The 144179-nt window shown below is 48.6% G+C and overlaps 1 protein-coding gene, 2 long non-coding RNA genes and 1 pseudogene across 8 annotated transcripts; 2 read left to right on the forward strand and 2 right to left on the reverse strand.

Annotated features, from left to right (window-relative positions):
• Positions 1–8986: 8986 nt before the first annotated feature.
• On the reverse strand, positions 8987–34518 carry LOC133358045 (uncharacterized). Of its 3 annotated transcripts, none has more exons than XR_009757015.1 (5): positions 34391–34518; positions 33845–34039; positions 32404–32596; positions 28939–29080; positions 8987–9044 (listed from the first exon to the last, which is right to left on the reverse strand). It is a non-coding gene; the product is annotated as an uncharacterized LOC133358045 (long non-coding RNA). The 3 variants fall into 3 exon arrangements; XR_009757014.1 differs by lacking the exon at positions 8987–9044 and adding an exon at positions 24852–27581; XR_009757013.1 differs by lacking the exon at positions 8987–9044 and having other exon boundaries at positions 28296–29080.
• Positions 27985–76695, forward strand: LOC133357871 (myosin-7-like). Its single transcript, XM_061576017.1, is given in 47 exon segments — positions 27985–28018; positions 29045–29106; positions 32395–32589; positions 32697–32840; positions 33495–33651; positions 34208–34235; positions 34433–34529; positions 35898–35990; positions 36242–36305; positions 36530–36628; positions 37218–37321; positions 37633–37653; positions 37655–37772; positions 40224–40342; positions 40821–40970; positions 41253–41423; positions 42117–42426; positions 43045–43115; positions 44553–44640; positions 44815–44932; positions 45235–45358; positions 46378–46514; positions 46855–47110; positions 47528–47542; positions 47544–47654; positions 47656–47772; positions 48051–48227; positions 49996–50141; positions 50407–50497; positions 50675–50761; positions 50763–50819; positions 51895–52140; positions 53722–53848; positions 54858–54976; positions 56254–56450; positions 60757–60940; positions 62800–62965; positions 64648–64772; positions 65837–66085; positions 66087–66146; positions 67495–67698; positions 69366–69491; positions 70345–70515; positions 71148–71252; positions 71585–71680; positions 72368–72502; positions 76583–76695. Coding segments are annotated over 45 exon segments (5787 nt in total). The 5' UTR covers positions 27985–28018; positions 29045–29106; the 3' UTR covers positions 76595–76695.
• Positions 76696–86504: 9809 nt separating this feature from the next.
• Positions 86505–102798, reverse strand: LOC133358042 (uncharacterized). 4 transcript variants are annotated; one of them, XR_009757009.1, is made up of 7 exons: positions 102672–102798; positions 101934–102133; positions 101189–101355; positions 97470–97563; positions 97003–97108; positions 92187–92377; positions 86505–88057 (listed from the first exon to the last, which is right to left on the reverse strand). It is a non-coding gene; the product is annotated as an uncharacterized LOC133358042 (long non-coding RNA). The 4 variants fall into 4 exon arrangements; XR_009757007.1 differs by having other exon boundaries at positions 101189–101396; XR_009757008.1 differs by lacking the exon at positions 101189–101355.
• Positions 90006–127666, forward strand: LOC133357873 (myosin-7-like; annotated as a pseudogene).
• Positions 127667–144179: the final 16513 nt, after the last annotated feature.

Here is a 144179-nt window from a genome sequence, read left to right on the forward strand (position 1 = left end):
GAGGGTGGGGAGGGGCTGGGCTGGGTGGGGAGGGAAGGGCTGGGTGGGGAGGGAAGGGCTGGGTGGGGCTGGGTGGGGAGGGGAGGGTGGGGAGGGGCTGGGTGGGGAGGGTGGGGTGGGGCTAGGTGGGGAGAGTGGGGAAGGGCTGGGTAGGGAGGGTGGGGAGGGGCTGGGTGGGGAGGGTGTGGAGGGGCTGGGTGGGGAGGGTGGGGACGGGCTGGGTGGGGAGGGTGGGGCTGAGTGGCGGGTGGGAGGAGTGGGGCTGGGTGGGGAGGGGCTGGTCACCCCGTGGTGCCCTTATAAAACTCAACGTTTAACCTACTCACGCCGGCTTGTGCCCGCCCTCACAGTCGGGCATATTTGCGGAATACACCACGCCGCCGTTGACCCTGGCCATTGACCGAGCAACCCAACGTTCCTACCAGCTCCCTCCGCAGGAATGTATTTAATATACATTGTGGCCCGATGTTTGGGCCAACCTGTAAAATAGTCAGCGTGTCGGGCAGTGGCACTCTCCTTCGCGGGAGAGGTGGGGTAATGCAACGCCTATGCTGTTGCACGGCCACATTGTGTGCAAATATTCGCATGTGGATCGTTGCTCATTAAATATGCGGTGACTGAAATCTTGATTCGAACCGCGCATATTTAATCATCTGGATTCGAACTCAGCAAGTGAAGGTGTAGCTCTTGGCAAACCACCCCACTCACCACCCCACTCACCATCCCACTCACCACCGCACTCACCACCCCACTCACCACCCCACTCACCACCCCACTCACCATCCCACTCACCACCCCACTCACCACCCCACTCACCACCCCACTCACCACCACACTCACCACCCTACTCACCACCCCACTCACCACCCCACTCACCACCCCACTCACCACCCCACTCACCACCCTACTCACCACCCCACTCACCACCCCACTCACCACCCCACTCACCACCCCAGCCACCAACCCACTCACCACCCCAATCACCACCCCACTCACCACCCCACTCACCACCCCACTCACCACCCCACTCACCACCCCACTCACCACCCCACCCACCACCCCACTCACCACTCCAATCACCACCCCACTCACCATCCCACTCACCACCCCACTCACCACCTCACTCACCACGTCACTCACCACCCACTCACCACCCCACTCACCACCCACTCACCACCCACTCACCATCCCACTCACCACCCCACTCACCACCCCACTCACCACCCACTCACCACCCACTCACCATCCCACTCACCACCCCACTCACCATCCCACTCACCACCCCACTCACCACCCCACTCACCACCCCACTCACCACCCCACTCACCATCCCACTCACCACCCCACTCACCACCCCACTCACCACCCCACTCACCACCCCACTCACCACCACACTCACCACCCCACTCACCACCCCACTCACCACCCCACTCACCACCCCACTCACCACCCCACTCACCACCCCAGCCACCAACCCACTCACCACCCCACTCACCACCCCACTCACCACCCCACTCACCACCCCACCCACCACCCCACTCACCACTCCAATCACCACCCCACTCACCATCCCACTCACCACCCCACTCACCACCTCACTCACTACGTCACTCACCACCCACTCACCACCCCACTCACCACCCACTCACCACCCACTCACCAACCCACTCACCACCCCAGCCACCACCCCACTCACCACCACGCCACTCACCACCCCACACACCACCCCACTCACCACGTCACTCACCACGCCTCTCACCACCCCACTCACCACCCCACTCACCACCTCACTCACCACCCCACTCACCACCCCACTCACCACGCCTCTCACCACCCCACTCACCACCCCACTCACCACCTCACTCACCACCCCACTCACCACCCCACTCACCACGCCTCTCACCACCCCACTCACCACCCCACTCACCACCTCACTCACCACCCCACTCACCACCCCACTCACCACGTCACTCACCACGCCTCTCACCACCCCACTCACCACCGCACTCACCACCCCACTCACCACCCCACTTACCACCCCACTCACCACCTCACTCACCACCCCACTCACCACCTCACTCACCACGTCACTCACCACGCCACTCACCACCCCACTCACCACCCCACTCACCACCCCACTCACCACCTCACTCACCATCCCAGCCACCACCCCACTCACCACCCCACTCACCACCCCACTCACCACCAAACTCACCACCCCACTCACCACTCCACTCACAATCCCACTCACCACCCCACTCACCACCCCACTCACCACCCCACTCACCACCCCACTCACCACCCCACTCACACACTCACCACCCCACTCACCACCCCACTCACCACCCCACTCACACACTCACCACCCCACTCACCACCCCACTCACCACCCCACTCACCACCCCACTCACCACCCCAATCACCACCCCACTCACCACCCCACTCACCACCCCACTCACACACTCACCACCCCACTCACCACCCCACTCACCACCTCACTCACCACCCCACTCACCATCCCACTCACCACCCCAGCCACCACCCCACTCACCACCCCACTCACCACCCCCACCAGCACACCGTTGACAATGTCCCAGAATCGCCACTGGGTCGCTGCTAAATTTACCGCTGCCAGAGTTGATGTCCGCGGGTCTGAGACATTGGGCAGGGGATGGGGGTGGGGGTGGAGGTTAGGACGGGGGGGGGGCTTAGGACAAAGGAACCCATGGGACCGTTCCTCAAATTAGCCGCTAATTCCTCCCGTCATGTCTCAACACGCCGCCGCTCGTGATGATGGTGACGACAACGACGACGATGTTGATGTTGACGATGATGTTGTTGATGATGATGATGATAATCGTTTGCTTGGTGTTTTCTGTGTCGGTTTGTTTCCATTGCTGGTGCCGGTGTTGGCGGTGTTTTGATAGGTTACGCGCATAGGCGCGCGCGCGTTCGCGTTGTGTTTGCGTGTGTGTGTACGTGTGTGTGTGTACGTGTGTGTGTCTGTCTGCGTGTGTGTGTACGTGTGCGTGTGTGTATGTGTGTCTGTCTGCGTGTGTGTGTGTACGTGTGTACGTGTGTGTGTAGGTGTGTAGGCGTGTGTGCGTGTGTGGGAGCAGTGGTGTAGTGGTTAGCGCTACGCTGCGCTACGAACCTGGCGACCAGAGTTCGATTCCCGCTCACGACAAAGACCGGTGACGATTATCTGAACCGGTCCTGGGCCTCCCCTAGGTCGACTCAGCCTCAAATGAGTACCCTGTGCGGTGTGTAAAAAGCATCGCGACTGGGGAGACAAAGGCGGCCGGGCGTGGTGTTGGCAACCCTCCCCCTCGTGTGCCGTTCCGGCCTTCATAGGTGCTCGCTAACAGCACTTGCCCCAACAGTCTGTTAAGGCTATACGGGGGGTCTTTGCCTTTTTTTGGTGTTTGTACCGCTAACTCGATGTATGGACATGGTGGGGGGGGGGGGGGGGTGTTTAATTATTTATTTCCTATGGGTCGTCGGTTTTTTTTCGTTCCCCGTTCACACGGCCGCGGTCAAGCGAATTGCCCAGCGAGCGAGCGAGAGATTTGTGTTTTATTATTGGGCCCTGGCAGTGCCGGACGAAGCCACTGCGGGGCTTGTAGCATGATGTTATAAAGGGGAACTAAATAAAAAAACACATAAATATTAAAACACACATTTTTTTTTCACTCGCACTACAAAATAATTTAATTTTTTTATTTGCTATACCGCCCAGAAAATACGACAAATCGCTAACCTTAAACACCCAGTCGTTCGGACAAGTCGAAGGCGGTATAGTACTATAGTAATAGAGCAAGTGCAGAATCACTGAACCGGAATTGACAGCTTGAAAGCATTTAGCGCGGGGCCCTTGAAAGTGCGGCGCCCGTAGCTACTACACGTGTAGTAGCTTCTACCTGTATATCTACTACACGTGTAGCTACTACATATGTAACTACTACACGTGTAGCTACTACTACATATGTAGTAGCTACTTTTGCTACGAGGATCATCCGGCACTGGTGATGGTGGTTGTGGTGGTTGTGGTGGTGGTGGTTGTGGTGGTTGTGATGATGGTGGTGATGGTGGTGATGATGGTGGTGATGATGGTGGTTGTGGTGGTTGTAGTGGTGGTGGTTGTGGTAGTGGTGGTGGTAGTGGTTGTGGTGGTGGTTGTGGTAGTGGTGGTTGTGGTTGTGGTGGTTGTGGTGGTGGTTGTGGTCGTTGTGGTGGTGGTGGTTGTGGTGGTGGTTGTGGTGGTGGTTGTGGTAGTGGTTGTGGTGGTAATGGTTGTTGTGGTGGTTGTAAGTAAGTCGCAGGACCGCGAGAAGGAGCTCCACACGCCTGTCCGTCAATCGCTCGCTCGGGCAACAGCGTCGCCTGAATGACGGAGCTTGCTGAGAATCACTGTCAGTGAGTTACTCGCGGGCGCGTTGCGACGCTGCGATGTTTTGGGGGCGTTTTAAAAACGGTGGCAAGTTTGGTCTCGGGCCTATTATTTCGAGACGGTGACTCGGTTTCAGAGAACTCAATTAATCCCCCCGGAGATTAATGTTCCTAATTTACGACAGTTATTTCCTTTATCTTCAAATTATAATTTTTTTTGTGTGTGCGTGTGTGTGCGTGTGTGTGTGCGCGCGTGTGTGTGTGTGTGTGCGCGTGTGTGTGCGTGCGCGTGTGTGTGCGTGTGCGCGTGTGTGTGTGTGCGTGTGTGTGTGTGTGTGCGCGTGTGTGTGTGTGTGCGCGTGTGTGTGTGTGTGCGCGCGTGCGTGTGCGCGTGTGTGTGTGTGCGTGCGCGTGTGTGTGCGCGTGTGTGTGCGCGCGTGCGTGTGTGTGCGCGTGTGTGTGTGTGTGCGCGTGTGTGTGTGTGCGCGTGTGTGTGTGTGCGTGCGCGTGTGTGTGTGCGTGTGCGCGTGTGTGTGTGTGCGCGCGTGTGTGTGTGTGCGCGTGTGTGCGCGTGTGTGTGTGTGTGCGCGCGTGCGTGTGTGTACGCGCGTGTGTGCGTGCGCGCGTGTGTGTGTGTGTGTGCGCGCGTGTGTGCGTGTGCGCGTGTGTGTGTGTGTGCGTGTGTGTGTGTGTGCGCGTGCGCGCGTGTGTGTGCGTGTGTGTGTGTGCGCGCGTGTGTGTGCGTGCGCGCGTGTGTGCGTGTGTGTGCGTGCGCGTGCGTGCGCGTGTGTGTGTGCGCGTGTGTGTGTGTGTAACTCGGCCTCCGACTGCGTTACCACTCGTGCCAAAGCGACACCACAAATAGAATCGAGGTGATGATGATGATTCGATGGGTTGGGAGAGCAGGTTGCCCGCCCTCCCCCCTCCATCCCCCGCTTACCCCCCCCCACCTCCCCGCCCCCCCCTCCACTCGGCCCCCCTCCCCTCCCTTGAAAGGAAACTGAAACATGACGCATCTGTTGTTCCACGAGACGAAATTATCACGCCGGATCAGAACAATAGCACGCGCTCACAATAGCGCGCGTCTGGGTGGGGAGGCAAAGTGGGGCGAGGGGGGGGCAAAGTGGGGCGAGGGGGGGGCGAAAGTGGGGGGGGGGTGGAAGTGGGGGGGAGGGTAGCAGACGTACCCCTCGAAGCATGCATACGTCCACGTACGCACAAGACAACGATCCCCCTGTTATTGTAGCTCTAGACAAGCTGTCAGCGAGCACCTATTAAGGCCGGAAGGGCACGCGAGACAAGGCGGTGGATGGCCGGCCGCAACCACGCCCGGCCGCCTTTGTCTCCCGAGTGACGATGTGTACTACGCACCGCACCAGGTACTCATTCGAGGCCCAGGACCGGTTCAGATAATTCACTGGTCAACAAAATTTTTTTTTTCTGGCCTGGACTTTTGCAGCTGTTCTAGACTAATTTCAGGGTGCTGATTCCAAGTCTGATCTCAGATTTGCTCTATCACATCTCATTTTTATGCTATCGGCATACCCCATTTTCATTTATTTTACCCGAAATTAACTCTGTCACTTATGATTGCAAGTTGTTGCGAGTCGGTGACTGCTTTAGTGTTAAAATATGGTGCTGTATTTTTAGGATAGTGTGTTTATAATATAATTTTATGTAGAAATCCACATTTATTTAATATTTTTCCTCTGCAGTTTTTATTGAAAATGCAATATTTGATATCTCAAAAACCTGATGTGATAGACACAAACTGATGCCAGATTTGGAATCAGCACCCCTTTAAAATTACCTTAAATCCGTTGGAAAACCGTATGCCAGAAAAAGTGTGTTTACCAGTGTAATCGTCACCGGGTTTGCAGCGCAGCGCGCTATCCGCTCCATTCCCCGCAAAAACAAAGATCCCCCGTGTAGCCTTCACAGACTGCTGGGGCAAGTGATGTTAGCGAGTAGCAGCGCTTATGAAGGCCGACACGGCACACGAGGGGGGTGGGTGGCCAGCACCACGCCCGGCCGCCTTTGTCTCCCCAGTGGCGATGTTTACTACACACCGCACAGGGTACTCATTTGAGGCTGAGTCGACCTAGGGGACGCGCAGGAGCGGTTTAAATATTCGCAACCGTTCTTGGTCCATGTGATGTGTGCACGCATGCACACGCATGCTGGTGCATCAACCCACAACCAGCCACATGCACACACATGCTGGTGCATCAACCCACAACCAGCCACAGCTACTCATGAATATTCATCCGTAACAAACCGCCATTCGCCACCAGCTGGCTTTGCCACGGCGTTAGTGCCAGGCTAGGTGCACTTTGAGGCTCACTGCTGGCAAGAAGAGGTCACGGGACAGACCAAGGCGCCGTGGGTTTCGCTGACCGAGATGACTTGCTGCGTTTTATACCGCCCGGCGCTCCGCTCGTTGTTGTGAGCGTGGCTGCCTCTGCCCTCCGTTGTTGTTGGAGGGCGACTGCCTCCAACTGCCCAGCAGCAGCGTCCTTCGCGAGCCTCCTCCACAGATGCCGAGAATCGATCCCGATATGTCTCGCCTCTGATGAGAATCCGTGACCGGGTGTCAACCCAGGTGACCACCTTGCCTGGTATACATGAGGTTGTGGGTTTGAACCTGACCCTGACGCATGCTGTATCGTGCCAGATAAAGCGATTGCGGGGCCTCTAGTATGATGTTATAACGGGACCCTAAATAAAATAAAAACACGTAAATAGTCAAACACACGTTTTTACTTGCATAGAAAAGTAATTGTTTACGCAGATTTCCAATCGGGGCATCAAACAACAACACAAATAACAACAACAAACAAAAAGAACAAACAACAACAGACTGTGGAAAACTTGAACCATGGCGCTCTTTCAAAATTCAGGTCGCCGTTATCTCACGCGTCCAATGCGATGAGTTCGTTGCGGTGGAGACAAAAACGACAAAGACAAAGGTCCCCCGTGTAGCCTGTAACAGACTGTCGGGGCAAGTGCTGTTAGCGAGTAGCACCTATGAAGGCCGGCACAGCATAGGAGGGGGTGGGTGGACAGCAGCACCATGCCCGGCCGCCTTTGTCTCCCCAGTGGCGATGTTTACGACACACCGCACCGGATGCTCATTTGAGGCTGAGTCGACCTAGGGGAGGAGGCCCAGGACCTGTTCAGACAATCGTCACTGATTTTGGCCGTGAGCGGGAATCGAACTCGGTTCGCCAGGTTCGTAGCTCAGAGTAGCGCTAACCGCTGCACCACCACTCCATACCGCGGTAGACACACACACACAGACACACGCACATACAGCCACACACACACACAGACACACAGACACACAAACGCACACACACACAGACACACACACAGGCACATACACACGCACACACGCACACACAGACAGACACACACGCTCACACACCCACAGACACATACATGCACACACAGACACAGACAGACACACACATACACAGACGCACAGAGACACACGTACACACACTCACACACAAACATACACACACAGACAGACATACACACGCTCACACACCCACAGACACATACACGCACACACAGACAGACACACACACACAGACACACACACAGACACACACACATACACACACCCACAGACACACACACACATACACAGACACACACCCACAGACACACACACAGACACACACACAGACACTCACACACACAGACGCACACACCCACAGACACACACCCACACAGACTCACACACACAGACACACACACAGACACTCACACACACAGACGCACACACCCACAGACACACACCCACACAGACTCACACACACACAGACACACACACAGACACTCACACACACAGACTCACACACACACACAGACACACACACAGACACTCACACACACATACACCCCCACAGACACACACACATACACACACACAGACACACACACACACCCACAGACACACACAGACGTAGACCGCGGTGACGACCCGGTCGTTACTGCGAGACAGGAACCACGTGGACAGCGACGTGACGAGACGTCTCCAGACGCCACCGATTGTTGTGGCTGCTGCTGCTGCCGCTATTTTAGTTGAGTGGATGTGGGGTGGTTGGGGGGGGGGGTGGTGGGGGGGTGGTGGGGGGTGGTGGGGGGGTGGTGGGGGGGTGAAGGGGGGTGGTGGGGGGGTGGTGGAAGGGGGTGGAGGAGGGGTGAAGGGGGGTGGTGGGGGGGTGGTGGGGGGGGGTGGAGGGGGGTGGAGGGGGGGTGGAGGGGGGGTGGAAGGGGGGTGGTGGGGGGGTGCTGGGGTGGTGGTGGGAGGGTGGTGGGGGGGGTGGTGGGGGGGTGGAGGGGGGTGGAGGGGGGGTGAAGGGGGGGTGGTGGGGGTGGTGGGGGTGAAGGGGGGGTGGAGGGGGGGTGGAGGGGGGATGGAGGGGGGGTGGTGGGGGGGTGAAGGGGGGGTGGAGGGGGGTGGTGGGGGGGTGGAGGGGGGGTAGAGGGGGGGGTGGAGAGGGGGTGGTGGGGGGGTAGTGGGGGGGGTGGTGGGGGTGGAGGGGGGGTGGAGGGTGGTGGGGGGGGGTGTCACCTTGGTGGTGGTGAACGCTCTCAGGCGCGTCACGTTGGAATCTCTCACTCGAGGTCCCCTCTGCAAGACCCTTAACAGCGGGGGGGGGGGGGTGTAGTGGGGAGGGGGGCAGTGGGGGGGGGTGTAGTGGGGAGGGGGTTAGTGGGGGGAGCAGTGGGGGGGGTGTAGTGGCGAGGGGGTTAGTGTGGGGGGCAGTGGGGGGGGGGCAGTGGGGAGGGGGTTAGTGGGGAGGGGGGGCAGTGGGGGGGTGAACAACTCTTTGACTTCATCTGAATGTTCGTCTCCCGCTCAACGCCCCCCTCCCCCTCCCCCCACTTGCCCCCCCCCTCACTGTCCTCTCACTTGTCACTTCATAGTGGTCCATAACTGCTATGAAGAAGGGTCATAGTCCGAAACGTCGCCGATTATATCTATTTTTGTATTTTAAGGACTCAGCGTGTGATTGACGAATTGCGTTGCGTGTTTAGCAAAGTACTGAACTCACTGAATGGCCGATTGCGTGCTTGTGTTTTATTTTTATTTTCCAAACGGACTGAATGGCTGAATGACTGAATGAATGAGTGTACGATTCATTCAGTGACTGCCTATTTAGACGAGTGACGGAGCGATCGAATCACGATCAGGTCGACCACATTAGGCCACGACCTCGCTCACGAACCGCACCGCAGATCAAGAGACGGCGGCCACCGCATCGTCGTCATCATCGTCATCAGCATCGTCATCATTATCATCGTCGTCATCGTCGTCATCATCGTCATCAGCATCGTCATCATCATCGTCATCATTATCATCGTCATCGTCGTCATCATCGTCATCAGCATCGTCATCATCATCGTCATCATTATCATCGTCGTCATCGTCGTCATCATCGTCATCATCATCGTCATCGTTGTCATCGTCGTCATCATCGTCATCATCATCGTCGTCGTCATCATCGTCATCATCATCGTCGTCGTCATCATCGTCATCATCATCGTCGTCGTCATCATCGTCGTCGTCGCACGGCGCTCCCAGACGTGCGGCTTCTGCGGCCGTCTGGAACGCTCTCTCCTCCTTAGGAGCTGTGGCACTTTTAAATCACCATCATCATCATCTAGAATCGAGATTGACGAACTCGTTTCTTTACAACTGATTTGCGTGTCTAGTTTGTTGTCCTTCCCTTAACACACACGCACACTCACTGGTTTCACATCTCTCCTTCACGTCATCCATTCATTCGCGCCCGAGTCTATTCGATGATACGAGGTGAGGGGATGATGTTGGTGGTGGTGGATGGAGAGAGGCTCCCCATACGGAATGGAGCCCCCTCTCCACTCCACGTCGCTCCAGCAGGGTCACGGGGGGGGGGGGTCACGGGGGGGGGGGGGTCACGGGGGGTGGGGGGGGTCCGTGTCCCCGACAGCTTCTGCTCGCTGACGGCGACTGATTCGTTATCGGCGGCGATAATCCGCCTGTGGAATACCACGTGGTGGGGGTCGAGAGGAGGTCGAGACTGGGGTTGAGGTGGGGGGTGATAAAGACCCCCCCCACCATCACACCCCCCCCACCACCACCCCCCCACCACCACACCCCCCCACCACACCCCCCCATCACACCCCCCCACCACACTCCCCACCATCCACCCCTCACCCCACCCCACCTGCCACTCAACCCCACCCCTGCCAGATCGCCTTCTTCACCAGACTGTTGTGGTGTTGTGGTGGTGGTGTGGTGGTGTGGTGGTGTGATGGTGTGGTGGTGTGGTGGTGTGATGGTGTGGTGGTGTGATGGTATGGTGGTGTGATGGTGTGGTGGTGTGGTGGTGTGATGGTGTGATGGTGTGGTGGTGTGATGGTGTGATGGTGTGGTGGTGTGGTGGTGTGATGGTGTGGTGGTGTGATGGTGTGGTGGTGTGGTGGCCCCTAACTCACTCCGGCCCAGTCTCTATCGCCCCCATCGTCCCCCCCACCCCCACCCGCCTGCCAGCAGTGCTGGTCAGAATCAAGACGTTGTATTTAGACTCAGAGCTGTCAACCCATCACGGTTTAGCCCCCGGATTGTTGTACAGGGAAATCGAACGTTCAGGTTCATACGGCGTAACAGCCGTGCCAATACGGGCAACAAATACATGTGTGTCTATTTGTTGGAGTTTCTCTCCCTTGTGATGGGACTTTGTAGGATGAACGTTGAGATTTATAAGCGGCACGGGGTGACCAGCAAGGTCTGAATTGATCTGTACTAAGGTAGGGCACTGACAAGGGGTTGACAGGTATGCATACTGGAGGAATCCGATGAGCTATAAAGTTATTTTGGGGTCTATGTGTCGCTATGAGTCTCTGTGTATCTCTATGAGTCTCTGTGTGTCGCTATGAGTCTCTGTGTGTCGCTATGAGTCTCTGTGTATCTCTATGAGTCTCTGTGTGTCGCTATGAGTCTCTGTGTATCTCTATGGGTCTCTGTGTATCTCTATGAATCTCTGTGTGTCTCTACGAGTCTCTGTGTGTCTCTACGAGTCTCTGTGTGTCTCTACGATTCTCTGTGTGTCTCTATGGGTATCTGTGTGTCGCTATGAGTCTCTGTGTATCTCTATGGGTCTCTGTGTGTCGCTATGAGTCTCTGTGTATCTCTATGGGTCTCTGTGTGTCGCTATGAGTCTCTGTGTGTCTCTATGGGTCTCTGTGTGTCGCTATGAGTCTCTGTGTATCTCTATGGGTATCTGTGTGTCGCTATGAGTCTCTGTGTATCTCTATGGGTCTCTGTGTGTCGCTATGAGTCTCTGTGTATCTCTATGGGTATCTGTGTGTCGCTATGAGTCTCTGTGTATATCTATGGGTCTCTGTGTGTCGCTATGAGTCTCTGTGTATCTCTATGGGTCTCTGTGTGTCGCTATGAGTCTCTGTGTATCTCTATGGGTCTCTGTGTGTCGCTATGAGTCTCTGTGTGTCGCTATGAGTCTCTGTGTGTCACGATGGGCTGGACGGATCGAGTGTCGAGCGGATGATATTTCAAACACACATTCTGTCCTTGGGGGGGGGCGGGGGGGTCATAGGGACGGGGAGGGGGGGGTCAGGATCGGGATAAAAGGGGTCCTGTGGGGAGAGGGTCAAGAACTCGCGTTCCTCGCCACTGTCGCCACTCGCTCTGTCCTTTAACGGGAATTGGCCGATACAATGGAGAAGGGCACGTTATATATATTTAATTCTAATCGTATACACATGTTTCCACTGGGGGGGTGGGGCGAGGGAGGGAGGGGGAGGCGGGGGAGAGAAGTTGCGGGGGGGAGCATCGGGGTGAGCGGAGAGTCGGGGAGAGGGGAGGGGTGGGGAGAGGGGAGGGGTGGGGAGAGGGGAGGGGTGGGGAGAGGGGAGGGGTCGTGTGGGGAGAGGGGAGGGGTGGGGAGAGGGGAGGGGTGGGGAGAGGTGAGGGGTCGTGTGGGGAGAGGGGAGGGGTGGGGAGAGGGGAGGGGTGGGGAGAGGGGAGGGGTGGGGAGAGGTGAGGGGTCGTGTGGGGAGAGGGGAGGGGTGGGGAGAGGTGAGGGGTGGGGAGAGGGGAGGGGTGGGGAGAGGTGAGGGGTCGTGTGGGGAGAGGGGAGGGGTCGTGTGGGGAGAGGGGAGGGGTGGGGAGAGGGGAGGGGTCGTGTGGGGAGAGGGGAGGGGTGGGGAGAGGTGAGGGGTCGTGTGGGGAGAGGGGAGGGGTGGGGAGAGGGGAGGGGTGGGGAGAGGGGAGGGGTGGGGAGAGGTGAGGGGTCGTGTGGGGAGAGGGGAGGGGTGGGGAGAGGGGAGGGGTGGGGAGAGGGGAGGGGTGGGGAGAGGTGAGGGGTCGTGTGGGGAGAGGGGAGGGGTGGGGAGAGGGGAGGGGTGGGGAGAGGGGAGGGGTGGGGAGAGGGGAGGGGAGGGGTCGTGTGGGGAGAGGGGAGGGGTGGGGAGAGGGGAGGGGTGGGGAGAGGGGAGGGGTGGGGAGAGGTGAGGGGTCGTGTGGGGAGAGGGGAGGGGTCGTGTGGGGAGAGGGGAGGGGTGGGGAGAGGGGAGGGGTGGGGAGAGGTGAGGGGTCGTGTGGGGAGAGGGGAGGGGTGGGGAGAGGGGAGGGGTGGGGAGAGGGGAGGGGTGGGGAGAGGGGAGGGGTGGGGAGAGGGGAGGGGTCGTGTGGGGAGAGGGGAGGGGTGGGGAGAGGGGAGGGGTGGGGAGAGGGGAGGGGTGGGGAGAGGTGAGGGGTCGTGTGGGGAGAGGGGAGGGGTCGTGTGGGGAGAGGGGAGGGGTGGGGAGAGGGGAGGGGTGGGGAGAGGTGAGGGGTCGTGTGGGGAGAGGGGAGGGGTGGGGAGAGGGGAGGGGTGGGGAGAGGTGAGGGGTCGTGTGGGGAGAGGGGAGGGGTGGGGAGAGGGGAGGGGTCGTGTGGGGAGAGGTGGGGAGAGGTGAGGGGTCGTGTGGGGAGAGGGGAGGGGTGGGGAGAGGGGAGGGGTGGGGAGAGGGGAGGGGTGGGGAGAGGGGAGGGGTGGGGAGAGGGGAGGGGTCGTGTGGGGAGAGGGGAGGGGTGGGGAGCGCGGTGTGGGGGGGGGAGAGGCGAGGGGTGCAAAGGCCGGTTGAGGCTGGGAAGGTGATGGGATGGCGAGGCGCGTGTGTGGGGGAGATGTGGGGTGTGTGGGTGGCGATAGGGATGGTGGTGGAGTGTGTGGGTAGAGGTGAGAGATGGTGGTGGTGTGTGTGGAGGTGAAAGATGGTGAGTGGTGTGTGTGGGGGAAGGGCAGAGATGGTGAGTGGTGTGTGGGTGGAGGTGAGAGATGGTGGTGGTGTGTGTGGGTGGCGGTGAGTGGTGTGTGGAGGAAGGGCAGAGATGGTGAATGGTGTGTGTGGCTGGCGGTGAGAGATGGTGAGTGGTGTGTGTGGGTGGAGGTGAGAGATGGTGGTGGTGGTGTGTGTGGGTGGAGGTGAGAGATGGTGGTGGTGTGTGTGGGTGGCAGTGAGGGATTTTGGTGGAGTGTGTGGGTAGAGGTGAGAGATGGTGGTGGTGTGTGTGGGTGGAGGTGAGAGATGGTGGTGGTGTGTGTGGGTAGCAGTGAGTGGTGTGAGTGGAGGAAGGGCAGAGATGGTGAGTGGTGTGTGTGGCTGGCGGTGAGAGATGGTGAGTGGTGTGTGGGTGGCGGTGAGTGGTGTCGGTGGATGAAGGGCAGAGATGGTGAGTGGTGTGTGTGGCTAGCGGTGAGGGATGGTGAGTGGTGTGTGTGGGGGGAAGGGCAGAGATGGTGAGTGGTGTGTGTGGCTGGCGGTGAGGGATGGTGAGTGGTGTGTGTGGGGGGAAGGGCAGAGATGGTGAGTGGTGTGTGTGTGTGGCTGGCGGTGAGGGATGGTGAGTGGTGTGTGTGGGGGGAAGGGCAGAGATGGTGAGTGGTGTGTGTGTGTGGCTGGCGGTGAGGGATGGTGAGTGGTGTGTGTGGGGGGAAGGGCAGAGATGGTGAGTGGTGTGTGTGTGTGGCTGGCGGTGAGGGATGGTGAGTGGTGTGTGTGGGGGGAAGGGCAGAGATGGTGAGTGGTGTGTGTGTGTGGCTGGCGGTGAGGGATGGTGAGTGGTGTGTGTGGGGGGAAGGGCAGAGATGGTGAGTGGTGTGTGTGTGTGGCTGGCGGTGAGGGATGGTGAGTGGTGTGTGTGGGGGGAAGGGCAGAGATGGTGAGTGGTGTGTGTGTGTGGCTGGCGGTGAGGGATGGTGAGTGGTGTGTGTGGGGGGAAGGGCAGAGATGGTGAGTGGTGTGTGTGTGTGGCTGGCGGTGAGGGATGGTGAGTGGTGTGTGTAGGGGGAAGGGCAGAGATGGTGAGTGGTGTGTGTGGCTGGCGGTGAGGGATGGTGAGTGGTGTGTGTGGGGGGAAGGGCAGAGATGGTGAGTGGTGTGTGTGGCTAGCGGTAAGGGATGGCGCGTGGTGTGTGTAGGGGGAAGGGCAGAGATGGTGAGTGGTGTGTGTGGCTGGCGGTGAGGGATGGTGAGTGGTGTGTGTGGGGGGAAGGGCAGAGATGGTGAGTGGTGTGTGTGTGTGGCTGGCGGTGAGGGATGGTGAGTGGTGTGTGTGGGGGGAAGGGCAGAGATGGTGAGTGGTGTGTGTGTGTGGCTGGCGGTGAGGGATGGTGAGTGGTGTGTGTGGGGGGAAGGGCAGAGATGGTGAGTGGTGTGTGTGTGTGGCTGGCGGTGAGGGATGGTGAGTGGTGTGTGTGGGGGGAAGGGCAGAGATGGTGAGTGGTGTGTGTGTGTGGCTGGCGGTGAGGGATGGTGAGTGGTGTGTGTGGGGGGAAGGGCAGAGATGGTGAGTGGTGTGTGTGTGTGGCTGGCGGTGAGGGATGGTGAGTGGTGTGTGTGGGGGGAAGGGCAGAGATGGTGAGTGGTGTGTGTGTGTGGCTGGCGGTGAGGGATGGTGAGTGGTGTGTGTGGGGGGAAGGGCAGAGATGGTGAGTGGTGTGTGTGGCTGGCGGTGAGGGATGGTGAGTGGTGTGTGTGGGGGGAAGGGCAGAGATGGTGAGTGGTGTGTGTGTGTGGCTGGCGGTGAGGGATGGTGAGTGGTGTGTGTGGGGGGAAGGGCAGAGATGGTGAGTGGTGTGTGTGTGTGGCTGGCGGTGAGGGATGGTGAGTGGTGTGTGTGGGGGGAAGGGCAGAGATGGTGAGTGGTGTGTGTGGCTGGCGGTGAGGGATGGTGAGTGGTGTGTGTGGGGGGAAGGGCAGAGATGGTGAGTGGTGTGTGTGGGGGGAAGGGCAGAGATGGTGAGTGGTGTGTGTGTGTGGCTGGCGGTGAGGGATGGTGAGTGGTGTGTGTGGGGGGAAGGGCAGAGATGGTGAGTGGTGTGTGTGTGTGGCTGGCGGTGAGGGATGGTGAGTGGTGTGTGTGGGGGAGGTTGCAGGAATCCAGCACTCATGCCGATTTGGCACGGAGTCCACGTGGCCTCGTGTTGCAGTCATACATTAATATTAGTACGACTCGACCCACCTGCTCTCGCTCGCCCCACGTCTCCCGCACCACAGAACAATTGCTCCACTCACGCCCCCTCCATCACACACCCCCCCACCACCACCAACCCCCACACCCACGAAATACAATTGCGGCTCGGAAAATATGAACGGAACGCAGACACGAAGCTCAACACAAACACACTGAGGGTGACACGCACGGCCACACATCGACATTTACGCAAAGACAAGATCCCCCCGTGTAGCCTCGAACAGACCACAGGGGCAAGTGCTGTTAGCGAGCACCTATTGAAGGTCGGCACGGCACACGAGGGGGTGGGTGGCTAGCAACAACCACGCCCGGCCGCCTTTGTCTCCCTAGTGGCGATGTTTTTTTTTGTTACACATCGCACCAGGTACTCATTTGAGGCTGAGTCGACCTAGGGTCCAGGACCGGTTCAGATAATCGTCACTGGTGTCGTTGGTGGCCGTGAGCGGGAATCGAACTCGGGTCCGCCGGGTTCGTAGCTTCAGCGTAGCGCTAACCGCTGCACCACCGCTCCCCCGACATGCACAAACACCCAGAGACGGCACGGGGCATGCACGCAAGACAAAGACGAGGCAGAGACGGACCGAGTGTAGTCTTCGCAGACTGTTGGGGCAAGTGCCGCTCGCGATCAGCACCTGTTAAGGCCGGGGCAGCACACCACGGGGTGGGTGGCCTGCACCGCACCTGCGATGAACACAATCGGCTCCGTACGGTGCAAATGAAGTTCAACATACATACGACGCCCGGCCGCCTTTGTCTCCTGAGTGGCGAAGTTTACACACCGCACCAGGTTATATCACTGGTCAACACACTTTTTCTGGCATAAGGTATTCCAACGGTTTTAAGGTGATTTTGGGGTGCCGATTCCAAATCTGCCATCAGTTTTTGTCACATCAGGTTTTTGAGATATCAAATATTGCATTTCCAATAAAGAATTGCAGAAGAAAAATATTAAATAAATGTGGATATCTACATAAAATGATAGTATAAACACACTATCCTAAAATACAGCACCATATTTTAACACTAAAGCAGTCACTGACTCGCAACAACTTGCAATCATAAGTGACAGAGTTAATTTCGGGTAAAATCAATGAAAATGGGGTATGCCGATAGCATAAAAATGAGATGTGATAGAGCAAATCTGAGATCAGATTTGAAATCAGCACTCTGAAATTAGTCTAAAACAGCTGCAAAAGTCCAGGCCAGAAAAAATGATTTTTTTTGTTGACCAGTGTAAATGAGCCCAAGTCGACCTCGTGAGTGGAGACACGTGACCTCGTGAGTGGAGACACGTGACCGGTTCAAATAAATCGTCGGGCCGCTGAAGTTCGTAACTCAGCGCGCTGATACTCACAACCCAACCCAACCGCTCGCCGCAATGCACACACGCATATCCTCACAGAGACGCACACACACACAGGCTAGCACGGCGAGGCATGCGGGAATGACCGATAACGTTCCAAAAGGAGCGCGCGAAGATAACGCGGCAAAAAGGGTCTCCTTCAATGGATGTGGCGGTGCCCGGCACAACACCACGAAGACGACCACGTCCGGCTCGAGCGAGTGTTTCTCCCGCACGGGTCCCGTGAGCACGGTGGGCTACGTGCGGTGCGAAAGGAGTTTGACGTGTGCGTAGCGAGCTCTGTGGCGGTGAGCGGGGCTCGATTAAGACCGCTCTTACGCAGGCGCGCACGCGGATTATCGCCTTGTCAAGGGGCCGCGCTCGCTGATCCTGTTTATGACATCGCCCCACGAAGGGTAATGGCCATGGATGGTAATGGTAAGGAACGCGCAAGAAGACTTGCGTATGATGATGCGACCAGAGACATGATGATGATGCCCCCTTAGACATGATGATGAACACAGAGACATGATGATGATACATCCTGATACATGATGAACATACGTCCAGAGAGATGATGATGATGGGTACATCCTGATACACGATGATGATACATCCAGGGATGATTACAATGATGATACACCCAGAGGCATGATAATGCACCCAGAGATGATGTTGCATCCCTATATATGATACACACCCAGATATATGATGAACCCAGACATGGTACATCTAGAGACATGATGATGATGATGCACCCAGGGATATGATAGTTTTACTGGTAGGAACCTCCTGGTTACACCAGCCCACAGGGGATTATTGTGTCCGTCCGTCCGTCCTGCAGGGATGGGCTGGGTGGGGAGGGAGGGGCTGGGTGGGGAGGGGCTGGGTGGGGGTGGAGCTGGGTGGGGGGTGGGGCTGGGTGGGGAGGGGCTGGTCACCCCGTGGTGCCCTTATAAAACTCAACGTTTAACCTACTCACGCCAACTTGTGCCCGCCCTCAGTCGGGCATATTTGCGGAATACACCACGCCGCCGTTGACCCTGGCCATTGACCGAGCAACCCGACGTTCCTAGCAGCTCCTTCTAGAGAAATGTGTACAGTAACTGAACACAGGGGGGCCCAAAGACCCAAGAGGCCAAGCAGCCAGCAACGAACAGCACTATTGAGCGTGTAACACACGGGTTAATGCGTCCCTTGATTCGAGCGAGGTCGTGAGGAGACGAACGAGAAGCGTTGTGACCAGGGCCGAAGTAACCCTTAGGCCCCCGATGTTTGGGAGGCCCTCCTTTAGGCCCCTCGTTTTCTTGTTGAAGTAAACAGCTAAGCGACGTGAGAGATGCCACGTGGACATTTATTTTGTCTTTGAATTACGATGACATCGATCGGGACTCCGCCGCAGCTGAATATAGGAACAAAACACGTTTGAATGAATGGAGTGTTGCGAGTTATTTAACGTTTGATGAATGTTATCTGGAGTGGAATACATTTGTTCATTTTTCCATCGGTAATTAAATACATATATTTCATGACTTCATGTAAAGTTTGAAGTATGTAATACATATGTAATGACGACGTGATGCACTTCTCTTGAGATGGCGGAGACCTCCACTGCAACAGCCCTGAGTCTCCCGTGCGTCTCCCCCTTATATACCAACACGAGGCCACGCCCCCCTTCTCGATCATTCTCGCTGACTCTGGATGCTCGCTCCACCGGCAGACTCCACCGTCCTCTTCCGTCACATGACCACGCCACCTTCTCGAACATTCCCGTAGCCACCGGTCCCTTCACACTCACAGCTGATACCCCTGTCATTACCTCCCATAGCCACCAGTTCCTTCACTCTCACAACTGACTCCCCTGTCATTACCTCCCGTGGCCACCAGTCCCTTCACACTCACAGCTGACTCCCCTGTCATTACCTCCCGTGGCCACCAGTCCTTTCGCACTCCCAACTGACTCCCCTGTCATTACCTCCCATGGCCACCAGTCTCTTCACACTCACAACTGATACCCCTGTCATTACCTCCCATGGCCACCAGTCCCTTCACACTCACAACTGATGCCCCTGGAATTTCCTCCCGTGGCCACCAGTCCCTTCACACTCACAACTGATGCCCCTGTCATTACCTCCCATAGCCACCAGTCCCTTCACACTCAAAGCTGACTCCCCTGTCATTACCTCCCGTGGCCACCAGTCCCTTCGCACTCCCAACTGACTCCCCTGTCATTACCTCCCGTAGCCACCAGTCCCTTCACTCTCACAACTGACTTCCCTGTCATTACCTCCCGTGGCCACCAGTCCCTTCACACTCACAGCTGACTCCCCTGTCATTACCTCCCGTAGCCACCAGTCCCTTCACTCTCACAACTGACTCCCCTGTCATTACCTCCCGTAGCCACCAGTCCCTTCGCACTCACAACTGACTCCCCTGTCATTACCTCCCATGGCCACCAGTCCCTTCACACTCACAACTGATACCCCTGTCGTTACCTCCCGTGGCCACCAGTCCCTTCACACTCACAACTGACTCCCCTGTAATTACCTCCCGTGGCCACCAGTCCCTTCGCACTCACAACTGACTCCCCTGTCATTACCTCCCGTGGCCACCAGTCCCTTTGCACTCACAGCTGACTCCCCTGTCATTACCTCCCGTGGCCACCAGTCGCTTCGCACTCACAGCTGACTCCCCTGTCATTACCTCCCATGGCCACTAGTCCACTCACACAGCATGTAGGTTCTATTGTCACTACACATACGTAGGCACTTCCCTCCTATCAACCTTAGGCTTTTCCCAACCTTAATCCGGGGCTCGCTGTAATCTGCACTGTGGGGGTTGATCACGGGACGGGCGACGTGAAACGGTCCTCAACGTGGGCAGAGTAGTCAACGAGTGAAGTTCGTGAGCACAGTAACCATGGCAGTAGCGACAGAAGAGGGACAAGGAGGTGACTTTATTCTTCTTCTTGCCGTACGGCTGCTGATGTAGATGTAGAGCAATGACTCCAGTTTCACATTCAGGTGGTTAAGGCGCAGACAACCGTGTCAGCAGCGGAGTGTGTCACTGATGTCTCCTACGTATTTCTGGATCGGGCATTGCGTTGTTATACGTTGTACGGTCTGTTCTGGATGACCACACTCGCACACTCCGAGAGTTTTTAAATTGTCCATTTGTACATCTGCCACAGTTTGTGTGGATGTGGTTTGGGGTGGATCGTGAGCTTTGCGGAAGATCAAAACGAGGGATCTTCTGCGTTTGGGTCTTTCACAAGGATTCATACTCTTTGGTTTTTTCGGTAAAGTCATGTAGGTAAAAATTTAATAAAATAAATGAAAACTAAATTAAATCACGACGTTTCCGGCGCAACACAAGCGTCCTTCTTCAGGTGGGGACAACGTAGCGAAAGCACAAACCGCTTAAGTGTGATTTTTTTAACCTACGCGACTTTACCGGAAAAAAACAAAGAGTATGAATCCTTGCAGTCACGAAAGCTTCAAATCTAGAATCTTTCACAAGGAGTTTGTTTAGTGGGTTCTTTTGAACTCCATTCAGCTTTCCAAGCTTCGTCGGGGGTTAACTGGCATTGTTGGCGGTTTAGCGCATGGGTCCATAATGGTTTGCGTGACTTCAAGCGATGGTGAAGGAGGTTAGTGGCCGTTGCTTTGTGGGGATTTGGCTTGAGCTTCCGTTTCTGACTGAATGCCAGCGAGCGAGTGACTTGAGTGACCCACTGAATGCTAAACTATCAATCAACAATCGGGTTGTAGACCGACTGGTCCCAGGAAAACGAACAATTGCTGGCAAAAACCACCCAATGCCATGAGACATCCCAACAAAGCGATCGCATGTTCTGCATCTATCTAGGTGACAAGAACAGCTTAACGCGGATACTCAACAACGGGCTGGCTGCCACCAACATTCGGTGCTCACACCGGCCCTTGTCAACGTCTACACGGCAGACGTGTCCTGCACCAAATCTCGGAGGTTCGTCTTTGGCGACGACATACAATAACCTTCCTCCTCTCTGGTCTTCGCACCCGATTGGCTCACAAGTTATGACATCACATTTACCCCTCCATTTAAGACCAAGACAGAATCTCTCCACAGTTCTGGCTGTTGCCTGATGATGCTCGGTTGTTATAATTACCGGCAAAACTTCACGGTACTCGAATTGTTAAATGTTTGTGTGTTTACTCTCCGACACAACGGTGCGCTGAACTAGTAACTAATTGGCATGTTTTGTTCACGTGACAAACCTTACTAATTGGCTGTGTCGGATGGTGGGGGGATTTAACGACATTCATATTTACGCAATCTAACCCAAAAAATTATGGACGGAGCACTGCTGACGCAAACATCAACGCTCGCGGAAGCAAATAGGATGCTCGCGACTGGGGAACTGCTGGAACATTATTTCCGGACCTGGTGCCTTCACCCTAATCCAGAGAAGAAAGTTACGTCGGCATTGAATTTGAACGTGGCCAACAAGAAAGTAGTTATAATAATAGGCTTTTCCCCTTTTTTCTGGCAACAAAATTGAAATTTTTTTTACAAGGATTCATGTCTACATTAACCACAATACTTGCAGTCAAAATGCAAACAAAAACACACTCTGATAATCTATGCATTGTCCTTAAAACTGATTGGTCCACACCAGAGACGTCTTTCTTTAGAGCCTCGTCTCAATTGATGCTAGACCAGAGGACGCCAAAAGGCGTACAGCTCAAAGATAATGCACTGTCAGAATAATGGACATTATCTTTGAGCTGTTTGCCTTTTGGCATCCTCTGGTCTAGCACCAATTGAGACTAGGCTCTAAAGAAAGCCGTCTCTGGTGTGGACCAATCAGTTTCAAGGACAATGCATATATTAGCATACTGTGTTTTTGTTCGCATTTTGACTGCAAGTATTGTGGTTAATGTAGACATGAATCCTTGTAAAAAAAAGGTTTAAGTTTTGTTGCCAGAAAAAAGGGGAAAACCCCTATAATTATATTTTGGTACTGGCAAAGAAGGTCCAATGATGTAAGAAAGTAGTTTCCTTTCACAAGAGGCGCCTTAGCCACGAACTCCACCCAGAATACCTTTGGTGCCACCCTGCATATGACCTCTCACCGATCACCCTGATCTCACCAACACCGGCCAAGAAGTAAACACCAGGGTGAGCCTGATCCTGAAACTCGCTGGAACGTTGTGGGGGAGCACGGCTTGAATGCTCCGCAGAGTAACAGTGGCTCTCGTCCACCCTGCTGCAGGACACTGCTCTGTGTGTGCGTTCAACTTCTTTCGCACCGTACGTAGCAGAGGTCGCAAACGGGTTTTGATTCCTTACCCGTACCCGGCCGCACCAGGGTCGCAAACGGGTACCCGTACCCAGCCGTACCCGTACCCTACCCGTACCCGGCTGGGTACGAGTAGGGTACGGGTATCGCGTACCTGATTGCGACCTCTGGGATGAAGCCATGTTGCAGGCGCGGGTGGGTTGATTCTAGGAACTTAAATTGTGAGAAGAGACAAGACGTTGGGAAATGAGTGGCAAACGGTGACTCACCAGTGACTCACGGCCTACCCGTACCCGTACCCGGCCGCACCAGGGTCGCAAACGGGTACCCGGCCGGGTACGGGTAGCCGGGTATCGGGTAGGGTACGGGTATCGGGTACCCGGTTGCGACTTCTGGTACGTAGCCAACCGTGCTAACCGGAGGTGACCCATGGTGTCGTCGTAGAGTGACCACCACCATGAGGACGGCGTCGGGGACGCTCAACTGAACTCCAACTGAGCGGCTCCCGGTGCTGTCCCACATTATACCGCCTGGCATCCACCGCGAAGCCACCGTGCCACGTGAGATACATTTTGTCTGAGGACTGAACATCAATCAATGAAATGGATGTCATCAATACAATTGTTGATCAAATATTTAGAATGTTATTTGTAATATTATATTGATGTCTTTTTTTCTGACTTTGGCTGATCTGATGCAACCGACCTCCTGCATAACAGAAACTGGTGTGCAGGAGGTCGTGGCTTCGATCCCGACCCTGACGCCTGCTGCTGTATATTTGGAGTTTGCGTGTCTCTCTCTCTCATCATCACGGTGGCTAGGAGATGTTAACTACCTCGCCTGGTGTGCAGGAGGTCGTGGCTTCGATCCCGACCCTGATGCCTGCTGTATATTTGGAATTTGCGTGTCTCTCTCATCATCATCACGGTGGCTAGGAGATGTTAACTACCTCGCCTGGTGTGCAGGAGGTCGTGGGTTCTATCCCGACCCTGACGCCTGTATATTTTGAGTTTGCGTGTTCTCTAAGTGGTCGCATGGATTTGTTTCCCGGCCCTCCGGTTTTCCCTTCACATTTAGAAACACGCGTTTAGATTATTTGGCTGCTATAAAGTTCCACACGATAAGCCAATTATTTGAGCGATCATTTGCGGCCAGGTCGCTTATGAAAAAGAGCCAAATGGCTCAGAGGGCCTTAACTGGTGACATAAAAATAGATGGGCATGTGGGCTCATAAATGTATTGTAATAAATGATGATACAAGTGTTTAAATAAGCGTGTGGTAGGGTTTAGTATCCAATTCTAGATTTGAAGTTTTCGTGACTGCAAGGATCCATACTCTTTGGTTCTTTCGGTTGTCACACCTGATGATGATTGCTTGTATTGCAATCGAAAGGTCGTGATTTAATTTTATTTATTTGTATTTTTTCACCTACGTGACTTTACCAAAAGATTCTAGATTTGAAGTTTTCGTGACTGGTTCTTTCGGTAAAGTCACGTAGATGAAGAATTAAAATAATAATAAAAAATAATACAATTATTTAATTAAGTTATTTTCATTTTTTTTCATATACGTGACTTTACCGAAAGAACCAAAGAGTATGGTTTAGTATCCAAATTATCTTTAAATTGCGGGTGACAATCACCTCTTAGGCAGAGAATGTAAGAGATCACACATGTCCTGGATAGCTGTAACAGGAGCCCGCGGAGGATGGTAGCAGACAGCTCAATGGAAACAGTCATTGCATGACAGCTGGACCTTGATTATTATTATTAATTCTAAATCCTTTGTATGCGATGTCTATTTAGCCACTGAACAGCTGTAATTGGAGTTAGTGTATTTCAGGATATCAACTGATGGAGTGAGCCTGTTATTTCTGAAGACGTTAAATCCATCAATTAAAATGTCATGATCAGGATTCATTGAAGTTCTTATTAGCCGCTGCAGAAATCCTTAGAAAGTCAGAGTTAAGCACGGACATATCTAATTAGAGTAAATTTTAGGTCTCGGATTTCGTACATTTAGATGCAATATGCCGACTCCTTTACAATAAGTAAACTAATTATCATCTTAGAAATTATATTCGTGGTTCTTTCGGTAAAGTCACGTAGAAGGGAAACAATAAAATAATAAAAATATGAAACAATAACATTCTCACGACGTTTCGACTGCAACACTAGCAATCACCATCAGCTGTGAAAAACACACCTGATGATGATTGTTTGTGTTGCAGTCGAAACTTCGTGAGAATTTTATTGTTTTATATTTTTATTTTTTTATTATTTCCCTTCTACGTGACTTTACCAAAAGAACCAAGAATATGAATCCCTGCAGTCACGAGAGCTTTAAATCAAAATCTTAAAAATTATTATTAACGTTATCCATAATACATGTTTTTGGGGGGTTATATCGCATAAATAGCCGACGTGTTAAAATAAATTCACGTTGTTCCTTGGGCCTGGGTTTGGTTATGTGGTGCAACTCAATGCTGGAGTCTGTCCTGGAGCTCAGTGAAGTAGAGACCGAGTACTTCACCGCAGATATAAAAGAACTTGTGCGGTGTGTGTACTAGGAAGAGGTGTTCAGTGTTAAATTATTGCTTTGGCCGGGCAAAGACTGCTACTGCTGATACTGATAGTAGGAACGATACCACTAATGATAACGGCGATGCTGCTAATGGCGACACTGATCATTACAAGCCAAGCAAAAAATGATTAAATAAGGGAGGAATGATAGATTGGGGTGAGATTACTGATGCATTCCCCTTCTTCCACACATACATTTGACCCCTCCCCCTCGCTCAGTTGTTCACATCATGAATCTTGTTTAAAATTAACAACCAATCATTCTCTCCCAGGAGGGCAGACAGGATCAGTGGAGGGGGAGGGTGAGGAATTGAGGGATAGGGGTGGGCTCCTAATAAAATATAGACCTAGGCCAGACGCCAAACCAGGATGATTGTATTAACATGTGAAAGGCTGTGCCAAGTGTCACAGATAAACAAAGCCCTGCTCGTCAACTCATAGGGCAACAAAAGGCAGTGGAACCTCGCTTGCCCCCCCACCCCTCCCTCTCCCTTCCTTCATCCATCCCTTTCTGCTTCAATCCATTCCTCATTCCCTCCTTCGCTCCCTCCCTCCCTCCATGCATCCCACTCTCATTCCCTTACTACTATCATCTAACCGTCCCTGCCTGGGGAGCCGGACAAGCCCCTCTCTGTACCAGCGTGGACGGCACCCTCGTGGTGTTCACCTTCTGAAGCGCTCGCTCGTCACCGTGGCGTGCGCGATGACCACCACCACGTGACTTTTCTTCCGTGTTGTGCGCGGTGCATTTAGCGCCACAGCGCGTGGATTTGTAGCGTTAATCTTCATTTGTTTGCTGGTGACTTTGTGTGTTTCACATCGAAATCGCCTCCAGTGCTTTTACTGCTGGCGGCAATAAAAGTTGTTTCTAAATTCTAGATTTGAAGCTTTCGTGACTGCAAGGATTCATATTCTGGGTTTTTTCGGTAAAGTCACGTAGGTAAAAAATTAAAATTAATAAAAGTAAAATAACAATCACGACGTTTCGGAGGCAACACAAGCTTCCATCTTCAGGTGGAACCGTCACAGCACGACTGCTGTATCAAGTCAAAAAGTCTGTCCATCCTCCCCTCGCTCCATCTCTCCCTTCTGTCCTGCCCTCACTCCCTCCCTCTCTCCCTACATCCATCCCTGCAACCATTCCACTCTCTCCCGTGACCTCCGCTTTTGGGAGTAGAGGTTAAGATCACTGCTGTAATGGAGATGAGTCACGTTGCCCAGAATGACTCCTGTCCAACCCCCCCCCCACACCACGAATACCTAACCCCCACCCAGCCACACTCTCTACCCCGAACCTCCCACCCAACACCCCCCCCCCCCACACACAGCCGACAGAACGATAGAGACAACAAAAAACAATGACACTGGGAGCAGGGGCAAGGGGAGGTGGCATTTGGAGGGCAGTGGGAGGGGTTATTGGGATGGGAGGATGGAGGAGGGGGTATTTGGAGAGTGTCGCATATTTACTTTTGCATGACATCTGAAGAGTGATACGACATTGTGCGTGCCCAAGTTTTGGTAATCAGTTCGTTGGTGGGCATCGGGCGTTCCTATAATATTTACTTATCTAACAATAAACTCAAAGTGTAGTGTCCGTGCCTCCTGTGTATGATGGGCAGATGGTCAGTTAGTTACGTGATGAACAGATTGCACACTTACAATATTCGATTTAAAGCTTTCGTGACAGCAGGGATTCATCTTCTTGGTTCTTTCGGTAAAGTCACGTAGAAGGGAAATAATAAAATAATAAAAATAAAACATAATCTTTTATTATGTTTCATTTTTCGCGTAGAAGGGAAATAAAAAAAACATAATAAAATATTGTTTTATTTAATAATAAAATATTATGCTTTTATTATTATTTTATTATTTCCCTTCTACGTGACTTTACCGAAAGAACCAAGAAGACGATACAATAGTGTTAATCTTTCATTTCCCCATTTGCGAAGGACATATTCTGCAGCTGCTGTGCATCGTTCGAACACACGATTGAGTGCAGCCCATTCATTGGCTTCTATGCGGGCTGAAGCTGGCTCTCGTTCCTGCGTCGGAACTTGGAGGAGTTCCTTGTTCAAGACGTCGCAGGCCACCCAGCATTTCCACCTACCGATTGCTGATCGTCCTTCTTTGCCATCAGGGGTCTTTCCACACGAGATCAGAAGGGTTTGCTGGGACTTCTTAGTCCACGAGCCCAGACCAGATGTTTAACTTCTTGGTTAACCACCCCCTGAGGTGGCAAGACTGTAGCGGTTGATAATTATCGGCACGACCGATAACAGTAAATTATGTGACAACCGCTCGAGATGGAGTGAGTTATCAAACGATTCACTCGTATTAGCCGTATAACAACATTGGTACGAGTAAAGTTATGATATTTAGGTTGTACAAATCATTGTTCTGGCCCAGTGACTATTCAGCGGGCTTGGCAGTGCAGATGGTATCTCTTGCTGTATTGGTTGAGGACAATTTGAGGAAGGGAGGGGGCATTGAGTGGAGAGCATTTGGAGGAAAGCATTGGGAGGGAACATTGGGAGGGCAGATTGTAGGGGGGGGGGGGGTGGGGGGCATTTGAGGAGCCGCGAGAGGGCATTGGAAGAGCATTGGGAGAACAATGCAGGCAATGGGAGGACACAGGGGAGGGGCATGGGGGGACAGGGGGGAGGGGGCATTGGGAGGCGAACAGGGGGGGAGGGTTATTGAGAGGACACGAGGAAAAGGGCATTCGAAGGAGGACACGGGGGAGGGGCATTGGGAGGAGGAAACGGGGGGTGGAGGAGGAGGAGAGGGCATTAGGGTCATTGAGCGGGGAGGGGGGGGGAGTATTTTGCTTAAAAACCGCGCCGCAGGGAGGATCACGCATTCTCAGTTCTGCCTACCTATCAGAGTGAGCGAGTTTGTGTCGTTGTGTGTGGGCGAGAGTGTGGGATGGGTTGAGTGTACACGGCCGCCCGGAGGTTTCGAGGGGCCAGGGGCAATACAATGTGCCCCCCCCCCAATTTCATTATCGACGAATAAATCAACAGGCCCATTGTGGGACTCTATTTTGTGTGAGGGTTGGGACAAATTGCACCCCTTTGTCCCCCCCCGCCACACTTCCCCCCTCCCCCCTCTAGGCGGCCCCCTGATTGTGTGGGGAGGTGTATTTGGTGAGGGTGTATTTGGTGAGTGTGTAAGGGGGTGAGTGTGTGAGCGTAGTGCGTTTGGGCTGAGCGTGCGGGCTACATCGGTGTCGAGTGCGGTGCGTGTGATGGGGAAGAAGTTAGTGGGGTCGGGTGTGTGGTGGTGGTGAGTGCTTGCTTGCTTGCAGCACTTGTTAACTTGGCCAAAGTGGCATAGTTATTGATTTGAAGCTTTCGTGACTGCAGGAATCCATACTCTTTGGTTCTTTCGGTAAAGTCACGTAGGTAGAAATAACTAAATAGCATGGCATAGCTATCTTTCTATGTAAATACGCGTGTGTGCGTGTGTCCATATATTTAAAGTAAAATAAGGGCGAGTTTTTTTTTAAATGTACTTTTTAAATCGCGTTTTCGAGGACTTTTTCAAATGTTCGGATCGTCTACACCGCGTACTAATTTAAATCGTCTGAGCGCTAACACCAGTGACACGATACAATACAATGCAACGTCACGCCACTTTTTTCGTGACAAAAAGTGACGCAATTTTAGCGGCGTCACGCTTTTAGGCCCAATTATTCGATGCATTTATTGGAATGATTCCAAATTTTGGAACATTCCCTGACGTGTATGTTTATTATGTATGTGTTATATTCATGTGTATACATGCGCGCGCGCGTTTGTGTACCATCACGTAACGTTGAGCGATGACGACGAGCTTTCGGGAGACATTCATCCAGTCGTGAATCGAGCATGGCTCACACGATGATGATGATGATGCGTTGTCTGCGCAGGCTGTTCTGGCCACGTGCCCCTCCGCTGCACATCACCTGTGACCTCATCACCAAAGAGGAAGGTAAGAACGGCCAGCGTCACAATCATCATCATAACTCATGATCACAGACATGCTGATGATGATGATGATATTGACGCCACTGATGTTAACTGCTGCGGTTTTTGCTCCACTGTTGCTCTGATGCTGATATTGACTCCGCTGCTGTTGATAACAGCTGTTATTTCCAGTCTACCGACAGTAGGATCAGTCATCAGTTTGACTGATGATGAAATTAGTGCTGCTGCTATTGCTGCTGTGGGAGACGGTACTGATGACGCTGTTGATGATGAGTCTGTTGTGGTTGCTGTTGATGGTTAAGAGGTTGATGCTATTTCTGTTCTGATGCTGCTGATGACACCGACGCTGCTTTGTACCGTACATAACTTAAACATTTATAGCACTTTGTAAATCCACGCCGTATCAATCATAGGTGTTGTTTGACTCGTATTTCAACACGCTGGCCTAGTGCGAGTTGGTGAAGTGGTGGGGAAAGAGCACCAGACACCTGTGGAAACAAGAGCTTCATGGCTCATCGGATTTCGCCAGGATAAATAACGATTCTGATTCTGAGGATCGGTTCAGATATTCTTTAGAGCGGCCTTTTGCGTTGAGTTTGTTGTCCTTACCCCGCACCTCTGATTAGCGTGGTGCGAAAGACGTCCAACATGCATACTGATGATGATGCTGATACTCTTTGGTTCTTTCGGTACAGTCACGTAGATATAAAATAAAATAAATTGTGATTTTTTTAAAATTTAGTTTATTTTATTTTATACCTACGTGAATTTACCGAAAGAACCAAAAAGTATGGATCCCTACAGTCACGAAAACTTCAAATCTAAAATTGATGCTGTTGATGCTTTTAATGATACTGATGCTCATCATGATGATGCTGGTTCTGCTCATGATTCTGATGATAATTTTGCTGATGATCCTGCTTATCATGATGACAAGAGGGTAGCCCGTCCTACAAGCGGGGTTATCTTTCCCATCGGCTCAATCCCCTTCTCACAACTATCCCCCCCTCCCTAGTAATGTCTCCACCAATGGCTCTGCCCTTCCTCTGTGAGCCACTCTCAATATTCACCAGACATGTGACATACTCACCTGCCACTGCCACTAGATACCACTCAGTGGGTATCAACGCCGGTCACCCACCACACTCACCTGACCCCTGACCCTCACCAGACACACCTTCCCCAATCCCACAACATCACCACTTACCAGTCGTCCACCTGACCCTCACCAGACACACCTTCCCCCAATCCCACAAAAATCACCACCTGACCCTCACCAGACAGACCTTCCCCAATCCCACGAAATCACCACCTGACCCTCACCAGACAGACCTTCCCCAATCCCACGAAATCACCACCTGACCCTCACCAGACAGACCTTCCCCAATCCCACATCACCACCTGACCCTCACCAGACAGACCTTCCCCAATCCCACAAATCACCACCTGACCCTCACCAGACAGACCTTCCCCCAATCCCACAACATCACCACTTACCAGTCGTCCACCTGACCCTCAGCAGACACACCTGGCACCTCAACCACTCAGGAGACACTAAATACTACTCTCACCACACCAGTCTGTTGGAACTCCGCGCAGACATCGAACCCACCACACATCTTGACGCCGGCCACATCGTTCAACACACAACCTCGACAGACCAACTGGAAGAAACACTCACCGACACCTACACAATACCCACCCACACCATTACAGCACACACTACACCACCACGCAGCACAACACCCACTCAACACAGTACCTCGGAAGGACACCACACCAGTAAACTACACCCACAAATAGAACTACACAAAACTGCGCTCTGCTACACCATTGCACTGCACCACTGTACTACACCACGCCACTACATTAATGCATTGCACCACTGCATTACACTGCACACCCCTACACTACACCCTTACACCACATCACTGCACCACTTAAGTCCACTACTACACCATTTCATTACTCCACTTAACGTCATTGCAAACAACACCACTCCACCAAACCGCACCGTCACGTGTGACCATAGTTCACCCTCAATCACTCACTTATCCCTCATTCACTCGTTCATTTCTCAGTCACTAATTCCAAACATTCACTTAAATCCTCGCATTCATCTCACCAAATCAGTCATTCCTACCTCATTCATTTATCTCATTCATTCTCACATTATTCAATAAGTCATTCCACTAATTCATTCACTCTCTCAGTCATATCATTCCTTTCATAAACTCATTTAGCCCTCATTTTCTCACTCACTTTCTCATCTATGCATTCTTTCCTAATCTTTTCACACGTGCCCCCCCAATTCATTCTCTAAATTCCTTCCCATTCAGTAACTCATTTCACTCGTCCATTCACTCCCTCAATCCTCTCATTCGTCCCTCATTTTCAGTTTCACCGTGCGCTGTTCTAGCGAACAGCAGCAAAAACCTTGGCACCGTACATAAGCACTTTAGATGAAGGGTGTTGAATTTCACAGCACATAAAATCAGAATTGTAACGGAATTTGACAAAAGCTTTTGAGATTAAATTTGTCTCATTCTTCAATTCTCATTCTTACCTCATTCAATCACCGGGCTCCCTGATGCTTGCTCTCCCATGACTTCCTGCAGGACCAGCTGTTACTAGGGATACCTGTTGCTAGGCTAATGCTTGATCCTTGCTGCCAGCAGAGCATTACATTTTGTCGTAACAATTTAGCGTTACGGGGGTTTGAATTTTATATTCCCATGAGCGTCTTTTTTTTTCACACCCGATAACTCGGCAGGGTCGTGAAGAAAACGTGTTTTGCTTGCACATCTACAGACGGCGGGCTTTCCATCAATACCAAATTTGTACACGTAGCTTGAAAATTAAGTATGTGTACACAGTTTGTTCAAAGTAGTACATACACATAAAGGCTAAATATCTCGATGCAACATATAGATGATTTTGGTGCTGCTAGTGATGATGATGTTTGTGATACTGATGCTGCTTATACCGATGACGCTGATGATGCCATTGCTGCTGTATGATTATACTGCTGTGTATGATGCTGCTTCTGCTGATATGTATGATGATGCTGCTGCTTAATATGATGATGCTTCTGCTATGTATGATGCTTCTGCTGCTGCTATGTATGATGGTGCTTCTGCTGATGCTCATGAAGCTGCTGTTGATATTTACGTTGCTTGCAATTATGCTCAGTTTTGAGTATCACTATGATTGCTTCTGCTGACGATATTGATAACAGCGATGCTTACGATGCTGACAACGCTGCCGTGTATGATTCTGCACATTCTAAAAGATGGCTGACCTGTCGGAGTTCGGAGAGGCGGCGCCCTTCCTGCGTAAGTCGGATAAGGAGCGTCTGGAGGCACAGACGCGGCCCTTCGACATGAAGAAGAACGTCTACGTCCCTCACCCCAAGGTCGAGTTCGTAAAGGCCCTCGTGCAGAGCGTGGAGGGCGGCAAGTACACCGTGGAGACGGAGGAGGGCCAAGTGAGCTCTGCACAACGCGCTGCACACACACCAGCGGATGTCCGCTCACACCGCTCGTGGACACGCAAAGCATTCGCTTGCCCCGTCTCTGATTTGTGCGCGCGCAGACGGTCACCGTGAAAGACGCAGACGTGATGCAAATGAATCCGCCCAAGTTCGACAAGATCGAGGACATGGCCATGCTGACCTTCCTCAACGAGCCGTCCGTGCTGTTCAACCTCAAAGAGCGTTACGCGGCATGGATGATCTACGTGAGTGCCTCGATATTGGCCGTATCGTTCGTACTAGCAGAGGCACCGGAAAGTAAAACCCGCACACACAGCAAGGCTGGTGTCAAGAAAGTTACACAATTCTGGTCTCACATAGAAACACGGCCACGCCTCCCGGATGAGCGATAAGACGATCATCCACCAGACATTTGCTTTAAAATAAGAGGCGCATTCACCTAAACAGTGCATCATAATCGGGAGACTAGGGTACTCATTGAATATTTCAACACTCCACTCCGTTAAGAAATGAAGCCATCGCTTCTGCAAAATTAATTCAGCTGCTGAGAAGAGGTAAGTAGCAAGTTAGCGATGCGGATCTGCATGGTGCTCGCTAATAGAACTTGGCCAAACGGCCTGCGCAGGCTACTTGCCGGATCTTAGTCATCGTTGCGTGTGTGTAGTTGGTGCATCTGCCAGTCATCTCAGTCAGTCAACCCATGGCGCCTGGGTCTCTTTCGCACCTCCGATTAGCACGGTTGGCTACGTACAGCGCAAAATAAGTTCAACGCACGTACATACACGACCCTCCTGTCAGCGGGCCTTCGACACTTCACGTGATTGCCTCAAGGTGCACAAGTGCCGTGGTGAGGTCACCGATACTTAGTGGTGAACGGCTGTTGTTATTGTTGTGTACAGACGTACTCGGGGCTGTTCTGTGTCACGGTGAACCCCTACAAGTGGCTGCCCGTGTACAGCTCGCAGTGCGTAAACGCGTACCGGGGCAAGAAGCGTGCAGAGGCCCCTCCACACATCTTCTCCATCTCCGACAACGCGTACCAGTACATGCTCACGGGTACGTGTACAACAACAACAACCGCCATTCGCCACTAAGTGGCAGTGACGTCACCACGACGCTTGTGCCAGGCCATGTGCACCTTGAGGCCACGTGAAATGTCGAACGCCTGCTGGCAGGTCACATGGCAGACCCAGGTGCCACGGGTCGACTGACTGAGATGACTGGCTGATGCACCACCTGTGCCCCCTACTGTGTTAACTTGCTGTGCTTTAGCCACCCGGCGCTCCGCTCGTTGTTGTGAGCGTCACTCCTCCGCCCTCCGTTGTTGTTGGAGGGCGACTGCCTCCAACTGCCCAGTAGCGTCCTTCACGAGCCTCCTTCACAGAGGCCGATCTTGACACCGCTGGTACCAGGCATCGGCAAGTCCACTCGGCTCCACGTCCTCCTGTACCACATCAATCAATTTCTTCTCTAGCCCGTGCCGCGCCCGTTTACACATACTCTACACATACTTGTACACAAACACCGTTTGCCTTCCTGTCTGCATACCTGCCTTACTAGCTGCATATCTGCCTTACTGACTGTCTATATATCTCTGATTTACATTTCGCAGACAGAGAAAATCAGTCCATCCTTATCACGTGAGTTTGAATACAGCACAAAGGGCATGCTTCGAGATGCTGACAAGTATGGGGATGTGATGAATGTCTGTCTGCATGTCTCTGCTTAACGTGTCCGATTGCCATTTTGTTTTTCTGTCGGTCTGCCTGCTTGCGCGTCTGAGTGCGTCACTGACCGTCTGTGTCCATCTCCCTGTGTCCGTCTCTGTGATGGACAGTGGCGAGTCCGGCGCGGGGAAAACGGTGAACACGAAACGTGTCATCCAGTACTTCGCGTCCATCGCCGCGGCGGGAACCAAGCGCGACGCCAGCAAGGTGGGGGGGCCACGGGGAGAAACGGAGAGACACATGACACGCAGCAGGGGCATGGGGAGAGACACAGAGACGCCCAGAGACATGAAGAGATACCAGAAGACACCGAGAGACAAGGGGAGACATAAGAGACATGGAGGGACCTGTGGAGTTATGGTGGAAAGTTGGAGGATACATGGAGGAACACCGGCTGACACGGGGAAACATGGGGAGGACACGGAGGAAAACGGAGACACGGGAGGACATGGGGAGACACAGGGGGGCCTAGAGACATACGAGACATGAGGGGACAAGATGGATATTGAAGACTGCCCTTTGGAAAGGAGCCTTGGGGGTAAAAGCCTAGTCTAGAAAATCCTCATTGAGTCTCAATAATAACACTGGTCAACACACTTTTTCTGGCATAAGGTATTCAAACGGTTTTAATGTAATTTTGGGGTGCTGATTCCAAATCTGCCATCAGTTTTTGTCTATCACATCCGGTTTTTGAGAAATCAAATATTGCCTTTTCAATAAAAACTGCAGAAGAAAAATATTAAATAAATGTGCATATCTACATAAAATGATATTATAAACACACTATCCTAAAAATACAGCACCATATTTTAACACTAAAGCAGTCACTGACTCGCAACAACTTGCAATCATAAATGACAGAGTTAATTTCGGGTAAAATCAATGAAAATGGGGTATGCTGATAGCATAAAATGAGATGTGATTGAGCAAATCTGAGATCAGATTTGGAATCAGCAACCTGAAATTAGTCTAAAACAGCTGCAAAAGTCCAGGCCAGAAAAAAGTTTTTTTTTTTTGTTGACGAGTGTAATTCAGGAAGGTCCTGCTCCACTAGGATAATTGGACAATTCCAGGAACGAGAGTTGTGCTTTGTTACGGTGGGGAAACTGGATAACATGGAGAAGAACCTGCCAGACATACAAAGGGTGAAAACTCTGCTGATGAGACTCAGAAGGTCAAAACCGTCCAAAGTTTTCTAGGCTAATAATGGCCTGCTGGATAATATTGTATAGAAAGCAAACAGCTCGAAGGACTAAACACACGTATAAGCTGAATCCCTGTCTCACTTGATGCAGCAAATCTGGCTGTGACGGTCCCACCTGATGACGGAGACTTGTGTTGCTTCCGAAACGTCGTGATTTTTTATTAATTTTAATTTCATTTTTTACCTACGTGACTTTACCGAAAGAACTAAGAGTATGAATCCTTGCAGTCACGAAAGCTTAAAATCTAGAATTATAAGCTTTTATCCATAATTCTCCGCAGCGATGCATGCGTTTTTACACATCAAAATTCCATACAGATGGATTTAATAATCCACTGCGATGAGTGCGTGAACTCGTGTGATCTTCGCAGGGGACCCTAGAGGATCAAATCGTCTCGGCCAATCCCGCGCTGGAAGCCTTCGGCAACGCGAAGACACTCAGGAACGACAACTCTTCGCGCTTCGTGAGTCTCTCCGATAGGGTTGACACTTACCGTGACCCTTGAATCTGACCTTGATCGTGACCTCGACTCCCGACCTTTTCCCCTCCCTGTCACCGTGCAACGTGTACATGCGTGCGTGGTGTTGGCCAAACCATCACCCCCTTGTGCGTCGTTTCAGACTTCGTAGGTGCACGCTAACAGCACTTGCCCCAACAGCATGTTAAAGGCTATACGGGGGATCTTTATATTTGTCTTCGTGTGTGTGTGTCCAGGGCAAATTTATCCGCATTCACTTCGGAACGACCGGAAAACTGGCGTCCGCCGACATTGAGACCTGTGAGTTCACGTGGTTCCGTTGAAGATCATTCTCATACTGGGTTGGGCTCAGATCTATTGATGGTGCCCAGCCATTAGGGGCATCGTATACCCATCTGCCCGTTTACTTATCTGTATACCAAGTCTGCCTGTCTGTATACATATCTGTATACCTGCCTATCTACCTATCTGTATCTCCACTTGTCTGTCCGTCTGTATTACCGGTCTGTCTGTGTGTCCATCAGATCTGTTGGAGAAGTCTCGAGTTACGTTCCAGCTCAAGGCTGAACGCAACTACCACATCTTCTACCAGATCCTGAGCCAGAGGAAACCTGAGCTCCTGGGTACAAATGACAAGAACACCACTACCACCATCATCATCATCATTGACATCATCATCATCACCATCATCAGTACCACACCACCATCATTCATAATTAGTTTATTTTAGGTTGGGTCGTGTAGGTATAATGCCCTTTTTAACTATAACCCTCCACCACTTCACAAAGCCAACCAAATGAAGTTGTCACGTGGGGAAATATCCGCATTGACTTATCAGCAAGCAAATTTGTTCACTGTATGTTCCACGCTTCACTGGAGATCACCTTCATTATTGTCGGGCGTTAACAAGAGCACAGATTTTGACTTAAAACGTTCGTGACTGCAGGAATTCATATTCTTTGGTTCTTTCGGTAAAGTCACGTAGATAGGTTCAAAGAAAATAACAAAAAATAACCTATCTACGTGACTTTACCGAAACACCCAAGAATAGTGTACGAGTAATTCCTGCACTATATGGACGTGTTAGTATTTTCAACGTTTGTTTTTTTTACATTATACATTTGACCACCATCATTGTTATAATTCTATCTCACCTCTCCCCAACCATCTCCCCTCTCAATTTCCTTCTCTCCCTTCTCTCCCCTTGCCCAGAAATGCTATTGGTGACCTCCAACCCGTACGACTATGCGTTCATCAGCCAGGGCCAAGTCACCGTGGCTGGATTGGATGATGGAGACGAGCTCATGGCTACAGATGTGAGCTTCCTCCCATTTCCACATTTTATCCACCTGACAGAGAGGATGATGAGTTGCTCGATCTGTTCATCTGTCAGTGCTCCACCCCCTAAAATGCTTTTCCAATCTACCCAGCTCCTCCCCTCCTGCTCCTCCTGCTGATGCCTAGACGGTGCTGGTAATAATGGTCATGATGGTTGTAATGGTGTACATATTGGTGATGGCGGTGATGTCATTGATGGTGACAATTTGGCTTTTGGTCACCGTTCTGATGGTTGTTGAGGGCGGTGATGGCGGTGTTAATGGTGGCGATGGTTGCGACCTCTCCGCAGAGTGCCTACGACATCCTGGGCTTTCGTTCCGGAGGAGAAAGCGAGCGTGTACAAGCTGACGGGCGCCATCATGCACTTCGGCAACATGCACTTCAAGCAGAAGCAGCGAGAGGAGCAGGCGGAGGCAGACGGCACTGAGGGTACGGCGATGCACATGGCGATACGCGAGATGCGTGGATACTTGTGGAGACACACCGAGACATAGAAACACTGGGAGACACAGCAGCACTCATTGCACACAAAGTGCTTGCCACAAATGAACCACAATTCCTTGCTGATCTCATCAAGGAGCATAAACCATCACGCAAACTCTGGTCATCCTAACGGCAGCGGCTTTTGGCTCGCCATCGAACAAAGACGCTCACTGCATCTCGCACTTTCAGATGCGCTGCTTCTGCAGCGGTCTGGAACGCTCTTCCTTCCGATATTAGGAAGCCACTTGAGCTATGCACTTTTAAATCTACAGTATAATGAAAACGAATTTCTTTAAAACTTTTGTGTTTAGTTTGTTGTCCTTCTCCCGCACCTCCGATTAGCGCCGTTGGCTACATGCGGTGCGAAAGAAGTTCGACACACATACCATAGCGATCGTCTTCTCAACTACTTTTGAGGTGGTTGAGAAGACTATAAACTGGCGTTTCTGACTTACAAAAGCAGCTCACCCGGAAATCCACCATGCGTAAGTGAAAGGTACGTATTCTGAGTCGTTTGCAGCGTTCGTGTGCCGCGCCAACCCTGGAAGTGATTTTTAAAAAACACCGTCACAGCTGAGTGGCGTTTCAGTTAATCTGCGCCAGTCATCCGGAACTCACTAAGGCTGGGGGCTACCGTCTTCAAGTGGACAGGTCCACCACAGCTCCAAGTAGTCTCAAGAAAAACCTAGATATACTAATGTAGAGGCACGCTTTCGGAAGTGTAAATTTAAAAAACTATGGCCATATATACATGCAAATTATTAATTTTACTATTCCGTTCCTCTGCAAAGGAAAATAAGACAGCTGTCGTGTTCACACTCTTCTCAGAATCCTCTCGTAATCGGAGCACCAACAGTAATATGCTTTATTATGTAACAATAAAATGGCAAGACGATATGTACTGTGATGGGTTTTTTTCATATTGTATACGATTCAAATAATGTTATGATGGATTAATTACATCGATAGGAACAGAAATTGAAAAGTCAGAGCTATTTTAATTTAACGGTGTCAGTCTTCTGTATTTGTTAGTCCCACCTCTTCGGTGTCGCTATTATGCATCTTCCAAACTTCTTCTGCCGTTCATATTCAACATTTATTTGTTACACTGAAAAATCCCATGCAGGCAGTTACCCTGCTAGTTTTGATCGCAACGGCTCGCACCAACAAAAGAGTTATCGTTGGGGTGGAGAGGAACCCAACCAGCAGCCAGCCAGGAAACTTGAGCCGTAGATTTATTGTTAAAGTAGCTGCGATAATTATTAATGGGGGAAATGCGAGGATACGCTGGGGCGTGTGGTGACATGCACATCAAGACACACTGGGACGTTTTTTTGGAACAAATCGAGACATGAGGACATGCAAAGGCACATGATATACTGGGAGACATTGGGACATGTGGGAAAGCATGGTGGGGACAAACAGGGCTACATGTCGGGCACTAAAGGACAAGTAAAATTGGCAAGCAGTCAATATTTAGAAATGTTATGATACAAGTCCAGTTTAGGAACACCCAAGTCCAGTGAAGTCACCGGACAACTTCAAACCAAAGGCAAATCGTTTTAGCACTGGTTTTGTTATCTCCAAGTTTAGAGCAACCGTTCGATAAACTTGGCCGAATTTCTCTCGGGTAAGTCCCTAACAGCAATACAAATGTATTTTTTAAAAATTAATATTGTTATCATGTTGACTAGCGTTATTGCAACTCTCCATTACAAACAGATATACAGTGATACCTCGGTTCATGAACTTAATTCGTGAACTGACTCTGGTCGCGAACCGAATTGGTCGTGAACCGAGGCACATTTTCCCACAGGGTTCAATGTAAATCCAGTTAATCCGTTCTGACCTTTTTTTTTGGTTTTTGAAGCACAACAATATGAAACAAATTACAATACACATTAGTACTGTACAGTATAGTAATGTATAAAGAGAGAACACTAACCTTGCTTGAGATGACTTCAGTAAGCACTGTAGTACAGTACAGTACTGTATGTGCTAAAAAGCACACCAAAAAGCAAAAAGTCACTGAAAGTGTCTTCACAGTACTCACAGTACTTCTTTCTGTCTCTTCTTCTCTCCACGATCTTCCTACAGGAAGTCACGACCACGTGACAGCCTGGAAATAGCATTAAAATGGCCGCGGCTCCTGTTCGTGAACCGAAGCAAATTTTTATGAACTTTTCTGTTCGTGAACCGAGTTGTTCGTGAACAGAAGCGTTCGTGAACCGAGGTATCACTGTAATGTTGATAGCACGATTGGGATAAAAAAAAACGGGCAGCGTCCAACAGATATGAGCTATGGGGAGTGGTGGCGCAGACAGATGGACAGGGCTAATGTACCAACGTTGGAACTTGTCAATAAAAAGACGTGGGGGGGATCTTTGCCTTTGACAGACGCCGACAAAGCGTCGTACCTCATGGGCCTCAACTCGGCCGACCTCATCAAGGGCCTGTGCCATCCCAGGGTCAAGGTCGGCAACGAGTACGTGACCAAGGGTCAGAACGTGCAGCAGGTGGGCGGCTACTGGTGGTGACTTCCAAAGAGAGCGAAACCCCCATTCACTGTACACACCGACTGTGACATCACCATTGGCACCATTATCAGTAATCTTCGTGATCATATCCATCATCTGTTTCGTAGTAATAATGTAATCGTGAAGTTCTAAATACGTATCATCTTCATCACCTGCTTCACACCATCATTGCATTCATCTTAATTATTCATCATATTTTCTTTAATTTCTGCATTGGTTCATTTACATGCAGTACAATATCTGCACTATGGAACCTGTTTTTCTGGCTCATGCATTATGTTTCAATGGAAATCAATCTAACAGGGGTGTAACAGTCGAACCCCTGCTCTGCCATACTGCGCATTCATGCATCCACACTTGTCAATTACTACACCCACCTCACAACCCCATCCTCACCCCCATGGACTTCCGTGCCCCACCAATATATTTACCCACCGGCCGCCACTTCGTCTGTCAGGTGTCCTATTCCATCGGTGCACTGGCAAAGTCCGTGTACGAGAAAATGTTCAACTGGATGGTCGTGCGCATCAACCAGTCGCTGGAGACCAAGGCCCCACGACAGCACTTCATCGGTGTGCTGGACATCGCTGGCTTCGAGATCTTCGACGTGAGGACACCACCGCCAACAACGCCACCTGCCAGCACCACTCTCATCACCACGACCACCACCTTTAACATTCACCACCTGCCAGAACCACCCATCACCGCCACTGTAAATGCCATCACAATCACCACCATCACCACCACCCACAAATGCCATCACCACCACATTTAGCATTGCCAACACCATCACCACTACTATCACCTGCCTGTCTGTCCATCTGTCCATCCATCCACTCACCCATCCATCTGTCCATCCGTATGTGCGTCCCTCTCCCGGTGTGTGCAGTTCAACTCATTTGAGCAGCTCTGCATCAACTTCACCAACGAGAAGTTGCAGCAGTTCTTCAACCACCACATGTTCGTGCTGGAGCAGGAGGAGTACAAGAAGGAGGGCATCGAGTGGACCTTCATCGACTTTGGCATGGACCTGCAAGCCTGCATTGAGCTCATCGAGAAGGTGGCTGCCGCCGATGATGATGCCACTGCTGATGATGCTGCGACTATTGCTGATTGTTATACTGATGACAATAATGATGATCGTGGTGATGGCGATCTTCATCATCTACGACAATGGCGATAATAATGCCAATGCAAAAGTGGATAATGCTGCTCAGTTTAACACGTAGGCTATCGCGACCAATATCATCCATAAGAGTTTTTTTTTTGTGTTAGATCACGTAAATATATAAATGCGTCATTAAACCCGCCACCACCCAACACAGTCAACTAGTAAGGGTTGTCACGTAAACAGAACGTGGCCAATTCGTCACTAGAACAGTGACAGCCCAATATCTCCACAAATCTGGCTGTCGCCTGATGAAGCTGGTTGTAATTACTGGCGTAACATCGTACTCAAATTGTAAATGTTGTGGCTTGGCTCTCCAACACACCATAGTGCTGTACTAGTGACGAGTTCTGTTTAAGTGACAAGCCATACTAGTTGTCTGTGCCGGGTGGTGACGGGTTTAACGACACATTTATATATTTACGCGATCTAACCCAAAAAAAAACTCTATTATGGACAATGCTGCTGCTGGTAATGATCACAACGCTGCTCTTCATTCTGCTACTGCTGCCGCTTCTTTTACCGCTGCTGACGACAATTGGCGACAATATCGATGACCACACCTTTTGCCTGCGTGCTCCGCAGCCCATGGGCATCATGTCCATCCTGGAAGAGGAGTGCATGTTCCCCAAGGCGTCCGACCAGAGCTTCAAGGCAAAGCTGTACGACAACCACCTGGGCAAGTCCAACAACTTCCAAAAGCCGCGCATCGTGAAGGGAAAGCCGGAGGCGCACTTTGCGCTGGTGCACTACGCCGGCGTGGTGGACTACAACATCACAGGCTGGCTCGTGAAGAACAAGGACCCGCTCAACGAGACCGTGGTGGGGCTCTATCAGAAGTCGTCACTCAAGCTGCTTTCCTTGCTGTTCGCGAACTACGCCGGCGCAGATTCCGGTGAGCAAGTCACGAATCGCTGTAATGTTTCAATCGCCAACCGGCTCGATTCATCCACTTTAAATTTCTATGTAAAGCTTTCGTGACTGCAGGGATTCATCTTCTTGGTTCTTTCGGTAAAGTCACATAGAAGGCGGTGTTCATTGGGACGCTGTCTTTCCGACAGCTCTGTTTCTTCACCTGAGGACGGCTGCTTGCGTTGTGGCCGAAACGTCGTGAGAATTATTTTATTATGTTTTATTTTTATTATTTTATTATTTCCCTTCTACGTGACTTTACCGAAAGAACCAAGAAGAACAATTATAGGTCATTAAAACACTTTTTTTTCTCATTGAACAACATTATTTTGTATTCTTGGACCTTTCGGTAAAGTCGCGTAGAAGGGGAAAGATCCAATAATATAAATCCCTGCAGTCACGAAAGCTTTAAATCGAAACATTCTTTTGTCAGAAGAATTACACTAATAATATAAGCAATTAAAAATGAACCGTGGTCAGTCTTTTGCATTCGTTACTCCCTCCCCGTCAGTGTCGCGAGCTATTACATGACTGCAACTACATGTTTCCAAGGGAAGGAAGCGAGCGATGTGACCACCTCCCCTTCCCTCCCTGTCTCTAGCCACGGACACTTCCAAAAAGGGTGCCAAGAAGAAGGGCTCTTCCTTCCAGACCGTGTCAGCTCTGCACAGGGTGAGCAAATCAACGGGGCATACGACTGCGTAGGTACTCATATTCGTAGGTTTTTTTCGGTAAAGTCACGTAGGTAAAAAAATAATAAAATAAAATAATAATACATTAAAATAAATCAATTAAATCACGGACGTTTCGGAGGCAACACACGTCTCCGTCTTCAGGTGGGACCGTCACAGCTAAATTTACTGTATAAAGTGAGGAGAAATCCAAGAGACAAAATCTTACATACTGGTTAAGAGGAGAGAGGAGGGGCTTATCTAAATGTGGTAGTCAGAGAACGGTGGGGGGGGGGGGGGCTAGAAGGGAGGGTACAATTGGAGAAGCTGTGAGACTTCTTGTCTCGTTGTATGTTAAAAACTCTAACAGATAGGTGAAATTCCTCCCCGTAGAGGGCATTAATTCTAGATTTGAAGCTTTCGTGACTGCAAGGATTCATACTCTTAGGTTTTTTCGGTAAAGTCACGTAGGTAAAAAATAATAAAATAAAATAATAATAAATCTATTATTATAAATAATAATAGATAAATAGCTGTGCTACACCGATTGCCGCTCTATTCTCTGAACCCGGCAACCCATGTTCGATTCACGGGCAGGCAAACATGAGTGGCAAGTGATATAAAGACGAGATCTACCTTCATTACTTCCCCCCAACAGCCACCTTTACCAAACCCCAAATAACCACAAGTTGTCTTAATTGCATTTTTTTACGTTAGATTTTTTTAAGGATGTGGGGGTCATTCTTAGTTTCATTTCCAAGTCTGCTTAATTTCATCTTTGTAAGATACCCGAATTTCTGAAATTCTTTCATATTCTGCCACTAATACAAATCAGTGATGTCTTCACAACTTCCAGACTTTATTTTTGGCAATAACAGTCGTTTGAGTGTGGTCTTTAATAGTCATACATACAACTGGCCCCTGCTTATCTAGACATGTTAATCGAACCAAAACAAGCTGTCGGAGAACAAGCATTTAGATCTAGAGCTCCCACGGGCGGAAACACACTCCCACTGCACTTTGGACAGATTTCGTCTAAATGTTTAATTCCTGATGACGTTTGTTTTGGCTTTTCATTTGGTTTAATGGGCCGTAGTCGATTGACACTTTCCAATGTGTGACCACTCCCTCCGATGGAGGGACCCTGGCTTCTGTACGGAGCTGGGAGTGCATTCTGGCGCACTGATGCTCTTGGCTCATGTAAGGAGCTGAGAGGTCGACCTGGTTTACACTATGTATGTTAAACTTCTTTCGCACTGTACGTAGCAACCCAGCCTTTTAGATGTAAGTTTGTTGACTTCTGCACTTAAGGGCCCGAAGCTTTTACTTAGTTCGCTTATGCGTTGCACCGCCACTGACCACTTACATCATCACCTGTCGATCAAAGTTGCGCTGTGAATGGTGACAAACTCACGCACCCTCGCTCTCACCCTCGCAGGAGAACCTGAACAAGCTGATGACCAACTTGAGGTCCACGCATCCTCACTTTGTGCGCTGCATCATCCCCAACGAGGAGAAGACACCAGGTGAGCACACACACCTGTACAGAGATTACCGGTGTAGCCTACGTAGACTTGCCGGGGCAAGTGCTAGCACCGATTACACACACTGCCTTCCTGTGCACACCTGGGCTCTCCCAGTCACTCACCTGCTTCTCATTCACACCCCGTGTCCCACCCCCCATTGCCGTGCCCTCCCAGGTGCGATGGACAACGCCCTGGTGATGCACCAGCTGCGCTGTAACGGCGTGCTGGAGGGAATCCGTATCTGCAGGAAGGGATTCCCCAACAGGATCCTCTACGGCGACTTCAAGCAGCGGCAAGTCATCGTCATCATGAGATGCATCATCATCACCATTGTTGTCATATGTACTATGATTGTCATGATTGTCATTATCAGCTGAAGTATCATAATCATCATCGTCATCTTGTTCAGATGAAGTATCATCGTAATTATCACCATCACTAGCAGAAAGAGCACCGTCATTACATTCACAACTCCTACAACATCCCCACTACCACCATCGCTTTCATGACCATTCATTGCAATGACGATGATGTCTCTGACCCAACCACCCCCCACCCCGCACCCCATACCCCACCCCCTCCACCACCGCACAGGTACCGTATCCTGAATCCGAATGCCGTGCCCGAGGGACAGTTCATGGACAGCCGAAAATCGGCTGAGAAGCTCCTGTCCACCCTCGACATCGACCACACGCAGTACAAGTTCGGACACACCAAGGTGCGAGAGGGCGCCTCCTCAAATGATGATGATATGATGATCAAGATGATGATGGTCATCATGATCATGACGATCACAAATGCGTGCCTGAGTGAGTCAGCGACCGTGTAATTGAGTGAGCAATTATTCGCTCGTTGGTGTACAGACTTTCTGGTTGCATAAAAGTTTTTTTTAAGCGTCAAACATTGGAGTATTTCTTTCACTTGTGCCACTTAAACTGACAAGCCAAGGAAAAAAAAAAATCCACTTTCATTTCCAGAGCCGGGCCGCAATATTGTACAACCAAGCCTCGCCAGAGCCATGCCAAATCAGCCCAGGGTGGGTTCAGGAGGCACCAGGTTTTTTTCCACCGCAAAACCTGAGCCGCGATGCTGACGTCAGCGTCACGCATGCAAGTGATACAACAAATGAAATATATCAATAAACCCGCTCCTGGCCCTGCTTGGCCCTAAGCCATGTTCAGATGTCTTGTGAGGCCAGCGTTTGATGATTTGGTTCCGATTCGGCTCAGTCAACAAAACTGGCTCATTTAGGATGTGATAGTGGAAAAGGGAGGACAAGAAACTACAACACGACTACTGTGGGATCTGGCAGACGGAAGGAAGCGAAGGCCACGTGTGGAATCGGAAGTTGAGTGTTTCCCTTACCCGACCCTTGGAAGGGACGCCACGTTCCTAGGTTGCCAAGGCGACGACCCCTCACCACCGGGCGGTGATGCGGTCGGGCGATGGCACACGTGCCGCTCATATGTGTCACAGTGGACGTTAAACATCCCGTGACATTGCTTTGAAAATGGAAAGACCACGTGTGCCGGCATCACAGTCCAAATTACATACAATTCTCATAAAAAAATGGTAAGTCGTATATATAAAGATCACCCCCCTACCGGCAGGGAAATGCCCACTAACAGGCCGGTGCTGCGTACATCTTATGCCTCTCAGGGACCGATGCGATGAGATGTGCGGTATAAATATGACCCCACCACTCTCCTCCCCTCCCTCACCTTTAACCCCATGCAGGTGTTCTTCAAGGCCGGTCTGCTGGGCACGCTGGAAGAGATGCGAGACGACCGCCTCTCAAAGATCATCACCCTCCTGCAGGCGCGATGCCGGGGGTTACTGTCACGCAAAGAGTTCGCGAAGATCATTGAGCGCAGGTGAGGGGTCTGGTCGAACAACATTAATTTGTATTCTTGGATCTTTCGGTAAAGTCACGTAGAAGGGAAAAAATCCAAGAATATGAATCCCTGCAGTCACGAAAGCTTTAAATCGAAACATTCTTTTGGCAGAAGAATTACATTAATAATATAAGCAATTTAAAATGAACCGCGGTCAGTCTTTTGCATTCGTTACTCCCTCCTCGTCGGTGTCGCGAGCTATTACATGACTGAAACTTCAGGTTATTCGAGGGTAGATCTATGATTGTGGTGGTGGATGATTGATGTGTGATGACGACGATGGTGAGTCACCTTCTCGTATCCGTTGCCGTCGTCACAGGGACGCGCTGCTCGTCATCCAGTACAACATCCGCGCATTCATGGGCGTCAAGAACTGGCCGTGGATGAAGCTCTTCTTCAAGATCAAGCCGCTGCTCAAGAGCGCCGAGACCGAGAAGGAGATGCAGAACATGAAGGATGACTTCTTGAAGCTGAAGGAGGCCTACGCCAAGTCGGAGGCACGCCGCAAGGAGCTGGAGGAGAAGTCGGTGTCGCTCCTGCAGGAGAAGAACGACCTCGCCATGCAAGTGCAGGCGGTACGTGAGACCGGCCGGCCTGACCGGGACAATGATGATAAGGATGTTGATGATAATAGTGATGATGATGATGGTGGATGATTAATATACAAGACTAGTTTTCACACAATTTCCATGGAAATCGTAATATTCTATAAAGTCTGTGATATCTTGGGAAAATAGCTGTAGAAGCATTACATGAGGTGCTTTGTTTCCTTTAAAAAATCCTGTATATTGCCCTCCGTGCCAAAATCATAGCCCTAATGATAACTATGATGACGATTATTATGGTCACGATAACAAAGATGATGCTGTTCACTGCAGGCCCTCAGCTCAGCTCAACTCACAAAAACAACTTTCCTTCCACCACTGCGTCTGCCCTCACCACCATGACATTCATCTCCGCCTTCCACCCCCCCTCCCACCACACACACACAGGAGCAAGATAACATCGCAGGACGCCGAGGAGCGCTGCGAGCAGCTCATCAAGAACAAGATCTCTCAGGAGGGGAAGATCAAGGAGCTGACGGAGCGACTGGAGGAGGAAGAGGAGATGAACGCCGAGGATGACGGCCAAGAAGCGCAAGCTGGAGGACGAGTGCAGCGAGCTCAAGAAGGACATTGACGACCTGGAGCTCACGCTCGCCAAGGTGGAGAAGGAGAAGCACGCCACGGAGAACAAGGTGAGTGGTGGACCGTGCGTTCGACACTGTACTACCAACTCATCCAAGAAATCTAGAGCGGCTCTCTGCACCTATTTTACATTTAGTTATTTGTATCCAAAGCGAAAATAACATTTGTTCATTAGCAGTCGGGCTGGTTAAGCCAATGCTGCTGGGTTTCGAGATGTTATCGCCAAAAGCAATCGATCTCCACGAATGTCTCCACTCCCACCACCCTACCACGCCTGTTCACTCACCCACCCGCTCACCCACCCACCCTCCCTCTCACCGACCCACAGGTGAAGAACCTGACGGAGGAGATGGCCGCTCTGGATGACATCATCGCGAAGCTGACCAAGGAGAAGAAGGCCCTCCAGGAGGCTCACCAGCAAACGCTGGACGACCTGCAGGCTGAGGAGGACAAGGTCAACTCGCTCACCAAGAGCAAGGCCAAGCTGGAGCAGCAAGTGGACGACGTGAGTGGTCCACCAGTATAGTTCACCAGGGGCCTCATTGTCCCACCATTCAATAATGGTTTTTCTTTAACATGCCAAAGCCTTCTTTAACTCAGACCAATTATCACTCCTACACACACTATTGGAACCTCATTTGCCAGTAGAAAAATATGATAATTGTTTTTTTACCCTTTTATCTGGCAACAAAACTGACACCTTTTATTTTTTTACAAGAAGTCATGTTTGCATAGACCACAATACCTGCAGTCGTAATGCAAACAAAAAACATAACTCTGATAATATATGCACTGTCCTTGAAGTTGATTGGTCCACACCCGAGACAGCTTTCCTTAGAGCCTAGTCTCACATGGTGTTGGACCAGATGACGCCAAAAGGCGCACAACTCAAAGACAATGCACCATCAGAGTATGAGAGCTCCTTGTAAAAAAGGTGTCAGTTTTGTTGCCAGATAAAAGGGTAAAAAACAATTATCACTCATATACACAGCGCGAAGTTGGCTAAAGTTGAAATCCTGTTGTCATATCTGGAATGGAGCTCCCATATTCTACCTTTCTCTACCTGAGAGAGTTGAACGTTAAGCAGGCAGGCTGATTGATGATCCAGCAAAAATGGATTCACTCCAGTGATCGTCGGTCAGTAACCTCGTTATCACTTTTCTATCACTGCTACTATGAATGCCTCCATGGTAGGACTTGGTCTACGAAACTGATTAACATCATCCATACTTTGTTCAGCCACCACACTGCAGGTGAAAACAACACACTCACCCACTCACTCACCCAATTACTCACCCACCACACTGCAAGGTAAAAACAATAGACTCACCCACTCACTCACCCACCACACATCAGGTTAAAACACCTCTTTCACATTGCTTGAATTCCTGCACATTTCCTCCATTCCCAAGTTCTTAGAACTTTGCTCAATTCAAGAATGCTTTTAACTCTATAATATTAACAGGGGCGGTTTCTTCATTAGGGCGATTGGGCGACGCACCACCAATGTCATTCCACCACAGAGTCACGCTAGCCATCACTGCAGCCTCTGGATATAGTCCAATCAGCGTCATGCTACGTTCTGTGGAGTACCGCCTCTTTTTGGGCGATTTCCCTCCAGCTGAGAATCGCCCCGAGTGGCCCCATAGACTTACATTCAAAGATGTTTTTTTTCGAACGGGGGCGCTGCAATGCATTCTCTATGGCTTCCGGGAGGGCTCGCCCTAACGTGCTTACGTCATCATACGTAAGCACGTTTCATCCAACAATATAATTTGTGGCCACCTAGTGGAATCTTTAATAAAAGAAACTGAGTGTATTGTAATAATAGTGAGTATAGAAACAAACAAGATGTATTGTAAGAGTCACTTTATTTTTCATTAATATTAAAGAAGTGAAGTTGCCTTTACATGCTTAAGCTGTTAATTTATCCATTGCATGGGTGGACCTTATCCTTATCAATCATCCAGACATTTGCCCCCCCTGAGAGATTTTGCAGGAGCCGCCACTGAATATTAACATATATGTTTGTTGATGGACACTCGGCATTTCGGGCCTGTGCTCCATAATAATAACAACCGTGATGATAATAAAAACTTTTAAAAATCCCCACCAACCCAGATTACTGTCCCAATGATCCAAACGTTCCATCGAACCGCAAGACTCAACCTGTCCACTCGCAACCTTTAACGAGCCCACTGAGAACCCATAGAGTCCCTGTGGTCGATGTTATTTTATATAAGCACGCGTGTGTCTGCACGTACGTTCCCCAGCTGGAGGGCTCACTGGAGCAGGAGAAGAAGGTGCGCATGGATCTGGAGCGCGCCAAGAGGAAGCTGGAGGGAGACCTCAAGCTGACCCAGGAGACCATCATGGACCTGGAGAACGACAAGCAGCAGCTGGAGGAGAAGTCCAAGAAGTAGGGTGCTCATCATCATTGTCATTATCGTCATCATCCATGACCTGTGATTGGTTGACACATGGCGAAGTGGTCCTAGGTTTGATGGTAATTACTTAATAACCATGTGTGCGTACGCGTGTGCTAACGTCTGTGCACGTTTGTTTATGCGTGAGCGCTTGTGTATGTGTACGCACGTTTGTGTTTGTACGCATGTGTGAGGTGAGTGTGTGTGTGTGCGTGTGTTTATACATGCGTGCGTGCGTGTACACGTGCGTGTGTGCAGGAGGGAGTTTGAGATGAGCACGCTGAACAGCCGAATTGAGGATGAACAGGCACTGGCTGCTCAGCTCCAGAAAAAGATCAAGGAACTGCAGGTGATGCACACTGATGATGCTGCTGCTGACGATGATGGTAACAATGATGAAGATGACGACGATGAATGTGATAACACCAATGCTGCTGATTCCGTTTCTGCTGCTTTTGACGACGATGATCACAGCCACATCCATGCAGCTGATGAAGATGCTGATGATGATCTCGCCCCTCCCCAGGCGCGCATTGAGGAGCTGGAGGAGGAGCTCGAGGCTGAGCGAGCGGCGCGCGCCAAGGTGGAGAAGCAGCGAGCGGACGTGGCGCGCTGAGCTGGAGGAGATCAGCGAAAGGCTGGAGGAGGCGGGAGGAGCCACGGCAGCGCAGGTGACCCCCTCTCTCCACCAACCCCCAGACACAGAAAAAGACAAATGTCACCCGTGTAGTCTACACGTTAAAGAGCACGTATGAAGGCCATGAACGTCGCATGAGAGGGTGATGTTGGCAAGCACCACGATCAGCCACTTTTTGCCACCCCCAGTGCTGATGCTTGCCCATCGCACCAGAAACGTATTAACAGCTGAGAGATCCAGGACCAGCTTAGATAATCGTCACTGATGTTATTCATCATCGAAGAATCGAACTCCGTTCACCAGTTTCATAGCGCGGTGCGCTAACCCCTATCCAATCACAAAATAGCCGCACAGACACGCAGATACACGCCCAAGCACACACACACACACACTTATTTCCTCGCATGGCTTGATCTTGGAATTCTCGCCCATCATCACTTTATCCCAACTATTCATAACGTTGCTCAGCTCAAGTAACATGAACGCTTGTTGTTGATTACACCATCAGTAGTGCCGTTTGTTGAGCGCAGCTTTTCCCAGAAATAAACGGCCTCTGGGCCTGTGTTCGCAAATCGCAATTTAAAAACGAAAGGAGACGGCGTGTTTACACCATTGGAACCTCCTTTGCCAGTAAAAAAAAAATATGATAATTGTTTTTTTACCCTTTTATCTGGCAACAAAACTGACACCTTTTTTTAAAATGCTTACCCCGAGCTCTCATACTCTGATGGTGCGTTTTCTTTGAGTTGTGCGCCTTTTGGCGTCATCTGGTCCTAACCCATGTGAGACTAGGCTCTAAGGAAAGCTGTCTCGGGTGTGGACCAATCAACTTCAAGGACAGTGCATACATTATCAGAGTTGTGTTTTTTTTGTTTGCATTACGACTGCAGGTATTGTGGTCTATGCAAACATGACTCCTCGTAAAAAAGGTGTCAGTTTTGTTGCCAGATAAAAGGTAAAAAAACAATTATCGAGACGGCGTGTGTTTATGCACTCTGCTTATTTGTTGTATGGAATTCGGTGAACCGGCTTCCTTGGATGTGCTCCGACAGGGTTCTCTCTTGTATTTGAAACGCATTTTTTACATTCACTTCTCCCCCGCAACGCAGATCGAGTTCAACAAGAAGCGTGAGGCCGAGTTCCAGAAGCTGCGTCGCGACCTTGAGGAGTCGACGCTGCAGCACGAGGCCACGGCGTCGGCGCTGCGCAAGAAGCACGCGGACAGCGTCGCCGAGCTGGGCGAGCAGCTGGACAACCTCCAGCGCGTCAAGCAGAAGCTGGAGAAGGAGAAGAGCGAGCTCAAGATGGAGCTGGACGACATCCTCTCCAACATGGAGTCCGTCGTCAAGACCAAGGTGAGCGCGTGGCAGGAGGTGTCGGATGCGGCCCGGGCCCAAAGGCGTCCTGGTTTTCCAAGCACGTACAACAGAAACAGGAGTGCTGTGGCAGCAGCTGGATTGAAATCTGGGTTTCAGCCGCACTTCATTGAAATTACTCAACCTACTGATTCATAACAAAAAAATTGCCCTGTGGGGCAGGGAGCCCAGTTTTCTGCCTTCATTGGGCCCTGTCGCAGCCAAACCCAGGCTGCTGCTTCGCAGAACACAGTCGTGGAACCGAACAAGGTACTGTGGAATGTAAAGTCTGACAGGGTATGCATGGGGGATAGAGTAAACGACTGGAAACAGAAAATCAACGGCCAACCACAGGGCTCCGTGCTCGTGCCGACTCTGTTCAACCTACACACCAACGACTTGGCACCCACCCAGTGATGAAATGTCATCTATAGCGATGAAATCTGCTGCCGCGCACAGGCACATACATTCTCAGAAGTTTGCAAATACCCTGAATGCCGACGTGGCCAAACCGGCCGAATAGCACCTGCAAACGGCGTCAAGCGGGTTTCATCGCCAGTGCAGCCCATTAATTAAACGTCCTTCTGTATGGGCAGCGCCTGAAACACCATACTCTCCCAGTCTACCTCAGTGTGACATTGGACAGGACTATGAGGTTCCACAACCAACTGAGGACAGCGGTCAAAGTCAGGATGAGGGAAACCTCCTAAGCAAACTGGCCGGCTCAATCTGGGGTGCAGGTACACAGACGCTTTGCACAGCTGCTGTCGCCCTCTGCTACTCAACTGCCGAGTATTGTGCACCGGTCTGGTGTTTGTCATCGGGCACAAGGCTCACTGATGTCCAACTGCATTCAACCACGTACATCACAGGGACATAACTAGTACCCACTCCACTCCACTTGGCTTTCTGGTGCTGAGCAATGACGCTCACCCTCACATCGTCGTGAAGAGGCAACGGCCAAGATGGTGAAGATTCTTGCAGATATAAGTCCCCCACTATACCTGGACATGTTTAATACTCCACAAGCCCGCTTGCTATCAACATGAACCGACACGCTACACTGACTAGTCACCGGTTGCAGTGGCGTAAGGTATGGTTCACCAAAAATATCAAGAACCACTTCCTCATTGCCGACCCCACTAGTCTCACATGGTGTTGGACCAGATGACGCACAAAAGGCCTTTTGTGCGTCATCTGGTGCGCCTTTTAGCGTCATCTGGTCCAACACGATGTGAGACTAGGCTCTAAGGAAAGCTGTCTCGGGTGTGGAGCAATCAATTTCAAGGACAGTGCATACATTATCAGAGTTGTGTTTTTTGTTTGCATTCTGACTGCAGGTATTGTGGTCAATGCAAACATGACTCCTTGTAAAAAAAGGTCAGTTTTGTTGCCAGATAAACGGGGAAAAAAACAATTATCAGCCCAGAGCTTGCGTGTCCTTGAGTTAAGGACCTGTGTCTAACTGGCGATGATGTTGATTCTGTGGACGATTTTCATGTTTACGGTGGCCACTTTGTTGTTGATGTTAACAAAATTGTTCTTGCCGTCACTTACATCACCGTTTCTCCTCCTCTACAGTCGAACCTGGAGAAGATGTGCCGCAGCTATGAGGATCAGCTCAACGAGCTCAAGTTGTCGTCGGATGAGAACCAGCGAGCACTCAGCGACTTCACGGCGCAGAAAGCCAAACTGCAAACCGAAAACGGTGCTTCTTCCAGCACACACGCAAGCCACATTGCTTATCATCATCAGCGTCATCGACCGTGGTCAATCCACTGCTGGATGATGGCCTCCCCAAGCCACCACTAATACTCATGATCCTGCCATTTCATAACCCACCTATCACCCCCACACAAACAAAGGCCGTGTGTTGTGAGTAACAATGGTCCATACTCTTTGGTTCTTTCGGTAAAGTCACTTAGGTGAAAATACATAAATATAAAATAACTAAATCACGACGTTTCGGAGGCAACACAAGCTTCCGTCATCAGGTGGAACCACAGCAAAATTAATTTTTACTTTTCGATTTAAAGCTTTCGTGACTGCAGGGATTCATCTTCTTGGTTCTTTCGGTAAAGTCAGAAAGAAGACACTGTCTTTCCGACAGACCTGTTCTTCACCTGAGGACGGCTGCTTGCGTTGTGGCCGAAACGTCGTGAGAATTATTTTATTACGTGGCCAAAAATAAATATTTTAGCTGTGGTTGTCCCACCTGATGACGGAAGCTTGTGTTGCCTCCGAAACGTCGTGATTATTTTTTTTTCACCTACGTGACTTTACCGAAAGAACAAAAGAGTATGGATCCTTGCAGTCACGAAAACTTCAAATCTAGAAGTAACAATGGTCACCACATCGCTGCATTACAATAGCAGCAATAATGATGATGTAAAGGCGCCTTTTGGTATTCTTTGGTTTCATACTGGTGATACCAGGCCCTAGAGAAAGCTGTCTCTGGTGTATACCAATCAGTTTCAAGGACAAAGCATCTATTATCAGAGCATGTTTTTGTTGGCATGTTGCCAGAAAGCGTAAAACCTTTTCTTATTTTTTCATACTTTGATACTGACAAAATAAGGTCCCAATAATGATGATGGATGGATACAGGCACATTAATATGACAGATGCCTTACTGAAATATTAACTATGAACAAAATCACATTACTCTGATGATGATAATAATCTGGCAATGTGCCCACCTCCCTCACCCCGTGTAGGCGAGCTGTTACGGCAGATGGAGGAGAAGCAGGCGCTCATCACGCAGCTGACGCGCGGGAAGCAGTCGTTCACTCAGCAGGTGGAGGAGCTGCGACGACAGCTGGATGAGGAGCTCAAGGTAAGAGAGCAGAGAAGATGAACCTTGCACCGACACTCGAGCTGGCCTGGTGGCGCAAAGGTTAGAGCGTTGAGCCAGCACCACTGAGATCTGAATACCGATAGAGCAGATCTTGGAGGTCGCGTATCTATTAAACAATTTAAACTCGACTGTTTTTTTTTTTACCAGGTAAGGCCCACTCAGCTACATAGATACACAACGAAGTGGCTTATCATGTGGACATTTATAGCGGCCAAATACTCTTCAACGCATGTTTCTAAACGTGGAGGGAAATACTGGAGGACCCGGAGAAAAATCCACACGACCCCACAGGGAGAATATGAAAACTCCGTATATACAGGCGTCAGGGTAGGAATTGAACCAACGACCTCCTACATACCAAACGAGGTAGTTTACATATTGCCACTGTGGTGCCTATTGTACAGCAACTGCGAGATCTGGTGGAGGGGTATAAAGCGTTGGCGAGGTCTGTTGGCATCAGTGGCTTTGACCATGATGACATATCGATACTAATAGTAAATGACAAAATCATAAGCATTTGTCAATAATATTTCCATATATAGGAAAGAAGATATAATAGCAATGTTGCAAAATATGTCCCGTCTTCATAGTGGAATGGACCATTGTTATTTGTGCTTGTGCACTATTCTCAATGCAGAATCACAAGATGTTTCTGTAATGTAGATGTCCTGCGTAGTTTAACATTTTTAAAGTGTGAAATACCAAATATACTACTCATTCGGAGTGCCAACTCTTGCTAAGAAACAAGTGTATTTGGTTGTTTTAACCAGGTGACACTTTTGATTTAAAGCTTTCGTGACTGCAGGGATTCATATTCTTGATTCTTTCGGTAAAGTCACGTAGAAGGGAAACAATAAAATAATACAAATATAAAGCAATACAATTCTCACGACGTTTCGACTGCAACACAAGCAATCATCATCAGGTGTGAAATCCACAGCAAGAAAATTTCTTGCTGTCGAAACGTCGTGAGAATTTTATTTTCTATTTTTATCATTTTATTGTTTCCCTTCTACGTGACAGGTGACACTTGTCAAAAAAATTACAAATGCAATAAAATAATGTACAGCAATGAAGTAAATAGAAATCAGAGCAAAAGTTACTTCATAGAAATCAGTGCAAAAGCAACCAAATAAAATTGAGAGCAAAAACAACGAGAGCTACAGGAGGAATTGAAACTCCACCGCGACCACCACAACTGACCTGGCGCACCTCCCCCACCACCACCACCACCACCACCACCCCCCGGCCCCCAGGCGAAGAGCGCGCTGGCGCACGCGGTGCAGGCGGCGCGGCACGACTGCGACCTGCTGCGCGAGCAGTACGAGGAGGAGCAGGAGGCCAAGGCGGAGCTCCAGCGAGCGCTGTCTCGCGCCAACGCCGAGGTGGCGCAGTGGAGGACCAAGTACGAGACGGACGCCATCCAGAGGACCGAGGAGCTGGAGGAGGCCAAGTACGGACGACACTTTCCACCACCACTATGACCACCACCATCACCACCATCACCACCACCACCATCACCACCACCATCACCACCATCACCACCACCATCACCACCATCATCACCACCACCATCATCACCACCACCATCATCATCACCACCACCACCACCATCACCACCACCACCATCACCACCACCATCACCACCACCATCACCACCACCACCACCATTACCACCACCACCATCACCACCATCACCACCACCATCATCACCATGACCACCATCACCACCACCATCATCACCACCACCACCATCATCACCACCACCACCATCACCACCACCACCCCTATCACCACCACCACCATCACCACCATCACCACCATCACCACCATCCTTTCCATTGTCTTCATGCAATCAGTAGCCTATCAATACGTTTTATAAAGACCCGTGGTATTAAACCACGGGCAATTTATTTTTTTCATCACAACTACTGAGCACAGGCCCAAAGGATGTAATATACCAAGCAACCAGCAACAAACAGCACTCCTGAAATTGCCGTAGATGAGTTAATTAATTTATTGAATTGAGGAAAAATGTCGGAACTTGGGGAAATAAATTATGAGAGGAAATTCCAAAGTTGAGCAGCGCGAGGAGAGAAGCACTAAGCAGTGTTTTGACCTGCAGTGTGGTGGTTGAGCACAGACTGGATGAGACAAAACAGAGTGGGTCCTCAACATGGGCAGAAAAGGCAATAGGTTGGAACAGTAACCATGGTAGTAGCAGTAGAATAGTGATTAACCAGGAGAGTTTGCAGCAGTGTGATTCGTGGGTGAGAGCGTTGCCCTTGGAGTCGAGGTGGTGGACCTCTTGCAGAGGTCGCAATCAGGTACCCGATACCCTTACCCTACGCGTACCCGGCCGGGTACGGGTAGGGTACGGGTATGGCCGGGTACGGGTACCCATTTGCGACCCTGGTGCGGCCGGGTACGGGTACGGGTAAGGAATCAAAGCCCGTTTGCGACCTCTGACCTCTTGGCGTTTGACGTGGCACGGCTCCCGCTGGGAAGTGGCGCACGGGCGTGCTCCTCGCTCGTTTTATTTTGGAATCAAAAGTTAAAGATAAGACGAGCAAGTAGTGGGTCCGAGCGCCGCACGCACGCAAACTCACGTGGTGGACACGAGGATGCACTGAGACATGCACGCAGAAATGGACACGTACGCACACACACATGTGTGTGCACAGATACATACACGCAACAGCCTATATTCGCCACTAAGTCGGTAGTGATGTCACCACGGCATTCGTGCCAGGCTAGGTGCACTTTGAGGGCACGTAAAGTGCCGACGGATAGCTGACAGGTCACAGGATAAACCCCGGTGCCATGGGTTGACTGACCAAGATGTTTGACAGATGCACCACCTGTGCTCCCTAATGTGCCAACTTACTTTTTAGCTGCCCGGCGCTCCGCCCATTGCTGTGAGCGTCGCTCCTCTCCCCTCCATTGTTGCTGGAGAGAAACTGCCTCCAACTGCCCAGTAGTTGGAGGCACATTATCCAGCCACTCACAAGGGGTGGCTACTTCTTCCAATATTTGAGGTACAACAACCCCGGTAAGGTCATCCTCACTTTGCTCCATGATGTAATCTGGGCTGAGGGATTTCCCTTCCTCCAAGTCCTCACAAAAATGCTCAGCATATCTGCAGACCTGTTCTTGGGGGTCACAGATTGGATGGTAATAGGTGCGGCGCTCTAAGTTATTTTTTTATGTAAATAAAGTGATTTGTGATTGCGAGCTACTGAGCATTTTCCATCTCCTCAGCAACCTGCGACCACCACTCATCCTTGCAGCGCAGCAAGGCTCTCTCAACCTCCGAGCGAAGGCTGCGCTAAGCCTCCTCATTCTTCGACGTAGGATGTTGTGTATGGTGGTAATGGACCTGTCGCTTTCTCTCAGCTCACCGGAATACCTCCTCCGTCAGCTAGGGTCTCTGGGGAGATCTGGACTGCATGCCCAATGAAGCCACTTCCGATGGATGAGCCAGCGTTCTGAACCTCACCCCCCCAGCATCTGGAGGAGGGAGTGGGGGGGCCATGCCAACACCGATGAAAGCGATGATGAAATTCTCACCTACAACATTCACCAGCTACCCTAGACCAGGCCATAGATACAGACATGCAAACATTTTTTTTCTATCTACGTGATTTTACCGAAAAAACATAGAATATGAATTCCTGCAGTCACGAAAGTTTTAAGTAAAAAAAAACAAAGACAAGATCCCCCGTGTAGCCTTAACAGACTGTTGGGGCAAGTGCTGTTAGCGAGCAGCACCTATGAAGGCCGGCACGGCACACGAGGAGTGGGTGTCCAGCACCACGCCCGGCCGCCTTTGTCTCCTGCGTGGCGATATTTAAACATGCACACACATTCATTCAGACACGGAAAGACGTGCACGCGCACACCTACACATTAATGTACGCACACAAAGATGCTCACACGGTGAACGTGAGGATGCATGCGTTTACATACGCAGGTAAAATACAGACACCCCTTATAGCCTTTTAAAGATACAGTGGTAGCTCGGTATACGTCGTTATTTAGTTCCAGAAGGTAGGACTTATACCGAAAATGACGTCTACCAAACGAATTTTTCCATTAAGAAATAAAGGAAAAGAAATAATCCGTTCCAGAGTATAAGAAATTATATTTTATATGGCATATTATACATTAATGGGGTTGTATAAAATAATTTAGACACTATTTATTACAAAAATGCATACATAAATTAAAATAAATGCATAAATAAATTTTAAAAAATTAAAATAAAAATAAAATGTCACGTCACTTTACCTTGCTGAGAGGAGTTGATAGCCTACGAGGATGGTGGTGAGGAAGGGGGGGGGGTAGTCGTGAACGGGGTCTACGCGGTTACGCGGTGACTCATCCCGACCCATACAAGTTCTAGAAAGCGCGTCGTATCCCAAGCAAGACGTCGTATCCTAAGACGTGTTTTTCTCGTCAAAACACGACGTAGACCAAATTCGACGTATTCAAAAGCGTTCGTATACCGAGGTATGACTGTATTGGGGAAAGTGCTGATTGCGAGCACCTACGAAGGTCGGCATGGAACTCTCGCTGTTGTTAGTCTCTACCGTGCTGATGATTATATACCACACCTGGTACTTATCTTCTTGGTTCTATCGGTAAAATCACGCAGAAGGGAAGTAATAAAATAATAATAAAACATAATAAAATAATTCTGACGACGTTTCGGCTACAACGCAAGCAGCCGTCTTCAGGTGAAGAATGAGACACTGCCAAGCTTGGAGCTTATATATGTAGTGGTGGTATTGACGTGCGCCGACAGTGATGGATCACGGGGCGCGGGGTTGGGCACGCGATGTGGGCGGGGCATGGACGCGCGCGCCGGTGGTAAGGCGCGTTCACACAAGCTGGGAAAAGAGGATCGTAGCGAGTGCGCAGTGATTGGTCAGATAAGTGGGTGCTCTCAGCGACGTCCGCAGGAGGGGTATAAAGGGAGACGCGCGAGAGCACTCGTGGAGTGTTAACCAGTTGAAGACCGAAGACGGGGTGGAGGAGGTAGTGGCCCGAGACCCCTAGTCCCGCCGTCCTTGTGAGGACCGGGGCCCTGTGTGGCTCGGAGCCGAGACTGGGGGACCCGTAGTCCGACGCCCGTGTGGGTCTGGACGGTGGTACCCAGAGCCGAGACGGGCACCCCCGGCTGGGTGTGTCCCGGAAGGCTACGGGGCGTAAGAGCCCGTGTCAGTATAGCTGAGCGGATGTTTGTCACCCGTGTAGCTGAGTGGGTGTTAGTCACCCGTGTAGCTGAGTGGGTGTGAGTCACCCGAGTAGATAAGTGGGTGTCAGTCACCCGTGCAGCGAAGTGGGTGTTAGTCATCCGTGTAACTACAAGTTGGTGAAAATAAAGAGTGTGCTACCCGTGAAGACGTCTCCCGCCGAGTTACTACTTTACATATATAAGCTGGGTTGGAGGTGGAAGAAGAGCGCCTTAACAAAAGAATGTGCATATCAAGAGGAATTTAGCATATTCATGGGAAATGCGTAGGAGGTGGGCGGGGGGGTTTCAAAGTCATATTATGCCCATGCATTATGCAGGGTCAGCAGCATCAAACCAAGAAGATGAATCCCTGCAGTCACGAAAGCTTTAAATCGAAACCTGGTACTTACTTAAGACTGAGCTCACCTATGGGAGGCCCAGGACCGGTTTAGATATTTGTCACTCCGTCTTCCTCCTCCACTTCTCCCACCTCCTCCATGTCATCCCCGTGGCCACGCAGGAAGAAGTTGGTGCAGAGGCTGCAGGAGGCGGAGGAGTCTGTGGAGGCCGCCAATGCCAAGTGCTCCTCGCTGGAGAAGACCAAGCAGCGTCTGCAGAGCGAGCTCGAGGACATGATGGTGGACGTGGAGCGTGCCAACGCCGCAGCTGCCACCCTCGACAAGAAGCAGAGGACGTTCGACAAGGCACGGGTCACACGGGGTCACACAAGTCACATGGGGACACACGGGTTACAGAGATCACCGGGGTCCCACACACAATCCATGTGTGAAAGGCAGAGGTCGCAATCGGGTACCCGATACCCGTACCCTACCCGATACCCGGCTACCCGTACCCAGCCGGGTACGGGTACCCGTTTGCGACCCTGCTGCGGCCGGGTACGGGTAGGCCGTGAGTCACTGGTGAGTCACCGTTTGTCACTCATTTCCCAACGTCTTGTCTCTTCTCACAATTAAAGTTCCTAGAATCAACCTACCCACACCTGCAACATGGCTTCATCCCAGAGGTCGCAATCGGGTACCCGTTTGCAACCCTGGTGTGGCTGGGTACGGGTAAGGAATCAAAACCTGTTTGCGACCTCTGGTGTATGGGTGTATGTATCGGTGTATGTACCAGTGGGGAGTGGTGGCGCAGCGGTTAACGCGCTGCTCTACAAACCCGGGCGACCCGGGTTGGATTTACGCTCACGGTAGACACTAGTGACAATTATTTGAACCGGTCCTGGGCCTTCCAAAGGTCAACTCAGCATCAACCGAGTACCTGGTCTGGTGTGTAAACATCGCCACTGGGGAGACAAAGGTGGCCGAGCGTGGCTTTGGCCACCCACCGCCTGGTGTGCCGTGCCGGCCTTCATAGGTGCTCGCTAGCAGCATGTGCTCTTACAGTCTATTAGGGCTATATGGGGGATCTTTGTCTTTGTATATGTACCTATGCACACGGTGCTGACCTCACCATCCGTTTGTGATCACTAGCAACACCTCCCTCAGCAGCTTGTGTGGCTAAACGGGCGATCTTTGTGTACCTATGTACTAGTCATCTCAGCCAACCCATAAAACCTGGGTCTGTTCAGTGACCTCCTACCAATGAGTCGCAAACATTTGATATGGCCTCAAAGTGCAGCCAACCTGACGCAAGTGCTGTGGGGACACTACCGTCATTAAGTGGCAAATGGTGACATGTATTTTGATATGTACGTAATGTGGGGAGCGATCGCGTGGTGGTTAGCGCATATAACCATGAACCTGGTGATCTGACTCGTGTGCGCCTATAACTCCTGTAAAGTAGGGTCAAATGCGTGTAAGAGATTGGCGAATATATCCTCTAGATGGCCTATCTAGTGCTTTCTCCAGCAGTGACCAGAGAAGGTATTTGCAGGGCTGCACCTGTGGCTGCACATTTCCTTTTTTGCCACTTCACTCCTTTCCTCATGCTCTCCATTCTGTGAGAAAGTGTAATCGTCTCCACAGCTACCCCCATCGTTTGAAATTCCCTTTTCCCTTCCCTCAGACATTCTAGATTTGAAGCTTTCGTGACTGCAAGGATTCATATTCTCAGGTTTTTTCGGTAAAGTCACGTAGGAAAAAAATGTAATTAATAAAATTAAAATAAAATAAAAATCACGACGTTTCGGAGGCAACACAAGCTTCCGTCTTCAGGCTGGAACCGTCACAGCCACGACAGCTGTATCAAGTAAATGAGAGATTTCAAGAGATACCACTCCGTATATATAATGGTTGAGGGGGGGGGGCTGGGCCAGGACAGGCCCACTTTTTATTATTATGGTAAGGTGCGGCTTGAGACTACGGCTAGTCTACATAACAAAGGACTGGGCCTTTATTATGGTAAGGTGCGGCTTGAGACTACGGCTAGTCTACATAACAAAATGCTGCAAATGAGACCGAGCCTCTGCTTTTATTAATTTTAATTTTTTACCTACGTGACTTTACCGAAAAAACCTAAGAATATGATTCCCTCAAACACCCTGACTCTCAACTCCCTGCCCCTCCAGCACTTTTAAACATCTCGGCGCCGTCATCTTGCGCAGGTCCTGGCCGAGTGGAAGCAGAAATACGAGGAGTCGCAGGCGGAGCTGGAGGGGGCGCAGAAGGAGGCGCGCTCACTCAGCACGGAGCTCTTCAAGCTGAAGAACGCGTACGAGGAGAGCCTCGACCACCTGGAGACCATGAAGAGGGAGAACAAGAACCTGCAGGGTGAGTAGTGAGTGTGTGTGCGTCAGAGAGTGGGGAGTGGTAATGTAGCGGTTAGCGCGCAGTGCTACGAACCCGGCGACCGGAGGTCCATGCCCGCTCGCGGCCAACACCAGTGACAATTATCTGAACCGGTCATGGGCCTCCCCTAGATCGACTCAGCCTCAAATGAGTACCTAATGTGCTAAGCATCGCCACTGGGGAGACAAAGGCGGTCGGGCGTGGTGCTGGCCACCCACCCGCTCACGTACCGTTCTGGCCTCGCTAACAGCACTTGCCCCTACAGTTTGTTAAAGGCTATAGGGAGGATCTTTGTCTTTGTGTGAGAGTGGGTGAGTGCGAGTATACAATGACGCACTTGTGAAAAGAGTGGAGGGGTTCCCATACCTGAGCAGTTTTCTCATTGGCAGCTCCGGTTTGGCAGCAGATCAGTCGAACAGCATTATCTTTTCATTGTCTGCGTAACTCTGAGCCACTCGATATAAAAATGCAGATTTTCTTCACCACGATTATGCCCTCTTATCTCCATGCTTGCAAAATGTAGACCCCTTTACAGGAACACCTGTGCCGGCTTAACAATTTCAGGCTGGCCTTCCGACAATCCATCCTGCATTTAACCTTGCTGGATTTTGTGAGGTCACAACTCCTTTAAAGATGTGGTCCATCAATGACCTCCACCACGTGAGTTGGTTGGATCATATAAGCCAGAATGCCCAGCCACCGCTTGAGCAAGTAGCTTCGGTTTGGCCAGATATAAGATAAACAAGCATGGCACAGGCTAGAGAAGACATGGGCTGATGTGGTACAATAAAATTCGGAGCTGAATGAAATTGCTGATGATAGAAGCGGTGTCAAGATTGGCCCCTGTGGAGAGGCTCGTGAAGAAAGCTACCGGGCAGTCTGGGGCAGTCTCCCTCCAGTAATAAAGGAAAATGGGTGAGTGACGCTCATAACAGAGTGCCAGGTGACTAAAACATAGCAAATTGGCACAATGGAGAGCACAGTCGGTGCATTTTCCATTCATCTCTGTCAGTTAACCAATAACACTAAAGTCTGTCACGTGACCTCCTGCCAGTGATAATTTTACACATCACGTGATAGCCTCGAAGTACACCTAGCCTGGCACTGTGGTGAAATCGCTGGTACTAAGTTGCAAATGAGAGCTTTTGAATGTTTTTGTGAACGTGTGAAAAAGTGTTGAATGGAAGTAGAATCGAGCTGCCCTATGAACCCCAATAGCTGGAGTTCAATTTGTACCTGACTATAACTAACATCTGTGGTGATTATCTGAAATCATGAGGATGGATCATGGCGAATTCAGATTCTAATGAGGTGGGTGTGCATGTGTGTGTGTGTCTGTGTGGGGAGCGGTAGTGTAGCGGTTAGCGCCCTGGGCTATGAACCTGGCGACCCGGGTCCGATTCCCGCTCATGGCCAACACCCAGTGACGATTATCTGAACCGGTCCCGGGCCTCCCCTAGGTCGACTCAGCCTCAAATTAGTACCTGGTGCAGTGTGTAAACATCGCCACTAGGGAGACAAAGGCGGTCGGGCGTGGTGCTGGCCACCCACCACCTCGTGTACCGTTCCGGCCTTCATAGGTGCTCGCTAACAGCACTTGCCCCTACAGTCTGTTAAGGCTAAACAGGGGATCTTTGTCTTTGTGTCTGTGTGTGCGTGCACAGAGGAGATCTCCGATCTGACGGAGCAGATGAGCGAGGGAGCCAAGACGGTGCACGAGCTGGAGAAGCTGCGCAAGCAGCTGGAGCAGGAGAAGGTCGACCTGCAGGCGGCGCTGGAAGAGGCAGAGGTGACGTGGGGCAGGGGACAAACACAAAGAATCTCCACGGGCCGTTGGAAAAAGTGCTGTTAGCTAGCGCCCAAGTGAGGCAAGCACGGCACACGGGAGGGTGGTGGTGTGGCCGGTGTCACTGCCAGCCACATTTGTCTTCCCAGCGCTGATGTTTTTACACACCGCACGGGGTACTCGTGTAAGGCCGAGTCGACATAGGAGAGACACAGGACAAGTTCTAATATCACTTCCCAATCACGGTAGCATTAATTCTAGATTTGAAGCTTTCGTGACTGCAAGGTAAAGTCACGTAGGTAAAAAATAAAATAAATGAAAACTAAATTCAATCACGACGTTTCGGGCGCAACACAATTGTTCTCCTGATACAATCGGAGTATCGTGACAGTCAGAGATGTCTTGGCACAGCAGGGCATCTGAGTGCAGCGATATTGTGGCTTTCTCATCTGCCAGACCACAAGTAGCGCTTCAGCTGTGGTGGAGAGACACCAGACACAATGTGTAGGCTGGAGGCTGATGTAGCCAGAAGGGAAACTATCAGTAATATGCATAAGAACGTTAATACTGGTAGGAGCCGCCAGGTCACACCGGCCCACAGGGGATTATTGTGTCCGTCCTTCCGTCATGCAGCGAGGGGCTGGGTGGGGAGGGAGGGGCTTGGTGGGGAGGGTGGGGCTGGGTGAGGCTGGGTGGGGGTGGGAGGGGTGGGGCTGGATGGGGGTGGGAGGGGTGGGGCTGGGTGGGGCTGGGTGGGGAGGGGCTGGTCACCCCGTGGGGCCCTTATAAAACTCAACGTTTAACCTACTCACGCCGGCTTGTGCCCGCCCTCACAGTCGGCCATATTTGCGGAATACACCACCCCGCCGTTGACCCTGGCCATTGACCGAGCAACCCAACGTTCCTACCAGCTCCCTCCACAGGAATATGTTGCAGACATGATTACTTGGAAAAGGTTTCAATTTGGTGTTATAACATCTTAACACCTGTTTGTTTGCCAGAAAGGGTAGAACCTATTATTTGATGTCGCTAATTTCGTGAACAAAACTATCGCTGTCACAACGCAGGCCTCCCTGGAGCACGAAGAAAGCAAGATCCTCCGCGCTCAACTCGAGCTTAGCCAGATGAAGGCCGACATCGAACGCAAGCTCTCCGAGAAAGACGAGGAGCTGGAGCAGTCCAAACGGAACAACCAGCGCGCCGTCGAGACGCTGCAGACCGCCCTGGAGGCCGAGACGCGCTCACGGAACGAGGCGCTGCGCATCAAGAAGAAGATGGAGGGCGACCTCAACGAGATGGAGATCCAGCTGAGCCACTGCCAACCGCTCAGCCTCAGAGGCGCAGAAGCAGCTCAAGATGGTGCAGTCGCAGCTCAAGGTTCGTGGACGGTGCAGTACAGACCAGGGGCCTGACTTAGTGCAGAACTTACTCTTCAGATCTTGATTTGAAGCTTTTGTGAACTGCAGGAATCCATACCCTTTGGTTCTCTCGGTAAAGTCACGGAGGTAGAAAAAAATAATACATCACGACGTTTCGATCGCAACAACAAGGCGGTCGCTTGTTGTTTCGATCGAAACGTCGTGATCTATTTGTTTTTCTACCTACGTGACTTTACCGAAAGAACCAAAGAGTATGTGCTCTTCAGATGTCTCTGTCCGACAGGCTACAATTCTAGCGTGATCATGAATGTTGAAGAGAACATTTATTGCAAGTCAACGTTTCCGGGAGGAATAGCCCGTCAACATCATCATCGACCATGATCAATCCACTGCTTAAGAAGGCATCCCAATGCAGTTGTGAATATATGCGTATGCATAGTAATGTTTCCTTTGAAAATAATGCTTAGACCACTGTGTCTGCACTACGAATCCGGCGACCCGGGTTCACGGCCAGCACCAGTAACAATTATCTGAACGGGTCATGGGCCTACCCTAGGTCGACTCAGCCTCAAATGAGTACCTGGTGCTCTGTGTAAACATCACGACTGGGGAGACAAAGGCGGCCGGGCGTGGTGTTGGCCACCCACCCCCTCATGTGCCGTGCCGGCCTACATAGGTGCTCGCTAACAGCACTTGCCCCAACAGTCTGCTAAAGCTATATGGGGGATCTTTGTCTTCATGTCTCTCGGTGACCTGCCCCGACCACTCACCATGTGCTGCCTTCGTTTTCCGTGACGATAGCCTGGCAACAACCACCCTGTACCACCACTGCCATCCTGTGGCTCCACCACCACTGTGCGTCCCTCCATGTTCCATGACCTCTCACCATGTATCACCAGCACCACCACCACCAACAACCGCCGTTCGCCACTAAGTGGCGGTGACGTCACCGCAGCGCTTGTGCCAGGCTGCGTGCACTTTAAAGTGTACCGCCACCATCACAAGCTGTCACAGAGACAAAGATCCCCTGTATAGCCTTAACAGACTATAGGGGCAAGTGCTGTTAGCGAGCACCTATGAAGGCCGGAACGGTACACGATGGGTTGGGTGGCCAGCACCACGCCCGACCGCCTTTGTCTCCCCAGTGGCGATGTTTACACACTGCACCAGGTACTCATTTGAGGACTGAGTCGACCTAGGGGAGGCCCGGGACCGGTTCAGATACTCGTCACTGGTGTTGGCCGTGAGCGGGAATCGAACTCGTGTCGCCGGGTTCATAGCGCAGCGTAGCGCTAACCGCTACACCACCGCTCCCCGCTGTCACACGCACACTGACACACACACAGGAGTCCCAGCTGCAACTGGACGACGCCCTGCGGCTGGGAGACGAGTACAAGGAGCAGTCGGCCATGGCGGAGCGGCGTAGCACGCTCATGTTGGCCGAGGTGGAGGAGCTGCGCTCGGCGCTCGAGCAGACGGAGCGTGCGCGCAAGCTCGCCGAGCAGGAGCTCATCGATGCCAGCGAGCGCGTGCAGCTGCTGCACTCGCAGGTGCGTCCTCATCGTCATCGGTGCCAGAGTCGTTATCACAACCATCGTTGTTGTTGTCATCTTGAGTTATTCCACGTGAATTCTACGATCCAGGTGCTCAATAGTTGAATTGCTTCCTCCTTCCTGCGCCCTCATTCATCTTCCTCCTGCGTCCTCATCGCCATCGGTGCCAGAGTCGTCGTTATCACAACCATCGTTGTTGTTGTTGTCATCTTGAGTTGTGCCACGTGAATTCTACGATACAGGTGCTCAATATTTGAATTGCTTCCTCCCTCCTGCTCCATCCTCCCATCTCCATCTTTCTCCCTCCCTCATCGTCATCGCAGCCACCATTGTTGTTGTTGTCGTCACATTTCAAGTTGAAATGTATTTCGTGTGACTAGGTGAGATCTCGAGGTTGCACTGCAGAGAATTGGTTATAGACAAAGTGCAAATGGCTCTGAGCCGTAGTGGATTTGGGGCTCAAAGTGACACATTTTGTCTGGTGCCTCCATTCATGTGGAGTTTGCAAGATATGAAATAGCTTTGAATGGTTGTAAAGTCATCTTGTAATATTAGTTTTACGTTATCTAATGAATATCCTGGTGTATTTAAAATCATCGTCGGCACAAAGTAGAATTAGGTAGATTTTACGCTATATTATTTATATACATTTTCTGAGTGAATTCAGAGGAAAGATTGCCCAATTGCCAAATTTTAGACATTGATTCTACCACCTGATAAACTACCAACCAATCTGTTGCTCTTTCACTGAAGCCACAATCGAGTCATGTGGTTGTGATGATCAGCAATGACTTAGTCAGGTCTATGACTGCTAAGCAGATATTCATATTGATAAGGAATCTATTTATTTTGTCGAAGACTGTTTGTGAAAGGGATGGTGCTATGCTTATGTCTAAACCAAGATTGATGTTCGATTGATATTAACGTAACCCTCTAGAACGCCGATCAACTGTTTCTGAACTAGGTTTTCAGATTTGGCTTCATTATATTGAGCAGTACACTTATTACATAGAATTTTGACATTTAGGGTAGCTTCAGGAGTTTTTGAATTCTTTGCTATGGCCCATGCTTTGTTTCTTTGGTCAGATATTGCATAGTTCAGAAGTGTACCAGGGGTTATTTTTTATCTTTAAGGGGAACATGGACATTTATAATATCTAGAAATTATCTCTTCAAAGCAGACCAGGTAGATTATATTTCATTTGAATTAAGAACTTAATACCAATCAATTAAATTCATGTCATCAATATGTTTCTAAGCATCTCATATTTTAGAGACATTATTTGTATTATTATTGGGTTTTTTATTTTATGGACTTTGATTGATCTGACGTAAGCGACTAAGCAATGCTCACTGAGGTTGTTTCCTAAGATTTCGACAGCAAATATTTATTCTGGGAAGTAACACAATATTATGTTGGGAGTTAATTGAAACGAATGAATGATGTTAAAAGTATTTAACACGCTTAGGAGAACCAATTCTGAGGCTGGATAATGGCAGCACACCCCTGGTTCCAAATCCTTGGGACGAAATACAGATTTTTGGCAGTTAGCAGTTGAAATAAGATCTAGGATAGCTGATGATGGAGTGAGCCTTATCCTATGACTTTTTCCCCCTCCCACCTCCTTCCCACCTGCTCCCACCTGCTCCTTCGTGCTCCGCAGAACACCAGCCTGATCAACCAGAAGAAGAAGCTGGAGGGAGACATGGGAACGCTGCAGAACGAGGTGGAGGAGGCAGTGCAGGAGTGCCGCAACGCCGAGGAAAAGGCCAAGAAGGCCATCACAGACGTGAGAAACCCCATGAGACACGGTCCATCCACTGCTGGATGAGCGAATCCCCACATTGTTGTTAGCCATGATCTACTCAATGGTGGATGAAGGCCTCTTCATGCCCCCACCGGTATCACCATCATCATCAGCCGTGGTATATCCACTGCTGGATGAGCGAATCCCCACATCATCATTCACCATGATCTACTCAATGGTGGATGAAAGATTATTCATGCCACTACCATTATCATCGTCATCAGCCATGGTATATCCACTGCTGGATGAGGGAATCCCCACATTATCATTCACCATGATCTACTCAATGGTGGATGAAAGATTATTCATGCCACTACCATTATCATCGCCATCAGCCATGGTATATCCACTGCTGGATGAGGGAATCCCCACATTATCATTCACCATGATCTACTCAATGGTGGATGAAAGATTCTTCATGCCACTACCATTGTCATCAGCCATGGTCCATCCACTGCTGGATGAGGGAATCCCCACATTGTTGTTAGCCATGATCTACTCAATGGTGGATGAAGGCCTCCTCATGCCCCCACCATTATCATCGCCATCAGCCATGGTCTATCAACTGCTGGAATAGGGGATCCAATCGCCATCATCAACCATGGCCTATCCACTGCTAGATGAAGGCCTCTTGGTAGCATCACCATTATCATCATCATCTTGAACCATGGTCTATCCACTGCCAGCTGAAGGCCTCTTGGTAGCATCACCATCATCATCTTGAACCATGATCTATCCACTGCCAGCAGAAGGCCTCCGCATGCCACCACCACCAGTGACCCGTCAGTCCGACCTCCTCGGGCGAGAGTCTAACCGAGGTGTCGTGACCTGGTAGGCGGCCATGATGGCCGAGGAGCTGAAGAAGGAGCAGGACACGAGCGCTCACCTGGAGCGCATGAAGAAGAACATGGAGCAGACGGTGAAGGACCTGCAGCACCGGCTGGATGAGGCCGAGCAGATCGCGCTCAAGGGCGGCAAGAAGCAGCTCCAGAAGCTGGAGGCCAGGGTACGGAGAAGGGAGTGAGGGTATTGCGAGGGGGGTGAGCATAAAGGGTGAAGCAGTGATCTTACACTCACCCCCCTTCACCCTCACCCCAGCAGACATGCTAACCACTGCATCATGTAAACACAACAGCCGCCATTCACCACAAAGTGAAAGTGGTGCCATAACAGCATTTGTGCTATGCCGGATGCACTTTGAGGCCACGTGAAGTGTTGAAGGTTCACTGGAAAGTCACGGGACATTATGGGTTGACCAACATCACTGGCAGATAACAAAGATCCCCTCGGGTCGCATTTTCAGGCTGTTGAGGCCAGTGCTGTTAGTGGGCACTCGTGAAGGCCAGCACGACACACAGATGATATATGAAGGCCAGCACGACGCACAGGTGATATGGCCGGCACTACACCAGGCTGCACCCGGTAGTCATTTATCATCGAGTAGACCTAGAGGAGGCCCACTGCCAGTTCAAATATTTGTCACTGATGTTGGCTATGGCCGGGAATGAAACTTGGGCTGCTGGATTTGCAGCAGAGTGCACAAAGCACTCCAACCCATCAGATAGCGCACACACGCCTCCCTGCCCCAGCTCCCACACCACACCACTCACCTCCACCACCCCTGTGCTCCCCCCGCAGGTGAGAGAGCTGGAGAACGAGCTGGAGGCAGAACAGAGAAAGAACGCCGAGACGGTGAAGGGAGCACGCAAGTACGAGAGGCGTGCGAAGGAGCTCTCCTACCAGGTGATGCACCGCACCAATCCTCACGTGGACACACCTACACGTGTACATACACACATATACACACTGACAAGTGTACACACACATGTACATACACATGTAAACACACACATATACACACAACAACACGTGTACACATACAAAATACACAGTGACACGTGTACACACACACATACACACCGACGTGTACACACACTGATACGCGTGCTGGGCCCTGGCATTCATGATCCCTATCGCTTGTGAGAGTGCGTGTGTGAATGCGTGCATGCGTGTGTGGTGTGCTTGTGCACGTGTGTGTGTGTTCATGTGTGTGTTTGTGTGTGCACTGAGGGCAGACCGAGGAGGACAAGAAGAACCTGGTTCGCCTGCAGGACCTGGTGGATAAACTTCAGCTGAAGGTCAAGGCCTACAAGCGGCAGGCCGAGGAGGCGGTAAGAGTCGCTGTGTCCGCGCAGTGCAGGGAGCTCACGTCGATTTGATTTCATATTTTTCTGCGTTGATTTTCCCACTGTTTTTCCAATTAAAGCTAGGACCTTATCCCCTTGTCCTCTACTGTCCTTGCAATGCATCACCGATCAATATACCATCAACATTATGCAACAATTGCAATACTTCTGCCTATAATTACATCACCGCATCTGACCACTTCCCCATCAAACACGACATCACCGCCACCATCGCACTGCCTAACCACAACACAACCACCGCACCACCTCACTCCACTCTAACTACCAACTCACCACCATACTATCTCACAAACTACCATTACACTGCCTCACACGACACATAACCGCATCCTTACTACCCATCACCATCACCTAAACCATCACACTGCATCACTTCTTGACCACCATACTACCGCCACTTTTACAATGATCGCCACTTTACCACCACACCACCAACACCAAAAAAATCACTACAACTACACCACCACACCACGTTCCACCACCACCACTTACGCCACCATCGCTCCTACAACCACCACCATGACCACAATCACCCCCACCATGATCACCACCACTCCACTATCTAACATCGCTCCTACCAACACCACTCCAACATCCTGAATCGCTCCAAACACCACCGCTCCCTCCCTTCTCCCACATTTCCGCCGGCAGGAGGAACAGGCGAACGGGAACCTGTCTCGCTACCGCAAGCTGCAGCACGAGCTGGAGGAGGCGGAGGAACGCGCCGACATCGCCGAGTCGCAAGCGAACAAACTCCGCGCCAAGACACGTGACGCCGGTGGCAAGGTATAGTGTGGGGGTGTACAAGGGTCTAGATGGGGTTAGAGCAGAGGTCGCGACCGGGTACCCGATACCCGTACCCTACCCGATACCCGGCTACCCGTACCCATCCGGGTATGGGTACGGGTAGCCGTTTGCGACCCTGGTGCGGCCGGGTACGGGTACGGGTAAGGAATCAAAATCCGTTTGCGACCTCTGGGTTAGAGCGGTCTGTCTCATAGGGGTTAACTAACTAAAACTTTATTTTATACAGCGCTATTCACAGCACTCTAATCATAATAAACCCAACTCTTTACAAGACCATGACAAATAAAACCAAAAACAATTAAAGAAAACTAAATAAAAGGGAAGAAAAAAGTGGGGTTTTAAGGAGGCTCACTGCGTGCGAGTTAATACGGAGTTTATGAACCAAAGCACACAAACGCAAAACATGATCAACTGATTTACTCACAGCGTGGAGCTGGGGATCGGGAGAGCGTAGGGACAAGTGGTTTTGCTTGGGAGGGAGGGGAGCACAATACCAAAAAGATTATGATGGTGTAGGGTCAGGGGTGTTCGGATACAAGAGTTTAAGTTCCCATTTCAAGTTTAGTTTGTTCATCTATAGGTGACAAATCAAGAGACCAGCATGAGTCTTCTTTGCAAGGTCACAAAAATGAAAAAAGGAATAATAAAAAACGGCAATGAAGGTTAAAGAAAAATCAGAACAGAAACTACTGTCACATCATAAATCAAAAATATTTCACGAAAATTAATAAAATGTTCAATAATAACAAATAATATTTTTAAACATTGGAATTTCAGGTAGCAATAATAATAAATACACTTTTAAGTACCTTCCACCTATAGGGTACAATTTTCTGTATGGAGCTAAACAAACCAATATCAAATAACAAGAAAAAACTCAATAAGAACCTAATAAAAGCACACAGTTTATTGCGATAAGATCATCCCACCAAATAAAATAAATGAATAACCCCATATCAAAAAAAACATTAAGGAAGTGAAAAGGCTGTTAAGAACAGATGTGTCTTAAGGCAAGATTTGAATAGGACGAGAGACTGCAGACCAAATATCTGGTGGAAATTAATTCCACAACCTAGGGCCCACATCGAAAAAATTTACCCGTAAAAACTAAGTTTTTCACTATAAATCCTTTATATGCGTGGCGGCTAGAGTCCTCTCGTCCTCTGGCTTGAGATGGCTGCCACCTATGGGTCAGATGATTGCCTGCCACCATTAAGCAATTGGTAATTAAATATAATTTATTTTTTCCGAAAAAGTGTAACATTTTGGAAAAAAAATTTCACGAAAATAAATTGTCACGCACAACGAGTCTGTGTGTCAGCTCGATTGGATCACGGGAAGTGGGTTAAAAAACGACCGAAAGATTTGCACGGTCGTAAGCGCGCAAGCAAGTGAACTTAATATAAAGGATTTAAAAAGACCCAGTCGCTATTGGAGGTTCAACCTCGGCACACATGGCAGGCTGGAATCAGACGACCGGAGGACTCTTGCTGGAACGTAGCGATGGAGAAGATCGCAAATATACGAGGGAGCGGCATCGCACGAGGACATTGTTGGCGAGGAAGAGGATTTTGAGCTCCAACCGAAACGCGACTGGCAGCCAGCATGACAAGCGTGGCGGTAGTGTGCTCAGTAACAGGAACTCTGGCGGCCACATTCTGCACGTACAGGAGCCAATTAAACAGCTTCATAGGGTTGCCATAAATCAGTGCACTATAAAAGTCGATGCAAGAGAAGACAAAGGCACGAACATGCTTCAGAAATGCGCTGAAAGAACTCACCTTTTGTAACCACGTTATGCGCTTAAAAAGTTAGTGAGGGATACAGGACAATGCCAAGACTGCGACTGCCTGAGCAGCACCAATAATGTGTCCATCGATCATCACGCAGACAGAACCAGCCTTGGACAGCTGGTGTGAGGATCCAAACAGCAGCACCTCAGTCTTGTCACCATTTAGCTGGAGGCAATTAGATTTCATCCAAGCCTTGATGGTCATGACGAGAGGGAGGCGCAGAGGGAAGATGTGGCATGAATGTAAATTTGAGTATCGTCAGCATCACAGTGGAAACTAAGACTGAGGTGGCATGAAACTATGCATCGCGCGCTTTCAGATGCGTTTCTGTAGCCGTCTGGAACGCTCTTCCTTCTGATGTTAGGAAGCCACTGGAGTTATGCACTTTTAAATCCAAATTGAAAACTAATTTCTTTAAAACTGCTTTGTGTTTAGTTTGTTGTCCTTCCCCCACACCTCCAATTAACACGGTTGGCTACGTACGGTGCGAAAGAAGTTCAACATACATACAGACATGTATATACAGAACAAAAATGGGTTGGGGACGGAACCCTGAGGGACACCATAAAAATAGAACATGTGTCAGAATTTCGCTGTCCAAGGCTGACAAAATGTATTTCTATCAGAAAGGCGAACCAGTTGAGGACAGAGCCAGAGACCCCCATCTATCCTTTCAGTCACTCGAGAAAAATGGAATGACCATAGTGTCCGAAGGCGGCACTTAGGTCTAAAAAAACAAGATGCTAGACAGACCTTCATCAGAATTTAACCTACAGGTCAGTGGCGGGGTGCCAGGATGTCGGGGCAAAGGCTCAAAAGGGCAGCGTGGATGATGTCGTGGTGCATCAGGGCGCCTCAGCCAGAAGCTCCACCAGAAGCCAGGATTGGCGAAGAGCCTCAGCCAAGGCAAATCGCGTGAGGCACAGCGAGCCGGCCATGAACCAAGCCAGGCTGGCATCGTAGCAAAGCGGTCAGATGACCCAGGTGCTGGGATCAGCCGGGAGCAGGCCAAGAAGAGCCAACCTGTGACTAGAGGAGCCAACCTCCAACCGGAATGGGCAATGGACCGCGAAGACCAGCGCTGGCGACTGGAAGGCAGACGGGGGGGGGGGGGGCCCTCGATGCAAGGGAACAGCAGCAGCAGGCAAGCGTGGTGGCCAAGCAGTGGCGAGGAGATGACCCAGGCACGAGCCAAGGCTAACCAGGAGCAGGCCGAGACAGGCCAAGAGCGACAGGCCACAAAGACCAGCAGTGAGGACATGACGGCGAGTGGAAGGTCGCGGGAGAGCTGAGCTCTGGGGCGGTAGCAAGCCCCAGTTGTAGACTTGTGCTGTGAGGGCGCTAGGAGTGGGCAGTACGGAGGGCCAAGATGAGCCAAGCCGCAGCCAGGAGAGACGGACCAAGAAGGACAGTGGCGAGGACATGGCAGTGACTGAAATACCGCTATAAGGGGCCACTCAATGCAGGAGGTTGGGTGATCTCCGGAGTGCTCGCAGGCCCCAGCAGGCCAAGCAGCATAGGAGCAAAAAAGAAAGATGAACAAAATAACAAAAACAACACCAAGAACTGAAAAAAATAAAACAGAAAGAAAGGAATGTTTAAACTTCTAAAATACAAATGGAATGCCAGCAAGAGCAGCAACAGACGCCTCCTGCATCCCCCATGGAATCCAGGAGGCGAAGTGATTTGGTCAGAAACTAAGTGAAAACCATTGGAGCTTTAATTCTAGATTTGAAGCTTTCGTGACTGCAAGGATTCATATTCTTAGGTTTTTTTCGGTACAGGTCACGTAGGTAAAAAAAATTAATTAATAAAGTAAAATAAAAATATTAATTTTCATTTTTTACCTACGTGACTTTACCGAAAAAAACTAAGAATACCATTGGAGCTTTGTTTTCCCCTCAGTACAGTGTAATTAAGACTTGTGGGGCTTCTATGACTTTGGGTAGGTAAAGGACTCTGTTGTGTGTGTATGCATTAAGGATGATCTTGGCCCAACGAATCTCCTTTTGAATTGAAAGAGGGTTGGAGTAAAGATCACAGTGATGAGTGGAATAGTTTGTAAAATAAAGTGCGAGACAGAATGAAAATTTGGAATGATCAAATCCAAAATAGTTTTTTATGCTTGTTTATATATTTAATGTTGTGAAAAGATAGGGTACGGTATATTACCTGTCCTGTGCATTCAACGTTTTGACCAGTGTATTGGTGTCTGTATATAACCCGCATGCCCGTCTTTGTTTTTTTGTGTCCGTGTGCTCTGCAGAAGGAAGAGTAAAGTGCGGAACGTGTGTAACATGCGTAACCTTGAATGTATACAACCTTTTTATTGGACATACAATATGATTCAATAAAGAGCATTCGCCAAGCACATAAAAATCTCGTGTCTGTATTTTCATTTTTCGATTTAAAGCTTTCGTGACTGCAGGGATTCATCTTCTTGGTTCTTTTGGTAAAGTCACGTAGAAGGGAAGTAATAAAATAATAAAAATAAAACATAATAATATAATAATATGTATTTTCACCCGTATATGTATTCCGTGGATGGCACACTATACGAACAATTCTGCACACACACATACTAATACAGAGAAAGACCCCCTGTGTAGCCTACATAGACTTGGGGGGCAAGGGCTGTTCGTGCGTGCCTATGAAGGCTGGCACAGCACACTAGGGGGTACTCATTTTAAGGCGAGGTGACCTAGGGTAGGCCCAGGAAGGATTCAGATATTCTAGATTTGAAGCTATCGTGACTGCAAGGATTCATATTCTTAGGTTTTTTTCGGTAAAGTCACGTAGGTGAAATTTTTAATTAATAAAAGTAAAATAAAAATAAAATAAAAATCACGACGTTTCGGAGGCAACACAAGCGTCCGTCTTCAGGTGGAACCGTCACAGCACGTATATATATACAAGGTCGGGCGGGTCTCTTGGGATTTCTCTCACTTGATACAGCTATCGTGCTGTGACGGTTCCACCTGAAGACGGAAGCTTGTGTTGCGATCGAAACGTCGTAGTTTTTGTTTATTATTTTATTTTTATTGCTAAAAGAACCAGTAATAAGTCTACATTATAGACTGCCAGTACGCTCACCGAGGTTAAGAACCAGGCTACAGTCGACATTATAGACTGCCAGTACACTCACCCAGCTTAATAACCATTGCTATAGTCTACATTATAGACTACGAGTACACTCACCCAGCTTAATAATCATTGCTACAATCTATATTATAGATTGCCAGTATACTGACTCCGATTAAGAACCAGGCTACAGTCTACATTAGTGATTTTTTTTTCTATCTACGTGACTTTACCAAAAGAACCAAAGAATATTATACAAACATATACACATCATTTTTTTAAATACTTCTTACAAAAGGTAAAATAACACCCAGGATAACCAAGGACATGGAGATAACCAGAGCATGGACCAGATGGGATAATATAAATCACACAAGCACTCAATCTCCCACCATCCCAAAAATTAGAATTGGAGTCCATACATAGTTTTGCATAACCCCATAACACTGAACATGATGAAACATAAAACCCTAGCACATCAGCTATATGAATCAGTAAACAACGTGTTCAAGTGTGATTTCAATATTGAAATGGAGACAATCTGAGATGTAATGGGAGTGCATTCCACACAGATGGAACTTTATAAGACATCTCAGGGAGCAGGTGGTGCATGCTTAGATTGGAAGCAGTAGGTAGATAAGGGAGAAATGTTATGTTGGCCCACGGTGGCTGGTTGGACAGGGGGATAGAGATGAAGGAGCAGAGAAAGTTAGGGCTGCTGGATGCAGGGGTGTAGTTAGACGAGAAGGCAGTGAGATGGATAGTCTGAACTTCTGAAGCGAAGAAATTAATAATAATGCAATTTATAACGCGCGCAAATTTGCAGACGAAACGGCCGCAACTCAGAGGCACAGAACCAAGCTCAGAGTTGCTCGAAAGCACGTGGTTATAGGGGTGAGTTTTTAAGTCTCTCTTGAAGGAGGCGATTGAAGTGATGCTGCGAATGTGCAGAGGGATAGTGTTCCAGACTGTTGGGGCTGCCACCGAGAAGCGGCGCATAGTCATGACCATCCTGGATCTTGGTATCAAGAGGAGGTCGTGAGTGGCGCTGCGCAGGCATCTGCCGTGTGCTGAGCTGCAAGTTGTCAATAATGAAGAAAGGTACGGCGGGCAGTCATGATAGGTTGGAGGTGGTTCGTTGTAGAACCGTTATATGTATTAACCTCCAGGGTGATTTTTGAATGGGCAGATATTAAAATGCATCAGCTATATTTGGCGTTCAATGGGCAGTTAGGATGAGCGGTATTCGTGCTCAAACTCTCCGGCCCTGTGACTTCATTATATTTAGGTGGGAGATGTTCTAGGATGTGTGGGTACGAGTGTCAAAGATAGATGATAGGCAGGAGTTGAGGACATCAGTGCAGGTGAGAATGTACGAATTAATTTCCAGATTGTTGAGAGCTTGGAGCTGGAAAGGGCATCCACGAGGAGGGGTAAATCTTTCCAGGGGCAGTGGGAGAGGTTGAGACAAGGAATTGGGCAGAGATCACTTTGTTGAGGATTTGGAGATGGGAGGTATCGAGACCAAGTGTGATTAGGAGGGCAAGATGGTCATGGCGTGGTAGGAAAATCGATATGGAGGGTGAGGCTGAAGTAGGAAAGGAGAGCAGAGAAGTCAGTGGCGGTGGAGGAGAAGAGAACTCGATGTGCAAGTTGAAGTCTTGAGTGGAAAAGTGAAGGGAACATAGGAGAGAGGAAAAAAAGTATTTGGTGAATGTCTAGGTGGATGATTGGTGACTTTTAACAAAATATGAGAGGGGTGCAAGATGATGAGGTGCTGTTCATAGGAGGTGAGAGCACTCGATGAGTAGGGTATTGGGCCATGGGAGGATTGGTAGATGACAAGCACTTTTCGCCATGACGCTTAGGGTGGGTAATGTGGTGAGTGGTTTAACCGAAGGGGAAATGAGCCGCCAATGGAAATCCATGTCTCAGTGAGGCCTAGGATTTCGCTGCACTCCTGTCGGATACGATTGTGAATAGTTATGGTCTCATATAAGAGGAAGCATATGGTTTGAAGGGAGATGGGTAGGGAATGGGAGCCAATGAGTTGGAGAGTTGAGGAGGTACGCAGTGAAACACATTCCTGCGGAGGGAGCTGGTAGAAACGTTGGGTTGCTCGGTCAATGGCGGTGTGGTGTATTCCGCAAATATGGGTGACTGTGAGGACAGCCACAAGCCGGCATGAGTAGATTAAACGTTGAGTTTTATAAGGACACCACGGGGTGACCAGCCCCTCCCCACCCAGCCCCACCTCTCCCACCCCCCAACCAGCCCCACTCTCCCCACCCAGCCCCTCCCCACCCTCCCCACCCAGCCCCTCCCCACCCTCCCCACCCTCCCCTCTCAACCCAGCCCCACCCTCCCCACCCAGCTCCTCCCCACCCTTCCCTCCCCACCCAGCCCCTCCTCCCTCCCCACCAAGCCCCTCCCTGCACGACGGACACAATAATCCCCTGTGGGCTGGTGTAACCTGGCGGTTCCTACCAGTATTAGTGGTTATAGGGGTCCGAGGTGGAGAGGTGATGAGGATACGAGTTTAGAAAAGTTGAAGCATTGAGAACCAGACGGTTTGGAGAAACGGAAAGAATTGAGGATGGGGCAGGAACGGTGGGAGCTGAGTATAAACTAGTGACGGTGTCCATGGTCCACGTGAAAACCCGGGGAGGAGGAGATGGCAGCTGTAACACGCTAAAGTGATACGAACTCTACAGAAGTATAGTACAGACTGTGCGAAGCCTCTATTATATGCCCATATTTACGGGCATAGTATAGGAGCAGTTTAGGAGAGGAGAGGGAGAAGGGTAGTTAAAAGCTTGGTCCAGGAAATACTCACTGATGCGTTCCATTCCTTGGCTGCCAGCCACCCTTGTCACTATTATTGACCACTGGCCATCATTCTTTGGAACAATGTGTCCTTCTGTGCCCACTTGATGACTAGTTTATATTGTCTTTAACATGTATATGTTCTCACATCCAGTAATTCCTCCTGCTGTATCACACTGCAATAAAACAAAAATCAATAACTTCATTATTAACACTGCCTTGAAAAATAAATATATGACTAACATTTTAGGTGAAACCTGATCTCACAGCTAAGTTTTGAAGGCGCTCATAATTTTAAAGGGCAATCTTCTATTGTAAGCTGCTGAGGTGGTGACGGGGTTTCTCATTCCTCTTGCTGTATGCGTCTGTACCATTCCCGTTCTGCTGTAATGTGCACCGATGCCTACTTTATTGCGAGCAATGTTGGCACACAAAATCTATCTGCCCTACCTACTCTAAATAAGGTTCATTGCCTGAAGCATCCACCTACTATGTATTCTTTTATTTTTATAAGGCAATATTATTCATGATACGGTGTTTTGTATTACTTTATTATCTGGCTTTTGTAAGACTGTCTGGAAAGATGCAGCCCAAATGTGTCCAGAGGCAAAAGAGTCGTACAAATCTGTTCACACACACATAGCGCAGTATGCCAACCACTGTGCCAGACAAATACGCCATATAGCCATTCAGGTGTGGACTGTGCTGTATGAACCTGGTAATTTGTGTTCAATTCTTGGTCATGCCTAACGTGATTTGTGAATATTGTATCTAAATTTGTACTGATTGGGTCTCGCCTAGAGTGGCTCAGTTTTAAAGGAGCACCTGGTGCGATGAAATAATGCCAATAATCACGTTGATTATTTATCCAGAAAATCCCCACCGAGTTTCAAGACCTGTTGCACTCATATATATTTGGCGGATTCCATCAATGAGAGTTCAGCTTCATGCCTGAGGAAACTGGAGAACCCAAAAAAAACCCATCAAGCTCCACACAGACTCACTTAATAATTATCAATTGATGTACAGGCATCTCACAGCCACCGTGCAACCTCATGCCTACAACACTTTGTATTCCAAAGCAGTCTCCCATACAATTGTAGTGGATCACATGGCAGAGATCGGTATGGGGGAGAGATGTGTAATGAGTTGGTAACTGAGTGAGGTGGCAATGTGGACTGTAACTCTAACTCAAGCCATCTGGAGACAGCGGAGGTGTTTTCTGGAAAGTTCCAAAGATCTGGTCAATTCGGGATGAGATTGCAAAGGCAGTTCGCAACAACAGGAGTGAAGTAATCCGGCACGAGCCAATCGGATGATAGGTGGGTGATATATGAGGGCGGAATTGGCATCATCAAGTCTGATTTCAAACCGGGTAGAGCCAAGTATGTACCCACAGGCGTAGCCACTGGGGGGGGGGGGGTGGCACGTGCCCCCCCCCCAATGACCGGATCGAAATCCTTAATTTCGATTGGATTATTGGGGTTTATTAGTAATAAACCGGCATTCTGCGACCCCCACTGCCACTTTGTAGCATATTATTACGTGCCAGGGATCCTATGAGATGATAGGACAATAGTCTGAGTCCATAATTGGCAATAAGTAACGGCAAAGCAGTTATATAAGCGACTCAGAATTGTGCGCCGTTGCGTATACAGCACACGACTTCCCTGAAGGCATTCACCTTCAGCGAGCGCGATGCCGATCGCACAACGCGGTTCGAATTCGACCCTCGATCGATGGCTGCGCCATCGCCGCACACGCGTCGAATAAAAAGCAAGGGACAAGCCCTTACATACTAACAACTCCCATCATTCTTCATTGCTGGAGGAGTTGCCCCCGCTACCTGAAAATCCTGGCTCCGCCATTGCATGTACCTGCTTTCAGTAGGAAATTACTGAACAAAGACTTTTGCATTTAAAGGCTCACAATTGGAAGTACCTCTGTCGGTTCTACTTCAAGACATCCAGCCGACTACGACTGCCGTGGTGGACAATCGGCGTGCCGTCACACACAGGCAACTACTGGGCTCATCCATGCTTAGCTTCCGAGAGATTCCACGGCGATTTGGTTGCAGGCAATGCGTTTGACATGAGGCCGGCCGAGGAGACAAAAGGAGACAAAGGCGTGGTGCTAACTAATATACCACTTGCCCATGGATCACATAGGTCTCGACTATAAAAACACAATGGGCTGGACGGATCATGTGTCAAGCAGCTGATATCTCAAACACACATTCCGTCCTTGGGGTGGGGCACTAGGGTAGGGGAGCGGTCAGGGTTGGGATAAAGGGGGCCATGAGGAATGGGGGTGGCAGGGGGAGTTAAGGGAGGAAGGGGGGGCGTCAATAACTCGCGTTCCTCGCCGCTGTCGCCACTCGCTCTGCCCTTTAACGGGAATTGGCTGCGACAATGGAGAGGGGCGCATTATATATTTAATTATAATCATATGAAAACGTTTCCAGTGTCGGGGGAGTGGTGAAGTGGATGGACGACAGGGCATCCCGGGTGAGCAGAAAGTCAAGTATGGGACGGTGAGGGCTGCATGCGGCAGGTTAGGGATGGTGAGAGGTGTACAGGGGTGAGTAATGATTAGGGCTACAGCTGTGAAGGGGGTAGTGGGGGGGGGTAGGAACGATTTCAGGGGGTGCGAAAATAGTGAGGGATGTTGTTAAGCGTGCGAGGGAGTTAAGGGATGGCGAGAGAGATCTGGCACACATATCTTCAACACAAAGTCTGCATTCCCCCATGCATTAGTCATACACTTTTATTACTATACACCTGCTCCTCCCCTCCCTTCACATATTCCACCCTCTGTCTAGCTTGCAGAGAACAATTGCCCACTCACGCTGCCCCTCGCGACGCACACACACAAACCATCATCCCTCACACAAAGACAACGATCCCCTATGTAGCCCTAACCCACTGTTGGGGTAAGTGCTGTTAGCGAGCACCTATGAAGGCCGGCGTCGTAGACGAGAGGGTGGGTGGCGAGCACTGCGCCCGGCCGCCTTTGTCTCTCTCGTGGTGATGATTACACACCGGACCAGTTAGTCATTTGGGGCTGAGTCGACATAGGGAAGACCCAGGACCGGTTCAAATATTCGCCACTGTTATTGGTCGTGAGTGGGAATCAAACTCGGGTCGCTGGGTTCGTAGCAAAACGCGCTAACCATTGCGCCACCCTCCAACATACAGACACACAAGCACATCAAGAAGATAGCCACACACAAAGGTAAAGATCCCCCATATAGCCGACATTGACGATTGAGCACATATGAATGCCAGCATTGTGCAGGAGGGTGTTGTGTGGAAAGCACCATGCCCGGCCTCCTTTGTCTCAACCTTGCTGATGTTTTACACACAGCATCAGATACTAATTTAAGGCTGAGTTTATCGAGGGGAGGTCCAGTACCAGATCAGATATCACTCACCACTAATGTTAGCTGTGAATGGAAATTGAACTCTGGCCAACGGATTCACAGCTAAATAAGCTGCTCACGACACTACAGCTCTTCATAAAGTGCAGGGACAAAGACATAGGCACAGATGCAAACACAAAGACAGACCGCACAAGGCATGCAGGAGTTAAGTGACATGTCTCACACCGTGTTCGTGAACATAAGGCAGATCTGAAACACGGTAGGACCAATACCTCGGCCGTGGCTGATCATTGTTTTAATGCGGTGGGCTCACACGAAATTGATTTTGCTCAGACTGGCTATCAACAAAGATTCGTTCTGATAATTGTTTTTTAACCCTTTTATCTGGCAACAAAACTGACACCATTTTTACAAGGAGTTATGTTTGCATTGACCACAATACCTGCGGTCGGAATGCAAACAAAAAAAACACAACTCTGATAATGTATGCACTGTCCTTGAAATTGATTGGTCCACACCCGAGACAGCTTTTCTTAGAGCCTAGTCATTATTAGTGTCACTAAGTCCCATCACATGCAGGTCACTTTTGAGAGTGAACATGGAAATTATCCTTTCAAGTCAGCGACTACAAAGACTTTTGAATGGTCTACCACAAATTTCGTGTGAGCCCACAACGATTAAAACAATGTTCAGCAATGTGCAGTGGTATTGGTCCTACCGTGTTTCAGATCTGCCTTGTGTTCACGTACGCGGTCCAAGACATGTCGTTTCGAGCACCTCCTCTGTCAGCCAGGGTCTCTGAGGAGGTCTGGACCGTGTACCCAAAGCAGCCATTGCAGCTGCATGAGCCACAGTCCTAAACCTCACCCATTTCCCCTCGACATCAGGAGGAGTGGGGGACGATAGGCTTCTGCTTAACATGTATACTGCTAACCTGCGGAAGAACCGCAGCGTCGAAGTACATATACACGACATGACATAGGTCTTGCAACATCCACGAAAAAAGTAGATGGATCAGTGAAGTTGTCAGCGTAGATATAGCTCGATTTGCTTCAGGAAGTGGTGGTTAAAGCTCAGGGGAGCTAAGTGTCAGCACGACCTTCCCTCTCATCCATGAGCGGGCAAATAAACACATTGAAGTGGGAGTAGGCAGATCTTCTGTCATGATCATTTCTCAAGCCCCTTGAGAATAGTAACACACGACGGGTGACTCACTTACCGCACTTACCTGGAAAACCTCAAGCGAAAGTTTCATGGCATGTTGTGGGGAAAGTTCTCTATCACACAGTCCTCATCTGCCTATGCACCAGATAAGAATTGCATAGCTATCTGGTGTCATAGTCACCACCCGCATTTGCTGGGCGTATTAAACACATTCTTGCGGAGGGAGCTGGTAGGAACGTTGGGTTGCTCGGTCAATGGCCAGGGTCAACGGCGGCGTAGTGTATTCCGCAAATATGGCCGACTGTGAGGGCGGGCACAAGCCGGCGTGAGTAGGTTAAACGTTCAGTTTTATAAGGGCACCACGGGGTGACCAGCCCCTCCCCACCTAGCCCCACCCCTCCCACCCCCACCCACCCCCACCCAGCCCCACCCTCCCCACCCAGCCCCTCCCTCCCTCCCCACCCAGCCCCTCGCTGCATGACGGAAGGACGGACACAATAATCCCCTGTGGGCTGGTGTAACCTGGCGGTTCCTACCAGTATTAACGTTCTTATGCATATTACTGATTGTTTCCCTTCTGGCTACATCAGCCTCCAACCTGCACATTGTGTCTGGTGTCTCTCCACCACAGCTGAAGCGCAACTTGTGGTCTGGCAGATGAGAAAGCCACAATATCGCTGCACTCAGATGCCCTGCTGTGCCAAGACATCTCTGACTGTCACGATACTCCGAGTGTCAACAATGCTGGATTAAAGGCTTTGTAACAGCAGCTCGTGGTCTTGTGGCTCATGACAGTAGAATTATCACATCAAATGCTAAGTATAGGAAGGAGCTTGCCCAATTGGCATGTTTATCAATAGTGGCAGAAAGCCTGGGACACAGATCACATTACTCCTCCACTACCCACAAGTCACGAGTGGATATGGGCAGTAGATATCCAAATTGTCTTGGACCGGGCTTAACAAACTCGTGACTATTGGGAGTTTTCGATTACGTTAATGCACCATCTCGATTTGTGTGCCGCCTTACACGTGACTGCAGAGCTGCCCATCAAATGCTGTCCACACTATTGAGGACTCTGTCGAAGTTAGATATGGCAAGCCTCGGTAACCTTGAAGATTGTGCGCGAGCGGTGCACGTGTGGTTGACACTAAACGAAATGCTGCTTAATCCAGAAACATCGGAGGTTCTGCTGGATGGTACTCGGCAAAACAGATGTTAGAGGATCAGGTGAGGCGGCCGCAGACAACAGGATTAAGTGTTCTACTCATTTAAAGAGCCTCGGCACCATACTCGACCAGAATGTCGTTTGATTACCACGTGCAAAAAATAGCCAGGTCCTGCAATTTTCATATCAGGGCTCAATGACACATTCGGCTACCATTGAGTTGTAACATAGCTAACATGATTTAAAGCTTTCGTGACTGCAGGGATTCATCTTCTTGGTTCTTTCGGTAAAGTCACGTAGAAGAGAAAAAATAAAATAATAAAAATAAAACATTATAAAATCTTTTTTATAGAAGGGAAATAATAAAATAATAATAAAACTGAATAAAAAATTTATGTTTTAATAAAATAATTTTTATTATGTTTTATTTTTTTTATTTTATTATTTCCCTTCTACGTGACTTTACCGAAAGAACCTAGAAGATAGCTAACATGGTGGCATTTGGCATAGTATCGACAAGGCTCGATTATTGCAACTCACTACTCTACGGGACGTCTGGGAAAAAAAAAACATTAGCAAGCTGCAGCATGTACAAAATTCTCTGGCACGTGTCGTGACGGGTACTGCAAGATCCGACCAGTGCCCGCCGGGCTGCAACGGTTGCCGAACGAATATATTATAAGATCGCACTCATTACACACAAAGTGCTTGCCGCAAATGAACCACAATATCTTGCTGATCTCGTCAAAGAACATAAACCACCAAATTAACTCTGGTCATCCTCGTAAGGGGCTTCTGGCAAGCCACTGAACAAAGGCGGTCACTGCATCGCCCGCTTTCAGATGTGCTTCTGCAGCGGTCTGGAATGCTATTCCTTCGGATATTAGGAAGCCAGATTTGAAGCTTTCGTGACTGCAACGATTCATACTCTTAGATTTTTTTCGGTAAAGTCACGTAGGTAAAAAAATAAAATTAATAGAAGTAATAATAGAAATAAAATAAAATAATAAATCACGACGTTTCGGAGGCAACACAAGTCTCCGTCATCAGGTGGGACCATCACAGATAGATTTACTGTATCAAGTGAGGCATAAAATTTCAAGATACAAGTTGTAAATACATTGTTAAGGGGGGGAGGAGCTTATCTGAGTGTGGTAGCCAATGAATGGAACGTATTGGGGGGGGGGGGCGGGGCTAAAAGAGAACAACAGGTCACATGCTAAAGGTGCACATGATGCTAGAAGAGAACGACAATGCACATTTGTGGCAAGCACTGAAGCTATTGACTTTTAAATATAGATCGAAAACTAATTTCTTTAGAACTACTTTATGTGCTTAATGTGTTGTTGTTCCCCGGCACCTCCGATTAGAACTGTTGGCTACGTATGGTGCAAAAGAAGTTCAACATACATAGATACAAAGATTAACAGGCAGAATGAGAAAGCAGATTGATCTAGATGAAGTAGTGATCAAGTGGCTGGGTGGCTTGCATATTGACTTTTAATCGCAAACACAAGACAAAGAAGATGGGCTACAAGTTCTCTCCCTCGATTGTTATTACCCAAAACCTACTAAAATAACGCTTTTAAACACAACTAAGATTTTTAAACAACACATAAATATGAAAAATAATACCTAAGTATGTATGTTAAACTTCTTTCGCACTGTATATAGCCAACCGTGATAATCGAAGCTGCGGGGGAAGGACAACAAACTAAACACAAAAAGCAGTTCTATAGAAATTAGTTTTTTTTTATCGAGATGACTTAAAAGTGCATAGCTCAAGGGGCTTCCTAACATTGGAAGAGCGTTCCAGACGGCCGCAGAAACGCATCTGAAAACGCGAAATGCAGTGGCCGTCTTTGTTCGATGGTGAGCCAAAAGCTGCCGCGGGGATGACCAGAGTTCTCGTGAAGGTCTAGACAGGCAATTAGGTCATTAGAAACAAACATTTTACACTGCAATGTACTAACCAGAAATTGTGGCGCACTTTGCGTGAGCTGTTGCTGCAGTGAGCTTGCTGAGGGGCCGGAGGGGTTACTGGGAGGGTGAGGGAAGGGCATCTGCTTGGCTTGTAAACAAGTGGTGACGTTACAAAATGCGGCAGGCAGGCAAACGGCCTGCAACCGGACATAATACACGTGCACGGACAAACGACAACGTACATTTACTGCAAGTAATTGTCTTGATTCTAGATTTGAAGCTTTCGTGACTGCAAGGATTCATACTCTTAGTTTTTTCGGTAAAGTCACGTAAGTTTCGGAGGCAACACAAGTCTCCGTCATCAAGGTGGGACCGTCACATTTTCTGTATACAGCAAATCCGGCAGTGACAGAGACTTGTGTTGCCTCCGAAACGTCGTGATTTTTATTATTTTATTTTTATTAATTTTTATTTCATTTTTTACCTATATGACTTTATCGAAAAAAACTAAGAGTATGATTGTCTTGAGGTTTTTTTTAACCAAAAAATATTATTTACTTATAAAAAAAAATAACGAAACAAACGAAAACAGTGTTCATGACCAACGTAATAACGAATCATCTTAAATCTAACGTAAATCAGGGTAGAGTACATCTGAATCTGAGCGTTGAGCAGCTAAATGTCATTTCTTTCAGCTTGTGGTTTAAATGCGTATGATGCATGAAGTGTACCGTCATCCGCAAATGAGTGGATCACACTGTGAGCTATTAATAAACAGAAAAGCACATATAGCTGGAAACTAAACAAAGAATTGTGGAATGCCAAGATACATTCTGAAAGTATCAGACTGGGTACCTTCAACTTCAAGAAGTTACCAATGACACAGTAGATTCAACATCATATTAGCTTGGCAGGTATTGCACGATGCTAGACATTCAATTTTTTAGAAATGTCAAGGGCTATGGTGGTAGCCTCCAAAATGTTCAAGATTGAGCTCCAAATATGATCATATTCATGATTATATGGTGAAAGTGATTTTAATTGTAACACAGCTGCTGCTGCTGCTGCTGCTGATGATGATGATGAAAGTGGTTATTGTACTGCTGCTTGTGCTATTTTTGCTGCTAATGCTGTTGATGATGACGTTGATGATGCTGCTAATGCTTTTATGGATGATTATGACAATGATTGATGTTGCTTCCGATGATGATGATGATGCAAACACCCTCCCAACAACCCACTCACACAGATTTGGTATCTGCTTCACGCCCCCCTCACTCAGGTCGTCCACATCATGAATCTTATTTTAAATGAATCACCAATCATTCTCTCCCAGGAGGGCATAGGGGTTGACAGAGGAGGTGACAGAGGAGCTCAGCAGGAGGAGGTTGAGGGACAGGGGTGGGCCCCTCATGAAACACGAAGCCAGGCCACGATGCCAAATCAAGGGTGATTTGATTCACATTTCAAAGGCTGCGCCAAGTGCCAGAGATAAACATGCCCCGCTCACAAGCTCATGGGGCAGCATATGACAAGGGGGAACCTCGCCTCCCCACCCTTTCTCCATGCATCCACACATAAATCTGCTTGTCCGTTCTTCCCTCCTTCCCTCTATCCATCCACCCCTGCGTCCGTGCATTCCCTCTTCCCTCCCACCCGTAACCTCTGCTGTTAGGAGTAGAGGTTAAGATCACTGCCGTAACGGAGAGGAGTCGAATTGCCGAGAACAACTCCTGTCCCGCACCCTGCGAATACCACCCCCTCCACCACCAAAAAACGCACCCTGTCCACCCACTACCCAACCCCCCCCCCAATAAGCCAATAGAGACAAAGAAAAACCACGCTGGCACATTGATCTCTACCACCCCCTGGCGACAGTAATCAGAGAGGGGGCATTGCGAGGGGGCATGAGGGCACGGGGGAGGTGCATTTGGAGAGAGAATTGCGAGGAGGGGGGCACAAGGGAGCAGCATTGGGAGGGAGGGGGGGTATTTGGATGAGGGCAAAGGGAGTGGAAGCATCGTGAAGAGGGCACAGGGGAGGGGGAAGGGGGAATTGGGGGGTGGACCCTGGGGATGAGGTTAGGGGGGGGGATAATTGGGAGAGGACGGGTGGGGGGCTGGGTATTGTGCTTAAAAGCCATGCCCATAGGGTGGGCCACACACACTCCCTACCCTCTGTTTCTGGGTGAGTGTGGGCGAGTGTTGAGTGTGTGTAAGGTGAATGTCATCTTTGTCAGTCAGCCCGTAAGCACCTGGGTCTGTCTGTCTTGTGACCTCCTGCCAGGGAGCCTTCGACACTTCACGTGGCCTCAGAGTGCACCTAGACTGGCACAAGTGTTGTGATGTCACCGCCACTTAAGTGCGAGTGGCAGCTGTGGTTGTTGGAAGCTGGTGTGTGTGTGTGGGTGTGACTGTGGACGAGTGTGCGCTGAGTTTATGGTGTGTTAGGTGAGGGTGAGTTTGCAGCGAGTGTGCTAAATGCAATGGAAATAATGAGTCTGTGGAGAATCTGGTGTGTGGTGGTGAGGGTGAGTTAGTGGTGAGTGTGATGTAAAGGGTGAGTTAGCTGTGTGTGTGGAGGGGTGATTTAGTGGTGAGTGTCGTCTGTGATGGAATGATCAATTAGTGGTTCGTTTGTGAGATTGATAGAGTGTAATAGGTGCGCGCTCACCGAAATTTCCACACGTCTGTACGGCCATATAGTATTTCTGTGTCTGTGTGTATGTGCATAAATATTTGTATGCGTATCTATTTTTTGTATGTATCATCGCGTGACCATGAGTGATGGTGACGGTTGGGGGAGACCTTCATCCAGTTGTGTATCGAGCGTGGCTGATAATGATGTGCGTGTGTGTCCGTGTGTGCGCAGGCTGTACTTGCCGCCTGCCTCTTGTTACACATCACCTGTGACCTCGTCACCAAGGAGCAAGGTAAGACCGGCCAGTGCTATTCTCGGACCAGGGTGTATTCTCACGCTCACGCTCCCTGCTTCACAATCGCCACTAAGTCTAACGATGATTTTGTGATGCTGCTGATGATATTGATATTGATTATGCTGATGGTCGTAGACACGATGATGCTTTTGTATTTTTTAAAATATTTAACCTCAAAATTTACTACCCCTTTTGATGGAATTTTTTGTTTGCAACGGTGTACAGGGGTGTCAATTTAGACAGATATTGGTGATGATTCTGCTGCTGCTAGTAATTATTTTAATAACGCTGTTAATGTTGATGATTTTGCTGCTGATAATTCGCTTTTAACATAGTGCCCTTTATGTATGGGCATCTCAAGACGCTCATAATAACTTTGATGATTAATAGTCTGCTGCTATTCCTGCTCTGTTGCTGCAGCTGTTAACAATGATGCTGCGTGTAGACATAGCTTTCAATAATGTATAACACTTTGTCACTCCAAGCCGTATCGGTTATGGGGGTTGTATGACTCGTACGCTGGTCAACGCCAGTTGGTAAAGTGATGGGAAAAAGTCCCAGGATCAGTTCAGATATCACGCGCCACTGTTGCAGCCGTGGCAGGGAATCGAACTTGGGTCCAAAGCACAATGCGCACACCACTGCATTACCGCTCTGCCCGATGCTGATTTTTAAGCTATTTACGATGACGATGGCGATAAGGCTGCTGCTGCTGCTGCCGATAATGGTGATCACGATGATGATCATAATGCATCTGCTGCTGATGATTACGATGCCAATGCTGATAATGCTAATGACGACACTAATGCTTTTACTTGTGAAACCGCTGCTTATTATGATACTGATGAAGCTTATGAGTGTGATGTATCTGCTTTTAATGATGCTTCTGCTTTTGATGATGCTTCTGCTGATGGCGATGCTGCAGCATATTGTTACGATTGCTATTTAGCTGATTTTGATAATGCGTCTGCTGATGATGATGTTGCTAATAGTGATGCTCATAATGCTGCTGCTGGCAATACTTAAGCTTATAATGCTGTACTATGAGACCTCCTTTACCAGTGGCAAAATATAGTAGTAGGTTTTTACCCTTTCAACTGGTACAAAAACTGACACCTTTATACAAGGCATCATGTTTGCAATAACCACAACACAAGCAGTCAAAATGCAAACAAAAAGAAACAACTCTGATAATGATAATGATATGCACTTTCCTTGAAGTTGATTGGTCCACACCCGAGACAGCTTTTTCTGTATAAAGGTGTCAGTTTTTGTACCAGTTGAAAGGGTAAAAACCTACTACTACTTATAATGCTGGTTATGATAGAAAAAATGCTGCTGCTACTTGTGATGATGCGGCTGATGCTGCTACACCCTCTAGGATGGCTGACCTGTCGGAGTTTGGGGAGGCGGCGCCCTTCCTGCGCAAGTCGGATATTGAGCGGCTGGAGGCCCAGACGCGGCCCTTCGACATGAAGAAGAACGTCTACGTCAATCACCCCAAGGTCGAGTTCATCAAGGCCCTCGTGCAGAGCGTGGACGGCGGCAAGTACACCGTGGAGACAGCGGATGGCCAAGTGAGCTGCACGCACGCACATAGACACACACACCCATAGATGTCCACAAAAGCTCACAAAAAGATTCCCCGTAAAGCCTTCAAAAAGGCAACTGCTGTTAGGGAGCACACCTATGAAGGCCAGAACGGCACACGAGGAGGCAGGTGGCTCGCACTACACCCGACCGCCTTTGTCTCCCCAGTGCCAATGTTTACACACCGCACCAGTTGTCTACACACACTCAGACAAAGATCCCCCGTGTAGCCTTAACAGACTGTAGGGGCAAGTGCTGTTAGCGAGCACCTACAAAGGCCAGATACACGAGGGGGTGGGTGGCCAGCACCACGCCTGACCGCCTGTCTCCCTAGTGGCAATGCTTACACACCGCACCAGGTACTCATTTGAGGCTGAGTCGACCTAGGAGAGGCTCGGGACCGGTTCAGATAATCATCACCGGTGTTGGCCGTGAGCAGGAATCGAACTCGGGTCGTCAGATTCATAGCGCAGCGCGCTATCGCTCCCCACATGTACACTTAGTAACATGCGTAGATAATACATACTCTATATAGACACAAGCGTTGATGCATAGTCAGGGACAAGCAATCCCTCATCAATTCATGTCATACACCCAACCCTAATTATTCTGACCCTCTATTTTAATTCAGAACATTCTTTACCCCTACAATACTGCCAGACCAGACTGCATTGCTCCAATGTCTAAAAATAGATGCCAATGCTCTCAGCACCTCCAATACTAAATCTGTTTCTTATCTTATCTTCTTATTATATATTTATAGAATGCCTTAGCTCATGGTGCGTTTCATTTATCAAAACGTTCCACCTCAATACCCATTGATTTTAAATTGGCACGTTTGTTCTTTACATAAATTAAAATAACCCATCCAATTACTGGTCTATCTCTAACCTCTGTATGTTGTCTAAACCTGGTTCCGAAACAGTTAATCAACGGTCTAGTGTTATGTAAAACTCAATTTCGATCTATGTTTAGACCCAAGTGTATTCCAACATATATGTATACACACCTTGATAATAGGCACATCTGCTCAACAATATTCATAGCCTTGGTTAAGACATATCATTCATCATCACATCCTCTGTACCAGGTGATTGGATTCTGGCCTTTGTGAAAACGTAACAGATTGGCACTTAATTTACTTAGATGGCAGAACACTATGTGCAACACTGGGCAATCTTATTCCAACGTCACTCCACTCTGCAAAGGTGTTGCACAGGATTATGTGCCAAGTCCTATTCCATTCCCAATCGATATAAATAGTACAGCATCAAACCATCTCGTAAAATTCGCCTTCATGCCGATGCTCTATACCCTAGGATCTTCATTAGATAATATAAAACTAACATTAAAAGATTACTTTACAGCCATTCAAAATAGCGTAATGGTCTTCAAACTCCAGCTGAATGCAAACACCCGACCAAGAGTGTTAGTTTCTGAGCCACAATGCTACAGCAGCTCAGAGCCATTTTACTATGTCCATAACCACACTAAAGTGCAATAATTGAAAACGCTTTCCTCATACAATACCTGGACATCTGGCTCGATTCTCATCTCAACTTCCATCCAATAAAAAAAGAAAGAATGATAAAGAACAATGGCCATAGTGACTTTGTATAAAAACAAATGGTGACTATACTGGTAGGAACCAGTGGGTTCTTACCAGTATAGTCTCCACATACAAAATTTTTATTTATTTTATTATGCAACCCATCAGCCGCGTGGCCTTCTGGGAGTGCATCATTTCAGCAGCATTGCTTCAAGACGAGCAAACTCTGGACAGGTTGCAACATTCAGCAGCACAGTCAGGCTTGATTGAATCAATGCTGAACTGCTGATCTTTCAAGAAAGATCTCTCTCTTTACGCTATGGGTCCTAGTTTGACGCAAAATGATATAGTGATGCATAACACAAAGTAATCATAAGCGTCGTTGTGGAGAATACACATAGAACACAACACATGGGCAACGTCTTCTTCACAGACAATATGTCTTTACATGTTAGTATAACGGTCGCCCTTTGTCTGATTACAGTTTCTGTAACTTAATTGTAATTGGGCTATAATCAGTCTATAAATAATCTGCACAAGTCGACTTCTGCAACAGGCAATTTATCAATCAGCATGAATTTTTGCTTGCCCAGTATTTTAGATTTCTGATGTGGCAACACATTTGGCTTTTCACCGATTTCTATTTCCTTCATTGAGGTACTTTCTTTTATTTTACTTTTGCCATTATGGTGACCCAGGTCACTCTTGCAAATAAGATCATGTCCTGATCTCCTGAGTTCTCACCTGGTTTAAATGAAATAAACTTTAATGGCCATAAATGCATGCACACACATGTTAGACACACATCCAAAACAGAGATCCCCTGTAAAGGCTTAACATACTGTAGGGGCAAGTGCTGTTAGCGAGCACCTATGAAGGCCGGCACGGCACGCGAGGGGGTGGGTGGCCAACACCACGCCCGGCCGCCTGTGTCTCCCCAGTGGCGATATTGACACACTGCACCAGGTACTCCTTTGAGGCTGAGCTGACCTAGGGGAGGACCGTTTCAGATAATCGTCACTGGTGTTGGTCGTGTCCTTCACGAGCCTCCTCCATAGTACACACACCTCCGATGAGCATGGTTGGTTAGGTACGGTGCGAAAGAATTTCAACATAGAAGGGAAGTAATAAAATAAAATTTTAAAAAATAATAATAAAAAAAGAATAATAATTATAATTTTTGTTATTACTTCCCTTCTACGTGACTTTACTGAAAGAACCAAGATGAATCCCTGCAGTCACGAAAGCTTTAAATCGAAATTTCAACATACATCCATAGACGTAAATATTCGTTTCTTCCATGACTGTGCACGCAGACGGTCGTCGTGAAGGACGTGGACGTGATGCAAATGAATCCGCCCAAGTTCGACAAGATCGAGGACATGGCCATGCTGACCTTCCTCAACGAGCCGTCCGTGCTGTTCAACCTCAAAGAGCGTTACGCCGCATGGATGATCTACGTGAGTGCCTCGATATTGGCCGTATCGTTCGTACTAGCAGAGGCACCGGAAAGTAAGATGTACCCCAAACTTGTGTTCGGTGTCAGTAAATTTATACGAATCTGGTAACACACACACATCAATTGGAACATGTGATGCACCTCCAACTTATGCTTTAAAATACTGGAAAAAACGTGCCATACATCCAAAATATAAGGTACAGTGTTACATATATTAATGCCGCCCTCTTTGAAATATGGTATCATCACTTTCACAACTTTTAATGACCTGTTGAGAAGTAAAAGAGTCATAGAAATCAGTGGGTAATTATAAATAGATCACCCCACTGAGGTTTCATGAGCCTCTATGGGGTGATCCGTGTATAGATTCCCCACGGAGAATCATTCGACTTCAGTGGGAAGTCTGATCTCCGGGAACGGGTTTCCAAATTTTCTGAGCATTTCTGAGAAGTCTTGGGGAGGGCAAACCCCTTACCCACAATACCATCATGAGACAGTGTGGGGTTGAGTCTGCTAGGGCTGTGAGGAAGTAGCCACTCTCTGTAAGCGATGTGTCATCTACAGAGGAAGTATGAAGAACAATCCAGAACCTGAGACCAGGTAAAGCACCAGGCATAAGGGACATCCCAAGTGACCGACTGAGGAAGGGTTCCGATTAGGCTGCCCAATATGGCATAATTGCAACCATCTGGACAATGGTATGGGCACCGCAAGATTGCAAGTATATCCTGGTGGCACCCATTTTTAAGAAGAGGGACCTCATTGATTGTGTGTCGGAGAAGGCCCTGGCAAAGATTATTCAACATCACATTGTCAGGCACACTTAAGAGAGGCTTGCAGAGCTTCAATGTAATTTCAGACCAGAACGGTTCTGCACAAGCTTCCATATTTGATGTTCAAATGCTGCAACATGAGTGTGGATTTTGAAGACTACCTACATCTCTGCTTTTCTGACCTAATCAAGGCCAAATCTTTGGGTTATTCATGCTTTCCGAGTCCCTGACCCTCAGCTCACTATCATTAAAGACATTCATGATGGTGGGCAGGCTCATGCAAAGCTGCATGGCCAGGAGTCAAAAGGCATTTCCTGTTCAACTTGGGGCTAAATTGTTGTGACACGGGCTAGAGAATAAATGGGAAAATGTGTCATGGACGTATTTGGAGCTGAGTAGTACCAGCAGTGTCAAGATCGGCCTCTTCGGAGGAGGCTCGTGAAGGATGCTGGGCGGTTGGAGGCATCTTCCCTCCAACAACAATTGGAGGTGGAGGAATGATGCTCACGAGCAGAGCGCGAGGTGGCTAAAACCCATCAAATCGGCACGGTGGAGAACACAAGTGGTGCAAGTTCCAGCCATTTCAGTCAGCTAACTCATAACACCTGGGTGTGTTCGGTGACCTCCTGCCAGCTATCTTTCCACACTTAACGCTGCTCAAAGTTCACCTAGCCTGGCACAAGTGCTGTGGTTACATCACCGTCACTTAGTCGCGAAATGATGCCTCTTTTTGTTGTGTGTGTAACCATCTGTAGACGTACTCGGGGCTGTTCTGTGTCACGGTGAACCCCTACAAGTGGCTGCCCGTGTACAGCTCTCAGTGCGTAAACGCGTACCGGGGCAAGAAGAGGCAGGAGGCCCCTCCACACATCTTCTCCATCTCCGACAACGCGTACCAGTACATGCTCACGGGTACGTGTGCGCACGCATGTACACAAAAACCTGCGCATACACGTGGACATCAGTACATGCTCACTGGCACATGTACACACATACACTCCAGTACACATACACATTGATGGCTCACTACAGTACGTCTATTTCTCTGCCAGTCTATATCTTTGTGTTTATCTGTGCACTCTCCACGTGTCTGCCTCTGTCCATTTTCCTAATGGCGTGCCCGCTTACTTGTCTCCCTGTCGCTCTGATTTACATTCCACAGACAGAGAAAATCAGTCCATTCTCATCACGTGAGTCTAAATGCATTCAAGAGCATGATTTTGAGTTGTAGGCAAATCTTGGGTGGAATGCCTGTGATTGCCTGTCGGTCTACCTGCTTTGCGTGTCTGAGTGCGTAACTGACCGTCTGTGTCCATCTCCCTGTGTCCGTCTCTGTGATGGACAGTGGCGAGTCCGGCGCAGGGGAAAACGGTGAACACGAAACGTGTCATCCAGTACTTCGCGTCCATCGCCGCGGCGGGAACCAAGCGCGACGCCAGCAAGGTGGGGGGGACACGGGGAGAAACGGAGAGACAGAAAGACACAAAGAGACGTTAGGATGTTTGGCAAATTCCACTCAGGAGAGTTTAGCTTCTTGTAAGAGATAACTAGAGAACCGGGAGAAAAGCCCACTAGACATACAAAGGAGCAATGTACTGCTGATGAGACCCAGAAGGTCAAAACTGGTCCAGTTTTCATGCTCAAACAATATTGGCCTTGAAAGCCAATAGGCCGATGGACTAAGATATATTTTATTAACGAGTGTTTTTTACCACAGTAACACGTGATTTTGTGTCCGTCAAAATTCCACACAGATGGATTCCATCACCCATTGTATTGAGTGCGTGAACTCGTGTGATCTTCGCAGGGGACCCTAGAGGATCAAATCGTCTCGGCCAATCCCGCGCTGGAAGCCTTCGGCAACGCGAAGACACTCAGGAACGACAACTCCTCGCGCTTCGTGAGTCTCCCCGATAGGGTTGACACTTATCGTGACGCTTGAGTCTGACCTTGATAACCTTTACTCTGACACCCGACCCCTTCCAGTCCCCGTGTGTCACTGTGTAACGTATGCATGCATGCATGCGTGCATTGGGATGCGTGTGGGCGTGCTGCCGGCTACATCGCTCCCTCGTGTGCCGTGCTGGCCTTCAAAGATGCTCGCTAACAGCACTTGCCCCAACAGTCTGTGAAAGGCTATACGGGAGTTCTTTATCTTTGTCTTCGTGTGTGCGTGTCCAGGGCAAATTTATCCGCATTCACTTCGGAACGACCGGAAAACTGGCGTCCGCCGACATTGAAACCTGTGAGTTCACGCAGTTCCGTTGATCGTTCTCATATTGGGTCGGGCTCAGATCTATTGATGGTGCCCAGCCATTAGGGGCATCGTTTATACCCATTTGCCTTCTTATTTACTTATCTGTATACCAAGTATGCCTGTCTGTCTAAGCATCTGTATATCTGCCTGTTTACCTATCTGTATGTCTACTTGTCTGTCTTTCCATCCATCAGATCTGTTGGAGAAGTCTCGGGTTACGTTCCAGCTGAAGGCTGAACGCAACTACCACATCTTCTACCAGATCCTGAGCCAGAGGAAACCTGAGCTCCTGGGTACAAACAACAACACGACCACTACAACTATCATTCTCACCACCACCACCACCATTGTCATCATTATTCACTCTTTCTGCTCGATCACTCTCTCCTCACTTGCCTCTCCCCCTCTCCCCCTCTCTCTCCCTGCTCTCCTCTCCCCAGACATGCTGCTGGTGACCACCAACCCGTACGATTACTCCTTCATCAGCCAGGGCCAGGTCACCGTGGCTGGATTGGATGACGGGGACGAGCTCATGGCTACGGATGTGAGCTTCCTCCTCTGCATTTTTTCCACTGGAGAGAGCATGAGTTGCTCTGTCAGTTCATGTGTCAATTATGCTCCTCATCATATGCTCTGCAACTACAGGTAGTCCTCGACTTACGATGGAGATGCGTTACGACGACCCCATCGTAAGTCGAAAATATCTTAAGGAGTCTTAAAGAATGGTGATAATTTAGCAAAACAGAGCAATTTACAGTACCGTACTGTATAAACTATATACTGTTTGTATTTATTAATTACAATACTGTATTGCACAGTAAAATTAAAAGTAAAAAAACAAGGTAAATTCTTAGCCTACCTATATGAACTTTAATTTCATAGAAATTTTTTTCAGGAAACAATCCTATCTGCTATATAAACTTTGAACATGCATTGAACACCGAGACAACTTAACTCCGTCGAGCGCTGGTGAGAGTGAGGCATCACACAAGGCGGGAGATGCGTACATCCCGGCAGCGTCCCAACATACAACTATCGTACCTCGTACGCTGCTGCGTTTGCCTGCCGCGTGAAATGTTAAATATTTTACAATTTTGTCATATCGCCATCGCCATCGTAAGATCGAAATACCGTAAGTCGGAGCATCGTAAGTCGGGGACTACCTGTACTCACTTCTGCTCCTACTCTCTTGATGTCTAGCCAGTGATTGTGTTCACAGATGTGATAGCAGTGTTGATGGTGGCGATGGTTGCGCCTCTCCACAGAGTGCCTACGACATCCTGGGCTTCACAGCGGAGGAGAAAGCGAGCGTGTACAAGCTGACGGGCGCCATCATGCACTTCGGAAACATGCACTTCAAGCAGAAGCAGCGAGAGGAGCAGGCGGAGGCAGACGGCACTGAGGGTACGGCGACGCACAGGGACACATGAAGACTTGCCGAGACATGCACACATTGGTAGCCACTGGAACGGGGGCGTGCGCGGATAAGCGGAGACACATGGGGACATATGAACATGGAGGGACGCCAGGGAGGACAAACAGGGCCACTCGGGAATAACGGAGAAGAGTAAAGTTGTTGACGTTTTATGAAAGTTATCAGAATGAGAAATTACACACGTCCAGTTTGGAACACTCAAGCTGCCGAGTCGTGAGATGACGTAAAACATTATGAAGTCTTCACCTTGGCAAGAAACTTAAATGGTTTCAGTTTATCTGCAAGCGTTCGACGACCGTTTCATTATTTTAGCCGTCTTTTCTTTAGGGTACCTCCCAAAACACAATACAAATTTACAATAGAATTGTTTTCGTATGGCATCATCTTTACTTAAGTTATCACGATCCTCTGTTAAGACAGATATGTCGCCAATAGGACAATTTGGATTAATATGAGAAAGAAGAACACGTAGGACTGTCCATTTCCCAACCCTCATAGTCCAAACAACATCGACTATAGGCAGTAGTGGCACAGATGGACAGAGCTTATGCATGAACATTGTTTAGTTGTATTATTTGGTTCTTTCGGTAAAGTCACATCAATAGGATCAAATTAATACAAATTTAACAAACAAAAAACTACGACGTTTCGATCACAACACAAGCAATCGATGACGATCACAACACAAGCAATCGATGACGATCACAACACAAGCAATCGATGACGATCACAACACAAGCAATCGATGACAATCACAACACAAGCAATCGATGACAATCACAACACAAGCAATCGATGACAATCACAACACAAGCAATCGATGACGATCACAACACAAGCAATCGATGACGATCACAACACAAGCAATCGATGACAATCACAACACAAGCAATCGATGACAATCACAACACAAGCAATCGATGACGATCACAACACAAGCAATCGATGACGATCACAACACAAGCAATCGATGACGATCACAACACAAGCAATCGATGACAATCACAACACAAGCAATCGATGACGATCGCTTGTGTTGTGATCGAAACGTCGTAGTTTTTTTTTATTTGATCCTATTTACGTGACTTTACCGAAATAACCAAAGAATATGAATTTCTGCAGTCACAAAAGCTTTAAGTCAAGATTTAGTTGTTTATGTTTACATCTTTACTTGGTATCCTTGTTCACGAGTTTCTTCTTTGAGGACTAGCCCTTTCTTGGATGTAATTGTGTTTTGACGTGCAATTGTACAAGTGTTGGTACAGTATGTACAATTCCATGATTATTATTATTTCACCTTCATTGAAAATTATCGAATACAAAGACTCACGTGGGGGGGGATCTTTGCCGTTGACAGACGCCGACAAAGCGTCGTACCTCATGGGCCTCAACTCGGCAGACCTCATCAAGGGCCTGTGCCATCCCAGGGTCAAGGTCGGCAACGAGTACGTGACCAAGGGTCAGAACGTGCAACAGGTGGGCGGCTCCTGGTGGCGACTTCCAACGAAAGCGAAACCCCCATTCACTGTACACACCGACTGTGCCATCACCATTGTCACAAGCATCATCAGTTATCATAAAGATCATATCCATCAACAGACATGTGTTTAGAGTATTTGGCAGCGATAAATGTTCACTTCGTTGAGCGATCATTTGTGGCCAAATCGCTTCTGAAAACGAGCTAGACAGCTCAGTGGGCCTTGCCTGGTAAAATAAGTTTTAGTTTTTAAATGGTTAAGTTTATTCATTCGTTTATGACAATACATTTTTATCATTTGCTTGACATCATTATGAGCATCACATTTGTATTTTTATTGTTTGATGTACTGTGAAATGTTTGCACTATGGAATATTTCCCCATGTCTCCTCTGGTTAAAACTTTATTTAAATAAAGGCAATAAATCAATCAGGGGTGTAATAGACAGCCTGGGCCCCTCTCTCCCCTACCACAAGTATTCACTGCTCAGTCACTACACCACCCTGGCAACCCCTGCCTTCCCCCCTCCCCCTAACTAATATTCCCCCCACCCACCGACCACCATGGACTTCCGTGCCCCACCATTATATTTACCCACCGGCCGCCGCTGCGTCTGCCAGGTGTCCTATTCTGTCGGTGCACTGGCAAAGTCCGTGTACGAGAAGATGTTCAACTGGATGGTCGTGCGCATCAACCAGTCGCTGGAGACCAAGGCCCCGCGACAGCACTTCATCGGTGTGCTGGACATCGCCGGCTTCGAGATCTTCGACGTGAGGACACCACCGCCAACAACGCCACCTGCCAGCACCGCATTCATGAAAGACAAAGATCCCCCGTATAGCCTTAACAGACTGTTTGGGCAAGTGCTGTTAGCGGGCACCTATGAGGGCCGGAGATGCACACGAGGGGGTGGGTGGCCAGCACCACGCCCGGCCTCCTTTGTCTCCCGAGTGGCAATAGTTTTACACATTGCACTAGGTACTCAAATGAGGCTGAGTCGACCTAGGGGAGGCCCAGGAATGGTTAATATAATCGTCACTCATGTTGGCCTTGAGCGGGAATCGAACTCGGGTTGCTGGGTTCGTAGCACAGCGTGCTAACCGTTGCACTACCTCTCCCCACCATCTCCATCATCACCACTACTACCACCACCAACATTGCCACAACCCTCACCATCCACAACCTGCCAGCATCACTCACCACCGCCACTGCAAATGCCATCGCCATCGCCTCAACCATCACCACCACCATCATCACCGTGTTTAGCATTGCCACCACCAACACTACTACCATCGCCAATACCACCACCTGCCTGTCTGTCCATCCGTGCACTCACCCATCCATCTGTCCCTCCGTACGTGTGTCCTTCTGCCGGTGTGCGCAGTTCAACTCATTTGAGCAGCTCTGCATCAACTTCACCAACGAGAAGTTGCAGCAGTTCTTCAACCACCACATGTTCGTGCTGGAGCAGGAGGAGTACAAGAAGGAGGGCATCGAGTGGACCTTCATCGACTTTGGCATGGACCTGCAGGCCTGCATCGAGCTCATCGAGAAGGTTGCTACTGCTGATGATAACTGATGAAGCTATTCATGATAGCAGTGGTGGTGATGATGATGCTGATGATAAAGCTACTGCTACAAAAGCTGCTGCTGCTTGCTGCTGCTGCTACTGCTGTTCTGCTGACAATGATGATAATGGCGGTGATGATGCCTCTGCTTCTTTTACTGCTGATGATAGCAATTGGCGACAATAACGATGACAACATCTTTTGCCTGCATGCTCCGCAGCCCATGGGCATCATGTCCATCCTGGAAGAAGAGTGCATGTTCCCCAAGGCGTCCGACCAGAGCTTCAAGGCAAAGCTGTATGACAACCACCTGGGCAAGTCCGCCAACTTCCAGAAGCCAGCGCATCGTCAAGGGAAAGCTGGAGGCGGACTTTGCGTTGATGCACTACGCCGGCGTGGTGGACTACAACATCTCGGGTTGGCTCGTGAAGAACAAGGACCCGCTCAACGAGACCGTGGTGGGGCTCTATCAGAAGTCCTCACTCAAGCTGCTCTCCTTGCTGTTTGTGAACTACGCTGCTGCAGATGCTGGTGAGCGAGTCACGACACAAATTTCTCACCCAATTGTTCTGTGACCAACTCATTCGCTCACTCATTTGGACGCCGACTTCCTCATTTTCTCAATCGATCGCTCACTTAAATTTCGATTTAAAGCTTTCGTGACTGCAGGGATTCATCTTCTTGGTTCTTTCGGTAAAGTCACATAGAAGGGAAGTAATAAAATAATAAAAATAAAACATAATAAAATAATTCTCACTATTTTATGTTTTACTTTTATTCTTTTATTACTTCCCTTCTACGTGACTTTACCGAAAGAATCAAGAAGATGATCGCTCACTTATTTGGTCCCTTGCACACTCGCTGACCTGCTCAATCTTTGGCTCGTTTACCTGCTTACCCACTTACTCACACTCATGGTTACTCACTCTCCCACACACTGACACTCACCCAACCACTCGCTCTCTCATTTTGTCTCAATGTGCTGCTCCCAACATATCATCCATAACACGGTTTATTCCCAATTGATCTGCCATAAGTCAGCTCTGAGGATGATCTATCGGAGTTTTACTTCAACAAAGCAACAGAAAAAATCAACTTCTGGCCTTTGAGTACAGGGTATGTAGAGAATGTTAACAAGTTCATGACAGGATAGGGGAACCAACTGGGAAGACAGCGATAGAATGTAGCAGGAAAGTGATGTCAATGTAATCAGGAAGAAGATATTGTAATGGGTGGGAAACGTGTGCATAGGATGGAGGAGGGCAGGTTACCGTGATAAAGACCAGCAGCAGCTTGAAGGCCGGGTGTCGACTTTACAACAACTACAGGATGTAAGGGGGAAGTAGGGGAGTGATGAGACGTCATGATGACCTCTTACCCTTGACCTGGATCTGTGTGCACTTCGCTCCATCTCTCCCGAACACCAGACACTACCAAGAAGGGCACCAAGAAGAAGGGTTCCTCCTTCCAGACGGTGTCAGCTCTGCACAGGGTGAGCAATCGCAGAAGGGGTTTTAATTACAATTAAAATCATTACAATTATTTTACAGTTTGTATACTTTTGATTTAAAGCTTTCGTGACTGCAGGGATTCATATTCTTGGTTCTTTCGGTAAAGTCACGTGGAAGGGAAATAATACAATAATAAAAATAAAACATAATAGAAATTATCACGACGTTTCGACTGCAGCACAAGCAATCATCATCAGGTGTGAAAACCACAGCAAGAAAATTTGAAAAAAGTGGCGGTTTTTTCTTAACGTCAGCACCACGGAGAGCAACTGGCGGTTGAGAAAAAAACGGCACTTTTTTCAAATTTTCTTGCTGTGGATATCACACCTGATGATGATTGCTTGTGTTGCAGTCGAAACGCCGTGAGAATTTTATTGTTAGATATTTGTATTATTTTATTATTTCCCTTCTACGTGACTTTACCGAAAAAAACAAGAATAGTTTGTATACTGTTATGATAATTATGACCTTTTTAATTTTACGGGCGTATGTCAATATACGTTTATCAAAATATATTTCCCGATTAGATAACCTAAGATATGTAAATAATACAATATTTTCTGACCCAAAACCTACTCAAATATTTTTTTCAACACAACTAACATATTCTCATGCATAAATACGGAGAATTATAACTAGACAAGCAATTAGAAACAAATACTGTACACTGTAATTTACTCATAACAAACTGTGGTGCATGCCGTGTGAAGTGTTGAAGGGTGGAGGGGTTTACTGGGAGGGTGAGGGAGGGGCAGTAGGACATCTGTGATAAAAGAGCTTTATAGCTCATCGTATTCCTTCAGTACGAATAAATATTCTGACTCAGTGGGAGCGTCTGCACAGTCGTTTGAACTACGCAGCATGGCTTGTAAACAAGCAGTGAGGCTACAAAATGCAGCGGCCAGGAAAATGGCCTGGGACCATATATTTACGATAAGTATTATGATTTTTTTCCACCAAAAATATAATTTAGTATAAAAAACGCAAAAATGAACCAAACGAGATGTAAACTCAAAAAAGTGTGAACTTATGACGAAATTAATAACGAATCATCATAAATCGAGTTAATGTACATCGGGGTACACCTATATAATGATCAGAACTCAATCTAATATTTGGTGATGCCCTACTTTGTTCATTAATATGGTTTCCCCTTACAGATTCTTTGATGGACGCTAAGCTTTTACTTAGTACGCTGACGCCTAGCGCCACCACTGACCTGTCGATCTTGCGCTGTGAATAGTGATGGACTTACGCACCCTCGTTCTCACCCTCGCAGGAGAACCTGAACAAGCTGATGACCAACTTGAGGTCCACGCATCCTCACTTTGTGCGCTGCATCATCCCCAACGAGGAGAAGAAACCAGGTGAGCACACACCTGTACAGAGATGACTGGTGTAGCCTACGTAGACTTGCCGGGGCAAGTGCTGTTGCGAGCACCTATTACACACACTGCCTTGCTGTGCACAGCTGGGCTCTCCCAGTCACTCAGCTGCATCCCATCCCCGCCCTCTGCGCCCCCCCCCCCCCATTTCCGTGCCCCCCAGGTGAGATGGACAACGCCCTGGTGATGCACCAGCTGCGCTTGTAACGGCGTGCTGGAGGGAATCCGTATCTGCAGGAAGGGATTCCCCAACAGGATCCTCTACGGCGACTTCAAGCAGCGGCAAGTCATCGTCATCATTAGATGCATCATCATCACCATTGTTGTCATATGTACTATGATTGTCATGATTGTCATTATCAGCTGAAGTATCATAATCATCATCGTCATCTTGTTCAGATGAAGTATCATCGTAATTATCACCATCACTAGCAGAAAGAGCACCGTCATTACATTCACAACTCCTACAACATCCCCACTACCACCATCGCTTTCATGACCATTCATTGCAATGACGATGATGTCTCTGACCCAACCACCCCCCCACCCCGCACCCCATACCCCACCCCCTCCACCACCGCACAGGTACCGTATCCTGAATCCGAATGCCGTGCCCGAGGGACAGTTCATGGACAGCCGAAAATCGGCTGAGAAGCTCCTGTCCACCCTCGACATCGACCACACGCAGTACAAGTTCGGACACACCAAGGTGCGAGAGGGCGCCCTCCTCAAATTATGATTATCACGATGATAATGATCACAACGATGATCATGAACCTGTGCCTGATTAAGCGAGTCAGTGAGTGAGTAAACGAGTGAGAAATTTCTCGCGAAATTCATGAACAGTCTATCCGGTTTCAAGAAAAAATATATTTTTGATTATTTATTTAACTGGTGCCACTTCAAATGATAATCCAAGGAAACATTCCACTATGCCAGACTGTTTTACCAAAGCTCAACCCGAACCATGAAGCTGGCATCACACATTCACGTATACTAATGCTGTGTATACTAATATGACAAAATATATTCACTCTGCCAATGGCCCTGCTTGGCCCCAACGCACAATCAGACGTCTTGTATGGCCAGCATATTAAAGTTTGGTTACAGCTCAGGTCGGGAAACGGATAGCAGATAACCACACACACAACGAGGGCTCCACAATGGCTCAGCTCGGATGTGCCAGTGGAAACGGGAGTACAAGAATCCACCGCACAACTGCCTTGGGATCTGGCAGAAGCGATGGCTACGTGTGGAATCGGAAGTTGAGTGCTTCCCTTACCTGACCCTTGGAAGGGACGCCATGTTCCTAGGTGGTTGCCACGACGATGACCCCTCACCACTGGACAATGCTGCGGTTGAACGACGTTACGTGTGCCACTCATTGCAGGGGGTTTGTGTGTTGAGCCCAGGGGTTAATACCGCGGGATGCGCTCACCAAAAGACACGGATCGCCCGCTTCACATGTTGACCATGGCTTCATTGTCTTTGAGTTGTGCGCCTTTTGGCGTCATTTGGTCCAACCCATGTGAGACTAGGCTCTAAGGAAAGCTGTCTCGGGTGTGTACCAATCAACTTCAAGGACAGTGAATACATTATCAGAGTTATGTTTTTTGTTTGCATTATGACTGCATGTATTCTGGTCTATGCAAACATGACTCCTTGTATAAAAAGGTGTCAGTTTTGTTGCCAGATAGAAGGGTAAAAAAACAATTATCATGGCGTCATGGTCAACATTTTATAATATTGCTAATAAATTACTTAATTGGGATACTCACGTAGCAACATCACCCCTTGGCAGAGTAGTGCCCACTTGCAGGCGGACGCTTCGTACACCTTGTGCCGCACAGGGACAACAGCTACCACCGGGGACTTCCCCTGCCGCAAGACACTTTCCTGGGAGGTGTATCTTAAATAGCTCGTGCAGATCATGACCCCCCACCCCCTCACCTTTAACCCGTGCAGGTGTTCTTCAAGGCCGGTCTGCTGGGCACGCTGGAAGAGATGCGAGACGACCGCCTCTCAAAGATCATCACCCTCCTGCAGGCGCGACTGCGTGGGTTACTGTCACGCAAAGAGTTCGCTAAGATCATTGAGCGCAGGTGAGGGGTGTGAGTGCAGGGTGTGGTGGAGTGGCATCATACAGGGTCACTCAGGGGTCACTAGAGGGTAGATGATTGATGCAAGTGTGGTGGATGGCTGATAATCGTGGTGGATGATGTATACTATGACAATGGTGGTAGAAGATAAATGGATGAGGATGATGATGATGACGACGATGGTGAGTCACCTTCTCGTATCCGTCGCCACAGGGACGCGCTGCTCGTCATCCAGTACAACATCCGCGCATTCATGGGCGTCAAGAACTGGCCGTGGATGAAGCTCTTCTTCAAGATCAAGCCGCTGCTCAAGAGCGCCGAGACCGAGAAGGAGATGCAGAACATGAAGGAGGACTTCCTGAAGCTGAAGGAGGCCTACGCCAAGTCGGAGGCACGCCGCAAGGAGCTGGAGGAGAAGTCGGTGTCGCTCCTGCAGGAGAAGAACGACCTCGCCATGCAAGTGCAGGCGGTACGTGAGACCGGCCGGCCTGCCCGAGACAATGATAAGGATGTTGATGATAATAGTGATGATGATGATGGTGGATGATTAATATACAAGACTAGTTTTCGCACAATTTCCAGGGAAATCGTAATATTCTATAAAGTGTGTGATATCTTGGGAAAATAGCTGTAGAAACATTACATGAGGTGCTTTGTTTCCTTTAAAAAATCCTGTATATTGCCCTCCGTGCCAAAATCATAGCCCTAATGATGACTATGGTGACGATTATTATGGTCACAATAACGAAGATGATGCTGTTCACTGCAGGCCCTCAGCTCAGCTCAACTCACAAAAAAACTTTCCTTCCACCACTGCGTCTGCCCTCACCACCATGACATTCATCTCCGCCTTCCACCCCCCCTCCCACCACACACACACAGGAGCAAGATAACATCGCGGACGCCGAGGAGCGCTGCGAGCAGCTCATCAAGAGCAAGATCTCTCAGGAGGGGAAGATCAAGGAGCTGACGGAGCGACTGGAGGAGGAAGAGGAGATGAACGCCGAGATGACGGCCAAGAAGCGCAAGCTGGAGGACGAGTGCAGCGAGCTCAAGAAGGACATTGACGACCTGGAGCTCACGCTCGCCAAGGTGGAGAAGGAGAAGCACGCCACGGAGAACAAGGTGAGTGGTAAACTATGTGTTTGACATTATATCAATGGACACTGGAAGTTATAGATTTGATGCTGGCCAGGTGGCTCAGCGGTAGTGGGAGCGGCTCTCAATCGGAAGGTTGCAAGTTCAAAGCATGGTTGGGGGGGGGGGTTTACTCAAACCATCATCATGCCTCCGGGGTCGATGAAAATAAGTACCACTTTGTGGGAAAAGCGGGAGTGGTTGTCCTATGGATAGGATCGGCAATTCCCACCATTGGCTCAGGGCTGTAAACAGGAAACACCACATCAATTATCAATTACAATTTTGTTTACATTACAAGTTTGCTATGTATGTGTCACTCGAGACCCTGATTATCCAAGTAAAATATTTAAATAAAAAAACACGACTGACGTAGGATTGATAAATGAAAACACGCCAAGCCATTGTGTGAACGACATTGGTTCCCCTACGTATATTTATTTCCCCTTTTGGGGAAACAAATATCCAGCATACGTTTGTACCTGCCAGTTAACAAACTCTTGTTCCACAACTACAGACTTGTGGTGTAATGGTTAGCACATTGGACTTGGAATACGGAGGTCACCGGTTCGATTCTGTTTCCTGGCACAGCCGTTGTAGCAATGGCCAAGTTCCTTAAAGCCCCCTGCCTGGAGTCTACACCACAGTCAGTTGATTGGTGAGGTCACACGTGGTTGAGTAAATTGTGGGTACCCCCAACTCTTCCAAGACATCTTTAAGGGCTCTCTGGAATCTCTTCAAGTCGAGTTATTTCTGCTAGCAGTGGTATTCAGAATCAGAATCTTTATTTAGACTGGAGGAATCCGATGAGCTATGAAGCTGCCCAGTAGGGGCGGGTCAGAAAATATTATCAAAAATTTGCAGAGCTGCACCTTTACATTTTATATTTCTTCCATTCGAATTTATATCCCCAGTAAAAAGATATTTTTCTCAAAAAGATAATTTGTTAAATCAATGATACTGGCTCACCACATGTTTTTGGCAAGAGCAATCCATATACACTATGGGGCCCTGTACAAATCTGACTCCATTAATGTCGCCACGCCATCCACCCGAGCGAGCCTGCTCACCCACAACCTGCTCACCCACCCGCTCACCCACCCACCCTCCCTCCCACCGATCCACAGGTGAAGAACCTGACGGAGGAGATGGCCGCTCTGGATGACATCATCGCGAAGCTGACCAAGGAGAAGAAGGCCCTCCAGGAGGCTCACCAGCAAACGCTGGACGACCTGCAGGCTGAGGAGGACAAGGTCAACTCGCTCACCAAGAGCAAGGCCAAGCTGGAGCAGCAAGTGGACGACGTGAGTGGTCCACCAGTATGATCCTCTAGTTGCCCAAAGTGCCGACCAGTCACACTGACCCACCAGGTCCACCAATCTTGGTTTTATTTTTTATACCAAATCCTTCTTTAGCACTGAACTATTACGACTGTACAAGACGGAAATTTGGCCGTAGTTTGAATTCTGTTGTCGTACCAGGGGTGGAACCCCCATGTCCTACATCACTGCAATTGAAATAATTCAACATAAAGCTTGGAGGTTGATGGATGGTCCAGCACTCGGCAATTTTATGCAGTAAATAATAAAAAAAATCTGCTACGACCATGGTCATTTTTCCCATGGAATTCCCTCATTGATTCCTCCACCAACCACGGGGTGTATATCTACCACACTGTTGCATCAGATCCGTAACGTGTTCAACCACCACCACACTGCAAATCACAACGCTTCTCTTTCTGCTTCCTGCTAATCGTTAATTTCTCAAGCTCTGATAAGCCTATTTAATTCAACAAGTGCATCACCTCATCCATTATAATTTTAATAGTGATGTTTGTTGCTGACCACGTCACATTTTGGACCTTTGCTCATCAACCATGGTTATTTTAAAAAAAGCTCCCATCATCAGCCCAATTTCATTGACAACCCAGAGTCTATGGTTGTTGCTGTAAGCACGCGTGTGTCTGCACGTACGTTCCACAGCTGGAGGGCTCACTGGAGCAGGAGAAGAAGGTGCGCATGGATCTGGAGCGCGCCAAGAGGAAGTTGGAGGGAGACCTCAAGCTGACCCAGGAGACCATCATGGACCTGGAGAACGACAAGCAGCAGCTGGAGGAGAAGTCCAAGAAGTAGGGTGCTCATTATCATTGTCATTATCGTCATCATCCATGACCTGTGATTAGTTGATACATGGCTAGGTGGTCCTAGGTTTGATGGAAATTACTTAATAACCATGTGTGCGTACGCGTGTGCTAACGTCTGTGCACGTTTGTTTATACGTGAACGCTTGTGTATGTGTACGCACGTTTGTGTTTGTACGCATGTGTGAGGTGAGTGTGTGTGTGTGCATGTGTTTATACATGCGTGCATGCGTGTACACGTGCGTGTGTGCAGGAGGGAGTTTGAGATGAATACGCTGAACAGCCGAATTGAGGATGAACAGGCACTGGCTGCTCAGCTCCAGAAGAAGATCAAGGAACTGCAGGTGATGTACACATCAATGAGCCTCAAGACTCACTTTCAGGAGGCTCCTGCTACATTGGGATGTTTGGCCAATTACATTAATGAGTGTTTTGCCTTCATGTGGAAGTAAACTGGAGAGCCCAGAGAAAACTCACCACCCATGAGGGAAAACATATTAAAGCTCTCCAGACATAATGATCGATTAAAGATAATGGTGGGAGTGTTAAAAGATAATTGTTGTTGTAATGATGATGATGCAGCTGCTGTTGCTGCTGCCTGACAATGACCCTGATGATAGTGCCAATGATGCTGATAATCATGACAATGATCATAGCAACGATTATGTCAATGACGATGATCATGTTGATCATAATTCCAATAAAAATTAAGAGGACAATGCTGTCTCTTTCTGCTGCTGATTATGACGATGATGGTCGCGGCAATGATCATTTAGATTTAAAGCTTTTGTGACTGCAGGGATTCATCTTCTTGGTTCTTTCGGTAAAGTCACGTGACTTTACCGAAAGAACCAAGAAGAGGCAATGATCATGACAATGATGTTGCCGCTGATTTTGTTTCTGCTGCGTACGACAATGATAATGATCGCAGCCACGTCAAAGCTGCTGATGGTGAAGATGCTGATGATGATCTCGCCCCTCCCCAGGCGCGCATTGAGGAGCTGGAGGAGGAGCTCGAGGCTGAGCGAGCGGCGCGCGCCAAGGTGGAGAAGCAGCGAGCGGACGTGGCGCGCGAGCTGGAGGAGATCAGCGAGAGGCTGGAGGAGGCGGGAGGAGCCACGGCAGCGCAGGTGACCCCCTCTCTCCACCACCACACGCAGAGAAAGACAAAGGTCACCCGTGTAATCTACACAGACAGTTGGAGCAAGTGCTGTTAGCACGTTTAAATGCGTAATTATAGTTACACCGTAAAACCTTTCTTTTAGGAAATGTTTATGAGCAGCATACGTCGTGTGTGTTGTTGTGGGTTGAATTGACAAAGTAGTTTTAAGCTAACAGTGTGCAGGAACATTTAAGATAAATAAGAACGATAATACAAGTAGTATCAATTAGAATTAGTATTTTTTTTATGTTAGGAATAAAGTCTTTTAATGGAAGTGGGAGAAGCCATTAGGAACACCTGGGGTGCGTTCAATGTGCAGAGCACTCTGGCCTCGTGGCACTAGCTCTTATTGAATGGTCGCCGAGCGTGAGGTGGGCAACAATCAGATATTTAAATGAACTGACACGCGACCACCTAACACTCAACGGGGCAGCTCCTCAACAGACCGTTAGCCGATGTGCTCTGGCCTAACAGGTCGTCCAAAAGAAATGCACTCTGGAGCGCTCTGGAACAATCTGTTCATTTAGCGTACCGCTAGGCCTAGAATTAAAATTTTACCTACAGACGTACTGTGAGACAAGAAAGGTTTCAAAAGGTAACGAGGTACTTCAGCAGTGAGTCAGTGAAAGGAAGAGCCGGCATACACCTCCTTCAACCCCCTGCACCATCGGCTCCTTCCCCTTCCTCCATATCTCATTCCTCTTCTAAACCCGATTACTGACAGCCGTACTACCCCAACCATCCTTCCCTTGTTTTTCCATTTTGTACCGTAGTCAGTAAGCATTGTCAAGCGCCTTAACGAAAGGCGCTTTATAAATCCAATATAGAATATAATGATGACATAGAATAAAGTTGTGTATAAGGTAAATATATACAGAGGAAACTTTGTAAAAGGGAGTTAAAATATAGTGATGATAAAATACATATTAAATCAAATATAAGCACTAAATAAAAGTAATGTATTACCTATAAAACAGAAAGGATATCGACGAGGGAAGTTGTACATAGCTCATCGAGTACATAACTCAAAATAATATCTTAAAGAGAGAGCCCTTGCCTATAAAAGTTGGCAGTTCAGCATCGGTGCAAGGAAGCTTGGCTCTGCTGATGAGGCACACAGAATTCAAGTTGGACTTTTGGGCCTGTGCTCAGCAACCGTTATGTTAACATGAACCTTCGATAGTGCTGTTTGTTCCTGTCCACTTGGAGTTTAAGGCCTGTGCTCAGCAACCATGAGGATAAAAACAATAGCAGACGCTGTGTGTTTGTGCATCTCTATGCTTAAGGTGCACATGGCCTGGCACAAGCGTCGTGGTGACGTCACCGCCACTTAGTGGCGAATGGCGGTTGTTGTTGTTGTTGTCTCTATGCGTATCTGTTGCATAGAATTCAGTGAACCCGCGACCTTGGATTTAGTCTGCCAGGGCGCTCTCTTGTGTTTTAAATCAAATTTTACATGTTTTTGTTTTACCAGGTAAGGCCCACTGAGCTGTATAACTATTTTTCAGAAGCAACCTAGCCCCAAATGATAGCTCAACGATGTGGCTTTTCACGTGCAAATGTATAGCAGCCAAATACTATAAATGCATGTTACTAAATATGGAGGGAAAAACTGGAGGACCCGGATAAAAAAAACAACACACGGCTACAGAGATAACATGTAAACTCCAAATATACAGGCATCAGGGTCAGGATCGAACCCACGACATCCTGTATATCTGGTCCAACACCATGTGAGACTAGGCTCTAAGGAAATCTGTCTCGGGTGTGGACCAATCAACTTCAAGGACAGTGCATATATTATCAGAGTTGTGTTTTTGTTTGCATTACGACTGCAGGTATTGTGCAAACATGACTCCTCGTAAAAAAAAGGTGTCAGATTTGTTGCCAGATAAAAAGGGTAGAAAAACAATTATCATATTTTTTCTTCTGGCAAATGAGGTTCCAATGGTCTGGCAAGGTAGTTAACACCTCGCCACCTGCGACACCCCTACTTCTCCCCTGCAACGCAGATCGAGTTCAACAAGAAGCGTGAGGCCGAGTTCCAGAAGCTGCGTCGCGACCTGGAGGAGGCGACGCTGCAGCACGAGGCCACGGCGTCGGCGCTGCGCAAGAAGCACGCGGACAGCGTCGCCGAGCTGGGCGAGCAGCTGGACAACCTCCAGCGCGTCAAGCAGAAGCTGGAGAAGGAGAAGAGCGAGCTCAAGATGGAGCTGGACGACATCGTCTCCAACATGGAGTCTGTCGTCAAGACCAAGGTGAGCGCGTGGCGGGAGGTGTCGGATGAGGCCCGGGCCCATAGGCGTTTACACTTGTCCTGGTGTTCTCAGCACAAATAACAACTCAGCACCTTCGTCGATAACACTGTTCCCTGAAAATGAACAATAATATAACAGGCGACAAAGTCACGTAGAAGGGAAATAATAGAATAATACAAATTATACACAATAAAATACAATTCTCACGACGTTTCGGCCACAACCCAAGCAGCCGTCCTCGCTTGCATTGTGGCCGAAACGTCGTGAGAATTGTATTTTATTATGTTGAATTTTTATTATTTTATTATTTCCCTTCGACGTCACTTTACCGAAAGAATCAAGAAGATGAATTCCAGCAGTCACGAAAGCTTTAAATCGAAAAATATAGCAGGCGACGTTTCAGGCAACGGCCTTATTCCACAGCAGAGATCTCTGAGAAACAATTGAGTTCAGTGCTCGTGAATCCCTAGAATTGATGACTTGTGGTTCGTTAAATTCAGGACCCGTTTCTCATTGAGTCCTGGATTTCAGCGTCACCTAGTCCAGGATGTCTCTCATTGAGCCCCAGGAATTCAGTCCAGCACCTGTGTCTCATTGAGTCCCAAGAGTTCGCCGATTCCTGGAATGGTGTTGCATTGGTACATTTCCCAATGTGGTGTTCAGGCTTTTCACATATAACCAGCTATCACTGCTACTCATGTAGTTGTTGATGATGATTATTATATTGATAACTATGATGATTTTTGACATTATAAATGTTGGAGGAAAATAAATAAATAAATAGCACAAGCCTCCTTTTTCATTTATTTCATTTGATGTTTTTTTTTTACCTACGTGACTTTACCAAAAAAAAACAAAGAGTATGAATCCTTGCAGTCACGAAAGCTTCAAATCTAGAATTAATTATCAATGTTGTCGTCACTAACCTCGTCGATTTTCTCCCACGTCGCGGATGCCAGTCGAACCTGGAGAAGATGTGCCGCAGCTATGAGGATCAGCTCAACGAGCTCAAGGTGTCATCGGAGGAGAACCTACGGGCACTCAACGACTTCACGGCGCAGAAAGCCAAACTGCAAACCGAGAACGGTGCTTCTTCCAGCACACACGCACGCCACATCATCAGCATCATCAGCTATGGTCAATCCACTGCTGGATGATGGCCTCCCAAAGCCGCCACCAACGCTCATGATCCTGCCATCTAATAACCCACCTCGCACCCGCTTCACCGCACTGCTATAGCAACAATAATAATGACGATGGATGGATACAGACACATTAATACAACAAAGGCACATTAAAAATAATGAACAATTTGCGCACCTCCCTCACCCCGTGTAGGCGAGCTGTCCCGGCAGATGGAGGAGAAGCAGGCGCTCATCACGCAGCTGACGCGCGGGAAGCAGTCGTTCACTCAGCAGGTGGAGGAGCTGCGACGACAGCTTGATGAGGAGCTCAAGGTAAGAGAACAGAGAAGATGAACCTTGCACCGTCCGACTGGTGTTGGCCCGGTGGCTCTGAGGCCAGAGTGCCGAGCCAGTACTGCTGAGAACTTGGGTTCAATGTGGGTTTCAGTCGTGCTAAATGTAAAAAAAAAAACTCACATTCGTCAATAACACTGCCCTAAAGAGTAAAAATTATTATAATATGCGACGTTTTGGGTAATGACCCTTCTTCATAACAGAACAAAGGGCCATTGTTACATGCTTGTGCATGAAAACCAACACAGTCTCAGTCTTGTTTAGAGTAATTGTCATGTGTAATGGACATTTTTTTACGCATAAAACACCCAATACGCTGTTTTTCCGAAGAACAAATTCTCACTAGGCACCAAGTTTTTGTGTATTTGTTAAAGTAGGTGATACATCAATAGACCAGGATGAGTATTATTTGCAAGCATGATTTGCATCACCATGATGATAAAAGTAGATAATCAAAAGTCCTACAATGAAGTAAATGGAAATAAAGGAAAAAACAAACAAATAGAACTAAGAGCAAAAACAACGCGAGTTACAGGAAGAATTGAACTCCACCGCGACCACCACATGCCCCCCACGGCACGACTGACCTGGGGCACTTCCCCACACCCCCACCACCACCCCCCGGCCCCCACAGGCGAAGAGCGCGCTGGCGCACGCGGTGCAGGCGGCGCGGCACGACTGCGACCTGCTGCGCGAGCAGTACGAGGAGGAGCAGGAGGCCAAGGCGGAGCTCCAGCGAGCGCTGTCTCGCGCCAACGCCGAGGTGGCGCAGTGGAGGACCAAGTACGAGACGGACGCCATCCAGAGGACCGAGGAGCTGGAGGAGGCCAAGTACGGACGACACTTTCCACCACCACCATGACCACCACCATCACCACCATCACCACCACCACCATCCCCACCACCATCACCACCACAACCACCCCGCCACCACCATCACCACCACCATCATCACCACCACCATCACCACCACCATCATCACCATCACCACCATCACCACCACCACCATCACCACCACCATCACCACCACCACCATCACCACCATCACTACCACCATCACCACCATCACCACCACCACCATCACCACCATCACCACCATCACCACCACCATCACCACCACCATCACCACCATCACCACCACCACCATCACCACCACCATCCTTTCCATTGTCCTCGTGCAATCAATCAGTAGGCTATCAATAAGAGTTGTAAAGGCCGTGGTAATCAACTCAGGGTGATTTTTTTCATAACAACTACTGAGCACAACCACAGAGGTCCAAAAGAGTTCGGTTTTTTGAATTGAGAAAAGTTATAAAAATTTGGGACAATAAATGGATGGAATCCTAAGTTGAGCAGTGCGAGGCCAGAAGCCGTAAGCAAAGTCTTTCAATCTGCAGTGTGGTGGTTTAAAAACGTATGGATGAGACTAAACAGAGTGGTCCTCAACATGGACAGAGGAGGCAATAAGTGAAGTCCATGGTAGTAGCGGTAGAAGAGTGATTAACGAGGAGAGTTTGCAGCAGTGTGATTCGTGGGTGAGAGCGTTGCCCTCGGAGTCGAGGTGGTGGACCTCTTGCAGAGGTCGCAACTGGGTACCCGATACCCGTACCCTACCCGATACCCGGCTACCCGTACCCGGCCGGGTACGGGTGTACAGGTACCCGTTTGCGACCCTGATGCGGCCGGGTACGGGTACGGGTAGGCCGTGAGTCACTGGTGAGTAACCGTTTGTCACTCATTTCCCAACGTCTTGTCTCTTCTCACAATTCAAGTTCCTAGAATCAATCCACCCGTGCCTGCAACATGGCTTCATCCCAGAGGTCACAATCAGGTACCCGATACCCGTACCCTACGCATACCCGGCCGGGTACGGGTAGGGTACGGGTATGGCCGGGTACGGGTACGGGTACCCATTTGCGACCCTGGTTCGGCCAGGTACGGGTACCCGTTTGCGACCCTGGTGCGGCCGGGTATGGGTAAGGAATCAAAGCCCGTTTGCGACCTCTGACCTCTTGGCGTTTGACGTGGCACGGCTCCCGCTGGGAAGTGGCGCACGGGCGTGCTCCTCGCTCGTTTTATTTTGGAATCAAAAGTTAAAGATAAGACGAGCAAGTAGTGGGTCCGAGCACCGCGCACACTTGCAACGCGCATACAGGTAGACACATGGGCGCGGCGGACACATGCTGGATGAGAGAATGCACTCACAGACACACACACACAGAGGCGGCCACCGCCACACTCCGTTTCCCCTATCTTCAACGATACGTTAGATAGAGCTTGGGAGGTGAGCACCGCCCCTTCACGGGAGAAGGGGCAGGTGGCCCCCCTTGTCACGTGTTTGCCTGCCAGCCGATGTACGGTGCTGAAGAAGTTCAAAACATACACAATACATAGACCCGGAAACGAATATTTTTAGATTTCTTGGTGACTAGTGAGTGTGGTTTGCATTGTTTGGACCCAGTTAGGGATGTTTAATTTTTTCCTAAATGTTATATTTTGAGTGGGTACAAGTCTGACCGGCACTTTATTCTTTATGTGGGGCAATATTGGGTGAGGTGGCTTCTAAGTAGCGAGTTGTGGCTTTGGTTTGTCAATGTATTCAGGTTTACAATATCAGGGGTCAGAGTTTGGCTCTCAGATGTAATGCCCACTCCACATGAGCCATAGACATCTCTTGGGCCAGTAGGGTGGGTGACCCTCTGGCAAAAATTTGTTGAGAGGTAGTTTAGAGCTCTCCAAATACGTTCACCAAGTATTAAGTTCAAAACACTGGTTTCACATGAGATGGTGCTCTAAGGCAGACCCACATAATTTTGTCATATATCCAAAATACCCCCAATATACAAAGAAGAGTCTGAGCAGCATAACCTTCAGTGCTTCTCATTCTCACTTGTTAAACACCAAAGCATTTTGGACTAGCTACGACTGTTCGCCAATTGATTAGGATGTCACAAGTTGTTGGGTATGTCACACATTCGACGCGATTGGCCGAGTTATGATACGTACAATATTGACACATCCACAAGTCACCAAATATCATTCATTGATAATTCGAAGAAATGTGTTTATTCGTTCTCCGTATGGGCCGTGTTAATATAAAAGCATCTTGTATTAAATTTGTGGTTTTTCCAGGAATTCTCCCATACAAGTGCTAGCCAAGCTCACATGTACTTAGCTGCCAAAATCTGATGACATCGGACGCATTCAGGGTGATTTTAGTTGGTGCAAACTAGCATATCTTCCTCCTCCATCTCCCCTTCCTCTGCTCCCACCTCCTCCTCCACTGCTCCCACCCCCTCATGCTTCTCCATCTCCGACTCTCACCTCATCTTCCTCCACTTCTCCCACCTCCTCCATGTCATCCCCGTGGCCACGCAGGAAGAAGCTGGTGCAGAGGCTGCAGGATGCGGAGGAGTCTGTGGAGGCCGCCAATGCCAAGTGCTCCTCGCTGGAGAAGACCAAGCAGCGTCTGCAGAACGAGCTCGAGGACATGATGGTGGACGTGGAGCGTGCCAACGCCGCAGCCGCCGCTCTTGACAAGAAGCAGAGGACGTTCGACAAGGCACGGGTCACACGGAGAGACACGGGTCACAGAGATCAGAGATAACACAAGCACGCTGCATGTGTCTGTGCATGTACCTATACACCTACCCAGATACACCTCAAGTGGGGTAACGTGTTAGTACTAAAACTTCTTCCCAAAATGTCTGGTCAGTGAAGAAGAGTGCCCTGTTGACAGGGTCTAGATCTTTCTCTCGTGGAGGTCCTTCAACCAAAAGTGGCATGAGCAATTCATTGCTGGGCTGCACCAATACCTTTCACCCACTCGTTGAGCAACCGGGGTCAAAGCCCTCCCAGCACTACTCTGTTAGAGGCCACTCATTCTCTTCCCCAGCCATCCATGCTGACAACTCCCTGCCTCTGTTCCATGTATCCCCTGCCTATGACTATGTGCCTCTTTCTCTCTACCAGCCATGCCCACTGGTTTGGTACAGCTTCGAATCTGGGTTCAGTATCATCCTTTTCTCCGTTGCCATCTCTCCTCCCAAGCAATTGAAGGGCTGCACCTTTCCACCTTTCGACGCGATCACCCTGCGGGTTTTACCATTCCGTGAGTTTGACCTCGGCGTCGTCGTATCCCCAGGTCCTGGCCGAGTGGAAGCAAAAATACGAGGAGTCACAGGCGGAGCTGGAAGGGGCGCAGAAGGAGGCGCGCTCACTCAGCACGGAGCTCTTCAAGCTGAAGAACGCGTACGAGGAGAGCCTCGACCACCTGGAGACCATGAAGAGGGAGAACAAGAACCTGCAGGGTGAGTAGTGAGTGTGTGTGCGTCAGAGAGTGGGTGTATGTGAAGTTGGCACAGTAGGGGGCACAGGTGATGCATCAGCCAGTCATCTCAGTGAGTCGACCCGTGGCACCTGCTGGGTCTGCCCCGTGACCTCCTGCCAACGGGCGTTCGACACTTCATGTGGTAGCCTCAAGGTGCACATGGCCTGGCACAAGCGTCGTGGTGACGTCACTGCCACTTAGTGGCGAATGGCGGTTGTTGTTGTTGTTGTGTGTGAAGAGCGATAGCATAGATTATGATGATAACGAGGTGTGGTTTTCTGTGTGCACAGAGGAGATCTCCGATCTGACGGAGCAGATGAGCGAGGGAGCCAAGACGGTGCACGAGCTGGAGAAGCTGCGCAAGCAGCTGGAGCAGGAGAAGGTCGACCTGCAGGCGGCGCTGGAGGAGGCAGAGGTGACGTGGGGCAGGGGACAAACACAAAGATCCCCCGTGTAGCCTACACAGACCGTTGGGGCAAATCAGAGATAGGCAAGCACAAATGAGAAATTCAGCCACCCCGATGGAAATACAAAATCAGTGGTTCGTCCTGCCACCGTGACTGACAAAGACAAAGAGTCACGAAAATCCAAGAGTATGAATTGATGCACGTTGATCCAATCGCCAAGTCGGCTTGAACTGAGAAAATAAGATGTTGCTGCCGTCTGACCGCAACCCATTTTTTATTTAGTCGGCGTTTTTAATTGAAGTCATTGTCTTAGGCTAGTCAATGACATTGTGGAATTCTAGTCCACGTTCTATTGTGTGGATTTAATTCGGTATTTATCTTAGCCTCGTTGAACAATAAGTCAAAAATGTCGATGACTATGTTGGTGTGTGAGAGGTGTGCTATTTCCTCCCCTCTCCCAATATTACTAGGTTAGCCAATAAGTAAAAACAGTTACTTCGAATATATATATTCTTGGTTCTTTCGGTAAAGTCACGTAGAAGGGAAACAATAAAATAATAAAAATATAAAACAATACAATTATCACGACGTTTCGATTGCAACACGAGCAATCATCATCAGGTGTGAAAACCACGGCAAGAAAATTTGAAAAAAGTGGCGTTTTTTTATATTTTTATTATTTTATTGTTTCCCTTCTACGTGACTTTACCGAAAGGACCAAGAATATGAATCCCTGCAGTCACGAAAGCTTTAAATCGATACTTCGACTATGTTTATGCAGCCAATAATGTTTGATCTTCCTCAGTGGACTGCAGGCTCTAAGAATGTAACTAAACTATCCGAGTCTGCCTTTTCATTCAGACTCGTACCATCTTATCATAGGTGGTTTGTTCTTATGCAAGCAGTCACCGTCATCATCATACTTGATACTTTTCCTCCACTCAATCACAGTTGTGTGAACTAAAATAACATAAATTTGGTTTATGAATAGTTCCGTCGCTAATTTCGTTACCGAAACTCTCGCTGTCCCAACGCAGGCCTCCCTGGAGCACGAGGAAAGCAAGATCCTCCGCGCTCAGCTCGAGCTCAGCCAGATGAAGGCCGACATCGAACGCAAGCTCTCCGAGAAAGATGAGGAGCTGGAGCAGTCCAAACGGAACAACCAGCGCGCCATCGAGACGCTGCAGACCGCCCTGGAGGCCGAGACGCGCTCACGGAACGAGGCGCTGCGCATCAAGAAGAAGATGGAGGGCGACCTCAACGAGATGGAGATTCAGCTGAGCCACGCCAACCGCTCAGCCTCAGAGGCGCAGAAGCAGCTCAAGATGGTGCAGTCACAGTTCAAGGTTCGTGGACGGCCAAGTACAGGAATTGCTCTAAAGATTTGTCTTAAATCTGGCATGATTGAATTGTAGTACGATAAAAATCATCAATAAAAATGGATCGTCATTCAAAGTAAATGGGGGGAGTCATCATCATCATCATTGTCAACGATAATAAATCTACTGACGTAGGCTTCCTCGGTCATTATTCTATGCGCATGCATGCAATTATGCCTCTCTTGCAAATAATAATAATTATGTCATTTGTTTATCTTTCTGTGCCTCCCTCTGTATCCCCCTCTGTCCGTGTCTCTCTTTGTCCCTCCATCTGCCTCTGCCTCTACCTCTGACCATGTACCACCACCACCACCGCTGCACACACACAGGAGGCCCAGCTGCAACTGGACGACGCCCTGCGGCTGGGAGACGAATACAAGGAGCAGGCGGCCATGGCGGAGCGGCGTAGCACGCTCATGCTGGCCGAGGTGGAGGAGCTGCGCTCGGCGCTCGAGCAGACGGAGCGTGCGCGCAAGCTCGCCGAGCAGGAGCTCATCGATGCCAGCGAGCGCGTGCAGCTGCTGCACTCGCAGGTGCGTCCTCGTCGCCATCGGTGCCAGAGTCGTCATTATCACAACCATCGTTGTTGTTGTTGTTATCTTGAGTTATTCCACGTGAATTATACGATCCAGGTGATCAATATTTTTATCGCTTCCTCCCTCCTGCACCCTCATTCATCTTCCTCCTGCGTCCTCATCGTCATCGGTGCCAGAGTCGTCATTATCACAACCATCGTTGTTGTTGTTGTCATCTTGAGTTATTCCACGTGAATTCTACGATCCAGGTGCTCAATATTTGTATTGCTTCCTCCCTCCTGCTCCCTCATTCATCTTCCTCCATCCTGCTCCCTCCTCCCATCTCCATCTTTCTCCCTCCCTATCACACATCCACCTCCTGGTCCTCTCTGCTCCATCGTACTCTGCAGAACACCAGCCTGATCAACCAGAAGAAGAAGCTGGAGGGAGACATGGGGTCGCTGCAGAGCGAGGTGGAGGAGGCAGTGCAGGAGTGCCGCAACGCCGAGGAAAAGGCCAAGAAGGCCATCACAGATGTGAGAACCCCCATGAGACACGGTCCATCCACTGCTGGATGAGCGAATCCCCACATTGTTGTTAGCCATGATCTACTCAATGGTGGATGAAGGCCTCTTCATGCCCCCACCGGTATCACCATCATCATCAGCCGTGGTATATCCACTGCTGGATGAGGGAATCCCCACATCATCATTCACTATGATCTACTCAATGGTGGATGAAAGATTATTCATGCCACTACCATTATCATCATCATCAGCCGTGGTATATCCACTGCTGGATGAGCGAATCTCCACACCATCATTCACCATTATCTACTCAATGGTGGATGAAAGATTCTTCATGCCACTACCATTATCATCGCCATCAGCCATGGTATATCCACTGCTGGATGAGGGAATTCCCACACCATCATTCACCATGATCTACTCAATGGTGGACGAAGGATTCTTCATGCCTCCACCATTATCTCATCATCGCCATCAGCGATGGTCTATCAACTGCTGGAATAGGGGATCCAATCGCCATCATCAACCATGGCCTATCAACTGCTGGATAAAGGCCTCTTGGTAGCATCACCATTATTATCATCATCATCTTGAACCATGGTCTATCCACTGCCAGCTGAAGGCCTCCGCATGCCACCACCACCAGTGACCCGTCAGTCCGACCTCCTCGGGCGAGAGTCTAACCGAGGTGTGGTGACCTGTCAGGCGGCCATGATGGCCGAGGAGCTGAAGAAGGAGCAGGACACGAGCGCTCACCTGGAGCGCATGAAGAAGAACATGGAGCAGACGGTGAAGGACCTGCAGCACCGGCTGGATGAGGCCGAGCAGATCGCGCTCAAGGGCGGCAAGAAGCAGCTCCAGAAGCTGGAGGCCAGGGTGAGAAGGGAGTGAAGGTTGGGGTCAGTGCTGTTAGCAAGTACAAATTAAATCTGGCATGGTGCACAAGAAGGTGGTGTTGTTAGAAATATAATTTGCCATTGAGCGTCATGTCACCACGTTACCTGTGCCAGGCTAGGTGCACATTGAGGCCACGTGAAGTTGCTGGAGGTTGGTTGGACAGTCCCAGGTGTTATGGGTTAGCCGAGATGAATGACAGATAACAAAATTCCTCATATAGCATTTGCATGATTTAACGAGCACCACTCATTTAAGGTCGAGCCCAGAAAAAGGTTGAGATGCCACTTGCTACTGTTAGTCTTAGCACACTGATGTTGGCTGTCCCAGGGCCGGATTAAGGTTCGTGTAGGCCCTCGGTACTTCTGTTTCGTAGGCCTTCAATTACAACTTTCTACAGTTGGTACTGCTGCTGCCCCATGTTACTACCGCCACTGTCACTCGCTTGTTTCACGCGTACTTCGACCATACGTTCACTATTTAGTCTGTGCCTTAATTCCTCCACCGCTGTGCTCCCCCCCGCAGGTGAGAGAGCTGGAGAACGAGCTGGAGGCAGAACAGAGGAGGAACGCTGAGACGGTGAAGGGAGCGCGCAAGTATGAGAGGCGTGCGAAGGAGCTCTCCTACCAGGTGATGCACCGCACCAGTCTTCACGTGGACACACCTACATGTGTACATACCCGCATATACACACACATCAACACGTGTACACACACACTGAGACGTGTACACACACATATACACACCGACACGTGTACACACATATACACACACACATACACACACTGAAACGTGTACACACACACTGACACGTGTACACACACACACACATACACACTGACACGTGTACACACACATACACACTGACACGTGTACACACACACATACACACCGACACTATTTTGGGGACATCCACTTTAAATTAATACAATCCTTTTGAGATGACGTAAAGGTGATGAACATGGAAGGCAAGAGGCAGGCCTGTCTGCCCCTACTGAATAATGGCGAAAAAGAGCTTTATAGCTCATCGGATTTATCCAGTACACATATTCTGATTCTAATTTGGTCAGCCAGGTCACTCGCGACTCAGCCCCGTACACGCTATTACGCAATTTCTACACTCGTCACTAGAGGGCGCGCTCATACGTACGAATTATTTATCAAACGTAACCACACCCGTTTCAACCTTATTTTTTGGGTCTGATCGCAACAAGTAATACGTGTTTCGTAAACTCTGCTCCACCCGACACAAATAATCAATAAAGTGGTCACGTGAACAAAAGTGACAATGAATTACTGCTTCATCAGCACCACCGGTGGAGGTGTGTTGGAGAGCAATCCACAATTAACTGGTCCCAGTTAGTTGCAACCAGTATCATCAGGCAATCGCCAGAATTTCATAAAAGATAAACACGTTCCTTCGGAATGGGCAGGTAGGAACTTGGTTGGACAACGCATTCGTGCACGACAGACAAATAATCCCGGGTGGGCAGTGTGGAACCTGTTGTTCCTACCTGTACTACACCTGTTATGTCCACATCTTCTTTGGCCTTCATGGAACCGGTTTAGCATGGTCCGTCACTTCCAACGAGATTAATTAACTTGTATATGTTCGTTTTCTTGTTCTCTTTATCCGTGAGCCAATATTTGATGCACCACTATTTTTTTTTCCTGACTCTGGGGCCCCTTCAGCTGCTTGCTTGGGGCCCTAAAAATAATTGCTCAGCGTGTTTATGCTAAGCACTGCCAAAGCGCCTGGTGTTGGGCCCCATAGCTCACGATGCCGTCGCATGTGTGCGCGTGCATGCACGTGTGTGCGTCCGTGTCCTGTGTGCGTCCGTGTCCTGTGTGTGTGTGCACGTTTGCACCGAGGGCAGACGGAGGAGGACAAGAAAAACATGGCTCGCCTGCAGGACCTGGTAGACAAACTTCAGATGAAGGTCAAGGCCTACAAGCGGCAGTCCGAGGAGGCGGTAAGAGTCGCAGTGTCCGTGCAGTGCAGAGGGCTCACGTCGATTTAATTTCATCGTTGCCTGCGTTGATTTTCCGAGTGTTTCCTTCTGCAAAATTGAAATCCTGCAATGAGTCACAGTCAATATACCGTCACATTCGACCATTATATACAACTAAATGCTTCTAATGATCATCATTTTTCCCCACATCTCACAATGTCTGACCACTTCACCATCACACACGACATCGCCAAACAAACAAACCGCATGCCCACCCCCACATCATGTTCCACCACCACTGCTTCCACAACCACCACCATGACCATCACCACCCCCACCATGAACACAACCACCACCATCTCACCAACACCCACTCCACTTCTACACCACCACACCATGTTCCATCACCACCACTCTACCATCAAACATTGCTCCCACTACCGCTACTCCTCATCCACGAATCCACCATCTACCATCGTTCCATGACTGCTCCCACCACCCCGCCGGCAGGAGGAGCAGGCGAACGGGAACCTGTCTCGCTACCGCAAGCTTCAGCACGAGCTGGAGGAGGCGGAGGAGCGCGCCGACATCGCCGAGTCGCAAGCGAACAAACTCCGCGCCAAGACACGCGACGTCGGCATCAAGGTATAGTACGGGAGTTTACAGGAGTTTATGGTTCAGATGGGTCTTACATGTGATTGAGAGGGGTGATTGGTTTAAAAGTGTTCGTGGGAATGTAAAGAGGTTGGGGTATTACAGAGGTTATGAACTCGTGGTGCACAGCACCCCTGAAAGGCTGCGGCATTGATATCGTTTAGGAGAAATTTCAAATGTCTGCGCCACGTTGCGGCGACAAAGCACACGAATACACAACATGAAACAAATTTAGATCTGAAGTTTTTGTGACTGCAGGCATCCATACTCTTTGGTTCTTTCGGTCAAGTCACGTAGGTAGAAAATAAAATAAATTAAATCCCCTGGCTCCTCCCCTCTCTCTTGCCTTACATAGCCCCTTGTCACAAGCAGCTCTTGTGCCCACGACAGCAATTTGTTTCTTGCTGTGGCTGTCCCATCTGATGGCGGACACTTGTGTTGCTTCCGAAACGTCGTGATTTAATTTATTTTATATCTACGTGAATTTACCGAAAGAACCAAAGAGTATGAGACAAATTATTTACGAACACAACATGGACTGGGGGCGTAGACACACTTGATAACTGTTTTGTGAGCTGAGTAAGCTTAAATGTGTATTTGGGGCTAGGGGCTTGGTGGAGTGCAAGGGCGGGTGATCTTGATTGGAGGGCCACCATACCAAAAAGGTTGAGAATCAGTGGCGTAATTGGGTTGTGATGCAGTAGAGTTATGATATGATGAGGTAGGGTTGAATATCCTGTACGTTCAACTTTGTGACCAATATATATACGTGTGCATAATCGATATGTCCCGTGTGTGCGTGTCCATGTGCTCTGCAGAAAGAAGAGTAATGTGCGGAACACGTGTGTAACATGCGTAACCCATTGTGTATAAAATCTCTTTATTGGGCATACAATATGATTCAATAAAGAGGATACAGCAAGTGCAGAAACATCGTTCGTCTCGTGTCTGTTTCCTTTCCAGTAGAGGACACACTGTCCACACAACCCTGCACATACACAAACACACATACTCAAAAAGCCTACACAGACTCTTAGTAAAAGTACAGATAGCAAGCATCTATGATGGCCAGCATGATACACAAGCGGGTAGTGGGACCAGCACCATGTCTGACCACCTTTGTCTTTCCGGTGCTATTTGCACATATATAAAGATCTCCGGTATAGCTTAAACTTACCTAGAAAGAGTGCTATTAGTAAGCACCTATGAAGGCTGGTACAGCACACAAGGGGGCGGTATGGCCTGGCCCACGCCCATCTCTCTGTCTCCTATTTACACATTGCACCAGGTGCTAGGGCCGAGTTGACCTAGGGTAGGGCCAAGATATCACTCACCACTATTAGCTGTAGCACACTGTGCTAACTGCTAAACTACACTACAATACACACATACAAAAATAGACAAACATTTATACTTATACACGTTGATACACAAATATACACAATGATGCATGTACACAACACGTATACATGTGCACACTCATTGATACAGACACAGCCAATGATGTTCCCCTGTGAGCGGTGGTGACATCCCCACATCGACCGTACCTTGCTATGCTCATGCAGAGCAGTGGTGGCTGACCGAAGACCACCACTCATTCAGAATAATATTCCATTAGACATCTGTTCCCATTTAAATACTACCCATTTATAATCATATCCTGGTGATTGAATCTTCATCGTACCATAGTGTCCTGATTATTAATTTTAATGTTTTACCTACATGACTTTACCGAAAAAACCTAAGAATATGAATCCTTGCAGTCACGAAAGCTTCAAATCTAGAATTGATTATAAAAACTTTTTTCCAAAACGACCCCATAGTTTGGGATGCTCTTTTGCTGTGGGTCTTTTAACGCGGTGAATGAATTGATCTGCAGAGCACGATGTCATCAGGAGGTCATGAGATAAATGTAGTCTTTGTTAGCAACAAACGTTATGGTCAGATCCAGCACTGTTACTGCGAGTACCTATGAAGGTCCGCACATCATACGGGAGGGTGGTGTGACCAGGACCACACAGGGCTGTCGTTGTCAGTACTGCTTGTTTACACACTGCACCAGGTACTCATTTAAGGCCGAGTCGACCTCGAAGATGCCCAGAACCAGCTCAGATATTACTCGCCACAGATGGTGGACGTGAGCAAAAATCGAACCCGACTCAGCCTCAAATGAGTACCTAGTGCGGTGTTTAAACATCGCCTTGGGGAGACAAAGGTGGTCGTGCGTGATGCTGGCCACCCACCCCATCGTGTACTATGCCAGCATCCGTAGGTGCTTGCTAACAGCACTTGTTCTAAAAGTCTGTTAAGACTATACGGGGGATCTAAACAAAATTATAGTGATGATCATGACCTAAAATGTACAATGTAACCAGTATTGGTTAAAGATCCCAATGCTGAAAAATTACTTGAAAATTATTCAATTGGGTTCACAAACAGCATCAGCATCGCCCCTTCCTGCAAACAACTTGCCAGGACCCTCCTGAAAATAGTTGAAACGGAGCAAGATTTTGCTGGGTAAACAAGTGTAATAAAACTAATGATGGCGATGATTATCTTGGAGCAGTATGTGTTGCGATAACTCAAAAGCAATTCGGTCACGACTTAGAACAGAAAACGAATACAACACTGAGTGATGAAATGCCACGCACAGTGATGCTGTGATGTCATGTCATCCACACATTAAAAAAACGATTGCTGTGCTGCCATCCCCTGGCCACCTCACAGCCCAAGCATACAACACCTTTTACTGGTAGGAACCTCCTGGTTGCACCAACCCACAGGGGATTATTGTGTCCGTCCGTCCGTCGTGCATTCAAAAATGGGAGGGGTGGGGCTGGGTGGAGAGGGAAGGGTGGGGAGGGGCTGGGTGGGGAGGGTGGGGAGGGGCTGGGTGGGGAGGGAAGGGTGGGGAAGGGCTGGGTGGGGAGGGTAGGGCTGGGTGGGGCGTGGGAGGGGTGGGGCTGGGTGGGGAGGGGCTGGTCACCGCGTGGTGCCCTTATAAAACTCAACGTTTAATCTACTCACGCCGGCTTGTGCCCGCCCTCACAGTCGGCCATATTTGCAGAATACACCACACCGCCGTTGACCCTGCCCATTGACCGAGCAACCCAACGTTCCTACAGCTCCCTCCGCAGGAATGTGTTATTTCCAAGCAGTCTCCGGACTAATTCAGGTTCCGGCACCAGGCCAGCACAGATACAACAAAACCCCGTAAAGAGACCAGCAGGATCTAAGGGAATGTAGCAAGCGAGGGGTGGGGAGTAAGTAAACCAAGCAAAACATTTGCAGGTAAGAGGGCACCAGATTCATAACATGCTCCAGCCGTCCGATTCGACTTTTATCTGGTCTGAGATCCCTCTCCCAGGCACAATCTCAATCATTCTCCTTAATCCCTGAAACCCTCTGATGAAAACTATGGGACTGTGTTGGAAGTGGTACACAAGCACAAAACTGCTAAGACATTCTATTTAAAAATTATTTCCAGTATATCAATTCCAGCCATTCTCAATTCGGCAATAAATGAAGACATCACGCATGCCATGTAGGTATTTTGAACTTCTTTCGCACTGTACGTAGCCAACCACGCTAATCAGAGGTGCGGGGGAAAGACGTAAACTCAACACAAAGCTAAGTTCTAAAGTGCAGAGCTCCAGTGGCTTCCTAATATCGAAAGGAAGAGCGTTCCAGACGCCACAGAAGTGCATCTGAAAGCGCGCGATGCAGTGACTGTCTTTGTTCGATGGTCAGCCAAAAGCCGCTACTGCGAGGATCACCGAAGTTTGCGTGATGTCGGTCATAGGGGTTTTTGACTATATTTCACCATCTTCTTGGTTCTTTCGGTAAAGTCACGTAGAAGGGAAGTAATAAAATAATAAAAATAAAACATAATAAAACAATTTTTATTATTTTATTACTTCCCTTCTACGTGACTTTACCGAAAGAACCAAGAAGATGAATCCCTGCAGTCACGAAAGCTTTAAATCGAAATTTATATTTCATCATGCTAGTCGGTGCGTGTTGGTGACAAGAAGAAACCAGTTCAGATATAACTTGTTTTTTATGTTGGCTAGGAATATCCACAAGCATATTTTCTAACGCACACACATATATGCTCATCATGCTGCACCGCAGCATGATTTTTTTTCAAGTATGTGATCTACAATCCTGCCCGACACTCTCCACATCTGGGCACTGGTATTGATGAGCAGTGTTTTGCGTTTTGTAGTGATTGGTTAAGGTAGCATCGATCGAGAAGTTGAGTGAAATCGTGACATGGTTTAGACGTGTCCACAATGGTAGAAGACTACATTAGAAAGAAACCTTAGACCATGAACGTTTGTCGTGGGACAAACGCTTGGAAGAAGATATGTTGTAGTCTTTACAGAAACGTGCGAAGTCTCTGGGGACTGAATGCATATATATCACCGACATTTACAGAATCAGCAGCATCATTCAGGCTGTTAAAAAAGAGAGTAACAGGACTTGGCCAGAGTTTTATAGTGATTGGTTAAAGTAGTATCGATCTAGAAGTTAAGTGAAATCGTGACATGGCTTAGACATGTCCACAATGGTAGAAGACTACATTAGAAAGAAACCTTAGACCATGAACGTTTGTCGTGGGACAAACGCTTGGAAGAAGATATGTCGTAGTCTTTACAAAAACGTGCGAAGTCTCTGGGGACTGAATGTATATATATCACCGACATTTACAGAATCAGCAGCATCATTCAGGCTGTTAAAAAAGAGAGTAACAGGACTTGGCCAGAGTTTTATAGTGATTGGTTAAGGTAGTATCGATCTAGAAGTTAAGTGAAATCGTGACATGGCTTAGACATGTCCACAATGGTAGAAGACTACATTAGAAAGAAACCTTAGACCATGAACGTTTGTCGTGGGACAAACGCTTGGAAGAAGATATGTCGTAGTCTTTACAAAAACGTGCGAAGTCTCTGGGGACTGAATGTATATATATCACCGACATTTACAGAATCAGCAGCATCATTCAGGCTGTTAAAAAAGAGAGTAACAGGACTTGGCCAGAGTTTTATAGTGATTGGTTAAGGTAGTATCGATCTAGAAGTTAAGTGAAATCGTGACATGGCTTAGACATGTCCACAATGGTAGAAGACTACATTAGAAAGAAACCTTAGACCATGAAAGTTGACGGAAAGGTAAAAAGATGTAGATTGGTGATGGAATAGCAAGAAGTTCTCAATGAGGAAGTACAGCTTTACTGTGGAGATGCCGACGGATCAAGGACTATGGAGTGAGAGGACTTCAGAAAACGGACCTCACCTCGTGGGACAAACGCTTGGAAGAAGATATGTTGCCGTCTTTACAAAAACGTGCGAAGTATCTGGGGACTGATATTATATCCACGGATTGAGATCTGTATGTATGTTGAACTTCTGTCGCACCATACGTATACAACCGTGCTAAGTGGAGGTGCTGGGGAAGGAAAACGAAACTAAACACTAAAAACTATTCAGTTCTGCAACATAAGACAAAGGATGCAAACATGGGAGTCAGGTGAAATAGCGAGAAATGGGAATGGAGCAGGTGGGAGTAAGCTGGAGGTGGCAAACGCGATGCCCAAAAGTACAAAACCCCGGGAGGTCCAGAAGGCAGCCGTGCAACCAACCAGAAAAAAGACTGGAGTCTGGAATGGTAAAGTGATCTTTGTACTACAGATGTGTAAGTAGACGCTTTGGAGAGTAATATAATCAGAATCGGGAGTGTGTATTTATACTGGATGAATCCCATGAGCTATAAAAAACAATTTTTAAAAGATGTCCAGTAGGGACAGGTCAGAAGGCTACAACAACAAACGATACACTAAGATTTAAAGCTTTCGTGACTGCAGGGATTCATATTCTTGGTTCTTTTGGTAAAGTCACCGAAAGAACCAAGAATATGATACAATAGGAGTACAGAGTATAGGAAAGGTAAGCTATTCACTTCATTTCAGAAGCGAACTGGCCACAATCGATAGCTCAAGGAAGCCGCTCATCATGTGGATATTTATTGCAGCCAAATAATATAAACGCATGTTTCTAAATGTGGAGCGATTGGCAACGTCCAAGAGCAAGAGGAGTGAGAGGAGAATGGCATGGGAAGTTTAAGGGGTGGTCCAGGAGTGGGAGTCATTGTACTCGGCGGAGGTACTCTAAGATGCATTCCATACCTTGGCTGCCACTCCATCACTAGCCTTGCCCATCGGCCTATCACTCCTAGCAATGAGTCCTGGCCAGACCCACTTACTCTTCTTAACAGTTCGAATGATGTCTGTGACCTGCATATGTTCTCGAAAATGTTTCTCGTTGTGTTCCTAAATGTGATTAAAATGTATCGATAAGTTAAAGCTTAACACTGCCTTGACAGAAATATATGACCAACATTTCAGGTTTATTTGTGCCTCAATGTCTGTTAATGGAAACCCTGTCTTCAACTCAAAACTGTTTAAGTCAAATTCAAGGGTATTAAGGCCCTCATAGTTTTAATGGATAGTCTCTGTTTTGAAGAAGGGCCATCACCTGAAACTAATATTGTTCTTTCATGTATAACTAACAAACATATTTTTTTATTGGCCTCGATATTTAAGACACTGAGAAGGGAGATGCACCCCAAACTTGTATCCGGACTTAATATAGCTATACAAATCTGGTAACACACATACCTATTATCATTATCAACTTTTACTTTAAATACGGATGGGAGATACCGTCTTGTGATCTGGAGAATAAGATATATATGTCTTCTTGGTTCTTTCGGTAAAGTCACGTAGAAGGGAAGTAATAAAATAATAAAAATAAAACATAATAAAATAATTTTCACGATGTTTCGGCCACAACACAAGCAGCCGTCCTCAGGTGAAGACCAGGTCTGTCGAGGCGACAGCGTCTAAATGAAACACCACCACGCTTGGAGCGTCTATTTAAGCTGGTTTGGAAGGAGGGGAAAAATGCGCCTTGACAAAAGAATCTACATATCAAGAGGAATTTAGCATATTTATGGGAAATGCAGGAATGCGACTAGTGCAGTTTAAATAGACGCTCCAAGCGTGGTGGTGTTTCATTTAGACGCTGTCGCCTCGACAGACCTGGTCTTCACCTGAGGATGGCTGCTTGTGTTGTGGCCGAAACGTCATGAGAATTATTTTATTATGTTTTATTTTTTATTATTTTATTACTTCCCTTCTACGTGACTTTACCGAAAGAACCAAGAAGATTAATCCCTGCAGTCACGAAAGCTTTAAATCGAAAGATATATATGACTGCATCCAAATGACCCTCAATGCACCGAATCGCATCAGACCTCATAATCTAAGCAAGGTTATAATTGCAATTAGGATATATGTACAGCACCAACATTTACAGAATCAGCAGCATCATTCAGGCTGTTAAAAAAGAGAGTAACAGGACTTGGGCAGGATACATCACCTGAAACTATTCATGTTAGCAGAGGATGATGAAGTCAGTTAGTGTGCATTAGATGCCGGCAGCTTGAGTAGGCCTGCACCCAGCAGACCATAACTGACGAACATGATGAGACGCTGCACAGAATAGTGGGATGTGCCTCAGGAGGGGGAGGAGTGGGGGGAGAGGGGGGTGGGTTTACACTTTTTTTTAAAGAGAAGAGACAATCATTGGAAAAATGAAAAGGCATTGAGCCCAGACTTGAACAGGAGTGGTGAGTTGAAAGCACAGATGGTTGAGGCAACATAACTTCAGACTACGGGGGCAGGGGTGGAGAATAAGTGACCTCCAACACAGCCAAGGTTGCCTTGGCTTTGACCGTGGTTGCTCAAACAGACAACATGGGGAGAAGATAATTGGTTTTTTACCCTTCTATCTGGCAACAAAACTGACACCTTTTTTTTACAAGGAGTCATGTTTGCATAGACCACAATACCTGCAGCCATAATGCAAACAAAAAACATAATTCTGATAATATATGCACTGTCCTTGAAGTTGATTGGTCCACACCCGAGACAGCTTTCCTTAGAGCCTAGTCTCACATGGGTTGGACCAGATGACGCCAAAAGGCGTCAGTTTTGTTGCCAGATAGAAGGGTAAAAAACCAATTAGCATATTTTTTACTGGCAAATGAGGTTCCTGTAATGGGGAGAAGAGTCGAGTGGCATGGCAAAGGTAAATGTGCAGCCAAAGCTGCAGCCCTGAAATTACTTGTCCACACCACTGCTGGTGGAAGGGCCTCCACTATAGAGGGAGCTCTAGAGAACGCTGTTAGCGGGTATATTGGTCTCTTCTTCCACTCTGGCAAGATGTCTTGCAAGAAGTGGAAGTACCCACACTTTACACATGCTACCTGCCCATCGACTTAAGTGTGGTGGACTCATCTTCTTGGTACTTTCGGTAAAGTCACGTAGAAGGGAAGTAATAAAATAAATAAAAATAAAACATAATAAGATAATTCTCACGACGTTCAGACTCTGTCTTCTCGACAGACCTGTTCTTCACCTGAGGACGGCTGCTTGCGTTGTGGCCGAAACGTCGTGATAATTATTTGTTTTATTATTATTTTATTATTTCCCTTCTACGTGACTTTACCGAAAGAACCAAGAAGATGAATCCCTGCAGTCACGAAAGCTTTAAATCGAAAAATGTGGTGGACTCATTTATACTGCTGTCTGGACAGCACTATTACCTTTCAGGTCGAGGCTGAGTCACCCTCGGCGAGGCCTCCCCCAGTACCAGTTCAGATATTCAGGTATCAATCGCCACAGATGATAGCTATGTCCAGAAATCAAACTCTTGTCGCACGGTTCAGAGCACCTGGAGGAATTGTCTTTTTGTATGTGGTTACCTCGCTACGCTATGAACACGGTGACCGAAGTCAGATTCCTAGCCACGGCTAACATAAGTGGCGATTGATTTCTGAATAGCTTCACTGGTACTGGCAGGGCCTTGCTGAGGGTGGCTTCAGCATTTAGAAGCATGCGTTTAAAATTATTTGGCTGCTATAAATGTCCACATGATAAGCCACTTCGTTGGGTTATCATTTGTTGCCAGGTCGCTTTTAAAAAAGAACGAATACCTTAGGGATAAAATATCTTTCGTGATTTGTTTATCTTTCCTATACTTTGCACTCATTCAGTTTTTTACATTGTTGTTGTAACTTTCTGACCCACCCCGACGAGACATCTGTGAAAAAGATCTTTAAAGCTCATCAGATTCCTCCAGTACAAATACAGATTCTGATTCTGAAAGGAGTATGTGGTGCGGTGAAATAATGTCGATTAATATGCGATGTCAATCAGTTATCGAGGAAAGCCTTACCGAGTCTCTAGACTCTTTTGTCAGGAGGATCATTGTACTTTAGACTGCTTGGACATTTCCATCAATGAGAGTTTGGCAGAGACAGCTCACCGTGCATACAAAGGGGGTGCACAACTCAAAATTGATGCTTTCAAGAATTCACCGTTGTACTGCCATCGTGAAGCAACCTCGTAGCCCCACGCCCAAAACACCCCAGTGTTCCCCAACAAGCGGTCTCCCATCCAAGCACTAGCCAGGCTCAACCATGCTTAGCTTAAATTTCGATTTAAAGCTTTTGTGACTGCAGGGATTCATCTTCTTGGTTCTTTCGGTAAAGTCACGTAGAAAGGAAATAATAAAATAATAAAAATTAAACATTATAATTCTCACGACGTTTCGGCCACAACGCAAGCAGCCGTCCTCAGGTGAAGAACAGGTCTGTCGGAAAGAGAGCGTCTGAATGACCACCACCAGGCTTGGCAGCGTATATTTGAATTCCTTTATCAAGACGCTCTTCCCCATCCATTCCAGCTTAAATATACGCTGCCAAGCTTGGTGGTGTTTCATTCAGACTCTATCTTTCCGACATGACCTATTCTTCACTTGAGGACGGCTGCTTGCGTTGTGGCCGAAACGTCGTGAGAATAATTTTATTATGTTTTATTTTTATTATTGTATTACTTCCCTTCTACGTGAATTTACCGAAAGAACCAAGAAGACATGCTTAGCTTCCGAGATCCGACGGCATCAGGTGCATTGATAGTGAGTTTGTCGCGAGTAGGAGTAGTGTTAACACGAGCACTGGCATCTGCTGGCCATAGTTCGCTTGCACCAGAACACGCGCTTCTCTATTATAAAACATAATGGCTGGATGGATCCAATGTCGAGCAGCTGATATCTCAAACACGCATTCCGCCCTGTGTGGGGGGACGAGGGGGTTGGGATAATGGGGGGTGGGGGGAGCGATGGGAGGCATGGTGGGGGGAGGCATGGTGGGGGGAGGGAGGTGGGGGGACAGCCGTGCCACGTATTTGCGTTCCTCGCTGCTGTCGCCACGCGCTGTGTCCTTTAACGGGAATTGTCCCGGACAAGAGAGACGCATTATATATTTAATTCTTTATCATACGAAAACTTTTCCACTCGCATGGGAGGGGGTGGGTTGAGGGAATGGTTGCGGTGGCAGGGGTGGGTGCAGGCGGAAGTATCCGGGGTGTGCGGGAGTGTAGGAGTGCCAGGTGATAGGAGATGATCTGGTGGAGGTGAGAGGGATGGATGGGGAGAGATGAGCATGGGAGATTCTGGAATGGCAAAAGATGTGTGGCCCACGTGAGGGATGGTGAGAGGTGTGCAGAGGGGGGGGGGCAGTGAGGGATGGTTAGAGGGGTGTGTGGGACAAGCGGGGGATGATGGTGAGAGCTGTGCAGAGGGGGGGGGCAGTGAGGGATGGTTAGAGGGGTGTGTGGGACAAGCGAGGGATGATGGTGAGAGGTGTGCAGAGGGGGGGGGGGGCAGTGAGGGATGGTTAGAGGGGTGTGTGGGACAAGCGAGGGATGATGGTGAGAGGTGTGCAGAGGGGGGGGGGCAGTGAGGGATGGTTAGAGGGGTGTGTGGGACAAGCGAGGGATGATGGTGAGAGGTGTGCAGAGGGGGGGGGGCAGTGAGGGATGGTTAGAGGGGTGTGTGGGACAAGCGAGGGATGATGGTGAGAGGTGTGCAGAGGGGGGGGGGCAGTGAGGGATGGTTAGAGGGGTGTGTGGGACAAGCGGGGGATGAGAGGTGTGTGGTGCAAGTGAGGAATGGTGAGAGGGGTGCATGGGATAGGTGTGGGATTGACAAATATGCGCCGGAGAGGTCAGGGATGAGCGGTGTATCGGTTAGGTAAGGGATGGTGAGAGTGATGTGAGGGGTTGTGAGGGATGGTGACGGGGACCTTCAGGAAAAGGGAGGGATGGTGAGAAAAGGGTGCAGTGGGTGGTGATAACTTATGATTGGGGTGTGTAGGGAGAGGTGAGGGATGGTGAGAGGGGTACAAGGAGGTGCAGGGATGTAGAGAAGTGTGGAGAGGTGTGCAGGGGGAGGTATAAGACCTCATCCCTATTTGGCATTGCCCAATGTTCCAGTAATACTTTTATATAATTACCAGCCACCTGCTCTGCCTTTCCCTCGCCATGCCGCCCCCCCCCCCCCGTCTCCGTCCCCCACACGACAAAGAACAATTGCTCTACTCATGACCCCTCCATCCCCCAACCCCAGCCCCAAAAATAGGCATTTAAACACGCACACAAAGACAGAAGCACTTAACTACACACGTGTATATAAGCACTTAAACGCACACACACAGTCACTTAAACCCATACACAGACACAATGATCCCCCATATAGCCTTTAACAAACTGATGGGGCAAGAGCTGTTAGCGAGCACCTATGAAGGCCAGCAAAGGCACACGAAATGGTGGTGGCCAGAACCACACTTCGCCACCTTTGTCTCCCTAGTTGCGATGTTTACACACCGCACCAGGTACTCATTTGAGGCTGAGTCGACCAAGGCAAGGCCCAGGACCGGTTCAAATATTCATCACTGTTGGTCATGAGCAAGACTCAAACTCGGGTTGCCTGACTCTTGGCACAGTGTGCTAACCACGACACTACTGCTCTCCACACAATGATCAACCATATAGCCATTAACAGACTGTTGGGGCAAATGCTGTTAGCGAGCACCTATGAAGGCCGGCACAACACACGAAGGGATGGTGTGCCAAGAACCCCTTCTGCCCGCAAGTGTCTTCTCATTGCTGTTTTTTTTTTATACAGCGCACCCAAGATTGATTTAAAGCTGAGTCGACTTAGGGGAGGCCCAGTACCAGTCCAGATATCACTCACTAAATTCATGTCACAGGGATGTGTAGGATGGTGCACTGATCACTACACTACCGCTCCCCCACCTTATTCTCCTTTTGCATGGGGTTTGAATAAAGCAACAGGGCTACAATTGTATTTTACATTTTGTGAGCCATTCGATGGTATCTGGGGTAGCCTAGTGGAGTCCGCTTGTTCCACCATAATACACGTGTTCTAGGTAATCATCATTGATATGCATGATGGATTGCACCTCACCGCATTCACAGTTTGGCGGGTCCCTGATATTCCATTTACAGAGGAAATATCCACACCTTCCACGTCCTGTTCAGACACGGCTGAGAGCGGTCGACTGTGCGTTGGGTCAGACGCAAACAGACATACACGCAAACACACTCACTAAGACAGCAACAAGGCATGCAGGAATTACTGATAACATTCCAAAAGGAAGCACATTGGGATAACATGGAGAGGATCTCCTTCAATGGTTGTGTACCCGGCAGAATAGCTCTAAGAGCTCTCTGGCAATGAACACAGCTCGATTAAGACTCCACTAACAGAGGCGACCTTGCAAATTATCATCTTATCACAAATCCAGTAGCCTGTTATGTAGCTCACTCAGGGTCTAATGTTGACAACATTATGTTAGTCAGGTCACGTAAAAAATCGCAGATCAAATCAAAACACAAAAACCCAGCGCACAAAGGGCCCTATTCACAGTCAACACCAAATTACATCACCCTGGGGATGCCTGTTAGGGTGCTACATTTCAACATGGACAAAATATCTGCTGCAAAGATACAGGCTACTAGGCTGCAAGATACTCAACTTTCAATATTGGCTGCTGGCCAAAATGGCTACGATCCAATTACCAATCCCTAGATATTATGCAATTACCACTCATCGCTGTTGTCGATATGGTATGATGACCTACATCTCAGAACGCATCCCAGCAGAAATAACCTCGATATTAGCACGGTGGGCTACGTACGGTGCGAAATAAGTAAAAAATACAAACATACATAGGTGGGTGGTGGCAGCACACGCCTGTAATCCAGCACTGTGGAGGCGAGGGTTAATGGATCGCACAAATGTTGTAAAAACCCATTCTTGTGGACATTGAGGAGTCATACCAATTCAGACGCTGTCTTCTCGACAGACCTGTTCTCCACCTGAGGACGGCTGCTTGCGTTGTGGCCAAAACGTCGTGAGAATGATTTTATTATGTTTTATTTTTATTATTGTATTATTTCCATTCTACGTGACTTTACCGAAAGAACCAGAACGTGTCATACCCTGTCATACCCTGGCTTGCCAGAAGGCAGTTCAGCAAAAATTGTGGACTATCCTCCTCCGTCCCTTCGGAATGGGATAAAGTATTGCCTCCTTGCACACGTGGGTTTTCTCGGGGCAATTCGGTTTACACCCATATGTATTCACATTCATTAATTGGCTGAAAGCATCTTAATATATCGAGGACTGCAGGGCTTGGGCAATTGTTGGCACCGTCTCACTGCTTGGCTGCCTTCCCACTTGTTTACGAGCCACAGAACCTTAAATGGCCTTCGCCACTGCTACTGCACATAAGCCACTATTAAATGTATGTGGGTGACTTAAATAGCCACCATACTATTTGGGGCTACTCACAAGTAACCCCTCATTTTGACTGCTTCAGTGACTCCACTGTACGAGGCAAGGCAGCAACGATGGGCAAAAGCAGTGGAGGGACTACATTTCACGCACCAGAGCCAGCAAGCACGGAGCCTCATTCGCAAACTGGAAGGTGGTCATCCACAACAAGATCGGCCGCCGAAAGCTTAGCTGATGCCATCCCTGCGAAACTGCTTCTCACTTCAAAAGCACAAAAGATGCAAGACCATAAACGACTACAGAAAAGCAAGAACTTTTCAAAATCATGCCAAAGCTCCCGAGAGTCCTCAAACTGAATATCTCCGTTACAATAGAATAGGCAGTCGCCGCCATCTCTGCCCTCAAAGTTAGCAAAGCTGCTGGCCCTGATGGAATCTATCCAGAATTCCTTTTTAAAAACCTGGGCCCCAGCACACGAGAACGGATAACCCGCCTAACCACTGCCATCCAAACGATGGGGAAAACACCGAAGCTCTGGTAACAAGAAAAAGTTGTCACCATTATCAAATATGGTAAGGAATGTGATGACCCAAAACACTATTGACCAAAAAATCCCTCCTCTTCACCTGAAAACTGATGGACCGAATGGTCGTGGTCACAGCCTCGTGAATGGAACAGGCAAGATTTCAGTCAATGGAAATACGAGTCATCAAGTGCCGGCACTGATCTTCTTCCTCGTGTCTCCTGTAGTCTTTTCACAATATTCTGTTGGCATTGCCAAATCTGGAGGAGTTCATTGTGGTGCTGCAGGACATCTCAGGATGATACTACGCTATATGGCATGACAGTCTGATGAAACAGCACTACAACTCCGGGCCAGCTGTCCTCACCACCTTAATAGTAGCCTCAACCTAGGGACTCGTGCTCGTGCCATCTCTTTTCAACATAGACACTCGTGACCTACCCCCGACGTCTTCACGTGTATTCGTGTACGTCGACGATCAAGCATTTGACTGCACAAATACCAATTTGCCAGAAATCAACACCACCCTGAACAAAGACCCGAAAACATTGGAAGTGTCTTAGCGCCTCCATCTTAATCCACAACAGATTCTGACCTCAACCTCCCACCTAAGCAATCGAGACGGTAACGAACTTAAGAGATGAACCAGCATACCTCGGCATTATGCTCGACTGGAGCCTAACTTTCCAAGAACACGTTGCTATCGAGGGCACACAATTCACAAATTCACTGGTTCAAAATAGGGAGCAACCACTCCGGTTGCTCGGACAGTGACCCTCTCCATCGTAAACTCTGTAGCTAAGTATTGCGTGCCAGTGTGGATTCCACGTGCACAACATCCTGAACGTATAAACTAAAGACCACAATGAGTACCATCAACGGGAGCACCATGGCTTCCCATGCTTTCGAACATCATGCCACCCGACATCTGCGGAGCAGCGGCAATGATAAAAGAATGACTGAGTCATGTTTAACCCGAATTTCCGATTCGCGATGATCTGCTGCCATATTGCATAAGTTAATTCATGGCGGTACTGTTGTACCATGTGGTCTTCCTAGCAGATGATTGGCTGGGTTTAGTGAGAGTGATGACGTCATCCCTAGCAACCACACTCATGTCACTGAACATTGTGATACTGCTAGGACATTTATTATTACTGGGAATCTACCAACGCATTCTGGATGTTACTACAATCACAGTTATATCATGGGACCTTTTTGCTGGTATCAAAGTATGAAAAATAAGAATAGGTTTTACCCTTTCTGGCAATAAAACAGGTGTTAAAATGTTCAAACACCAAAAGTATCTAAAAGGTATATAATTGGTGTTTGAACGTCTTACCACCTGTTTTATTGCCAGAAAGGGTGCAACCTATTCTTGTTTTTCATATAATCACAGTATTGAGACAATATTTTACACGCATTTTGTGTACTCTTCACAATGCCATCACAACAAATAACACAAAAAGTAGACTATGCACATGCTTCAATCCCTTGGAAATGCTCTACGTATCCAAAAGATCTGATGCAGGACTGCTGTAATTGTGATTCCTAAAACTGGCAAAAGACCCCAGCAACTACCGACCTTCGATTTAAAGCTTTCGTGACTGCAGGGATTCATCTTCTTGGTTCTTTCGGTAAAGTCACGTAGAATGGAAATAATAAAATAATAAAAATAAAACATAATAAAATAATTCTCACGACGTTTCGGCCACAACGCAAGCAGCCGTTTGCGTTGAGAAGACAGACTCTGTGGCCGAAACATCGTGACAATTATTTTATTATGTTTTATTTTAATAATTTTATTATTTCCATTCTACGTGACTTTACCGAAAGAACCAAGAAGATGAACTACCGACCTATATCCCTACTGTGCTCCATCCGCAAGCTCATGCAGTGGCTCATCCTTCGATGAACATTTGCCATCTGAACAATGCTGCCCTTCAGGTGGGGCGTCCGCACTAAAGGTCAAATCCCCCGCCTGACTCAAGAGGCTGAGGATACATTTGAGGCTGGTCAGAAGGTAGACCTTACTGCAGTCTGTGTCACCATTGAGCATGCTGGCATCACTGAATAACTGCTACATACCATCGCATGCCGGTCATTCGCCAGCATCATAATGGAAATTACGAGCAACCACAGTTTCATCCTATCAATCAGAGACCAAAAAATCAGGTTACAAAGACTTTCAATTGGTCTAACACAGAAACCTGTATAAGCACCACTTCTGTTTCATATCCATACAAATAACCTTCGAAAAAGCACAGCTCAAAAGTGCATATTCATAGCTGACGTAGGTTTTAAAACAACCAGAAAAAAAACTGGACGAGATCAGTGATGTGCTCAGCCTAGGTATGACCATGCTAGAAATGGAAGGTCAGTACAACCTTCCATCTCAACCATCAACAGGCCAACACCTTGACGTGAGAGTAGGCAGGCTTCTCCTTTTCATGAACATGCCACAAGCTACTTGGAAGTAAAACTTGACAGGGACAGTTTAAGTTCTGGTAACCCTAATCAGGTAGCTTGCTTACACGTCACTGGGACACAGGCCTCTGTCAGGCAGTCCTCATCTGTCTGAGTAATGCACAGCCATCTGGTGTCATAATCACCACCTTTATTTACTGTAGAGTTTACTGAATACTGTAATATGTATTGTTGGTGGCTTCCTAATGGCTTACACCAGTCATAAACCTACTATATCCGGCATCCCTCTGACACAGCTGCAGCGTGACACCATCACGCAAACATTTGTCTGGCATGCTCTGGCAGACAAGAATGCCATATTTCTTCACTGTCTTGTCTATCCTCTACAAATGGCAGTCAGACTCCTGATGTGTCAACTGAGAAGCTGGCAACGATGCCTCGAACTGCTATGGTGCCCCTCATATCAACAAGCTTTGTGACAGAAGCTCGTGGTCTTGTGGCTCACAGTGCCAGAATTATCCCATCAACTGCTGCACCACATTGGAGGGACCTTGTCCTATATGATTGTTACTTAGTAGTGACAGAAAAACGGAGATGCAGATCAGACTGCATTACACCTCCACTACCCAACAGCCACACGTGGATGAGCATCAATATCCAGATTGTCTTGGACCAGGCTTAACTGTTTTGTGGCCATTGGAGTTTTTGCACACTGATGCACCATTTGCTTTGTGTGCCACCCCTACATGAGATTGTGCAGCTGCTCACATA

The sequence above is a fragment of the Lethenteron reissneri genome, chromosome 60, assembly GCF_015708825.2.
Source record: "Lethenteron reissneri isolate LAM-NWPU_2019-01 chromosome 60, ASM1570882v1, whole genome shotgun sequence".
In the NCBI taxonomy this organism is placed as follows: Eukaryota; Metazoa; Chordata; class Hyperoartia; order Petromyzontiformes; family Petromyzontidae; genus Lethenteron; species Lethenteron reissneri.